Genomic DNA, 105,173 nt, shown 5'->3' on the forward strand with positions numbered 1-105,173 from the left:
CGAATTTCAATGCAATCATCGAGAGTGCAACATTCCCGCGCGACCGCGCGACCTTCTCTCTATCAACGCCAATTTGTACACGTATATTACATTAATGAATTTTGTATCGAGGCTTCGTGCGACGAGAGCGACATTGTCGGTGACCACTTACAATTACCCGGGCAAACTTCAACGTTTTTCTTCCTGATGGATTGGACGAAGGCTCTCTCCCTACTGATTTGATTACAGAGCAGCGAAATTCGACGCAGTTCCCAATATTCCGAGTTCAAACGAACCCCCGCGTCGTTTTCATCTCCGTTTCTTCTCAAAAGAATAATCCCAATTGTATCGGCGATCGTAAAAAAACGCTTCGGCCGCCGATCCCCCGGGTTCGAGAGGGAAAATTACATTTTTCGAATTCTTTTTAATCAACTCGCGCGCCCGCGCGTCTATCAAGAGCGCGAGCTATCAGCCGGCTGAGAAGATATTACAAAAGTAACGGAGATGAAACGAACGCAGGGGGGGAGCGCGTGCTTTTTTCTCTCTCCAGTCGCAATAAGCTGATAGCATAATTGCACATCCGGTCAGCCCGATCGGCAGTTCCCTCGCGCTCGGAGAGCTCCCCGTTCGCGCGATATTCTTCTTTTCTGCATTGTGTTGCTACGTAATTGGTACAGAAAGCCGGAGAAATAGAGATATTGAAAGCGCGCGAGGCCGCGGGGAGGGGGCGGAAGAAACACGAAGAACAAACACGCAGGCAGCTGATACGCCACTTTGAAGCTCTGCGAGAGCATGTAACAGTCATTTATACCGTCGGTGAGTCTGGCTGTCGTTGCTCTCGTCCGGCAGAGAGACGACACGAAGAATCGTTCAGGAAACGAGAGCGAAAAAGCGAGAGAGAGAATTCAGTTGATGGTACGCGAGACACACGCGTAATCTCCACCCCCGCTCGGCGTGCCGAGAGCCAGAGAAAGAGGAAGAGAGTAGCGAGCGAGAGAAAGTGTGCGCGGTGCACAAGAGCGCAGGCGTTTCCCCGTCCCGTTCCTCGCGTGACGTCACATCGCAGAGTCGCGATCCTCGCTTGGCGCGACTCCACTCCGAGTCGGACCGCCGGGTTGCGCACGTTGAGGAGAAGCGAGTACAACGGGCGAGTAGCGAGAGCCGCGGCGGCAACTCAAAGCTGTTCAGAGTTCCGCGTTCAGGCACGCGCGATTTTCGGGAAACGAGGGGGAAAAAAAAAAATAAAAAATTGACACCCAAAGTGGGGAAAAAACTACATTTTTCGAGTGTTCAGCGGTGGCTTGCTCCCAGCAATTCGCCGATCATCGAAAGTGTGTATTGTCGAGTTGACCGCCTTTAGTATGCGATCTGGCGCCCTGCTAGAGTGAATTTGAAATAAAGTGCGTTTTTTCGGTGTTTCTGTTTTATCTTGTGCACCGACCAGAGATAAACGCATCGACAAGGATTGAGGAGCAGTTAACTAAAAGGATATTCCTCAGTGAAGAGCCACGAGGGAGGATCGCCGGTTCCCGCTCCACTGGTCAGTTCCATTAACTTCAATTATTCCCCGTTTTACACTCCAATAACCGCGAGCCCAGACCAAGAAACGCGTTCATGCTTTTCTCATGTCTCCCCAATAATTTCCCGTCTCTCTCGTTCCTCCTCATATTGGAACGGGCCCCATTATTATCATGCACACGTTGACGTACAAAACGCACGGCGTGGAGACACGCCGCTAACCGATTTATGTCGGCATTCGGGCGTTCATCGCGCGATCAAATCGCTACGGTTAACACAGTCTACATATGTACGTTTCTCGGAGGCCATCTCTCTTTCTCTCCCGCTCTAGATATATGCGCGCCTCGACGTACGATAATTGGGAGCGCCTTAATTGCTTCGGCGCGTGCGATGACCGATTGTAATTGGCCCCGGTGAAGTGTCGACCCTAATGGTACGAGTTGGCTTCTCTCTCGCTCTCTCGCTTCCTCTCTTCTCCTCACTGTAGAAACTCGAGCCACACGTAGTGCTCGAGTCGGATCTCGGAGTACGAATTTCATGGCAAAGTTCCTGGCGCGGTCCTTCACGCACTTGACGATTTTCATTTTCGGCTTCAATTAACACGGAAACGAACTCTGCTGTGGATATTGATTAAAGAATAAAAATGAAAAAAATAATAAAAAAAAAAAAAAAACAACGACGAGGAAATAATAATAAAAGAAAAACAAGGAGAACAGGATGAAAAAGAAATATAAAACCAACGAGTTTCGTAGCACCGGATCGCCTGTTTATTACACGAAGTATTCCCAGCTTGCTCTTATATGCACCTTAATTAAAATTCTTCTCCTCTCTCCCTCGCTCCCGTACCGGCGTGCACCGCCGTCGATCGAGCATCGGCGAGCAACCCCTCGCCCCCGGCTCCTGCTCCTCGACCCTCTCTCGAGATACTCGAGAACCGTTAATTAACGAGCACGAGTTTTTCCCTTAATTGATCACAGCTACTTTTGCAAAAGTACTCAATTTCAGAGCCCTCACCCAATCAATTCGATCGTTCTCGCGATACATTGAATTCGTCTGAGTTTTCTATTGGAAAACGCATCCCCCGGGGAACAAAAAGGTCTCGCTAATTATGTCGAATATCGAGGAGATGCTTTCATTCGGCTTGCAAATCTTTTTCGGACTGTACTCACAGGCTTCCTTCCATTCATGCGTTTCGGGGAGGAAAGATCTCGCGACGAAATAGCGACGACGATTCCTCCCATTATTGCCATTCCGTCGACCTTAATTGGCTTCTTAGTAAACTTCAAAATGCTGATAATTACTCCGCCGTGATTGTTTCCATCGCCCGCGGGGTCGTGGGACCGTTCGGGAATCCGAGTTCGCCATCGATGCGAGTGCACCTCCGACTCGTTATATTTTCAGGGGAACGAGCCTCGCAGACTTCCGAAATAAATAAACTAACTTCCATAATTCGGATTTCACAATTGGCTCAATAATAAATACCGTTCCCACGTGCACGCATCAGCTCACGTGCTCGCCTCAATAGGGGGCACGAGAAATATAATGTGATCATGTCTGAAAGGCCGGCTAACAATGAATCCAGAGCGGAATAATTTATTTGCGAAAAATCGGTGAGTCGAGGTTTGCCGTTGGTACACGAAATAAAAAGATCAAGTTATTATTTTTGCTTTACCTTTCTCCGAGGAAATGAAACGCGCGAGAGAGCGAAAGATCGAGAGCGAAAGAGCGAGAGAGAGAGAGAGAGAGAAAAGCCTTGAGGGTCGAAAAGCCGCGTGCCGGAGAAAGCAGATGAGAGGGTTGGGGAAAACGATTGGTTTCTTTCGCTCGCTTTCGTTCATATACGCTGTGTACATAATACACAAATGTATACAGTGCTGTATATTCGTATATCCAGAGAGGAGCGGGGTTATTGTATAGGAGAATTTATGCGAGGGCGGAGGGGCAGAGGGGGAGTACGCCGGGACTGCCGGCGCGCCAGTTCACACACAGTGGAAAGCGAGTCGGAAGTCAATCTTCGTGGCCGGAAGTGGTTCGCCCGAGCACCAAGTCAGCCACTCCCTCACCCCGAGCAGCCCGTTTTCTCCTAGTCTAGCGTCACGAGCACCACCACGACGGCCACGAGCACTACCACGGTCGTCGCTGCCGCCGCCGCAGCTCGTCGTCGTCGTCGTCGTCGTCGTGTCGGCAAAAGCTACCCTTGAGTGTGTACCACTCGCGCCTCGCTCGGCCCCGCTTATTTCTGCGCGCTTCCCCCTCGCCGCGAGCCTCCTCGTCGGGCGGCACGCCGGCGAAGAACTCTTGCGTACGGAGCCCATAAACGAAATCCCGAAATTAAAGCCGTATATTAACCTCGAGGCGTCTTTTAAATTAAAAAACAACATTTTACGAGAGCCCGGAAACTAGCGAAAGCGAGAAAGAGCGGGCACGGGGGAATCGGGAGAGGCGGCAAGAGGCGAGAGAGGAAATGAGCGACTTTACATCGCCCTCGAGTGATGCTACGCGAGAAATTGCCAGGGCGAATCGCGGAGGATTTTCCACTGACGAGGACGACGAGACTTGCAAGAGAGAGAGAGAGAGAGAGCACCGACGCGAGCACCTCTCAAAAGGGAATACTAAATATATACGATGGAATATGCATGTGACGAGAACTGCCATTTTTTAATTAATTAATTACATTTTCTTACCCCCTTAATAATTCCATGCGAATAATAATGTTGATGAATAGTCTGGCAGCTTTGCGGAGACAGAAAGGAAGGAAGGAAGGAAGGAAAGGAGAAACAGAGGCATTGAAAGTTAAATCGAGGCCATTAGTCGGCTCGATTTTCGGCCGAGAGTATTTGCCGCTGATAGCGCGGGGGGGGGGGGGGGGATCGAAGCGAAAAAACTGCAGGGAAGCAACCGAGGCTTTTGAATCGACGCGAAGCGACAAAGAATTCATAAAAATTAGTAACATTCGCTCGTCCGAGTTTGATAGCGCAAACGCGATGCATTAATAACGAGAGCGTTCATTAACGAATGTTCATTAGAGAGCCGCGGCACGGGGGACGGCTCGTCGATGGTAGTGCACTGATAAAAACCAACACGCGCCCCTAGGAGCGTTAAAAAGTGAATGCAAAACTAAATAAAATATCGGCAATCGACTTTGGCTTAATTCTCTTCCATTGAATTTGACGTAGCGACTCTCGGTGTGGTAATTGCTCGTGAAAAAAGGCTGAAAATAGGCATTGACCAAATTGAAAAGGCAAATGGACAGTGAATATTTTATGAGCAAACATTGACAAGCACTCGTTCAATGGGAAACAGACGATTAAGCCGAAGCAGGCTCGAACGCGCGCGGAGGACATTTTCATTGCATTTAACCCGATGCGAAAGTCCCAGAGCCCGCCGTGCCGGCCCGAGTGGAAAAAGGGGCTCGAAGTCTCCCCCGCGCAAGGTCCAGCCCCGCGAGTCCTGCGCTTTCGCTGTCCGTCCCGTGCTTATGTGTGCGTCGAGATAGTACACTTTGGAAAAGCTCCAGCCGCTACGGGCTAAGGGAGTATAATGGAAGTTGAAATTGGTTGGGCCTGTCCGGACGCTGGGCAAGCACCACTACCGTCGCGCCGACAGGCGAGCGTTGCCATCGCCGCGCGCGGTGCGGCAGCAACCTATCGAGGGGAACGCATTCCATGCCGAAATTGCTTCGCACTGTGTGTTCCACCTCTCGCTTCCTCTCATTCGGTCAACAATGAAAGTGAAGGAGAACGAGGGCGGGGGAGGAGGGCTGCAGGGAATACAAGGTTCTGGCTCGAGGTGAGGTTTTCGCGTGAAAAAATACGCAGCTTAGCTGGCGTTCCCGCTCCCGCGGAAGTACGAAACTCTTTTTTATCTTCCCTCTCGTCTCTCCGCGTCGTTCGCACTATCCGAGACACGGGCAAATGCGCGAGAGGGAAAGTGAGCACACAGTTTCTGTATAAACGTGTATGTCGGGGAGGAAAGAGGAGGGGGAGTAGCCGCAGCGCGCACGAGGCGTTGATTAAAACCACCCTACCGGCTTGCTGTTACCACTCTTCCGAACGCAAGAGGGAGGGAGAGAGAAAGACCGATTGCCAAGTCCCGGTTGCTCGGAAGCGCGGGCGCACGCTCCTTCCTCAGCCTGTGTGTGTGTTTGTGTGCGTGCGTGTATTCGTTAGTCTGCAGAAGAAGGATGGAAAGGCTGGATCACGAGGAAGGTGGAAAGGAGAAGGAGCGACCCCTGACAGCGGATGGAGGGGAAGAGAGAGAGGAGCGGGAGCCAGCGCGAGTGGGCCAAGGCGTTGCTTGCTTAATTACTAAAAGCTAATCAATTCCAGAGGAAGTAAAGTTTAAATTGCAAACTAAAGTATAGCTTCTCTCTCTATCTCGGTCTTTCTGTCTCTCTCGCTCGCGGCGTCGCTCTCCCGCTCGCCGCCCCCTCGACGCGTATCCTCCAAAGCAATATTACCGCTCTCGCTGCATTTTGCAATTAGCCGACGGTAAATCATTGAAAACAAATTATGAAGGTGGCCGACCGGCTACGCGAGGGCGAACGCCAGTCAGGGAGTAAGCACCCCTTAAACAGCGAGGCCAAAAGCGAGAGCTTTACGAGAACAGACGAGAATGATCGTCGCGTGTGCTATTCAGCAATTTTACCTCGAGTGCAAGCACTAAAATATACACAAGTGCGGGGATTTGGCTGAATTCACTGTACTCCGGAGTCATATACGATAAAGTTTTACAAAAATTTGATCCTCCCCCCCCCCCCCACCCCCTCCCGCTCCCCTCCGGACAAAATCGTGTCGCAGAGGATCCGCTTTTTTCTCTCGCTGCGCATTTCGCGAAGACCCTCACCAAACGGTACGAGAGAAGTTTTTACTTTTTGTCGAGTCGTTATATCCACAAAAGATATCCTCGTTTTCCGGGAGAGAATGGCGAAACAAGCAATAAAATCAATGTCGTTACCGGCAATTCAATTCGCAAGACACATTGCACAATTTCACATACAATTTTACGGGAGAACGGTCAGGACTCCTATTTACTTCATGGGTCTCCTAAATCCCTGGAAAATGCCAGCGTCGCTCCTCTCCTTCTTCATCTCCTGCTGCCAAAGCTTCTTCTCTTCTCTGTCCGCGTTTTCAGGATGCTGCTACCGCCGCTGTGTGTGCTCCCGTCGCATCTCTCCCTTTTCCCTTCCCTCTCGCTCTCTTTCACGGTAAAATAATATTGTGGAGAAGGGATCGATGCAATCAGGCTCGATTCCGCTCGGGGAGCGACGGATGAACGGCGACGACGACGAGGAGAAGGCGTGACCGAGAAAAATCGATGATTTTCAATACACACACGAAATGCGCTGTGTCGGCTGTCGGTGTGCGTTGCTCTCTCGGCTTTTTGGCAAGCATGAAAAATCATGTTGAACGAGGCTCGGGCGCTAGAACTTTCTTCTCGGGGCTAACTTATTCCTGCTATTTCAAATCGCGTTTTAAACGAACCATCCGGGCTGGACGCGTTTAACAATATTTCTTTTCAACTCGATCTCCCGGATTAGCTGGAAATGTAAATTGCATCGAACCCCCCCCCCCCCCCCCCCCCCATTGAGAGAGGCGCCCTGACGGAAGTCAGGAGCAGTGGACGAAATTCGAGCCAACCGGCCCTCGCTCGACAAGCAGCTGTGCAAGTGCATCAATAAAAATGACCCGTTTCTTCTTCTTTTCTTCCCGTACCTGTTTATCCTCACAGCTGCGGCTAAAATTATGATCGCAAGGATCGAGAGGAGGCGGGAGAAGGAGGCGGAAAATTGGTGAGATGAAATTGCAAAAAACTAATTCCATTTTAGCGCCCTGTCCGATATAATGTACAACTCTATATTTATATAAAAAGAATGTATATATAGACAGAGAGAGAGAGAGAGAGAGAAAGGTTTTATGATGGCCTCGCGCGCGCGCGCGCCAATAGCTCTCGCTAGGGCAGTAAAGCAATCACATTAGAGCCGAGAGCGAGAGCCAGCCGCGCGCGGTCTCTCTCCGGCTACCGGGCGAGAGACGATACGCGCGTCGAGATCTGATCTTCCTTCCTTCCGTCTCTTCTCCTTCTCTCTCGCTCTCCTCCTCCCACAGGCTTCTTCTCATTGCGTGATCCTCGCACACCCCCTGCTCGCAGCTCCTCCTTCTTCGTATCCCGTTCGATTAATGCTCGGTAGTAATTAAATTTTAATCCGAGAGTCATCGATGTGTACCGCGGCGAATGCTCTCACACAGAAAAGGATGGAAGCGAGAGAGGGCCAGGTCGGGGGAAGCGATCCGCGATTGGATTCCAACGAGACACGTACACCCTTCTACCGTTCGGGGGGTGCATATACGGGCGTCGCTATCGGACATTCCGTGCCGAATCATTGATCGGTTGATTGCTAAAAGTGGCGGGTATCCGCACTGACGGAGGAGCGTGTGTCGGTGTCTCTCAAATTTGATGGCGGTCGAGATTTTTCCGGGGACTTTGATTCGAGGGATCGGAGATGAGTTTGGGGGTGTAAAAAAAGCTTTGACGGGGGGTCCGAGACGGGGGCTTCGGATTTCCAATTACTTTTCGCCGGATTCGAAAATATTGATTGAATCCCTCGGCCAAGGTACTGAGAAATGAATAAACGGGCGATCGAGTCCGCAAGTTCGCGTGCGGATTCGTTCTCGCCGAAGCTAGAATAAAATTCATTTCGAAAGAATCAAACAAATGTATCGGGCGTAAAAAAGCAATTAGGAAAAGTGGGTGCGAGCCGGAGCTATTTTTCCATTTTTTGCATCCCCCTTTCCACGTCATTTGTCACGGCGGAGCTCCGTTCCGTATAGTTACACGAATGCGACAGCGTTACGATGGCGCTGACGAAGGCTCGCAAACATTCGACGAGACATGATTAAACGACAGGAGCAAACGTATCATCGAATCAAACAATCTCGCGCGCGCGCTGTCACTCGACGAAACTCGTTTTCCCGCGAAGAATAGCGTGCCTGTAAATTAGCCAGTCCGTTGGATCACTTTTATCGATCGGGATTCGCCCCAACACCGAAGAATCCAGCGGCAGGTGATTCGGCACGAAACACTCCATACGCAGTCACGACTAACCTCCTGCCGGACGGTTTGACTGGTGAATGGTTCGCGACTATAGCCAGAGTCGCCTGGCGATCCTGTTCGGGGTTGCGACAGAGAGTCGAGTCCCCGAGGGAGCCGGAGCGCGCGAGAGAGAGAGAGAGCGAGGGGCGGAAAGCGGGTGCAAAGGGGATGGAACGAGGCAGTTCTCCGGTGTAGCTCTCCGTGCATGTACGCGGTTGAACGACTACACCAAGTAACCTCGACGTATGTTGGGATCGCAGGGCATTCGCGTTCCACAATCGAGTAGATGTATAAACGTATACAACACATTCGCACGTATCGAGGTGATGGACTGTTGCAGAAGTGGATAGAGGGCTTCGGGGGCGATGTGTGTGCAGGCGGGATGCGCGTCTGTGTATAAATATATGCGACGAAGAGCGAGCAGGAAGGAAGGAAGGAAGGGGCGGAGGCTCGTGTTTCGCACGAAATCGAGTTGGCCATTCAATTAGAAAATTTCATGACCCACCCGGCGATGCCGCGTCTCTCTCGCGAGTTTCCCGATCGCAATTTCATCCGACGACCTGCTGGCTTCCCCCTTTCTACCCGTATTACGCGCGACGGTCATTTATCACTGGCGTAGGCCGCTTGGGATATACAACGGGATCCCTCCGGTGCTCTGGGCGCGTGCGACGGGTGGAGGTATACTCTGTTTTACTCCTTGGCTCGGGCCCCGTTCCTTTCGGACCTCTCGGCGAGGCTTGCTTAAACTCTTGTCCGGGGCGAGGGCTCCCTTAATCCCCTTCCTCCTTCGCTCTGGCTGCCTCTCATTTATTCTTAATTCTCATAAGCTCGCCTGATTATACGAGGATTAACGAGGCCTGAGCTCTCTCTTTTCGCCAATTTATTATCCCGAGGCCGAGAATTTTTTCGGCATTCATATGGTAAACTCTCGAAACGCGGTTGCTCGTCGCTTCCCGGTGCGACAAAAGCCCGGGGACACGGGCACTCGCGCGCGCACGAGGGGCTTTTCATTTTCGATATATCTGTCGAAAGGAATCTCGGGCTCGAAAATATCCCGGCGTATCTCTATCACTCCCTCCACCTCTCCTTTGAACTCTCGATGGAAAGTTTTACGCCGTTAAAAATTTATAGGCTAGATGGATCTCCGCGTGACCCTCGGCTCTCGCGCGGCCGCCCCTCGCCCAGCTTCTCGCGCGTCCATGCACCGTGTTCTCTATACGCACATAAATATATAACTCGCGTACATAAACCCTTACGAAAGTAATATCAATTTCAGTAAATGGAAAAAGTATCAAGATGCTTCGGCTCTCTTTGCGCCTCTCCGTACAGACATAGCGGCGCGTGAGGCTCGAGCTCCGCCGCTCTGCTCGCGTCCTCGGCCTCTTTTCTCCTTCTCCTCCGTTTCCTTCGAAGCCCTTTTCTCGATCGCGACGCGCTCGAGGGTCGTAAGGCTCCTTTGCTCGTGAACTCTTCGCGGGACGCGGGTCGCATCGCGGTGCAGAGGAAGTAAAAGAGCGAGTGAGCGCGCCGGCCGGGGAGGTTATACGATTCGCGAATTTATCGAGCGATCGCGGGAGCGTTCGCCCAAATGAATTAGTTCCATCGCGGGAGGCAAAGCTTCTGCGGGCTTGCTCAACGACTTTTGCCTCTTCGGCGAGGACGACTCGACTCCCGCGGGTTTTCTTCGAGGCTTCCGCGCGCGTTACGATTCATACATATATAGAAGCAGGTTCTTTCGATCTCATCTCCCCCCGAGCCGCTGCGTCCCGCTCCTGCTTCCGCTGCGGCCGAGCCGGGACCGACCGAATTGGATTTTTAATCGGTGCGCACTCGCCGGAAAATAGCCACTTCGCCCTGCCACCGCGTCGCGTCTATAAATGCTCGACCACTTGTTTCCACCCCCTTAATAGTGTGCGTCTCTCGGCGTACGTGTGCGAGGGTGCCTGCCGCGTGGGATAAACGGGAGGCGCTCTCAGCGCCGGATCTTCGGCCCCCTCCTCTGCTCCGAGCTCGTGACGAACTCGAGAAAATTCATAAAACGCGGACCGCTCGACCGGCGCGATGTACAGCGAGGTTAAAAGTCGTCACGCCACCGTTACGAGCCATTGGGAACGGTTTTCGTGGACAAAAACGGGCCTGGCCTTTCAGTGGGATCAACCGGAGTCCCGGGCATTTCCCCGATCGTTTTATTCCCACTCTGTTTGTATTCTCGATCCTCTGGCAGGAGAATAAATCCTCGGTAATTATCGAGAGCCTAATGCCGCAATTGCAAATAATAATTTACACCCGACCGCGATCTTGCGCCGATAAAAATCCAATCTCTGGCACATGCGGGCCTTCGTACAGCTGATGTTTTAAGTGGAATTTATCATTTCCTGAGAAAAACACTCAACCAACAATCCTCGCTCGGTTCACCAGTTCCCGGCGTTTTTACCTCTCCCTATTTTCGTAAGCCACAATATTATCAGCCATTACTCCATTCCATACACTCAGCTCCCTTTGTTCAAGAGCTTACTATTCTCGCGCGCGCGCGAGCGCAAGCCGGTAGTGTGTAGGCCGATGAGTAACGCACAGCACTCAGTGTGATTAGATGGACATACGGTGCCCACGAGATACACAACGGCATTAGGTATTATTAGCTATAGTATTGTCAGCTGCCCAGGCTCTCGGCACCGCTGTAACACACACAAACACACACACACACATAGACGAAGCAGTCTAGATCGCAGCGAGATTAATATCATGATTGAAATACAACGTGGTCGTCTCTCTCTTTATTCTCTGCTGGCTTTCATCGTCGAGATATCATTTTTAATGGTCATTTCCAATTAAATCGTTAACGACAATAACTCTCGAGGCTTCCTATAAAATAATGTATCGTCGATGCTCTCGGAGATAGCACGTGCTCGATTCAATTAAGCATTTTTCCGGGCTCGGGCTTCTCGAACGATTTCTTCGCGCAGCATTTCTATTTCATCGGATCGGGTGTAAGCTTATTTTCTCATTTCAATGTAACGTGCGCTCGCTCGCGGAGATTATTGTGTTTTTCCATCATACGGGCGATGCGCGAGGCATTAATGGCTTTTATTAATTACTCGATCTCATGATACCTCCGCAGTGGAAATGAAACAATAATGTGTTGTACGCCGCACTAGCTTTGGCTCCGCTCCTCGAGCGAGCACACGTCCGCATCGCGAAAAGTGTATATTTAATGCGCCCGCGAGACTCTCCCGGGGAATTTCGTCGAATTTTCTGCTCGAATGCACGTTTAATTAAGAGAAAAAGTAACGCTTTCGAAACTGCGCCGAGCGAGCGAGGCTCAACTTTGGCTAATTGTTACGAAAAGCCAACTCAAAATGGAAACTAAAATCCACGAATTCTGCACCGCGCCCGAAAGCAAACGTCGCGGCTATCCAGACCCGAGGAAACGCGGCGAAAGCCTCGCGAAAAGCCGAATCTTCGCGATCGATCGACGCGTACACACGATACAAGATTTATCGCAATTAAAATAGCTCAAACGACGATACTCGTGTAGTCCCAGCACTCGCTTTCAGCGCGCCGCACAAATATATTAAGCTCCGTATATACACAACGAGAGAATAAATGCGAACTTATGGTGTGCAGAGTAGATTCATAGTACAATACTAAAGTGGTTTATTCATTATGAATAGAGGGGCTCGGGTGTATGGAGAATCGTTCCTCGCTTATACGTCTCGTTCTAGCGTCACTGCACCCTTCTGGAGTTGCTATACACGAACGGGGAGCGAGAGAGAGAGAGAGAGAGAGAAAGAGAGAGAGAGAGCTAGCGCTGTAATTATTATTTTAGAAACTCTCCGGGTCTGGAGCCTTCGCGCGGATTAATTTCGCGAGTAAATTAGTTCGTAAGTTGGAGGAACACGAGTGGGGCTGCTGCTGGTGGCTCGTGTTATAATAGCGCAGTGTTTTACACACCGACACAGGCAGAGGCAGAGCCAGAGCGGAGGCAGGGCGAGAGGCCGGTACGTGTGTTTCCTACATGCGAAGAGTAACATTGGAGAGTTCTACGGTATTCTGTGTAAGCCTCCTCGCCGTGCATATACGCTCGCGCTTTGTTACGTCAAATTAAGCGTATCGGAGGCCGTACGCTTACACTGCGCTTTCAATCTCCGACACACAGACTCGCTCACCCACACTCGATCGAGGGGAATATTCACCGATGGCGTTAGGGGCACGCTGCTGCCTTCCCATCGAGACTAAACCGGTCGTAGTGAAGCGGTCTTTCCACTACGTCGCTCACTCTCTCGTCCTCTGTGCTTGCCTGCCAGCCCGCTCGTCCACCTCTGACCCCTGCTTGCAACGCGAGCTCTAACTGCATTAATGAGAAACAAACCAGTGCCGAGAGTTCCTTCCATCAAAAGCCTCCGCGCGGCTCGGTGCTAATTCCGACTCGGAATTGGGCCTTCAAAGTTTTCGGGGTCGCTCACGCCTTTCGCCTCGAGCCACTTCGAGCCGGTGTCACGACGTTCAGAGTCATTTTTAAACATCTTCAAGTCCGCACTTCGCGGGAAGGGACAAAGCGACGCCGCCGCTCATCCAGGCCTGTTGGAATCCGCAACGAGTTTTCAAGTCGAAGCGAGTAAAAGCCGAGCACAGCGACCTTGACATCGCCAGGATAATTCGCAGCAAAGTGAATCATCGATAAATCGACTTGCGGCGAATTGTGTCGAGCTTGAAATTAGTCGAGAGTGGTGGTCCATAACAACCCGGTGTGTGCTGGGACACGAGGCACCGGCGGCGGCGGCGGCGGCGGCTTTCTGCACCGTGATGTCGCGTTCGGATCGATGGTCGAGAAACAAATGCTCGCGTAACCGGCATTAATAACTCACGAGGGATTGAATTAGCGTATAAGGTCTTTTCGTTCAACGAACACGGGCAGATTGCTCGCTGCTAGAGCCAGGGGAATGAGACAACCCGGAGCATTCGCAGCTTAACCAAATTTGGATATAAATAAATTTGAGATTGAGCTCGGGAGCGATAAAATCATGGGAAAATTCGCACAACGAAGTGCATTATATCCCGTGGCTCACACACCCGAGCCGTGCCTCATATCCACATTATTTGTACACACTAAATGCGAATATATTGCTCGGGGCTAAGTGAGTGCGATGGACAAACAAGGAAGCCGAGCGATGCGGCGAAACCCCCGGAGCGGTCATTAATATATCGATCGATTTCCGTCCATCTCCCTCTCTTTCCCACTTCGATTCTCTTATCTGTGCACACGCGTTACTTATGTGGAAGTGTATACGTCAGCCACCGGAGCCCTCCAGCTCTCTGGCAATGAGTTAATCCGCGCAGAAGCTAATTTGCACTGCCATTACGACGTATTATTGAATGCGTGCGAGGCCCCGGGGAATATAATACACACGTGGAACACACAACGGAATATATCGAACGCGTTACGTGCGCTGGCACTACCAGCATCAGAAAACGATGCTCTCTCTCCCTTGGCTCTTCGTCTCTCTTTTTCCTGCTTGCTCTTCTGCCCCCCGGTGTGCTCTACAATTTCGCTGTTATGCAATAAAATTCTGCACTCGTATCGCGAGTTATAACGAGTCCTCGCGCACTTCCACCTTATTATGTGCCGCGGCTCGAGTATCCCCTTTTTGTCTCAATTATCGCGAGCCGTCAACTCGCTTTGCTTATCCGCTCGATGCCAGCGCGGCCGTCAATTAATTCGGAATTAGGGAGATTCGCTTAGAGCTGTCGGGAACACGTTCGAGTGGTTCGATCGAACATTGAAAGTATAAATATCGCAATTAGCGGAGTCTCCGCAAGCGTAAAACTCCGAATCCCCTCCGCAGCGTTGCTGCACGCGGGCTTCGATCATGGAACGCACGTTCAAAGCCATAAAAATGGTGAGCACAGAAAAAATGGGCTGGAAGCGGAAGAAAAAGAAGCGAAAAATCCTCTCAAATCGCCCCCCCCCCCCCTTAACATCCGTGCATCGTGCTCCATCGAGCGAGTACGGGGATCCGATATTAAAGTCCTCTAAACGTATAAATTAAATTTGAGGCCGTCAGAGGCGGCCAGTTAGGGTCCGGACTCGCGGTGCCGCGGCGGCTCGGGCACGTTTCAAAATACTCCATTCGTCACGGAGATTTAATAAAAAAGTTGGGCACTCTCACTCTCCGGTAATTCGATCGGAGAGGAGAGAATAGGCGCAGGGATAGAAAATCGATGATCGTTAAGGAGGAGCGCGGCTCGCCGGATATCAGATATGAACGAGCCCCGCGTTGACAGAGCATCGGCAACCGAAAACAACGCAATCTCGGCTTATGGAAGAGCCATTCGTCCCCCTCCCTCTCTCGGCCCGCTGCCTTTCGATGTGAAACTCTCAAACTCAATTTTCGGGATCTCATTTGGAAAACATAAGCTACTCGCGGTGCCCCGGTATTTACGGGTTCCATTAGGAACCTGTCAGCCGGTGATCCCGGCGCTGCCGCATGCTGGTACCGTGTGCGCTGGTGCAGCACACACAACGCAAACATCGAAAGAGCCGGCAGCACCGGCGGCACACGGACGCGAATTTATACACGTGCATGGAGACGGAGCGGTGGGAGCGAGAGCGCGAGCCTCCTCGTGCTGCTCTCCTGCTCAACGATACACAGAGCCTCGGAACACACCGCAAAAAGCATACACACAATAGCCCACATACGCGCACGTAACACAATGCCGGTAGCCAGAGAGATCGTACCTCGTTATACGATACAGTTGTCACTCGTCGGTGTGCGTTCGTGAGTTCCCGTCTTTGTGGACGAGCTCCCTGCTCTTTTTCCATCCACATGTGCCCCGGTCCTACACGCCGCACTCGTTTTCTCTCCTCGACGATATACGAGGCCAGATTACCCCGACGAGAGTTCCTCCAATAGTTGTAAATTTGAAGGATTTACTCTGCGAAATCGAATATAGAGACGAGTAGAAAGCCTGTTCTGGGCGACGCGAAACAAAACACTCTCGAATAATGGAAACAACGATGCACCTCAATCCCGAGCTGTCCTCGGCACACGCTTTTCTTTCCGGGCACACCGCGTTACTGCGTTTTGAGTTATCGGCCTCGGGAGACGCGCTCGCCTTTCGTGAGCCCGCGTATAGGGACGGTGGCAGGGAATAAGTCCGGAAATTCCGAGGCCCAACTGACTTTTTCGGCGACTTTTATGGGATTGGTTGACGATTTTTTTCGATCGATTCTCTCCGACGTCGCGTCACCTTGTCGAGCCGCACGACCGGAGGAGAGTCGAGGCTCGGGGCGCTGAAAAGCCACAGGAGCTCGAACTTCCTCGGGCCTTTTCATTTTTTCCGCAACTTCAGGATGATCGATGAGTGCAGAAATGATTATCCAGCTTTCGAGAACACGCTTCTCTTCTTATTCAATTTCCCGAGTGAAAAACCGCGAGGGCGGTCGAGCGTGGGATCGTTGGGTCATGCAGAAAACTCGTGGATTAAACTCCGTTCCGTGCAAGGCACGGAGAGAGAGGGAGAGAGCGGGCGGTCCAAGGGTCCGGCGCAGGGGCGATCGGCGAGGCACATGTCGCGGAGGGCTAACTGGACGAATGATTTATATCGAGAAACGTAATAGAGAGAACGTACAGGTTCATTGTGTGCATACAAGCTCGAGAGTATCGTGGCTGCTTGAATCGTTTGGTAAACGGAAAATCATTTGGAGCCTGAATACATTCGGCCTCGGTATACATTTTTCGTCTGACGACAGAAACGCCAAAAGCAGAGTTGGGTTGCGTGTGTACGCGACGAATAAAGCGCCGTATTTTCTGCCACATTGCAATACGTTCCCGGGCAAATGCAGTGCGAGCTTTTCCACAATCTCGGATTAATTGGTCCCTCGTTAAGGGCCTTGACACAAGGGGGCAGTACGAAAAGGGGTTGAGAACTCTTGCTCTCGCTAGACGCGCGGCGACGGGGCAAATACGCAGCCGAAAACTCGATCGAGCGATGGGAAATATTAATTTCGTCAACTCTCCCGCTCTCTCTCTCTCTCTACCGCCATCAGCGCTGCTCCCCGGCTATATCGTTTTCCTGATGGACGCTCTCCCCGTCCTCTGACGCCTCTCAAACGGCGATGTATACGTGTATGAAATAAAAACGTATAGAGACAGAGGGGACGCGGGCGTGGGGCTTCGATGGTGTACCATCCTCTCGTCTCGACGAGGAGCTTTCCCCCACCCTCGCGGCCTCTTCTCTCCGCACCCTCTGCCGCTCCCCCTCTCCGCAAGCCCCGAACAATGTTTTCCAATTAACTTTATTTGAAATCGAGCTACGACCACGCGTTTGCCGACGGCTCGTCGGCTGTGTGGCATCGTCGAATTTGATGTACGGAAAAAAGCACTCTGATCCTCCATCGGGCATTACTGCACGTGTATTTTTTGTTCCCTATTTTATACACGTACATTTCATTCGTGTGCGAATGCATTTTGTTTTGTCCCCCTCTCGCTCTTTCTTTTCTCATTCTATTTATTATTACGAGGTTGTTTTTTCTGGCTGATCGATATTCTCGCTAACTCTTTTCCCCCAATTTTGTTTCAGCGTCGTACTGCGCCCCGAGAGCATTTTTCAACGGTATCAACGTATAAAAATGTGCTCCAAATCAAATTCAGCTGGCTCCGAACTCATGAATTTCTTTCAGGACCAACCTCCCGGTCTCCCCCGCTCCTGAGGCTGATAATTTTGAGTTTTTCTCAGCACAAAGTATCCCACTCGCGACGGAACGCCTCGTGCCTATTTTTCGATGTACCAATCCACTGGAAGAACTCGCTCCTCCGTGAAATTGATCTGCGGCTTTTTCTCTCTCTCTCTCTCGCTATCGGAGATCGTCGCAGAATGATTTTAATGCTGCGCATATAGAGAGCGTCTCGTGCCACGAGTCTTTGCTCTTTCTCAGAGAGACTTGAACAAATTATCTTTTTTTCAACATTCTCACTTCACGATCCGGTAATTACTGCTCGGAAGTTAACTTTTAAATGCTCATTCGATATCCGAGCGTTGTTGAGCAGCTCGCCGAGCGCAAACTCGTCTTTCCGGTTCGAGTCGCGCTCGCGACGTTCGTTTCTGACAAAAGAACGTCGCTCGTGAGGTACGGAACTCGCTCAAACATTTTCGCTCCTGTATGGACGATTACGAGGATGCGACGACAGCTCGTCACTTCGCCGAGCTTACAAGTTTTCTTCTAGGACTCCGATGGCTTCCGAGGACCGAGCATTTTTCGGCTGACACTCCGCGAAACCGTTGTCAACGCGGGTGCTTTATATACCTGGCGTTGAATTTTCATAGCTTTCTCGCGAGAGTCGACTTTCTCACGGTCTCGCGGATAGCGCGTTCTAGTTTTCCGCTTCGATGATAACGAAACCGACGGTTTAGCCACGTCGCCCGAATCCTTCGCTGCTCATGAATGGGCGTTTCATCGCGTCGCCGGTTTCGATGACAGTTTCGCTCGCGCTCTCGGTTTTCCTCGCTCCTCCATCCGGATTCTTCCCTGCTCGAAGAAAATTTTTCGAAAAACACGAAAGTATCCTTTCGTGCAAATTCGATTATTTCCGAGTGGGCTCGAATGGCCGCTAGGACGCCGAAGTCGGAGCGCGATTTTTCCTGTTTTTATCCGGCACTACACGCGCGAGGTACGACAGAAAAAAGTTGGTCTCGAGTCTCACCGAGGCGATGGAGAGTCGCGTATATCTGTGGGCGAGTATATAGAAATTTTTTCTTCTCCGGTGGCTCTTCGAACTTTGGCGTGGCCGATGAGTAATGGTTTTTAATCATCGAATAATGAGCCGAGGCAGAGCGGAGCCATCGGTTTCACCAAACAAAATTAAAGCAGCGAAAGCGGCGGCGGCGGCGGTGGCAGCGGGAGAGAGGAAAGCCCAGCTGACGCGCTTTATTCTTCATCTTTCTATCTTGCTCGGCCGGCATCTCGCTCTCTCTCTCTCTCTCCTGATGCGCGGTGAGCGGGGAGGAAAGCAACGTTGAAAAGTGTATGCACGCGGGCACGGGCGAACGAACCTCGAAGGACGGTGGACGCGGGGGCTGACGTGGGCTTACATCGAGGATGGGACATCCTATATGTACATAAATACGTATATAGAAAGAGTATATCGGGTTATTTGAACGATGCCGCGCGCCGAGTCGCTCGCCGAGAGCGAGAGAGACGGGAGAAGCACCTTTCTCCCCGCGAAGCAATATAAAGTTAATAACATTTGATCCCGTAACGTTGAAAGTTAATTCCTTTCGGCATTAATACACGGTGAGTGCATCCCTCGGTAATGAGATTGCGTCGGGGGTTGAGCAGGCAATGACGAGAGCGGGGTGGCTCTTCTGTTTTCTCCTCTCTCTCTCTCTCTCTCTCTTGGCCTCTCCATTTCTGTCTGATTGTTTGCTTCCCTCTCTCTCTCTCTCTCTCCGTTCAATGGCACAACTCGGCGCCATCAACCCCACATCAACCACGTTGCGCCACACTAAGGGTGTGAGAGAAACACAGGACGCCAGCTCCACTCGATGATATAAGGGCGCTCTCTCTCGCTCTTCGATTCTGTCTCTCTTGGTTGTTCCCTCTTCCTCTGCTTCTCGCTCTCTCTCTCTCTCTCTCTCTCTCTCTCTCTCTCTCGGCGTTTCACTCACTCGAACTTTTATGAAGCAACGCTTTCGGGCAATAACGCATTGTCCGGTTTTCGTCTTTCACAGACACCAATCTCGCGTTTGCTGTTTTGCGATAGCTGGCTTTTTAGAGAATCGATACCCGAGGCGCCGGTATAAAATGGGTCAGTTTTATACCGACGAATATTTTTCGTAGGGAAAATTAGCCTTGGATTATTCTTCATAACTGGTTTGAAAAAATTGCGTTTTTTATTTTATATTTTTTTTTATTATATTCTCGGAGGAGCACTTTGCCGGATGCGCAATTATTTGATTGAGCGTTTTGCTTGATTGCTCGGACTTGGCTCTCTGCTTTTGACCCTCCAAATGAATTACTGTAATGGGATAATAAATTGCTTTTCCGGAAGAAAAAAATAATGAAAAAGAGGAAGGACGGCGGGTCGGCCTCGAAAGAATCACAAACGATAATGGATTTGCCGGAGCTTTTTACGCTGCCGTTTTCAAGTGTATCTTTTGTCAAAAATCAAACTTTCCCGAGCTTCGAACTACTCTCGTTAATGATTCTCGATCCTATTTTTCCGCGAGGACTGACGAGAAACTTTATTGTTTCGCCGATTTTGTGTTCGAACTCGCGAGCTCGAGTTCGGCTGAGAATTTCCGAATTCATAGGACCGTCGAACATGTTTGAAGACTCCGGGGCACAAAAAAGCACGCTGCGCTTTGAAACACGCGGATCGAGAGGCGCCCTAACCATTTTATCTGCCGTTGGAGAGTGTGTCGCGCGCATACAAACTGCTAACACAAACGTGATGCATAGAAACGAACGAAGGCCCTCCGAGAGTGAGAACTCGCGAGGGAGCAGCCCGGCGCTACCCGCTGCGGCGGGAGTAACGAGAAAGAAAGAAAGGAAAAACGTCGATATTTATTGCCAAACATCGGGCGAATGTAAAATTCAGTTTTCAATCTAAATGCACTGGGTATTGGCTCGCGGCAGTGTCGGCCGATAGTTGTGGCACGCGCGAAAGCTCGAGATCGCGAGAGCGAGTTTGATGGGATAACAAAAAGTGAGAGACGATGCGATGGGATAACAAAAAGACAGAGAAGCCAGTGAAAAAACCGATCGAAGAGGGTCATAGAGGGCACGGTATAAAGAAAAGAGAAGAAAAATCGAGCCAGCGAGCGAGAGAGTGAGAAGAAAGAAGGTTAGACCACGTGGTACCATGGGCGAGAGACGTTTTTTCTTCGTCGTCCGCTCTTAAAATGTTTATCGTTCGTACAATCGATCGAGCTCTCGTTTTTCCCCATTGAATTTTCTATCTGTTTGGCCTGGCCCTTTTCCTGCGGACTTATCGAGCAACGCGCTGCCCATTCGAGTTAAACTTCCTCGGAGATTATTTCGAGGCTGCCTCCGCTTACACATTTTTCGGCTTGTTTTCTTCCAGTTAGCAAAACAAGACTCATCATCGATTATCTTCGGGTCTCGAGAGCAGGAGGAGAGCCAAAGCACCAAATAAAACGAACTTCAAACCGATAAGAACTTTTGTATTAACACAGAAATGGGAGAGAACAACGGAAGAAAATGCGAAACGTAGCAACACGATTGTATGCCTCATGGGCACGGTTCCCTCCCTTTTTTCTCTCGTCCCTTCCCCCTCCTCCCCCCCCGCGCCATGGCCCCTTCTTTCCTGCTCACCTCCCCATTCTCCCTCTCGTTCTCTCAGGATACCGTTGCGTCTTTGCGGTCGTGAATTTAATTAAATATTTTCGTGGCCGTACGTCAGTTCACCGCGAGCGAGAATCGCGATCCTCATATATACCGCTACAGATATAGAGACACCGGGCTCGGTGTACCGACTTTCTTTTTTCTTTCGAGCGCCGCTCGCCCTATTCTATATCCTCTCCCCGGCCGAACATACCTAAGGCAATTTACTTTTTCAATTTGCGTAATGAATTAAACGCTTTTCGTGCTGCCACGAGCCGCAATGGTGCGGCAATACGCGAACGACCTCGTCGGATTCTTCTTATATTCCCCGCCGTGGCTATTCTATATCGTGCAGCACGAAGTTTCCTGGTGATTTTGCTCGGCTGTAAGCTCGAAAAATTCATTCCGTGAACGAGAATGTTTTCGACATCGTTAAATTTCAGATATAAAATTGCTGCTTTTCATTCTGACCGATATACTGTTTGTTTTTTGTTTTTTTTTGTTTTTTTTTTTTTTTTCAATTTTTTCTCGGGCATTCGTTCCGGAGAGATATTTATCGTCCAACATTTTCATTATCCGATGCACACGTAGGGACGTAAATTTTTATTCTTTTAACTGCACTCAAAGTGAATGAAAAGAGAGAAAACTCGCATCGCTCGTAGGGACTGCTCGCTCGCGCCGATGTAAATCAAAAGTTTGCTTCGTTATCTCCTGCGAGTATATTTCAGATAAAACAAAAGAAAATATCACTGTTACGGAACGTAAAACTCGGCTCGGCTCACAGGCTGTTGTAAAGTGCTGGTGAAAAAGAGCATGGAAAAGTCGAGTGAATGGGACCGCATTGACCGACCGGAGTCGACTAATTAACCGTAATTCTCGAAGCAACATTGGCGAAATAGTAACAGCGGGGATTTAATGAAAACACAGGATTCCGCAATGTATTCGATTATTCGTGGGCTATGACGCGGGGTGAGAATTGCGACGAGAATGATCGACGCGGTAATAAATCCAATAATCGTAAAAGCTTCGAGGACGTGAAAGAGCCGCGCGATGTGTATTAATATTTCAATAAAACGTTCGCTCCGTAATTCCAATGAATTTCCACATTTTCCTTTTTTCAGTAGTTTTTTCTCGGCCTTTTGTCTGTTCCTGCGAATATAATATTGCTCGTTTGGATAATTCGAGGGCCGATAAAACGCAGTGGAATTCCAATCAGCATAGAAATTGATTGAGAGGGAGGGCGCGAGGCAACGCACGCTCTCGCGTGCCCTCCATTCGAGGCAACCCCGTCCGGGGCGATTGCATAATGACGATCGCCGCGGATCGGGGGGCGCAGAGGGTTCGAGTAATTTCCAAATTTTCCGGGCTTTTCCCCGGTAATCCGAGGGAAACGACGCGTGTTACGGGAATCGCGTCGCGGTGTGATGACCCATTCGGAACACACATATCGTCTAGGAAACATAGTCGAGGGTTGTAGAGCACTCTACGCCCGGAGAGAAAGAGACGCGGCGAGGAGGAGAGAGGAGAGAGAGAAATGGAGAGTGCAGGGAGAGTAATGTACTAATATACACGGTTATATACAGTGGCGAGTAACGCTCTGTGCGGTCTCGCCACGGTGAGTATACTCAATTACATTAATTACACTAATGTCATTAGTGCCGGGGTAGTCGGCGTAGTTCGGTGGGTGGATATGCCTTGCGGGAAAACGAAAGGGGTCGAGAGGCCGGGGAGGAAACGAGGGAATGGCCTCTTGTTTTTGTCCAAGAGAGAAAAACAGCGCTGCGAGCTTTCTCTCTCTCTCTCTCTCTCTCTCTCTCGTCATTCTCAAAGTAACCTCAGTATCTATAATCCACTTTCTCCTCTTCTCATTATGCGCCCACATGCATTGCACACAGGGAGCGAAAGAGAGGACGGAGGGGGGGACACTTAAGGGGTGTGACGAGAGTGGAGTTTAAACTTCGTGGGTTATTCGCATCGGAGAAACGTCGCGCTGACATTTCTTCCGGATGGGGAACACGGCCCTGATGCTCATTGGTCAAACTCCATCGCGGCTTGTCCGCATCGATCAATTAACTGCCGGACGAAAGTGCACCGCACAAAAGCCTCGAACAAAGCTCTCTTTCGAGAGAGAACTTGGCGCGGGGAGATCGCGTCCGATTATCTTGACGTCCCGTGAGCTGTGCCCGGAGACGAACCTCGAGGAAAGAACCCTCGAAATTAATCACTCTCCTCATTTTTTCCCAACGCCTTCTCCACGCATCCCAGCGGGACGCGCACCAAACGAAAAGAGAGAATCCGGTTCGCTTGACTGCTTTAAAAGGCTCGTCAGAGTGGCAAAAACTCGCGGATCTCCGTTAGATAAACATGTACAGGCGAAAGCCACAAGGGTGTATTCCCACGAGTATCGCCTCTTTCTATCCCTCTCTCGCTCACTCTCGCTCTCCCAGTCTTCATTGTAGTGTACATATGTGCAGTATGTAGCGTAATAATGCCTACAAACTATCGAGTTGGCAAGGCTTACCGTCTCATCTTCCACACACGTGTCACCAATTTCGTGCGATATGTTTTTTACTTTACTTTATTTTATTTTATTTCATTTTTTTTTGTTATTCTCCAAGCCTGGGGAGCGCATTTCTTTTCTCAATTTTGTTCGCTGCTGCAGAGGCTTTCTACGTAGCGCTTCGTACGGTCGGGGAACTCTTGGCAAACCCTGCTCGCCGGATGCTGGTCGTTACGCCGACAAATTCTACGAGAGACTTAATACGATGCACTCTATAAACACACATTTATGTATTAAATGCACATGTGAGCTCGCCTATGTAATATAAAAGGCTTTGATGTTTGCGCCGGTTCGCGGGCAATGCCACATGCGGACGTGCCCCTTCGCTCTGGCCCTCCTGGCCTATATTATATACTTTTTGGCGTCGAGTTCTGCGGTTTTAGGACGAGAAACCGAGCCTCCCCGCTCGACGTCGCACCGGCTCCGATTTCGCCTCGGCCAAACTCGTCGTCACGTTTTCCCGTACGAAATGGTGGATTTAATTTAGCGAGTGTCTTGCGAAAAGAGAAGGAAGAAGAGCAGCGGAGGCAGGGAGGGCCTCCTCGACGAGGGTCCTTCGATATAAATCTATATCTGCGGAGTTTGCGGTGCGGGTGCTCCTCGATGAGGGGTGGCTTTCGCGCGCGTACACGCTCGTCAAACTCTCATACACGCGCTTGACGCTCGCCCCGGATAAATAAGGATGCACGAGTCGTTCGAGGTTAAATCGAACGCGGTGTATTTCGCGGCCGGTGTCAAGGACTTTGGCGGTGAGAAGCGCCCGGAGGGATGCGCATCTCCGCGATGGAAACGCGGCCCCTGGGAGGCGTCCCGAGGACGTTGACTTTTTCATTCGATTTCGCGAGCGATGCTCCGAGCGATCCGAGCTCGGTGAGACAATAATATGTGAAAAATTGGAGAAAAAGGAGGACGAAAGAGCGCTCGGGGAAGTCACATTTTCGTCGATCGCGATCGCCTCCTCGCCCAATTGACGCAATCCTCGCGCGATTCTCCGTCTCGGTGAGAGATTGCTTCGAGTTTTTTTATGGCCCGCGCACCACTGCGGAGGAATAACGCGAAAGCGGCCGGGGCCATGATGAGCGCCATTGTTAGTTTTAAATATAATTTAACGACGCGGGAGCTTCGCGAGAATGGGAAGAGGCGAGCTGCCAAAAGTCGGATGAAAAAATGCGATATTGCGAGGAAAAAAGTTTGGTGCTCGCCGCCTCGAAATGACCCATGCTCATATATATTTTAATTCGATGTTGCTCCCCGTACGTGGGGGTCTATGTTAAGCAGTGTTGGTGCTCGTGGAAGGCCACGAGCAACCCCGGCCTCTCTCGTTGCCGCGAGATGGAAGCTGCGGAGGTATCGAGTTCTGTATCATACCGGCTATAATACATTTTTTATCTGATTGAGGGGATCTTCTTTATGGCGGGGTGTCCCGAGCAGTCGATACACGTATATACGAGCGCGCAGAGCCAGTGTGCGTGCGAGCCGGAGGCTCATCTTCGCAGTATTGTAACAACCCCTCTCTCGCATCCTCGCGGCGATTGCTATCGAACAAAAGGCCTCAGTGGGAGGCCATTTCGCGCCAAGATTCTCGCCAGTTGTGCCCTTTTCCCGGCGATAAATCGAGCCGCGTGGATGCGACGGTAAAAAAAACGTGGAAAAGGAGCGAGTGCCGCGGCGCAGAGACAAAAGGAGAAAAGTACGCGATCAGGGATATGTGCCCATGAGGCTTTCGCGTAACCGTAACCCCCGCGCGACACGCGATTCCCCCACTGAAATCATTCATTAATTCCGCCCGGCTTTTTTTTCTCCCATATTCCCTTTGCACAAACGCTACGGTTGCGTATACCGAATGAATATTGAAGGGAGAGTGAATTAACGCTGGGAAGCAACGTGGAATAGTAATTTGGCGTGTTTGCCTAGCCAGCTCGCGCGCGCGCGCCGGAGGAAGAAGAGACGCGGAACTTGAGAGCGGGCTCCAGGAAGCTCACGGATGCGGCGCGACGGAGGCAAAGGTCGCGATCAAGTCGCGTGTAAGCAGAGTGTGTGCTCTCTCTTTCTCTCTCTCTCTCAGTGCTTTCTCCGGGCCTTGTGACTGAAGAGCAGCGTGTGGCGAGCCAGGCCGGGGATTGAAAAGCAATTTCCCCGCGAGAGACGCCCTCTGTGTGCCTGCTACAGCGCCTCCCCCGCCGCCAATCTCCTTCCCCCTTCCTCTCGTTCCAAGCCCCACGAAACTTGTCTTTTGCCGAAGAGCATCGCGCGCGCCGGGGCAACTCCGACTCGAAGGGCTCTATATTAATGATCCAGATATATTATCGGACGTGACCGAAATTGCTGTCAAAAAACGTCGGATATTGGATCGAAGGAGATTGTGAGCGATGCTCCTGCGCCCTCCGCTCTCTTTCTCCGGCCCCCGATCACATCACTTCGCCTTCTCTCACTCGCTCCGTCTTCGCGATGCTGCGATATACTACGAGACAAGCGCCGCGCGCGCAACTTCCCGTTCTCGGGCTCCCCGCTCCTCTTTTATAACAACGACGAGGGAATATTCGATTTTCTTTGCATTTCAATACATTCTGGAACAGATGGAGCTCGTCATAATTCCACTCAATGTTATTACTTTCATAATTTCACGTGACCCTCGCAAATTCTCTTTTCGTACTTACAGCTTCAATTATAGAATCCTCGTCCTCTCACTCTTAAGGCTCGCCACGACAACGTTTACGCTCAAACATAAATGGGTCATTTCCCCTCCGATTCGACACTATTCCAGTTGAATTTTATCCTCCATCCAATTGTCAGGATCGTACTGTTATCAAGGTACTTCATGCACGAATCGATTTTCTTAAGAAAGTCTTGAAATTTACACAGAGTTTAAATGGGTAGTCGACTGACGCGCGTATCAAATTTTTAACGGTTCGTCTCATTGGTTATTCGGATAAACGTGTTTAAATGTGGAGAAAAATAGACGGGGTTATGTGCGTAAAAAATCGTTTATCTTTCCACATAACGAATTAATGCTTCTCACGAAGTTTATGAAAAATGTGCACAAAAATAATGACAATGAAGGTGTGGAAAAAATTCGAGACGATTGTCTTACTAGTAATAAAGATATGTTACCTTAAAGATTGAACTAAATTGATAAAACGAGTACTCGTAACGTCGCATTTGCTTATTTCGGGATTTTGTTTCTTACTGACTCGGGCTGTTCCTGTCACAGCCTTCTGCCTTTTTATTAATACTTTTTTTTGATCCATTTCCCTTTGTCTTTTTCCTTTGCGTTCTCTAAAGCTATTTTTTACATGAAAAATTATAAAATTAATCGCGTTAAATTTCATTCGCCAAAAAATAAGTTGAACAAATTTATTCACAATTTCGAATTAATAACTCTGACATTAATATGGAGTGATAATATATTTGATTAGGAAGTAAAAATCGAGCCAATTTAGACACTCATAAAATAGGGGCACGATCTACCTTAAGTGCGAATAAAATGCATCGATCGTGAGAGCTTCTAATTTCTTGCCAGTAGCGAGACTTTCTTCGCACCTCAGAAAGTATAAATACGGATTTTTAAAATTATTTTTGAGAGTTGACGATGAATTCTTCACTAAATATGCAAAGTGACCCGACGAGCTCGTCCCGAGTGTATTTTTGCGTCGTTGAACTGAAAACAGGACTCGAAAACGGGCTCGAATCACTTCCCTCGATTGGCCAAAGTTCACGGGTCCGAATTTATCGTTTGACGATTATTCGGGACGAAGATTCTCGAGGCAATTAATCAAAAAATTTTTCCCTTCTCTCCTTCCCTCACGATCGAGCCCGCGAAGTCGTCAAATTCATCGAAATTGCGCACACTGCCTGCAGCTACTCGATAATAATATTTCCCATGAGCGAGAAAACCGCGGGGCAGAAAATAAAACAGCGAACAAATAAAAGTAATGAAAAATTTAAAAAAAAGAAGTTGCACGTTATCTCGTCGCGGCGGGTTAACTGTGCTATCGGTAATCGATCCCGCGACCAAGTCACGGCCCACGGAGGGGGCTGTATAATTAATTACCGGTGGATGAGAGCCCGACCGCGCGCTCGTTCCATCACCCAATACTACAAACACATGTATATCTCTCTTCGCTAAGAACCAATGAACCGATTGAAATAAATCTTTCAGAAAATTGCCATCGCGAGTGCAAAGGAGCGACAAATTGGTGAAAAGCTGCATCGGGGAACGTCCCGGATATCGAGAGGGAGAAAGATAATTCAGGAAATTTAACGCGCCATTCCGGAGTAATTACGGACACGATTTCACGCTCGCCAAGTTTGGCTCTGGAACAGAAAAAAAATGTAAAATTGTCAAACTTTCATATTTTCTGTCAATTTCCAGTGTACTTGGATCCAAAAACGTCAAAATCAGCGATGTCTTTCGTTCGCGTCAAAATTCGGGTGAGCAGACGTCAAAATACGCTTTCGGCTCGCTTTTTTCATATTTTCCTGGATTCCCTGAGCGCAATTTATCTTCAAATAGCCGCTTAAGAGCCCCTGGAAAAACGAACGTTTGCAAAAACCGTCCCGATTTGCGTGAGACTCCAACACTCTCGTAACGAGGTTGAGATTCGATGACGAATCTGGACGTTCCTGGAGCAGCGGAGGATACGGCACTTGAACATACAAATAATCAGCGAGTCGGGTCCGTTCGAAGTGTAAACTCGAGAAGCCCGTGGCTGATTTATAATCTAAAAAACAGCAAACCGGAAACTGATCCGCGATTGTAACGTTTGAGGAAAATGCGACGCGTATGTTTAGCTCGAAGTTGTGAGCAAGCTCGGTATCCCGTCGAGTAAAAAAGAAGAAAAACAATAAAAAAAAAAAAAAGAAAGCGATCGTGGTAGGCGCAGGGAATGTAAAACATGGTAAACGAGTTGAACAATCGTGGCGAAAAGCACAGCGCTCCTAAATAGTGATAGCCGAGTTGGGAGTCTCGGCGGAGGCGCGAGAGGAACGCTTACACGAGAGAGAGAGAGAGAGAGAGAGAGAGAGAGAGAGAGAGAGAGAGAGAGACGCTGAAAAGAGCTGTTTTTATCGGTAAAGCGAGACTCGTTATATGCGGGCTCGTTTACGGTATGAAAATATCTAGAAACATGAAAATGTATGTGTATCTGTTTATGTCGCCATCCGTGGCTTGAGCCCCATTAACACATGCGCGGAGGGCACATGTTTAATGCAGGGACGTATTTGATAAGGGAAGCAGGTCGTTTAGCCTCATTATGCAGCACGAAATAATCTGAAAAATAGTCGCGGAGCGACGAGGGTCTAGAAAAGCCGGCGATATGCCGAGTAAAATGAAGGTTGAAGTGCGCACGAGTTCTGGGAGGAATTGAGTGGATTATTTCGATGTTTCAGTGGATGGTGATCAGTCGTAGCGTATAATGTGGACGTCGAGGGGATCGAGGGGCTGAGTTATCGAGTACGAGCGAAAGGGGGTAAGTCGAGACAATAAATAAAGGTTTATTAAGGACGAATTTAAATTGCAAATAATATGGTTTGAGTAGTGAAAGAGTCGGAGAGTTTTGAGAGGACGAAGCTTCGCCAGGAGGATCTCTCTTTGATGGTACATTAATTGTTATGAAATGGGTGTTTGTATTCTGAAAGGAGCTGTATAGCCTGCTCTCGCAAGGCTCAAATGAAATGGTTTATTACACATTGAACTTCAGTGGACAGACTCTCGAGGAAATGCGGGAGACTCTTCTCTCGGAGTACACTAAAGCTCCACACTAATGCAATCTCTCTGTCTCTAGCCCCGTCTCGGTTGCTCCTCCTCTGTGCTTTGGCCTGCTCCGCTCTTCTACCAAGTCTCAAAGACCAATTTCCGCTGGCCTCTATTTACATAGTTGGGTATACCGAGCGGATAACACGAGGACGAGCCGCCAAAGTCGCTTGTCCCGGGGTCGTCTCTCTCGTAGGCTAAACTCAGCACACAGCCTGGCTCCGCTATCTCTTGGCCAGGGGAACGACGCCATTTTACGAAATACATGCAAGCCCCGCGCGTATACACCTCCCCACACAAGTTAAGCTGTAACGAAATTTCCATATCTCAGTAATTCTAATGCACATTCATTACTCGCGCTCTGCCACAGCCATAACCCTCTACACGCTCATCACTCGCTATGAATACGCCTCCGACGACTCAAATTCGACTAAAACCTAAGAAAATTATCGTTCCTTTTGGCTTCTCGCTCGACGCGTTAGCTCTTTTTCTTTGCTCCCTCGTTTGCGCTCTTTTGTCGTACTGCGTCATTGAAGTTTGGGATTTTTGTAGCGTCAACTTCGGTGCGGCGTTGGTTGGGCCGCGTGAACGAGGACACCGGAGGGTTCCGAATCGCTGATTTTCTGCGCGGGGAGTAACGCTGCGACGAGGAAGGTATCGGCGGCGCGAAATCGGGTTGTTTCGAGTGAAATCTATCGAATTATAATTGAAGGTAGATCGCTCATGTACAAAGTGCTTTTTCAAACATTCTCGCCCGGCTCTCTTTTCCTTTTCCACGACTTTCGCACGCGCTCCGCGTTTTATCGAATATTTTATCAACTGGGATATTTTCTGTGCGACAGAACGTGCCAGCACGGTGCGCGCGGCTGCTCACAGCCAGTACACGGAGGAGGTACATATGTACGAATAATCTGTACATAGAAGCTTGGAAACCCACCGGAGGCAGCCACTCCGCAGATTGCGTTGAATACGATGCGGCGTAGAAGCGGGGCGCGGAGGAGGGGCCGAGGGGAAAGGGGCAAAATACAGAGAGAACCTGACGCTGATTGACACTTGTTCCTATCCGGGAAGGATCAGTCCCGTGACTCGATCCCGATCCTCGCGGGTTCACTTCACTCTGGATGCGATGCTCTTCCTTCGTTACCAGCCACGAAACGCTTTTCCAAACTTTTTCCTTCGGAGACGCGTGTCTATCCAGACATTATTTTACTCACGCCGGATGAGAATTACATCGAGGATGAGACTTCGTTACGCTCCTGTCGCCCTCTCCGTGCAAAACACATTTGAAGATAAAACAGCAGAAAATATAAATTTGGCCAGTTGTAGAAAAACGATAATCGTCAAATAATTGGCAGAGGGAGCGAGCCGGAAGCGCCGCGGACAAATCGTTATTGTGTCGACAGACTCGCCGCGCCATTCGCTCGGACAATTAGCTCTTTCTCTGTTCGTCCTCCCCCCCCCCCCTCCCCCCGCTCGGGGAGAGAGTCTCGTGTCCGGCGTATAGATAATGATGCTGTTTTCATTCTCCGCTGGTGAATAACACGACGGAAATTGCGGAATATTGAAAGCGAGTCCCGTTCGCATTATGGAGAGAGAGAGAGAGAGAGAGAGCGAGTTAAATTTTCGGGACGAAAAAAGCGACCGTTGGCTCGTGATACCGCTTGTGAAAACGCCGCGTTTCTTTTTAATGAGGATATTAATTGATATTGAGATCGCGATAAAAAGCGAGACTCGTGAAATTTTAAAACACCTCGACGCGGAAGCCGTCCCGGGGGGGGGGGGGGGGGGGGGAGCGAGCAGATAAAAAATTCCTGATGGAAGGTTCGACGCCGAAGTAGCTGGTGCGTCAGGCGAGGGGCGCGTTTCAGAACGTTATACGGTATTGTCGGGGCTGTCACGGTTCTCGCCTCATCGAGAATTCAGCGGGTAATGTATATAACGTCGTGGTGGAAGCGCGTGCGAGCAACAGTCACACCTTCAACAGAGTAAAGTGCAGGGACGGAGACGAAGCGGTGCGGAGAGAGAGAGAGAGAGAGAGAGAGAGAGAGAGAGAGAGAGAGAGAGAGAGAGAATTAAGGAGGGGGGAGGACAGAGTGTAAGCTTGCTAACACATTGATACAGAGAATTGAGGAAGGAATAGTGCGCGGGGTGGCTCGGTGTAGATACAGGCTGACATTGGCTTTCGCTCGCAAGGGGTTGAGCAGGTCGAAGTCGCGGCGTCGACGCGTCCCTCGCCTCACCATCGCCGAGAAGGAAGCCTGCTCCGCAAAGGGGATCATCGTGGATCTCGAGCCAGCCCGGGGAAAGGAGAAAGAGGGACAGAGAAGCAAAGACGACGAGAATGTGAAACTCCGAATCTGAGGAACACAGAGAGAAGCGAGAGAGAATTACCAGCACGAAGGAGGAACGCGGGGGCTCGAACAGACGGCGATGAGGGCGAGCGAAGAGAGCAGAGGGGAATTGTGTGCTGTACTTAGTTAGCGGACAATGCGGCCCCTAATGAACAGCCAGGGGCACCCGACCACCCGTTCACTCGCCTACGATGAGAACTACGACGTCGTCGAGGCTGCTTCTATGTACCCGGACCGTAATGCAGGAGCAACAGCAGCGGCAACCTCCAGCCACGACCATCGCTGCTGCCGCTGCTGCTGCTGCCGCACTACCCCCATTCACTCTCAGACATCCAGATTACGTTACATCGCGCGCGCGTTGCCTTACTCTCAAGCTTCACCACGGCACCGAAGCCGCTTCCCTTCCTCCTTGTTGACCGCCCTTAGAGGACCAAGACGATGTGCACCGCCCGCATTTCGCCTCTCCCGATTACTCGACGATTAATTCACCGTATCGAATTGAAGCCTCGGGCGCTTATTGAACTCGCCCCGAAACCGGAATAATCTCATCTGCGCCCTCTCTCTCTCTCTCTCTCTCTCTCTGTCCTCGTGCACGAATCGTTGCATTATTAGGCATGTTTTATTATTCGGTGCAATAGCAAAGGCGGGATGCGGAGGCGGAATGAATTTGGTTGGATTTTCAATCCGCTGCACTAGAGAGAAACTTTTCGTTCGTTTTGTTACTCGATCGGATAGGAATATTGATATTTTTATTTTTAACTCTATTCTTTGAGCGATGATGCTCCTCGTGAATAAATGATTGAGTATTCAACTGCGTTGGTTACATCGAGAGAGTTGCTACGCAATCGATTCACATTGATTCTTATTGATCCGCACGGTTTGTTTTCGGATCAAGCTCGTTTTTGTACGCTCCCGTGTTCCCTGCGCTTTTTTTTCTCCCATTTCCATTATTTTTAATTGGCGGCTTTGTTTCATCTACTTCATTTGATTGCATGCGAATAATTGATCGGCAACAGGTCACCTCGCGGACGTTGATTTATTGTTTGATTTTTTGCGAATCGAACCTATTGATTCGTTGAAAAATTCGATTCATTTTGGTCCTACGAGCTTTTGTTGTTTTTCATCATTCATTCTCAACGCTCCCCAATTAAAGATTCACTCGCCATTCCATCTTTCACGGTCACACTGCTTCGAGCTTTTGTTCCCGAAATCCCCGCCGCCCCGCGCTCGCGTTACTTCTTCCCCTGTGATTCCCTGAAAATACATATTTCAACGATCCCGCTTGAGCCCCATATTTTTTGAATTTTTTCATGACACACCGTTTCGACCTCCCTCCCCATTGTTCCCCACTTCCATTCGTGACGAGAAAAATGTTTCGATGCCCGAGCAACATATTGAAATGGTTGAGAGCCACTGCGCAGAGACGCTCCGCGGGTTGTAATTGGATTCAATTGTCCCGCGTTGAATAAGTGACTGCACTCTACTCTCGTCGCTGCTCTCTCACTCTCTCTCTCTCTCTCTCTCTCTCTCTGTATGCGTGTCTATGTATGTTCCCGACTCCGCTCAACAGTGTGCGCTGCTGCTTCTATCGCTGTGTCTATATCCATCAGATATAACAAGAACGGTGGCAATATTCACGAATTCACATGATACCTCGAGGCTTTCATGCCCCTCGCTTTATCAATATTATTATTAATGTTATTAATGTAGAATAATTATTTCACATTCTCGTAGTACGAATTACACTTGGATAACAATTCCATTAATTATCATATCTCAGAGTATTAAGGGGTCTAGCTTAATTAGAATTTTCAAAAAGTACAATTTTATTACCGAGCAGTGCGGGGTACCGCGTACCTGACTTTTTTTAAACGCGGCGTTTTTCTCAAAATTACGTATTTGGACGGCCCGTTGAATGGCGCATGTCACACGAATTTTGAAGTTTTGAGCGAAACTATTTTTTTGTTGGTAAAAACGATGAAAGAACGCGCTTTTTCGTGGCTTTTGGAAAAATGGTTGTCATTTTGTGACTTTTGAAAAAATCCAAAATCGTATCACACGCGCTATGTTCATTTACCTTATTTGGACCTGTTTTCTCCTCCATTTTTCTGTACAGAAACTAAGTAAAATGGATATTAAAAAAAAAATTTTGTGTATTTCAACAGTGTATTTTTTAGGCCCAACACTTTTTAAATACCGCTCGAAAAAATTCGTGAAAATAGTCTTTTTTTGCTCGTCTAATCAGGCCAGACTCCTCGATACGTGGAAAAAGTGTACTTTTCCTCGTGACCATTTGGCCATGTTCCTTGAATCGAATGTCATTATTTCGTGACGAATAAAAAAAATCACTGACTTTCGGTGCTCGGGAGTTGTGCAAAGTGGGCGAAAGTCGAAGGAGAGTTATATGAATTTTCTGAGATCCAAGGGAAGCCACAGCCCCGGATTATATTTTCGCAACTTAACTGCAAACTCACCGTAAACTAGTAACTTTAGGATGAAAGTTGAGATAATTATTCGAGTTTTGTGTGTCGCCGTGCACGCGGGAATCGAATGGTGAGCGAGTGATATCGGTTTGTTTGCATCGAGTTTAAGGCGCAGCAGCTTGCTCCGTAGAAATCATAAAAACAATAATTGTTCGTCGGGCTCGGCGCAAGTTCGGCTCGTCCGACGGACTGGTGGCGTTAAATTCCACCGAAATAGCGGGCTTCCGAAGCTGAGCGGAGTTGAGGTCACGAATGAGTTAAAGTAGTATGATAAAACGGGATGAAAATAGCGCGAGAATACGAAGCACGGAGATCGATTCTGAGGGAGGCTCGCGAAGGAAAAAGTTGGATATTGCTCGCGAGGAAGAAGCCGGGTTATTATGATTCGATAGGTTTTTATAGGCAATTTAGTGTTGGCCCTAATTTCTCAATTGAAACGCGGTGCTTCAAGGGAGCAGACGCTCGCGTCGCTATTGGCGAGTGTCGGTAAGTAGAGCCACGTGGAAAATTTCAATTTATACGTTTTTTTACAGCCCGCTAGGCGGGCGCGGGGGAAGCGCGCTCGTCTCGCGTGTCTCGGTGTGTAGGTAATGCTCGTCGGTTGGTTTCTCCCGGTCGTTTGGCTTTCATCCCCCATTCGCTCGTGAAAACGGGCCGCGCGGTGCGGCGGGTTCTCGCGGGCGCGCCACTCTCGCGTATTGGTAATATTGTAAGCGGTAATTTTACTGATGGCATTGCAGCGATATACACGTCTCTCCATAGCTATATAAATGTGGAATAAATGTATATTGTATGTTTATATGGGAGAGTACAGCGAGAATTCTCTGTTTTCTATTCCGTTTATGGCTGCGGGGCCGAGGCAGGAGGGCTCGGAACACTGAGAATGTATATCCCATGTGAAAACGGATCGGGAGCGAGGAGCAGCGGCGGTGGCAGCAGCAGGGCACGTATATACGTTTTCACTTACATACGCACCCTTGTGGCAACTCCCACGAGAAGCCTTTCGCACGATTGCCGGAAGTCTGACGTGTACACGTGTAGATATATTATTCCGCGCCTTTTGTCGTGCGTTTTCTTCCTCTTTTTATCTTCCCTTTCACCCCCCCCCCCCCCCCTCGCGTGGCGACGTATATGCAGATATTTTTTTGCAAGTACGCTTGAACGCGCCCGCGACACCTCTGCCGTATAGGCGAAGAGGGCGCCGGGGCGGGAGGCAGCAGCAGCAGCAGCATCGGGTACAGATATCTTGAGCGTAAAGAGAATTTTCATCTCGCGTAGTGCGCCGGCATGTTTTTTAGCTCCGATCCGCGGAATCTCTATCGCAGAGGATGCGCTCCGCGTGCTCCTCTCGCCCAACCCGCAGCACACGCTGCCGCCGAGGCTGCTTCTCTTTTTCTATATGACTCTCCGGGACGCTCGATTCTTTTTCTTTTGGTGGCGTCGCTGCTCCGATTGCGAGACGACTCTATTATGTCGACGCTATCCGCTCCCCAGACGCAGGTCGATCATTCAACCGCGTTTTTTGTCCAGGTCAGGGAGAAGAGCGGGAGTTTATCTCCCGGAGGAAAGCCTGTGCGTCGTAACCCGGGCTTTTTCAGCCTGCGGAGGAGGAACGAGTCGTCGTTACGCTTCTCCAACTAATGTTGCTTCAATCCCATTTGCGGCGCGGGAGCAGACTCTGCGAAAAGGCTCGAGAATTAAACGCACTTAGGAAACATACTCGCTGACGAGATGAAGGAAAATGCGAATGCGGAAAGCCGATTATTCGAGCGCGAAGATGTGCCACGATCCTGTTGTACGCGGCCGCAGTTTCGGCGCTCCCCCGACAGCAGGCGCGACCGAGCCCCGTGCGTGCGAGAACCTCCTTCCCAGACTCGTCTAAACTTTTATCCGCGCGGCGCTATTTTTATCGCGGATCATTCGCTCCGGGATGAATTAATAATGAAGGGATTCCGAGCGTCGTAGGGAAAACCGGGGTTCCGAGTGCGCCCGGTGCCCGGCGGAGCTTTCGCGGTAGCGTTGGCTGCTACATACAAGCCCCGGGTACATGTGCTTCGTGCAGTGTATCGCTTTTCTTTTTCCACCGTGAAAAAAGACGGAGCGATGGATAGAGAAATGGGGCGAGGCGGGGGGCGGAGGGAGAGACAGCCGGAAAGCAGTCTCTCGCGTGAGTTTACTTCGGCACACTGGATAAGAGCGAGAGAGCCGAGTCTTTTGCGAGGCTTTGCAAAAGTTTAATGAAAATAGTTTGGCCATTTTTATGCGTTGTGCAGCACGCGTTGCGCAACGTTCTCCCCTCAATTTTTATTCGTTTAAGCAGTTTATCCGCGTTTATTTAGCGCGCGGAATCGTTCCGGCTGCGGCAATCTCGCTCTCGGTGCACGCGAGCTACGCTCGATCGGCCAGGAATACTATTAGGCGAAAAAGTACCCAAAACTCGGCCCTCCCCCCGGACGAATTATATTTGTTTATTTACCATTACTCACGACTGGAAGAAGAGCCGGGACTAAACGCCGAGAGCGACGCGGTGCGCCTCGGGCTCACGGATTTACTGCTATTTGCACAAGATACGCGCCGTGAGATGAGCGAAAGGGAGACAACCTGCTGGTCGCAGCACTTTTCGAATTTTCTACCCAGCTCGCCTCCGCGTCTCGTCTCGTCGGCAACCCCGAAGCTCCTAATGGTGTGTGTGCCCCCGCGAAGCAGCTCTCCGGGACGCTTAATCGTCCAAACAAACAGACCGCGTTCTCTCTCGGTCTCTCCTCGTTTTAGAAATTACATAGACTCTCTCGGCAGCCCCTCGCTGCTGTCGTTCCTTTCGTCATTTATTTATTCATGGCAAACTCGGCGCGCACTGCGCCTCAAACTACGTCCGTGTATAGGTTCGAGCCGCGGCTAAAACCGGTGCGAGACAAAAGCAGCGTGCTAAACTTTCCATATGCTGTCGCGCGCTACCCCATTCAAAATCGATGCTGCTCGTGCTGCCTCGCCGAGGCTGGGTCATTAGGAAAAACTCGCGATTTACGTTACGAGTTTGTATCTGCGACGAGGCAAAGGAAACTTCTCATTATTCTCGTTTCCATCGAATGCTAAATCCTCGGGCTACGCGAGGTATGGAGATTATTTGGTGTCTAACGAGGATTGAAAATGAGGAGGGAAGAGCCCTGAAATAATGTGAGGATCCGCGCGCGCGCGCGCCCGCGCGGCCGAGAGATAGCCTCGATATTTAAAATTCAGGTGTGCGAGCAGATGTGGCTTATTTTTAGTCCGTCCCCGCAGCTCTGATAATGAATGTCCTTAATTTCTAATAGACTATTCCGAGATGAGAGAAACGCGCCAAATTTAATATTCTTTTGCGCGCTCCCGCCCTCTCCAGCGAGGGAATAAAATAACGAAGTTAATTTACGTTTGTTAGCGCACGTGTGTGCGTACGGGAGTGTGGGTGGGTGAATATTTTGTTTGTTCCGTTGGAGAGTCAGCAGGAAAGTTGTCCGTTTGTGGCTTGTTACCGACGTTAAGGGTGAGCTATACGAGTGCGGCTTGTATAATGAGGGAGTCCCCGTTCCTCTTTCTTCCTCTCGTCCTCTCTTCTCCGCTGGCTCGCTCGCTTCTCTACCCATTAAAACGTTACTTGTGATGGCGTGCCATGTTTCTGGCAGCTGGTGCCTTATTTTTTTTGCATTCATCTTACTCGCGTCTTTAAAGCCTCTTTATTTAAACTAACGAGAGCTGGCGAGCTGCTGAAAAATATTCTGTATACGCGCGCCCCCGACTCCGATCCACTTATAATCTCGACTATATTTTATATGCGAAACTTCTTATATGTGCGCGCGTTGTAAAGCACATGTGCGCGCCTGTAACAAAGTGCCTCGAGGATATGTGCTTTGGGACAGTGAAATTTCGCAGAAACCACTTGAGTGTTCCTCGACGAAATCGATTCTGAAATTGGATAGGATACTCTCTCCTCGCGCAGATTCCTCTCTATTTCGAAATATCGCTCGGCCCCCCTTCCCAGTCTGTCTTCCCGCTGCCCCTCCCCCAATACCTACCCGTACTTTAATCGCTTCCAAACAAAAGGCCATAAACACTGCGCGACTCTGAGCCCCCGGTCAGAGGCTCGACGCCCTTTCGCCTCGGAGCCATTTTAATGCAGCGTGTACACGCTATTGGTATGCGAGGGAATCCAGGCCAAAGGATCTTAGGGATGAGCAACGAATCTTCCCGTTTAATTAACGAGGTCGAAGTGCTCGCGAGAGCGAGAGGAAAAGTCCAACGAATGAGACGCGCTTAACGAGAATACGAGAAGGAAAGATGAGCCTTGAATACAATACGTACATATATATATACGTCCATATATAAATGAGTTTCTTGAAACGAGAGAGATAATGTCTCTTGTACTATCTCGAGCCTCGAGCCCCCCCCCCCCCCCCCCCCCCCTCGCGCCCTCGACTCGCCCGTTTTTTTGTCTCCTCCACGTCGTCATCATTCTCGCATCCTTTTCCACCTCTTTTCTCCCTCCCTCTTTCTTTTTCTCCGCGCGCGCTCGCCTCTGGGAATGTCTTTTACGCGGGCGAGAGTAAAAGCAAAAGGAGAACTGAAAAAGGGCTCTCGAGCGGTAACGAAGAAGACGCGTGAGTGCAGCGCGAGGGACTACCGTGGAATCTCCATAATTCTGGCTTAAAGAAAATGACAGCTTTTAGTGCTGATGCACAGTTTATACCGGGTGTATTATTTCAAGTGGAGCTGGTGGTCGTGACTGTATAATTCGTGAGTGGTGGGCGTCGGCTGTGAAATATACGGAGGAGATAAAAAAAGTTGAGGAAGGAGCGAGGCGATGAGACTCGGGGAGAACAAGTTCTGTCAAACTACCGGGACGCCTTAAAGCTCGACTTAATTACCATTAATGGTACAATGCGAGTTGAACGCTACTTCGGAGATCAAAGCGCAGGCTACGGATTAATTGAGTATTTTAAATCACATTTTTTCGTTCATCGTTTCTAGTTCAGCATCCTCGACTCGCTTAATGCTGCGCGCGCGAGCACCAACAAACCGCTTTCTTTTTCCATACATTTTTAATTACTTTCCTTCTCGCGAGTTTAAAGTTAATTAAGTTTGTTTAACAAGTCATTTAAATTCTTGGGATGTTACAGAAGTATTTGTAATAACAAAAAATTACTTTCGTAGGAGGTGTTCGGAGCGAGTCCCCCGGGAGTTTATTAAATTGCCTTTTTCGATTAATTAACCTCTTAGAATTTTATAAAAGTCTCATTTCTCAGGAATATTGAGCACGAAAATGAGCCCCTCTCCCTCCTCCTTTTCGAAAAATCCACCAATTCGTCACGCGCCTTCTAATTACTACGAGAATTCGTTACTTTTTAAATAACGGCCTCGAGACCCGTAATGTATACACACAGGCCGCGCCACGATGAGTGTGTTACAGAAGCGAGGCGCGCACAAGCCAGGCAAAGATTGAGCGGATAAAAGCGTATAGAACGACGACGACGACGACGACGACGACGAGGAGACGACAACGAAAACGACGAGAGAACTCTCGCGGTGTGCACAGAAAAGGTCCCGACGCGAGGGTTTCCCTCTTCTGGTAATGGCTTCGTCGTGTCCCAAGTTGCAAGCTCCAGTGGTGCTCATACTCCATTGTGTGACGTACTTCCGAAATCCTCAAAAGCTTTTACAACGTATAACGCAATGTCTCCCTGTCCTGTTATATCTTCGGCTCGACTCGACGGCAGCAGGCTTGCAACTTTCTATATCCAATGATTTTTAGTCCACAAAAAACGAGAGTTTCGAGTCTCCGAGCTTCCAGTAATTCGTGTACCGAATATATTTCTATGAAATTTTGTCTTTTTACCTCGAGATAAGTTGCTCGCACAGAATATATGTGAAAATCTCAAAAATTAAAGACCAAATTTACTCAAATTCAAAGGAAACACTCACAGATTTGGATTCCCGTTTTTACAAAAAACGCATCGAACAGACGCCCAAGGACTCGTCTAATCTCTGAAAGCTCAAGAATATTTGGCAGGATGTTTTGACTGGGACACGCTGCTTGAGATAATTCAACGCGTGTGTATATACGTGTACAGCCGACCGCGTATATAGGTATGCAGACATTTAACAAGTTAACATGTGGTGTGTCGGTCTTTTAGCTTTTATCATAAACTAATTACCGTTACTTTGGGTGGCACAGAGTCCATTATCGTGTTCTCATCAAGCATCGAGTTTGGAGCGAACACAGAGCGAGAGAGTCTGCTCTCGGTCACAAGAAGTAAAAGCTCTTTGCTCGTTGGACGAGAACGAAATCCCTGAGGGGTTTCACTCTCGAGGAGTTAAGCCCTGAATAGTTTCTCAACTAGGCTTTTCTCTGACAATCAATGTGGTACAGCCGTGAAAAATATACGGTGAGAAAATGATACAAGAATGTACGACGCGAGGAGGCCTCCGCGTTCTAATGTGATGTTTCAGGTGATCTTGCCTCAAGAGTTTAACAATCCAGACTTTCACGACGACACAGTTCTGCAGAGAGAGAGAGAGAGAGAGTAACACGATATTTCAGTTGGGGTTAAGAGACGAGAGCGATGGAGGGATCACGATCGAAAGAGGAAAAGTAATCAGATATATTTGTGTCTATTTCAATGGATCACGCTCCGAGCTATACATGTAAGCTCGCTCCGAAGAGTAGGGATTCGAGTATATAGAAAGATGTATGTTTATATTTATATATATGGATGAATCAGGGTGGCACGGAGGCGCCGGCCAAGTTGCGGCGCTGATTGCACCACAAAGGGTGCAATTATGCGGCCCTCGAGCAATCACCGCGCATTCTGCCCGCTATTTGACCCCTCCGCAAGCTCGCACCTCCGGCCCCGGCTCAATACCCCGCGCTCTCTCTCTCTCTCTCTCTGTCTCTGGCTTCGTGTCCGTGCGTCTGTCTCTCTTTTCTCGCGCAATCCGGGCAACGTTGAGCTTCCATCCAGTAGGAAGGCTCTCACAGATACCTTCCGATGTTCTCTATATATCCGTGCGACTCTGCAAAACCCTACGAACGAGGAATCGCGCGCGTCTTTTTATTTAAATGCGTCCGCACCGAGCTGACACTTTCTCTCTCTCTCTTCTGTTCTGTATCTTTTCTGCACGAGCTCTGAATGCCCTTTCCCGCGGTGCTGTACAACCTCGATGCAATTTAACCTCGTGACGAAAGGCGCGCGAAAAAAATGTGTTAATGAGCGATTGTCGTAGTCTCGTTGGAGAATCTGAATGAAAATAGCCCGAAAATTGGAGCGCCCGACCGATACAAGAGCGCCATTTTTTCCCTACGTGCGCACTCCCTCAATTTTTTTTCTATTCAACGGAGCGACGCGCGAATCCCGCACGGTTTTTTCACCTCGCCGGGGAAAAGACGAATGTGTTTTCATCCGCGCGCGCTCCACCGCGTACGAAATTTCAGTTTTTTCTCTCCGCCCGTTCAATCGCGAGCGGGGCTATCGAGACTGGAAAATCAAGGTTCGTGCGCTTCCGCACGCGAAACGTATCGAATTTCGATCTAATCTCCTCCGCCGTCGTTTTTTTATCTATCAGTGAAACTGTGCGATCGTTCGAGTGTCGCCGCGCGATCCGAGCTCGTACGGTTCCAGCACGTAAGAACGATCGCGCCCCTCGTTCTTTCCGCTTCTCTCGCCCCCGCAGCGATCGACGTCGAGTGGACAGAGACATTAATGCTGAATAAATGACGATGAGGAGCTCATCTCGCTCGCGCGCAGTCGTGTCGCACTCCGAAGACGAAGATACGAAACGCGAGCGATACGAAAAGCAGCGACTCGGAAAAAGCTACACGTTCCAGATGTCTCGCGATTGAACCGAGCGAGAGTCGAAAGCAATCGGGAGAACGGGGAAAAATACTCGACGAGCCAAAGACCCACGCACCCTCCTGGGAGACAAATAGAGAGAAAGAGAGGAAGGGACAAGCGTTAAAGACCGCTAATCTTAGTCGGACATAACTCGAGACGAGTTTTCTTCTCTCTGCCTTTCCGCCCTCGCCCTGCAAGAGCGCTTTGCTTTCTGTGTTCGTGAAACTCAGCACGGAAAGCCATTTGTCTCGGCTCGTGGTCTCGTAATTTTTCTGTTTAACACACACTCACACGCTCGAGCACGAAAGTCTGTCCGTGTATTCACGAGAGCTCTGGGTTCGTGATCCAAAAACATGAATTTTCGAGAAGATGAAGACGAGGCTGGTTCGACCGAAGGAAAAGGCCTCTCGGTTCCCCCCCTCCGAGCTGCTCCCACGATCGTGTCTCGGTGGCACAAGAGACGTGATGTTGCTGTATTTTCTCAGGTTATCCCCAGGGAGTCCGGGATATCCGGTCGAAAATTTTACCGAGTCCCGCCTCCGAGAGGTCTGCGCGTCTCGTGCATATGTGTGCCCGCCCTGCCGCTTGTCAGAGCTCGAGAATTTCAGGAGACCACGTCGGACGAATACGTGCAAATATCGCCCCGAGGAGCTCCAATGTTTTTCAGGACTTATCTCTTTTTATTATGCCCAGAATGTTTGAACAATCGCGACTCGGAGCCACGCGGAGCGTCACTTTTTATGGGAGTTTGTACATGCGAGGAGTCGGAGTACTTTGAGAATCGTGGAACAATCGAAATTGGAGGGGACGACGAATGATTTGCGAGGAGGGGCCGACGCGGTTCCTGGTCAAAAGGATTCAATAAAATTCGATCGCACCGCTTTTCAAAGTGACGATCGAAAATAAAAGCGAAGCAAATTTTACCTCCGAAATATAAAACTCTCTGAAAAGGTATTTATTTGTCGGCAACGAAATTGCGATTTCATATTAAATTTCATGTAAATGCATCCGCGCACGGAGCGCGCCCGACTCGTCGCTAAAAAACCTATATTTGCAGGCGTGCGGGGGTTGCGTTGCAATTTTATATACATGTCATAGAAGATTGTAGAGTCTATGAAGCCGCTCGAATCGGGCGTTTATTGAAAAGCTCCGCTTGTCCGCCATCCCATTGCCTCAAGTCAGCGTGATATTGCTGCACCCCTTTCGATTCTCGGACACGGTACCCGGCAAACGGAGCCCGGCTTTTCCGTGGAGCGCGAGCGAGACCGAGAGAAAGAGAGGCAACGAAAGAGGGGATAGAAAGCAGCGGCGACAGTGCCGGTATGGGGTTATTGCCTGTTGGGTGATTTATCTAGTAATACTAGCCGACAGGCCACGGGGCGCGAGCACACGGGAGCTCTGCTCGCTCTTCTCGCGAATCACCGTCCCACATCTACAGATATAGAGAGAGAGAGAGAGAGAAAGCAGCGTGCTTACGAAGTGGATGAGGGACGGAGAGGGAGAGAAGAGAGGCGAAAAAACGTGATAGAAAATGCGTGTGTGCAAGAGAGAGAGGGGGAATGAGACTTTTCTCTTTGGGACTCCTTCGGGGCTCTCTAACCTATTGGGTCGGCTAGCTGGCGCCACCGGTGGAAATTAAAAACTCACTTTATTACACGTCTCGTTCTACAGCCGAGTGCGGAAAAGCTGGAGCTCGACTGGTCGAGAGAGACTGGCAGAAGGAGAGAGAGCACATTGCGATGGAAGGAAAAGCGAAACGCGCGCGCGGCCGCCGCCGCCGCCGCCGCGCGAAAGGTATACGCTCGGAAAAACCAAACTCCCTGTGCTTCCTCCCCCCTCGCGGCTGCACGACCGACTTAATATGAGGCCGGCCATACCTGATGGAACGAATATTATTAAAGTTCGCTGGAACACGCGAAACCCGTGAAATATCGCTGAAGGCAACGAGCTTGCAACGAACTCCGTGTTCCCCGCTAGCCAACGAGCGAGCCACCCGCATCACCACGACTAACCGGCAACGAAGAGTTTCTCTCCAGCTCCCGCACCCCTCTTCCTCGGACCTTTATTATTACCGTTATATTCGCGAGAGACCGCACGCTTCCACTGCCTCCAATATAAGCAAACAAGCTCTGGGGCCTCGCATGCGAAAAACACCCGAGACGAATCCTGCGCTTCTCTTCCACACTCACCATTCGTACGCCATCCCTGCCGCCCTCCGGCGCTTCCTTTAGGAAAAAACACGTGAGAGAAAATATTCGCATTTATCGCATATTTCGGTCAGCTTCATTTGTTCAAACGGGGCGAGCACCGGTACCCGGAGCCGGAAGTTCTCTCTCTCTCTCCCTCCCCCCCGTTCCTTCCCATGCTCTTCTTTGTGTACGAATTCATTAACGTAATAAGGAAACTCTTTTTATGTTTGTTATGACAAGAAAACTTTGGCATTGTGTTATTAGCATCAATAGTCCCCGTCGCGTTGTTACCTTCCAACTCAAACTTTCCAACAAATATTTGAACATTCCCTGGCGAAATGGAGCCTCGCTAAAAACTTGAATCTTTCAAAAACGAATTCGCGACGCGTTATTAAATTCATTGTTTATAAAAGCTTATAACTCCACCTACAATATTTAACCAGCGAAATGATATCCGAAAGCAATTACATTCCCCTGTTCCGTGCGCACGCGCGCGCGCGCGCCGTGAGAAGCCTTGATTAAAATTCATCCGCGCTTCATTATCGGGCTCTTAAAAGCCTAATATATATTCCGCTCAAATTATTCATTCCGATTAAATATAAGCATAAGACTTGCTCTCATTTTCCCCCCCCCCCCCTTTTTTTCATCGTCTTTCCATTACATGGCGAGGCAGCGACAAAATCGATAGGAGAGCAGGGTCCATCGCGGGTCAGAGGTGGACGCACAGCCTGGACTCGAATAATACATGAATATTTAAAAGGACTCGTAAAAGACGGGCGGATGCTCGGCTCAAAAGTCATTCGGACACACGTTTCGGTACATCCGCTTGTCTTCGCGCATCGATCCCCTTCCCTGGCCCGGGCCCTGGCCCGCTGCTTTTTCAACTGAGAATAAATGTATACTTTTGAACTTTTGATCCGGCATATACCGAGACGGAAGTTGTTTACCGATAGTTCGAGTGCCTCGTATATTATTATTGAGGCTAAGGCGAGCCGGCGGGGGCTCGGGGAACGAATGGGAAAAGTGAGGGGCAGCCGGAGGAAAGAGTAACGAAGGGTTAAGGGGAGAAAGATTATAGAAATCTCATTCGTATATCTCGTTAAATTCAAGAGATCGAGTCGTGCGTCGACTTTTGCAGTCGGAAGAGGTTAGCGAGGGATTTAAGCGACTCCCGAGTCGATCAAACCCGCCTTGGAAGAGCTTCGTATCGGGGCACTCTCCTCAGAGATGTTTCTTCCGATGCGCCGAAGAAGAACGAAAATTTCTCACGTTTATGAGCCACCACTTGACGAGAAGATTGCCATAGAAATTCATCTGCGCCGAGAATAAATGACATTTTTCGAGTTCTCTCTCGTGTACGAACGATTGGACGAGAATTTAATTTGACCGAGGAGAGCGCCTCTTAGCCACCCCTACGTGTGCACACGTATATATACACTCGAACTATATTCTGAAAGGCAACTCAAAGGGGTGGGCACTATAATATAGGAAAGCGAGAGCAGGGAACAGCTTCCTCCGCAGCCTCCGCGAGCTCTTAGCAATATCCATCCAACCCCACATGCCTGCCTGGTCCGCTTCTGCCTATACTACGATGTATTATCGCCGGTGTATACAGACATCGGAGCGTGGCAGCCCTCAGCAATTTATTTATTACCCCGCTCCCAAGCTCACGCGTATTATTGCATTTTTCAAAATTATTGCCTCCCTCACACTCTCTTTTTTGTCTCTCTCTCTCTCTCTCTCTCTCGCTCTTGATTCGACGCGCTTATTCTCACGCCGATAGGCCTTCTACCCCAACCTCGATTGATGAGATCGTCGCCATTCTTCAGAATTTCAGAACACGGCGACGGCGACGAGCTGCCCAACCCTCGTTAGAAGAATTCATCAAACGTGTGTGCGCCGCTTCCTGGTTGTGATGGACGAAATGCCTCGTATATTCGGACGCGATGAAAATACATTCGTATATTCCTAGTAAAAGATGAAGGACACGGAGCAGCGACGACGCGACGAGAGGTCGTGAGGAATTTTATTTTGGAGACAAAGTTCATTAGAGCGGGCGCTCGTTCGGTTTATTATTGCAGAAAGAGATTGAGGGCTCGACGAATTCTTCATATTCGTAATAATGTTGATGGCAGGAATATGAACCGGTGGAATGAAATTGACGAAATCAATTAGAGCAATGTAATAATTCAAGGGTTCTTGCGTCGGATTTTCCAAATGAAAATATGCTTCGAGCCGAGCGAGGGTGTGAGGGAAAATGGAGAAATATTCAACGAAATTGTTAATTATCGCCGAAAGTGAGGGAAAATGTTCTCAAAGGGTATTCGAAATAAGCTGAGCAAACGCGGCCGGCTTGCTGGGAAGGATGACCACGATAATTCGTGCCACGCTGGATATATTCGTGCGGAAATAAGTTGGAGCGCGCGGTGATGCATGCGCGGAATGGTGGAATTTGGAAAATGTCTCGGTTGATTTTCCCTGAAAAGGGGCAGCCCAGAAAGAGATTATTTGAGGGATGAAGAGACCGAGGGAAAGATCGGACACGCCAGGTGAACGGTAAAAAGCATCGGAGAACGCGAGAGTGAGAAAGACGAGGAGGAGGAAGCAGAGGAAAAAGGAGAAGAGATTCGCGCGGGGACAGCGATAAAAAATTCACCGAGTGAATAAATCAAGGGACGTCGCGCGCGCTCCGCGGCCTACGTTTCTCCGAGCTCTTAGTTTAAGTATCCCGAGTGGCTTGCTTTCTCTCACTCTATTTCATTGCGAATATTTCCGGTGTGTAAAGGCGTCGCGTATACGTATATAGAGAGCGGGGAGGCGCAGCGCATGCAAGTGCTTTAGCCAGTGTGTTTTCCTATATAAACGAGAAAGAGAGAGAGAGAGAAAGAGAGAGAGAGAGAGCGGAGGGTTTGCACGCGGAGGACTCTGCACTCGGAGCTCGAACAAAGTGGTACTTGATGACCTCTCGAAGAATCGATACGAACCTCTTTTTATCTTTTATTACACCTTGGTATTCATCCGAATGGGGCTTTAGAGGAACCGGAGAGAATAAGTGGATGAGCAAACGATACGAGAAATCGCATTTTCCTCGATTCCGTAGCGCACTTGGGCGATCATTCGCGCTCCAAGAGTAGAGAAAACAGAAAGAAAAAAGCTTGCTTTGCGGGCCGTGCTCGGATACACACGTCGTAAGATAACAGCTCGTGAGATAATCGATTGTAAATTCGTTACAAATGGAAATGATGAATATTCATGGGTGCGAGTAGACAAAAACATTTGCAACTCCGACCACTATAGAATCGATAATCAATTAGTTTAATCAAAATAAAAGGCTCGATTGTATTCGCGAATGGGAATGGATCTGCGCCCCCGTTCCCGCGCACTTCATCAACTCTAAAAAAATAGATTGGCCAGCTAAAAAAAACATTCAATATTTCAAATGGGAGTAGTGTGTCCCCGTACCGACGAAACGCTGCTCCCGCGATGCTCAAAGCTATAAGTATTCGGAGCAAACAAACGAAAATCGATTGCCCGAATGAATGCATATAAAAACGCCACCGCGATGTGTACAGCACGGAGAGAAGCGTCCGGCATAAATCTATTGATTGATCAGTCGGTCTTTTCACGTGTCTCCTGGAGCATCCGCGAGAGAGTGAGTGCGTCTACCTGCAAAAAAATATCGGTCGAAAACCACTCTACTTACTGATAGTAAAACGTATCGGAGGGTATATCGAGAGAGAACGGCGAGAGAGAGGGCGCGCGTCGCGCGCCCGAGTACGAGCGAGCACAGGGTGGCGCTGTTACCAGCGAGGCGAGCCTCACCTCGCACACAGGACGGTGGTAGTGCCTCCGTCCCGCGCACGGTGGCGGCTGTGGGGATTCCCTGTATTCTCGTGGTACGAGCTGTTAGGGCTTGTACAGCTTTTATCCCATATAGACACAGATGTATATATGCAGTTAGGCGAGTGAGCTGGCACGAGAGACGAGGCAGGCCGGCCGAGCAGCGGCGAGAGGGAGATAAATCGAGCGAGGCTGGAGGAGCGAGGGGAGGATGTTCCCGGCTCATCTTGTAATGGACTCAGGAGACAGCCGAGTCGGCTAATGGACCCCTGCTTTTCCAGAAGAGCTCTTAGTATATCTGCTCCAGGAGGGGAGTGTGATAGAGAAAGAGAAGAGAGAGAGGGAGCATCGATGCGATTGGGTTGCTCGCTGTACCGAGCGTAGGAGTTTGTGTGAGTCTACGTAGATCTGTGGAGTGACATAAATATTGGATGTATAGAAATATATGTGTGTGTAAAGATTGTAATGTGAGTAGTAAGTTTCGGAGTATTAGACGGGAGCGAACGGTCTCTCTTTTATCCTGAGAATATTACTTATTACATTATTCTATTATTGAATTATTGCGAACACGTATACCGAATGGAGTATATCGAATTGAATATGACCTGAATCCATACGCAAGGAAACCATGGGAATGCTCCGTACGTTATATTACTTCGGTGTATATGTAGAGACGTACAAATGGCTGTGGAGCCGCGTCTATATCTGTGGATATATATACAAAAATAAGAATGTCCGTAGCGCGTATGGAAAAGACCTGAACTTTCAATCTATCGTACGTGTCCTTTCTCCCTCTCTGTCTCTACTCCCGAGGAGTAATAAGTCCGTGAAGGTCGATCCTTGAGATATGGAATAAAAGGAAGGAGGGAGAGGAGATAAAAGAGTTTGCACAGGGCGAATCCTCTCGTACGTAGAGGCTAGGAGAGAAAAGAGAAATAAATAAGTGCTGGATACGAAGCTGCAGTAAGGAAATGATAAAGATAGAATTCTCATGCCACCCCACATCCGACTTGTCTCGCTCTCTCTTACTTTTTCGACGTCATCCATTGCGTCCACTCACGAGACCACTAGCTCCCACTCCCCCCAAGAAAACTCTCTTTTCCTTCCTGATGTCCGATACATCAGCTCCATGCATAATAAATCCCTCGATGGTCCAGCGGTCGGTCTTCTACTTTTTTTTTTTTCTACGTATATCGTCGTTCCTCCAGGCGAGCGAGAGAGAGAGAAGAAAACGGAGAGCGAATGCCGGGAACGCGGAGAGCACTATCGAGCTCCTCTCGCGTCCTCTCTATGCATCGTCCTCCCGAAACGAAGGTCCACGTTCCATTTTCTCGGCCCCTCTCGCCCTCGCACTCTGCGGTAGCCTCTTCCTCCTTCTTCTACAGCTTGCTTCTCCTTCTCTTTCGCTTCTCCACGTCGCTGGAGCACCAGCTCTACCCCCACATGCTACCAGCTCATCCCATATACATGTGCACGTCTCTATACCGGTCTCGTGTTCTTCAACTCTCGTCTCGAAATTGCACGTACACGTATACCGCAAGCATCGAGCCCAACCCTCTCGAAACCCCTCGGAACAGAAAGCGAGAGGGGGGAGGAGAATGTGCGGGGAAACGGAGAGTAGCCAGCAGCACTGGCGTCCGGTGATGGAGAACCTCCCAGGATATCAATATCCGGGATTGTCCGAGACCGACGAGAGAAGAGAAACCAACTTTGCCATCGAATTTCGCAAATACGTTTCAACGTGAAATTCGCGGCATGGACTTGCCAATTTCTCTTCCTCTCGGCTCGTCTCTCTCGCTCTTCGCGCTTCTGCTCCTTCGAGTGTCGCACGAGCTTACATTTATTTATACTTGCTCCAACTCTCAACTCTTCCGGGAGGAGTGCCTCGTGGCCGTCGCTCTCTTTGTCCCGCGGCCACACATCAATAATTCCTTCGATCAGCTTCGTAAGTCGCCACCCGCGATTCCTCATTCAGGCCAATCGAGTCTATTTTTGTATTCCAGAGTTCATTTTTTCCTGAGGAACTCTTCACTCGTGCAATCCTCTTCGCAGACTCCAATGTTTTCTTCCCATCGGGCTCAGTCACTGGGGCCCCTAAATTCATAGAGAGTCGTCCGACGGCTTCGAACTTCCGGTAGCAATTTCTTGGAGCTCTCGAATCCGCGCGAGACTTCCCCAAAGCCCTTGTCACATAAATCGAAGACCACGGGGACGGATTATTCCCCACAAATTGCCCCCTTTTAAGCTCAAACAGAAAAGAAACAGAGAAAATAAAAAAGCCTCGGCTCTATAGTGCTCCGGTAATCGAAGCGTTTAGTTTAATGCACGTAATGATACTCCTCGAAGCCTCATCGAACTTTACAGCTTTTGTTCGAACTGCATCGTCCCTCGTCGCTCTCTCTCTCTCTCTCTCTCTCTCTCTCTCTCCCTCGCTCTTCCTACTCTCCGCGAACGTATCAGGCCGAAATGGGGGAGAAAGGGGGAGAGAAATGGCTGCTACAGTGGGTATAAGTCGAGGACAAAGTGGACGGCGTACAGAAAACCTCCATTAAAGTCCGTAGAAGTGATTAGTCCTCCTGTGCTTCCCAAGCTTCTCTATATCAAGTCCCTCTCGTCCGATTTCTTTTCCTCTCTTCCCTCTGCGACTTTTTGCTTCATTTTATAGGTATATGCCCAGCGGGGAGGCGATTTCTCTAATTTTCCACGCTACTTTAAATCTTTTACTGCGGTAACTGCGGCGCCGCATTATCCTCGAAATGAATCGAATCCTCTCGGAGTCTACGCGCACACCTACGCTCGGGGAGGGGGGGCACGCGAGGATCCTCGATTCGGCTAATAAAAAGGAGTCCGATGTTACATTTACGATTGAAACGAGAGGCGGTGGGAGAGTGTCGAAGACGCGGCAAGTGGGGGGGGCGGGGTATGAGCACTCTGTGAAATTTGGCGCGCCTTTTAACGACGTCTTCGTTTATCTTTCGCTCGACTGCGTACACGCCGTTTGGCTCTCGATTAATTAGTTGCTTATCGAGCAATCGATCTCGCCGTCCATCCGCGGGCTCGCTGATGCGCCAGTGCCAAGAGTAATTAAAGGCGTCATTGGCTATGGTGAGAAATGGAAATGTACCGCGCGCCGCGGTGCTCCTAATCCATTTGGAAGTCTATTTTTTCTCGCCCTCCCCCGCCCTCATCGCCGGGGCGCGTCGTCCGTGTCGATTCTCTCGCTTGAATGTGGTAAAAAACGAAGCGAAATAAACACTAGGCGATGGGGTGAGAAAGAGGCGAACGAGAAAAAAGGTCGTAGCCTTTCTAATTTAATCTGGCGAATGATTCCGTGATTCTCGTACCGGTGTGCGCCCCCCCCTCGATCCTCGTGGCGGCAACCCTTTCATTACTTAGTTCCCATACCTTCCCTTCCGATCTCTCTCGCTCGCTCGCTCTTTTAACTCAGCTTTGGGCTGTATAATACCGCGGCGCACCCCACTATAACCCACCCCATCATCCCTCCCGCGCGCGCGTTGCTACTCTCGTCGACGCTTGAAGCAAGCAACGTGTGCGCTCCACTACGCAACACTAAATCAACGGCCGGTGTAATTTTTGTAATGGGAGGTGTGGCCGGGAAGGGGTACACAAAAGAAAGAGCAGGGGAGGGCGAGAGAGAAGCGTACGATTCCGACTGTTTCGCAGCGAATCGTAGTATCGGAGTGGGAATGCTTCCCCTGAATTTACCGAGTGGTGGGACGACGATCGTGATCGTCGGGGAAACCGAGAGCAGGGAGAGGAATCACCGAGGAGTCCCCCTTCAGAGCGAGGGGAAATAGGGGAAGTTTCGATGTCGTGCGTGTCCTGAGCTAAAGAGCCTCCGCGCAGAAAGAGTTGCAATTTCGCTGATTCTCGTCGATTTGATCTCCACCGTATTTCGATCCACGCGGGCTGTCACTCTCAATCTCCGAGGCTCTTTCGTCCCTGTTTATGGAGCTTTTCCGGGCCCTCGTTGCCGCGGATTCTCGAAAAATTCGTTCCGCCAATCGATCATGCAGTTACAACCTCGAAAGCCAGACGGCGCGCGTTCGAATGAACTACTCCGTTGGAAAAAAAAAAAACGTTTAATTCGACAAGGGAGTGAATTTTTGTGGAGCGCAGCGAGAATTATTCCCTCGCGGATAAAATTCAAGGGAATTTGAAACAAGTGCGATCGAGAAATAAATCGAGAGGAAGAAACAGCCACGAGTGTTTCTCGAGATATTGAGCGCGATTGCCTATGAAATTTTGATCGGATCAGTTGCATCGCTCTTCGGGGCCGCGCAATTATTTCGAAAATCGGAATGGAGTCCTCTGACATCTCATACGCGATCTCCATTTGTCTGACATGTCGGAGATTAACCGACTCGTACGTTTTTCCATTCTTTTTATTATGTCGATACATTTTTTTCAGCATTTAGCGAGAGCGACTGACAAGCAATCACGCTCGAACCATCTAGAATTCCTGACAGGGAAATCAAAGCGGAGAATTAGAGCGATGTGTCGTTTCGTACGGGGAGGGGGCAGCGACGAGGAGAGCGAGAGAGAGCGAGAGTTTGTCGGAACGTCTCTCTTACCACCCGCTGGCTAATCGGCCGAAACCCCGGACGGTAGCGCGTTTGTATCGCGTTAATGCACCCCCGACCGAGGGATAAATCGCCCACGCGACGGCAATCTCTCGACGAGAAACAGAGGAAAAGAGGGGCAGGGAGCGAGCCTCCTGGAGGGGCTCGTCCTCGGCTGGTGGGGCTCGCAGCCCAGGAGAGGGGTCGGGACCCCTCCGCGGTGGTGGGGAAGTCGCGCGAGGGTGGGAAGCACGGGGTTGAATGTGCGAGTGGCACAACCCAGCAGCCGCGGGCGAGGGGCGAGCGAGAGAGAGAGAGAGAGAGCGAGAGAACGAGGGGAAGTTTATCACCGACGTCGGTGGCGTGCCGTCGACGGCCGCACGCGACAGTTTACGGCCGGCTGCCGAGGCGAAAGGTTCTTTCATCTTGCGCCGCGCTCCTCGAGACGCGGCCACGCTGATAAAACACTTGCGAAAAACAGTGCCCGAGCCTCGGCTCTCTTCGTGACTCGTAACCCCGGAGGAATCGCGTGACGACTGTCTCACCGAATCCGCTACTCGCATTGTCACCTAAATCGCTTCGTGTGTGACGAAGCCCCTCGCAGTGGAAGAAAACCGCTCAAATATCCCCGGCAATGTAACTTCATCGTGCTCGATAAACACGGAATAATCAAAGAGAAAACCTCTCGACGTGCACTAACATCAGTGAATTCTCTTTGACCCTGATCGTGAACGGTTTTTGTGAATTGTGAGTGATAAGAACGCTCGTCAAAATTGCTCCCAACCAGAAAGTCGCTGCCACTGCTGCTGCTGCACATGGCCCCAGCTCGTTCACAGGTAAATTCGATCGTCCTTCAACCGTCGAGAAATTCATCCCTGAAACGTTTTTCCACGCAAGAAATTTCGAGTTGTTTTTTTTTTCTTCTCATTTTTTTTTTTCATTGAAAAATCGACTTCCCCAGCCAATAAAAATTCCAACGGAAACTCCCTTTCATGATTCGTCAGCTCGTAAAAAAGCCACGAGTTCAACAAAATCCCCCGAAGATCCTCCTCACCTTCGTCCCTTTTCTCGACGTTTTTGTCCCTCCCCGCTATTCCCAATGATCGTCTCCCCATTATCCCATATGACTTGTGCTAATGGACGAAGAAAAGGGCGAGCAGGGGAGGGGAAATGGCATTGCTGGCTGACGTCTTGAGGTCGATCGAAGCTCCGGGCTCAAGGTACACTCGAGTTTCAATCCGATCTCCTCGAAGTGTCGGGTTTAATTAAGGGACTCGTATAGTGGCGCAGCAGCCACACCGACTATAGCAGCGAGCGCGCGCGGGGAGAGGCGATATTAACTCTCGGGGTTCGGTCTCTCTGTCGCTTGAATTACCTACTGGTATTACTTCGAGCCACTACTACACCTTCGACGGAAACTCTCCTGCCGCCACTCTATCTATACAAACCTTTCGTACGGGGTTTACATAGGCGCGCACGCTTGTACGGCTGCGACTGTCACCGATACGGATTCCTTAGAAGTCCTCCTTCTCCTCTTTCTCCACCAACTTCTTCCCTCTCATGACAATTCTACCAACTAATCCCTCCCGCGCTCGCGATTCGACAACTTTTGCTTCGCAGTCACGAACCTTGCTTTTTCACCAGCGTTCTTACAGCCGGTAACAATCCGGCTCAATTTTTTCTCAGCATTTTCAGCCTTCAAATTCGTCCATTCGAAACATTTTTTAAACGACTTTTCTCGCTGTTTGAACTAGCGGTGCGGAAACTATAATCGGGGATCATTCAGCATTTTTTTCTCCTGCAACCTGCGACCTTGCCCCAAGAACCTCGTAAAATTGATGAATTTGAAAAATTGGAATGAAACGATTCCCCTGGAGGCAATTTGCCCAGTGACATTGAGAAAGGAAAATTGGTTCGAAAAATAAATTTGTCGCACGAAAGATCGAGTGACCAAAATCTGAGTTTTCACTCGCTACCAAGCTGCGTGCGGCCTTGAGCAAATAAAATAATAATTAAAAGTCAAGCTGCGGGATAGCGAATGAATAAAAAATTTACGAAGATTTGAGTGAATTACGAATAAACGGAACGTCCAGGCTTCCAAGCACCGCGTTTCCATTGCCCAGAAACACGTTCGAATGTAATTCTATTAGTTTTTGAATGCGAACTGTTAACTCTCAATGGCACGGTTCGCGGTTTGGTGAGTAAGAAAGCAATTATCGAGTAACGGTACGTTGGATCATGAGGGGCGATGGGAATTGGCAAAATAAAGTAAAAATGTAGTGTCCTAGATCGAGGCTGATATGGAGGGATAGAAAGTGCGGTATTTCTCAGTCTCCGTGGGTCGGTGCTTCTGGCCTACTTGACATCTTGGCTATCGGATGCTTCCTGTGAATGTTCTTCGTGTCGAGCGCGTCTTTGGATTTCGATAATTGGCACTGTGATCTCCAAGTGGCTCTCGCTGTCTCGTTAGTCTCCTCGGTTAAAGAGAAATGTCTGAATTATTTCGTTTGAAGTTGGCAAGAAAGGGTGGGCTGGCGCGCACATCTGAGAGCTCCCACACGCGCGCGGGCGCGTGTGTGTGGAGCGGAGCGCTCGGGTTTATTCTCCCTGGACAAATTGGCTAAGCTAATTAGTCGAGAGACGGAGAGAGCGGGGACACGTTCGAGCTGGCATGTACGTTTGCAAGTCCGTAGAGGCTCAATATATTTTGGGTGATTCTCGAGAAAGCGAATCTCGGCTGAAACGGAAAATCGAAAGAATTCCATAGCGTTGACTCCGGACACGGCCGCGAAAGGGTGAGCGGTAAATTGGAAGCTCGAATTCCTCGGGAAAAGGCGAGGGAGGAAAAAAATGAGCGAGAGGACACAACGGGGGAGTCGGAGAGGGAGAAAAAAACAATTCCGGTAATGCGGACGATAATTTGAGGCCGGGACGGCCAATAAAAAGCCACTTTACCCGATCGAAATATCAAATATAATCCTCTTAAGTTGATGCCTCGGCAGGCGCGTCGCTCCTACTGGCCTCTGCCAAGCCGCCGCTCTTTATAGTATATCTACAGCCCCTCAAACCCTCGTCCCCATCTATAAGTATACTGCGTTATCTTACCGGTTGACCATCGCTCTTGCTCCCTTTTTCTCTCTCCTTCCGTACACACAAACACAAAGTGATCCTGGTATAAATAGACACAAAAATTTACGGACGTGTGTGTGTGCGGAGACCGAAAGTACATGGATATTTGTTCGTAGATAGAAACTCGCGGAAGGAGTTAACTCGGCCGACCTCACGGAGAAGGTCCGCGCGCGCGGCTGAGCTGCTGCTCCTCCTCGTTGCTTTTACGGCGATTGAAACTCCTTGTGCGGTGTGCTTTTCTATACACTTTCGAGCGAGCGAGCGAGAGAGAGAGAGAGAGAGAGAGAGAGCGCCCCTCGCTTCTTTCAATCTTCCATATACACACAGACGCGCTGCGATGTTTCTACGTAACTGCGAGCCAAAGCTGCCTGGAGCTGAGGAATTGTGAGTAGGGAAAAGAGAGAGGAAGATCCTTGGGCAGCAGGCCAGGTGACGGGGAGCTTGCAGCGCGTGTCCTTTCGCCCTCTCCCCGCTCCGCCAATCTTCCGCCGTCTTTTTCCCCGTCCCTGCGGCCTCCCCTCGATCTTCCGTCGTTTTATTCCTTCCTCAAACGCGCCTGCAAGATCGCCAATCTTTGTGCGAAATAAATGCAAAATGCTTGCACTTCGGGGGATGAAGCTTCCTCCTCGGAGCCCCCGGATCACGCTCGGCTGCGCTTTGATGCATTTCGTATTCACCAGGTCAGAGAGCGAATTCTCGGATTGAGCGGTCAGTTTAGCGCAAACTTTCCGATCATTCCGAGCCCGGAACCCGTCAGTCTCTTTTCGGTATTCGAGCATCTCGACTCGGCCTGCCTCTTCCGCGCTGCGTCCATGTCCAATCGTCCCGAAATTTCCTCCCCCTCAAGGCTCGAACCCCGTGCAACGAATCGAGGAGCTTCTGCTTTTAGAAGGACAAATAAAATGTTCAATAAGACGGAGGGAGAGCGGATAATTTCAATCGCGGGCTCTATAAATAGAGACGCAAGAATATTATTGCCGGTAAAGAGCCCAGACGGGAGAGCGTCCTCGCTAACTCTCGTTTGGAGAATCCGCAGGAAGCCTCTGACTTTGCGGATGGCCGGTGGACTATTGGCCCGGGGAGGATATCTTTCGATTATCAAGACCATCCGCACAGCACTGAACTATATAGAGATTCCCTTTTGGAGGAGAGGCGAGCTAGCGCGCCTTAGCTCGGCGTCGTCGACGGACATTGCGGCGCGCGTTCTCCGGGCTTCGCCCATTGTCTTCCCGGCTCTTTCAATTAATGTTTTGATTGATTTTGCCCTCTCTCTCACCCCTCGAATCGCGCTCCTTCGCTCTCCTCTCGAGAAAAGGACCGCGAGAGTGTTCCCTTTCGATCTCTGCTCGTGCACTCCTTAAGTACACACAGAGAGCAAGAAAAAGGAAGCGAGCGAGGGAGAGGGAAATCCTCACCACTTTGATATCCTTCTATTTCAGAGAAACGACCCACACACCCAAATCACAACGTCTATTTCCACGTGTACAGATACACCAAAGAGAAAAGAAACGCCCGAACGAAATTGCTTTCGGAATTTTTCTTCGTCTCGAACACGCACACACGCTCCGCTCCCCCGTGCCAGGGGAGAGCGACGAGGACGAAGACCACCTCGAGGAATCTCCCTCTTTCTCATTTTACTCGATTCTTTCAATTAATATTTCAGACACGTACGTTAGGCGAGAGAGGTTCGAGCCGCACGACAAGCATAAGAATATCATACGAATTGTATATACGATTGCACTGAGACTTCACACCCTTTTCTACCAGCCTCACATCCCTCGATTTTCCCCTCGATATTATGCGTCGTATACCTTCCTTCCTTCCTTACTCGCACATACCCTGTGCAATCTAAAATTGCAAAATGAGAAATCAACCTCGACGGATTACTCTCTACAAAACCTCTCCGCATTTCAGCTCATGCGAAAACCTCGCTTTCGATCTCCTCGAAATTATCATCTTTATTCACGTGCCTCTGCGGAAACCAGACTTTTGTGTCTGCCGGTAGAAAACACGATTCTTACGAAACAAATGCATCGAAAGGACGGATTCCTGACGCAGTTTCACCTCGGCGAATATCAGCGTGCTTTTCCATCTCACCAAGTTTTATCACGAAGCATATCGATCACGACGAAGTTCGAGGTGAAGAAAGCTGTACGCTAATCGAGCATTTGGACCCGAAGGAAAGCGACGAGTGCAATAAAATTCGGAATTTTGTGTGTCGGAAAACCTTTTTTGATCGATTTTCCTCGCTCGCGAATGTCTCGGATCGTCACTTTCTCGAATACTTTTTCCTACTTTATAATCAATAAAGTGAGTTAAAATCGTAAATGACAAATGTTGTAAAAGCTACAGCCCCGAGGGGTCACGGGAACGTAAAAAAGTGTAGTGAATTTTATGTGTGAAGCTGAGTTTCCTCGTTGTAGGTTTGCACACTGGATGCTTGAGCAAGGGGTTGGAAATCCGAGCCATGCTCGGGACTAGGGCTCCGGTCCATGTATATATACACGCGGGCTGTTCGCGTGTAGGAGTGCGACGAGAGCTCAACGGTGGTGGCGCACGGATCGGCGGGCGTTATACCGTCGGCTGTTTTATTGCGAGATTTGCGGCATGGCCTCTCCTTCGCGTAACAAGACTTACTGAGATCTTAATAGAATCTTAGACTCCCAGCACTGGCCGACGTTTTCCCACTCCAGGAGGAGCGTGGTGCTTTCGCTTCTTTAGCACAAAGGCGTCGGGCACCCTCATCTTCTTTATACGTATACGTTTTTTTCCTTCGCGATGTTCTTTTCCTCTTTTAGCGTCCTTCGAGAGTTCCACGTTTAAGCAGAGCTGACCGCTGCACGTTGCCATTCTCCGCGGTAGATAAAGTCGTACACGCGTTTCTACATTGTGCCAATCTCCATAAACGTTATAAATGTATATGCGCATAAATATATAAGAGGAAATAATAAAAAAATAAAAGGAAAACAGAGAAACGGACGGGAAACGTGGGCGTCGCGGAGGGCCAGGGCGGAGGGGGGAGACACTGATTCGCGAAGGGATGGATGCTTATTCTAAGCGTACATAAGGATGATTTATGAATATTGCCTTTCGCGTGGGCTCCCTCGTGGTTTCCATTCCTGTCTTTTTTCCACCCCCGGTCCCTCGGTTTTTTCATAACTCTTACCTCTTCGATTCTTTTTCGCAGTTCCATAAGACGCGCCTGTTTCGATATTCATGCTCGCATATGTATATGGATACGCGGGCTGATACATCCGATGAAAAAGAGTCCCGAGCGATGCATCGTCCCAATTCGCGTCGAAAGAGATTCCGCATCGACGCTGCTTCTGTTTTTCTCCCCCTCGCCTCTCGGCTTCTTTTCTCTCAACATCGCTCGTCGCGGTAGATACGATCGATCGGCACGTTCGATATTTCGATTAAATCCAACGAGCGGGAAAAATTGGGCGCCGGAGGGACGCCGAGTGCTGGAACGACGCTGTGGAAAAGCCTCTCTCGCGGCGCGCGACGACTAAACCATCGATGAGCGCCTCGCTTCTTTATTTCCAACGATATCGATCTTTATGGACGAATTAAAGGTTTACATATGTACGCGAGGCGAAATGCGATACGAGATTCTCGCCTCGGGGGGAGAGGGACCCGTCCGATCTAATTTATGGCCCGGTGTATTTTTCAATTCTCAATGACCACCCGCTATCCCCAGGCTCGGATCGCCCCTCCGGCCCGACGTCGTCTCCCCTGCTCCCCGGGCCAGTTCTCGTCCACGCATTACTACATTCGGATTCTCTCTTGCGCGTCGTCTTTTCTGCAATCTTCTCGTCCGTGCGCTCCTGAGCCAACCGCCTCCCTCGTCTTTTCCTCCTTCCTCTCTCCCGGTCATCCCTTCACCGGGGGCCGGGCGCGGGGGCAGGAAAAGAGAGGGAGCGAGAGGTGAACGTGCGCGAGCAAGAGGATGCCGAGGAACGAATTCGCAGTGGAGCGGCCTCGCGCGAGCCGCTGGCAGAACCAATTTTGTATTTTATTCCCGTATTTAGATTTACCATTTCAGATATTGTAAGAACAAAAATAAGTTTAAATTGAATTCCCCTTTTCCTACAATCTCCTTCCCCATCTCTCTCTTCCCCAACATTTTCTTCCGCCTTTTCTCTCCTCGCTATTCTCCGTTCTTTTTCCCTCCTTCTCGTGACATTCTTCCCTTCGCTACTTGGCCAGCACGAGGCGGCGAAACACCTCCCACTCTTTCTTACCTCCGAGCGAACGCGCGACACGAGATTCCCCACCGCAGCAGCATCGCCCGCCTCGCGATACTGTAACTAAACGCGTCTTTACTGTACAGACCGATACACCCGGAGACAACGACGACGAGAACTCTATCGAATTTTATACCCTCGTAGCAGCGCTTTAACGTCGAGGACAACACCCCCCCCCCTCCTCCTCCTCACCCTGACCCTGGACCAATAGTGTTCGAATCACCAACTTCTACAAACGTGGACCACTGGACTCCACACCCACATTGCACTACTCTCTAACCTTTCAAACTCTAGTTTCTTTCTGTCGCTCTGCGTAAAGGTTTTTCAACGTCAAATCCACGCGCCCGGGGCACGAATTATCATTAGTTTCGTTAGCGCTACAGCCAGCCACGGAGCTGGCTCGACGTCGTTAGTCTCAGATTCTCTGCTACGTACTTTCCTACTAATGATGTAAAGAGCGTTCAGAAAAGATCATCAGAGTTCATGGAAAACGATTATTCTGATGAAAAATTGGTGGAATGGATTCGAAGATTTGCTTTCAAATATTTCGATCTCGTTATCATTAGGTGAAAATAAATTGAACGATTCCCTGGGCCCTTGGGTCCCCCCAAATTCTAATTAAGGGTATTTCGAAACGATTTTTTTTTCTTGATTTCATTCACCTTGGCTCACGAGACAATGGATCTGTAAATACTGATTTTGGCCTCGGGTACGCTCGCAGTAGAAATTGCTGAAAAACGAGGGTTCGTTCGAAATGAAAATACCCGTGTACAGTTCAATGTGCAAGCAGAGCTAATTTTTAACTGGTGCTGGCTCGGGGAGAGCTTTTGGCTTGAGCCCCCTAGCGGCGGCTTCTGGCGGCTAGTACCGGAGTTTGGTTCGCCTATCGTTAATTGGATCCCAGATGAAGGAGCCGTGGAGCTGCGAGGAGGAGGGAATAAGAGAGGGTGGTGGACTTTCCACCAGCCCGGTTGAACCCCCTCGACTTGGCCAGTACTTGGCTGTCTCGCTCCTGCTCTTTCTCTCCGTCCATCTCCTTTCCACCGCGGAAATGGGAAGGCAATATCACACCGGAGAAAATAGAAACTCTCGTAGCTACACACAAGGGCTATATATGTTTTGAATTCTCTGTCAGAGAGTAGAGAACGAGAGAGAGAGAGGGAGAAAAGCAACACGAAGGAGAGACGGAGCGAGAGGACAGCGAGGGCAGAGAGTGAGTGAACTTGTTCGGTGAATCACGCGATTCTAGCCATTTTCTATATACTCCTGTCGCCCGAGTCGTATAACGTACTCGCTTTTTGTACAGTGTATAATAGCAAAAAAAGGTGACGCTAGTATCGCTACGGAGAAATCGTTTTTGCCTCTTTCTCTCTCTCTCTCTCTCTCGACCCTCTGGCTTTATATTGTCGCCGGTTTTATCCCTCTTTAATGGGGTGGTCACATCTCGAGACACGAGATTTCAATCAGGCTCAATCGCCACATTTATCTCATTCTTTTCCATCATTAAATCGAGCCTCGACAAACATTCGAGTGTTGACGCATATTTTTCAGAGTTGCTCATTCCGGATGAGCAGCGCGGGAGGGCATGCAGGGGAATTCGAGAATCCGGAATCTTGTGTAACTTAAATAAAAAGTGAAAAAGGGGTTTTTAATCCTGAGGCATACGTGACATTTAAATTAAAGGGGAACCAAAATTGCGCTTGTAGAACGAGCGTACAGCGAGTACGTCGAAGAACAACTTGCCAGGGTGGAAGAAGACATAGCGAGCGAAGGGAAGCAGACATGAAAAAGGGGGAAGCGAGAGAGCGAGCGAGGGGGAGACAAAAAGACGAAGAGAGCCAAATTTTCATTTCACCCCTAACAAGGGCAGCAGAAAGTCCGTGGTGCTCTAGCACGCAATCGTGCCAACCTTGTGTTACCGAAGCGTGTATATAAATATACCTTCCGAGGCAGCACATTTCCCTCTCTCTCTCTCTCTCTCTCTGTCCCTCATCTCTTCAGTCCTTCAGGACCGCGGGATTTCATCCTTCAGGATCATTATATCGCCAATTAGAAGATAGCGAGCTCACCGACGCCTAACAAGCTTCCTGGGGAGGCTTCTATATAATACAGACTCGCACACACTCGATCTACATATATAGAATGAAGCGGTTGGCCGCGAAGACGAAAGGACGCGTTCCTCGTAGCGATCGAGCCCCGGTGATGCGCCGGTTACGCCTTTCTGGAGTCCAGGCCTTAATTTTCTCCAGCGAGACAGGTTCGGAGTTTCCGTACAACCTCTTCGTCCAACGCGTACGTAAATGTTGGCCAGCCCCGGGTAAATCGATCATCGGTAGGAGCGCGAGAGTAAAGCTCCGAATTCAGGAAAGCCATAAATAAATACTGATTAAAAGTCGTTTTTTAATATCTCCAAGGAATTCGTGGATTCGCTAGTTGCCTTGAATAAATTGGCGTTCACCGAATTATATGCAGGGAATTGTTAATTTCCGGGTCCCAAGGAAAGGGGCACCTGCGCTGATGAGATACGACGAGTGACGAGTGTGTGTGTGTGTGCGCGCGCGCGCGTGCGTGTGTGTGTGTGTGTCGAAAGATCACATTACTAAAGACGGAAACCAAGAGGAATAGCGAGAGCGAGCGTCGCCACGCGGAGGGAGAAAGAGCGAGTGAGCCGGAGCAAAAAGAGTAAAGAGCTTTGCAAAGCGACGACTACATCGCAGGGCGAGCGAAACGCGAATGTAGAAATTCTCGGAGTTACCCTCACCTCGTGGGGCCAACGTTACTCGCAGGGCTCTGCTGGTCTCAATTAGTCGAACTTACGTCGCTGGGGTCCAATTAGACGCAGAGGCTAGAATCTACACCCTGTTTGCTCAAGTCTGAGGCTCTGCTAGGGCGCTCACGCCCTCGCTTTTCCATCCTTCAACCTCTCCTCCCCTCCCCTCCTCTCGCTCTCTCTCTCTCTCTCTCTCATCGTAGCTCGATCTTTCGTTGCCCAGGACAGTCTCGCTGCTTTATAGAGTTTGCTGTATACGTTACCCGTTCTGCATCACCATATCGCCCACCACTAAACCGAGCGCCGACGAAGACAAGCGACGAAATTCATCCTGCTCTCGCCCACACTCGCCTCCTCGTCCTCCCAACTCCGCACCACTGAGAACCAGAGACGGTGTCTTTTTCCCTCGCTAATGACTAATTAGCAGACTCTCCTACTTCATAGTGTAATGACACGGGAAGAGAGACCGTGCACGCCAGTATATAACATGCGGTAGTTACGCAAGGTAGACTGGACTCGCCTCAGCCTTAGTTCCCTCGCTCGAGATCGTTATTATTAAACCCCCCCCCCCCCCCCCCCCCCCCGACCCTCTCCACTGGCTTACGAAATATGCCATTTCACCAGAATTGCTTATATTACGATCAATGAAAATTTGATTAAATTTTTTAGCACGACATAAACAGAGTTTATGCTCCCTACCGAAGCAACATTTGTTTCTCCATCTTTTATTAATTCTACGCTAATTTCTTTTCCATCAAGCTTTTTTATCTGATTCCTATCGAAATTCGTCGTCGAACACGTTTTCACAGAGAGACGAATTCCGGAGTGTTTGTGCTTTTCCATATTTGTCAGTCGTTTTACGACCATCGCGTTTTCTATATGAAACTATTCTATTCTGTCGAATTTGATTGGAGGTAACCGAATTTTAAATGAGGAGCAAACATCCTTAAAATACCTCGAAGCTTCCGCGCGCTGGCTCTTTCCTCCTTGAATGCGTCCAATATTTTTTGGAGATTAATGAGAATTCTCGAATATGATTCCAATGGTGTATTAAATCAAACTTCCATCGAGTAGAAACTACCTCGATAAAGTTTATTCAAGCTCCATTATTTGAAATATGTGGATGAGCCAAAAGTGGAAATACACCGAGACACAATGAGTCTCGCTCTGTTCTCGAATCGAAAAAATATATACCCTCGTAATATTATACGACGCGCATCAGTTTCACCGTTTTCTTATATCACTGTGCTTTATTCTTTTTCCTCCATACGCTCTATTCTCTTTTCCCTTTCCATTACATTTATTTATTTCCCAAACGTCCGTCCCCGCTGGCTATTTTATATTTGACATTTTTATTAAACCGCCCCTCTGGCCCGCGCGGCCCCTCCGCCATCGCCGGAGCCGCACGGGAACGGCCCGCATGTCCGAAACCGTTTTTCCTATTATAGCGATATACCATACACGCGCTTGTGTAGAATTCAGCCAGGCGAGATGGACGATGAGGAAGAGAAAAAGGGACGGGAGAGCTGCCGGCCCCGGAGTTATATCGCTGTGTATCCTCGCGCACCTACTCCTCTCTCGTCATCTCCGAAGCTTGTCCTCGGAATCGTAGCCGCGCGTATTATTTTATCGCAGCGAAAGTTCAAATCGTCGAAATCCGAGGTTTCATTTGGGTTTCACTTTCCGATGTTTCTCTCGTGAAAATCATTCGAATTTTCTTCACATTTTGAAGAGTTTGAGGTTTCGGAGGCTCGCTGGGAACTGCCAAAAGTTTATTGGAAAAAATGGCAAAAAAATGGTCGCATCGTTTTCGTTGATTAGAAAAATTGTGGGATGAAGGGATGAAGAGTTTTGTGGGTAAAATCGATAGAATTTCGTAGGGAAACGAAAGGGGTGCTGTGTTGAGGTAGTTTTTTAGTGGATCGGAGTTTCGTATTGCTTTTAGTATGAACGTTAAACAATTTCTGAGCTATAATAGCGGAGAAGCCAAGAAAGTTTGTCGCCCGAGGTTGGAGAACGATTGTGAGGGCGGCGGCGGCGGTGCGGGGGGTCGAGGGAACATTGGATCACGTGTACATGCTAAAAGTTTTCTGGCAGGAAGTGAGTTTTGGGTTAGCACGGCTTGTATTTAAATTCTCCTCGGTAATTACATCGTTGAGCTCGAGAGTCCGGCCGGGCGGTTGGTAAAAGGAAAAACTCGTACGTGGTCGGATGACTTTAAATATACAAGCAGCAGCGCCGGAGCAGCAGTAGCACGAGCCCGGAAGTTATAAGAGCGAATATTGCGGGCAGGCTCTCTAATTATCGAAATTCACGAGACAAAGCGAGCAGCCGATTAGCGAGGTCTGGCATATTCTCTTGGCCCTCGCCCGGAAGAATAATTCGCGAGAGTCGAAAGATCCGAGGACTCGGAGGAGCTGTTGCGCGGGAAGTCTGCGATCGGTTGCCGGGGCAGATGTTAACAGTTGGCTTCTCATGAGCTGAGGAACTGTGAAAATCAGCATCGTCGAATGAGCCCACACGCAGACGCTGCGCGATACTTCTCCTCCGCGACAAAGCTCCGCTCCATATTCGCAGTGTGTTAATTATTTCAACGCGCACCTGTAATTAACGAAGTCGTTAGGGAGCGAGGGGGGAGAGAGAGGCTCGTGTAAATGTGCGGAGACGTTGGTCCAGAGAGAAGTTACATTTATAAATAACGCGCAGAAGCACACCTTGGCGAGAGCGGGTGTTACGCTTTGCTTATGCAGGTCAAAGAGTGGAGACTAATTTTTTTTCTTTTTTCTTCTCCCTTTCAACGAGACTTCTGGTACAGCAAGTTGGATGGTCATTGAAAGAAATACTCTCTCTCTCTCTCTCTCTCTCTCTCTCAATGACTGTCGTTATAATTAATTTCCTTGATAACTCCAAAGTAAAGCTCGAGCGGGATGTGAAAAATCGGCAATCAATATTGCCCCGCGTGCACAGATATGCCTCTCCACGAAGACGGTATACATATAGAAAAGGCAAGTGTATAGATAAACATAAAAGAGTGAAGCCACAGGGCGATGGTGCCATTGGATTTGATCCATGAGCCACGTAGCCTCTTTAATTCAGCCTCCAATTAACGAGAGCGCGAGAGTGGGGTCGTCTATTTGAAAAAATAAAAAGGAGAGTACTGAGAGTCGAGTCGTTTCGCGGCGAGTCGAGAGAGTGCATCGCAGCAGCGAGGGAGAGAAAGATCGAGAGAGGCTGGAGCAGGAAATGTGGGTGGCTGGATTCGCCGAGGGGTTGGCAATTATACATTTTTTTTCAACCTCACAGATGCACGCACACCCTTCGCTTTCGCGTTATTAGCGCCATCCAGGGCAGCCGTCTCTATCGAAGCAACGGGCTTTTAATACTGCTGGTCTTGGCTATTGCGAGCCTGTCTCATTCCCGGTTTGCATAATCATCTATAGCTGTATTTACGCTTTCGTTGTGTATACGTGCGTACATATTTGAGGGGGGAAAATGCGGAGGGAGGGAGAAGGGGCGCTTTTCTGTGTCAGTGTCTCTCGCGTCGTTACTCGGCTGAGTATACGCGAGCGCACGAGAGTGAGAGAGTTGTTCCAGCGAGTTGGTGGTGCGCGAAGAATCCTCGCTACATCAACAGCGAAGAGAGAGAGAGAGAGAGAGAGAGAGCCGCCGAAGAAGGAAGAAAGGGAGCGAAAGCTTTGGTGGCCGGAGCCAGAGAGAATAAGCGCGATGGGGAGAGAAGCTCGGCGGTGTGATGGTGGTGGCGTTTATAACTCGCGGGGTCTCTCTGCTCTGAGAAGGCCAATTAGCAGCATAAAGCTCCGGCTCGGTACCCGACGTTGGCGGGTGGCGGCGGTGCTAGCGGCCGGGGATGTTTGTATGTAATAATGGATTGTTACTCAAAGTATCCGGCTAATTAATTAAGCCTCACCTAACCCCGCGCCCGGACTCTTGCTTGCTCGGTGCTCTAGCTCTACGAGAACGAGGCAAAGAGGGACGGAGAAAGAGAGGGACGGGGGTGCCCTGGTGAATTGCATTCTCTGTACAGCCTCACCGCTCTCGCCGACCTCTTCACTCGTTTCTCCTCTTTTCTATACATATATTTATCCCCTGCTATATATACTATATCGCCGAGTATCCCACTGCTGCAACGTACAAATTCCTGTTTTCTCTCCGCTGCATTGAGCCCTCTCGGGCACAAAACCTCCTATCTTGTCCCTTATATGCAACGTTGCAAACCGAAGCCTTGTTAAAACATCGTCAAACTCGTGTCTCTCCGCGTACATTCCAGCCCCCCTCGCCGCCGTCATTATATTTCCCAGCGTACGCACTTCCTCCCGTGCTCTCGACTCTCGATCTTCCCCGAGCTTCGTTCCATAGACGAGCAGGCCCGCGCGTAAAGGCCTCGACGTTTTATGACTCCGTATTCATACAAGTATCGAACGATGTCTAAAGGAACGGGGCTCGCGGAGCCGAACGAGCAGGATGAAGGAAAGTTATCGGGGCGGAATTTATCGAGCGCAAAGTGCTCTATACCGGCGCGTATATAAATAAATGATTTCGTGCACGAAATGTTTGCGGTGGAGGAGCGAAGTGGAGGTGGAGCGAGACAGAAAAGCGAGTTAAATCGTCGAGAGCTTCTCGATGGTCCAGAGGAGTTATCCCACCCGCCCGGCCTCCCTGAGAGAAAGAGGGCGCGCCGCACGATCTCTTTACAAATCGACTTACTTCTGCTCGCGAATATTTTCATATACATACATACGGAAACGTAGATTTTGTAGGTATAAAGAAAGCGTGAAGAGGGGAGGGGGGGGGGGGGGGCGGAGAGCTCGAGTGTAAGGGGAACCGAGAGTGCGTCACTTCCGGTGTTTCGTCAGACGAAAGAGCAGCCCGCTATACACATAAATATCGCACACTATCTCGTTTAGGTACACAACGAATCGCACATAAAAGCATACTTTTCTCTCTCCCCCCACCCCCCACGCGGTTTGGCAGCAACTCCCCAACAGAGAACTCCTCGCGTTGAGATCCTACGAGGAAATGCATTTGGACGAAGCTCTCGTTCGAATCCCCCTGCCACATCTCGTACAAACAAGTTTTGCCATTGTCCGGGATTTTGACCACTCGCATTTATAAGAGAAAAGAAAATCCGATGGAAGAGAGTAGCTCGTACGATACGCAGGGTCGTTAATCTTCAATTGTTTTGTGTTACAGAACGCGGTGTAGTCAAGATCACGATGACGATGGATGTGAGCAAATCGGAGACTAGCAAAAATGGCTCCGGGCAGCAGGAGTGCGCTGGATGTGGCAAAATCATCACTGAAAGGTAACTAAACGAAGGGACATGAAATTTTAGTCGCACTCTCGCCTCCCACGAGAATTGGAAGCTTCCAATCCGCCGATTACTTCCACAGACAACTGTGGATGCGGCAGCAGTTCTCGAATCTAAATTCCCCAGTAAAATCCACTCGGAAGGACCAATCGAACCCTCCTTTTTATTTTCCAAGGTATCTCCTCAAAGCGTTGGACGCTTTCTGGCACGAAGACTGTCTAAAGTGCGGGTGTTGCGACTGCCGGTTAGGGGAGGTCGGCTCCACCCTGTACACAAAAGCGAATTTAATACTGTGCAAGAGGGACTATTTGAGGCTGTTCGGTAACACGGGATATTGTGCGGCGTGCAGCAAAGTAATACCTGCCTTCGAGATGGTCATGAGAGCAAGGGCGAACGTCTACCATCTCGAGTGTTTCGCGTGTCAGCAGTGCAGCCATCGGTGAGTTTTAATCATCTTATGGGAACGAGAGGGAGGAAAAATGGGAAAGAAAAACGGGCGGGGAGGAAGGAAAAAGAGGGAAAACGAGGAGCAGAACAATTTCGTGGGGAGTTTAGGTGAAGGGAGCCAACTCGGGGATAATAAAAATACATCATCCAGCCAGTGACCGGGTCACGGGAGAGTGTATTAGTTCAGTCCGGATGTACTCGAAGCGAGAACGTGTCTAGTTATCACGGCTAAAAGGCAAGACTTATTTCTGGTGTACACGTATAATAAAAGTGGGCACGAGACCGGAGGGAAGCCTGCAATGAAAAAGGTCGCGACTAATTCATCCGGGCAATTATATCAGCGGGCTTAGGGCCTCGTTGGTGTGAGCGATATGAAGTTACATCACTCCCCGGAAGAGTCCCCAACGGGATTCTCTGCCGGGAAATATTGGAAATGCGGATGCGAAATCGACCCTCGAATTACCTCGGCTCGCAGGAATCCTTTTTACCAATAAGATTCGTACGCGCGTATATCTCGATAGCCCGGCGACGCGATTGGCACTTTTTAGGGATGTGGAAACCTCGGGATCGGGAGATCGTGGATTTGCGAGCGACTGCGAAGTCATCCCTCGGAGAGAGAAAGAGGAGGGGAAAAGCTTTTTATTATATATGTACAAAAGTCGCCTTTCTGCCAACGAGCGACGCAGGCCACTCGTGGGGCTCGCTTTACAGGCCAGTTGGGAAATCACCCTCCGCTTCTCGTCGGTCATCCTTCTCCCTCACCTTCGCCACCTCTTTGTTGCTTTCCGAATCTGCAGTCCTCCCCAATCTTCCTCACACTCGCGCCCGGCGACTCCTCGTCCGAAGCGAGTATTCGCAACCAGTCCAGTTCCGTGGCCGTTTTCTCCTCGAGTTTTTCTATAATTACCTGGACACTGCGGACATATTTGAGTGTCGAATTGCTCGGAGAGTCTCCAAGAATCCGTCAGCTCATTTTGTCACCCCGACACTCCATTTCGCTGCATTGTTCCCCGGGAAAATTGCCCCTGCGATCGTGACCGTTTCGGGACGCCTCGCGACTGTAACGATAGCGAGTGAAATACTCTCGACCTCGGCTCGAAAAACTGCATTTTCCCGTAGGAGATTAAAACCAATCTTGGCGCTGTTTACGCAGTATCGTTTCTCCAGACCCGGGGATACGACTGCGCCCTTCATTTTCATCTGCGAGTCATCAAAGCAGCTAAATTAAGGTCCGAAGCCCCAAAAAACGAATTTCCCTTCGCCGACGTAAGAGAGGAAGGAAAAAACAATTAACAAAGCATGGAACGCAGGAGGGAGGGGATGAAATTACTCCGAGGCGTACATATAACGCTCGTGTGTTTGGAAGGATCGCGCGGGGTGGTAAAATGGCTGTCGAGAACGAGGGTTACCGCGCAGTTTCAAGCCCAATAATAACGGCTCGGCGAGGCATGCGACAAACGACGATACAAGGCTCCTCAAACAATGCGGACAAAAGAGCATCAATTTTACGTTTTTATCGTCTCCGGGGCCGTATTGTCCATCTTCGACAATGCGGCTCTTCTTCCCGGCTAACGCTACTTCCTCGCTTCTGTTTTTCACTCATTTAGTATCTACCGATATACGGAAAAGTGGGCAAGCGGTCTTTTACCCCTTCGGTCGGGTGCGCTCCCCCCGGGGAGCTCTCACTCCAGCCAAGGGAGCACTCTCGGCCACGAGATTCGATAGCGGAGGACAATTCGTCCTCTTTTCACGTTGCTGGTGCACGGAGTCGAGGTTATATTTGTATCGTGCATGCTTCCATTGTCGAAACACGCTATCATTTTTCGTTCTCGAGGTCCGTTTGAGATGCGGGCCCGTGGCATGATCAACAATTGTCTAGTCCCACGCGGCGGAGAACGGGGCTCCTCCTTAGCGAGATTTATCGATTGATCAATCGATATTTCTTTCATACTCATTCTTTCGCTGGCTTTAAAGGTAGAGCGAAAGGCTCGTAAAGCGGAGATAAGGGACACCAATTCCAGGAGACATTTTCCCGGCTATATTCCCGATATTCCTCCCTCCTCCGCGGCCGGCAGGGGGCGGGGAGCGCCCACACACATAAATATATCGAGATTCTGAAAAGCAAAGAGTCATAACCGAGCCAACTTATCGGCGGAAGCCTCCCGAGTTACGCCTCTTCTTTGGAGCCTCTCTTGACGGATATTTCACCGGCAACCTGTACGAAATCTTCAAAGATTACGAGCACGCGCGCGCGCCCCTCTATGAGCAGGAAAGAAAAAAATCACCACTATTTTCCGAGGAGACAAAGAGCTCTCGTCGAAGTCTCGACGCTTCGCCGCCGCTTCGCTATTTTCGATGTCGACGCTCGCGGCCGCTCGCCTGCGTACGCTATCGATTCTTCCGGGGTACCAACGCTCCCTACGCACCCTATCACTATACCGAAAAAATGCGGAGAGAAAGAGCCCCGGGGAGGGGAGAGGAAGGCATGAAATCCCCGATGCTTATGGGAACGATACGTGTCACGTATAAAATTGTTATGTATATTGCGCAAGAAAATGTGAGTCTCTCCTCCTCCCCTCTCTCTCTCTCCCTCTCCCAGTCTCTTTTCTCGCCGAGAAACGCTGCTGCACGCGCCCCTCTCGCCCTGCGGCCCCGTTCCGCAAAGCTCGGCGCGTATATCGCCGTCCTACAAATTCTTACACACCGGGTTACACGAATAATCCGATATCTGAAAAGGGACGCTTATGCAGCGATCAAAGCTACGAGTTTTCTCGTTTATCCACGCACTTGTGCGACTTCTTGTTATTCCCTGATTCCTGCACAGTTGCAGCGAATCGATCGACGGAAAAGTGAATGCGGTGAGTATGCTCCGTGCGGCACGCTTTGAGAAACAGTATTTTCCATTGTTAACCGCTAATGATTTCGTGCTTCGAGACGAATCAGGATCGGGCTTGAGCGTTACGGAATCCCAAAGAGTTACTCACTCGCCGTCGTAGAGTTGCCTCGCTCCCGAGCTTTCCTCCACTCGCATGTTATTGTTTCGAGGCTGCAACAACCGAGACAGAGCGAGGAGCTTTCCAGTCGCGCGCACACAGTCTCCTCCCGGGTGCAATTACGACGGGGCGGGGGTGTGAGTTTGTTGCTGCAGCGTTTGGATAATTGCGATGCCACTTAATACATTATAATTATTTCGGACAGTTGAGCAATTAGAGTCAAGTCTGTGCACTTCCAAAGAGCACATTTTTCAGGAGTTTTCATCAGATGCCAGCAGCTACTTCGAGTTCCCTTCGGTCACTTTTCCACTATTGTCATTCTCCTCAATTTTCACACACGCACACACACACACACACACACACACACACCCACGAAATCACATTTCTAGGGTTTAAAGCGCTCGCTCACCGACGACGAATCGTCACGAAACGTCGCAGCACTAATTGGCTTCCGGGGATCCTGCTCCGGAACCTCATTCACTTACCTTTCCTAACTCGCTTAAGGCTAACTCGATTTAATAGGGAATTTGCACACAATCGCGCATTCGGTATTAGCAGAATCTGCAGGCCATCAAATCGGATTCGTCAGAGCGAGCCAGTAATTCAATGCAAACGTAAACTCGCGCGCTCATTCATCCCCGCGCAACTCTCCGAATAGGAGATTAATTCTTCTAAGAATCGCCCACGTGCTGCGAGCTCTCAAACGCCCTCCGCGCGGCCAAGTAATTCATAAATTTCGGCACAGCAATTGCGGATAGCCGCGTCGCCAGGGATGCCCGCCCTGAGGAAAGGGATCCGTAACGCGCGAGTGCTGCCCCTGGCTCACTTGGAAGTTGCAATTAAACAGCAACAATTACACGGGGTAACTTTAGACTGTAATAACACGGAATAAAGGGTTGTCGCGCGGCGCTCCCATCGAGGGGGTTATCTCACAGACTCGCGACCAAAGTCTGCCCTTCCTCTCGAACTCCTCGAGCCGAGCCTCACCCTCCGAACTCTCAATGTATTCTCTCTGTGTATAGAATTCCCGGGCCCCTCTCCCCGCTCCTCGCCGCCCTTCTCGCGCGCCCTTTCTCCTCCTCGCTATTGCCGCGTTGGTTACCGGATGATTTACCGATCCAATTAGCTCTCCGCGGGGGCAAACTCTCCTAAAAAGACGTCCGGTCTAATTTAACGGGCGTCCAATTAAAGAGTAACCCTACGATCCGCGGACTCTTCTCGCACGTGATTACGCCTCTGTCTATAGACATGGAGATGCTGCCGGCGGAGCTTTATCTCGACTGCCTTATTACTTTCGGCCACTACGACGAGACCTTTCGACTTTTTTGTCCGGCCATGATGTCGAGAAAACAAACTAAAACGCGCAGCCAACTTTGCGGAGATTAATCACCGATTGTCTGGCGTTGCGGACGAGGAACTTTCGCGATTTTTGTTACCGCGCGCTCGTGGAATGTACAGGGATGCAGATTCTCTGCTGGGATTCCTTTCATACGCCGATTGTGCTCGATGCGATACTTGGCTGTCTCTAACGAGACAACTTCTGCTCGGAAAAGGAGCTCGATTTTTTAGGGAATCAAGAGGGGATTGTGAGGAAAAATTGGACGAAATTTATGGGAATTTATAAAAATCGTTTTCCTCGGGAGAATTTTTAAAGACGCTTGCAATAAGCGTCTCATTAGAGTTGCCAACTTCGATTCGATTGTCATTCGTGCCGCTCGAGTTTAAACGTTCGGAGAAAGTTTCCGCGGGGATTTTAGTTGCGGAGCTCCCCCGCTCGAAACGTCGATCGATCATGCTGGGCTGGGAATCGGGAAAAGGGAAAATCCGTAGTAAAAGGCAGCGCCGCCGGGGCGAATTAATGTTTTGGGGAAACACGCCAAGTGGATCGAGGGAAAAAGGAGCCGGAGAGATACACGGTGACCATTCGACTGTCTCCTTCGCAGACCGAGAGAAGAGAGGCTCCGAAATATATTGGCTGTTTGTGGAGGAGAAGCAGTAAAGCGGCCCTAATAGGGTCGCGCATCGGAGTTGCTCTATTCCAATTATTTATTCAGAGGCTCGCCTCTCGCGTTCGGCAGTCAATCGTTTTCTCGAGTCGAGCGACGCGACAAATGTAGACAGCTTTGCTCTCCGTTCCGCTCGGTCCTTATACATCTGCAAAGTTCGTCCATAGAATAAGGGACTTTCGTGATAGCGGAAGTGCTGGAGAAAAGGGGAAACGGTCATTAAAGATTCAAGCAAGTTATCTGAGCGCGGCCAGATTGAAATTTTCCATGCAGAGCGAGTGGCCTGTTGAGGAAAGTGCTGGACCAGCTTGTACTCGCCTGCGCTACTGTGCAACACTTCCTGCCCGCTCTGCCTCCCCCTGCTTCCTCTATGTATATGAGGATAGTCCCCAGCGCGATTCTCTTCCGACGTTGCGCTTTTCGCCGGCATCGCAAACGTTAATATTTCAAAAGAGTCACGTCGTAAGCTCCACGACTTTGTGTCGTGTCTCTCGTGACGCTTTTTCTCAAGACCATCTGGATCTTTCCGTTATTCTTCCTATTATATAAATAATGGAGAAGGTACAAATGCCGGCGTCTTTTCTGCCCGTTTCGCGACGCCCCGTATTTTTTCTTACCTGCGAATAAAGTACGTTCACTATATATTTATGAAATAGAGACTTAGGAGAATCAATTAATGCTGCAGGTCCGTGGATTTACATTCTCAACTTTCGAGAATCCCGGGCAATCTCAATTCTTTCAAAGACTCAATCCATCGGATTATGAATGCTCTGAATTTTCAGCTGCACCAGGACAACAATAAATTGTCCAGTCCCTTCGTAGCAAGGTTTTTTACGCTTCGTAATCAGGAGCTCGAAAATAAAGCGACTTCCGGGAGTTTACCGAGGATTTGCCGAATTTTAGCGACCCCCTCGTTGTTTACGGGGGACAATCGAGCTCGGAGTCTCTCGTGAAACATTGACGCGGTATCGGGTCGTCGCAGGACCGCGAGGCAGCCTCGCGACCAGGACGATATCGGCGACGAGTTGGCCGGAGTGTCGAGCCGTCCGCGGGGGTTCGAGGGCAGCCACCAAATCCCGAGGACCGCACTGCCGACGCTCCGCCGGTTCGTGAAGAGAGAAAGAGCGAAAGATAAATTCGCATAATGCTGTCGAGAGAAGCAGCGAGAGCTCCGAATGAGCTACGCGCAATGCGATTATTCTATTTGCCAGGAGCGATTATGAATATCTACCCCGTGCCAGACCGTATGCTCTCTGGCCGGTGTCTCTTTCCCAAAAGCTTCTCGGTTTGTCGCATCCCTCAACGAACGAGAGAGAAGGATAAAAAGGAGGGAAAACGCGGCCGATGTATGCGTGCGAATTATAACGTAACGTTCTGCGTTCGCCTGCACACTCGGAGAAATCCTGATAATTATTATTTGCCCGGCACACTGCGATGCGCTCCGCTTCAGTGCCAATGAAAGCAGCACTCGCTCCACTCTCCAGCCATCATTAGCTCCGCGCCCCTCTCCCTTCTCGTTCTTCTTTCACGTATGCTTTCGTCAATAATAACTAATTGTTTGCAAATGCCATGCAAACTGGGACTTTCTCTCCCACTTCGAGCCTGCGGACTCGATTGAGATACCAAAGAATGGGAGAGCAGGCGGAGATTCAGGAAAGATTGAGATTAAAAAATCAATGAGCGTTTTTATGCGTAACGCAGTGGCTGTACAGCGCCTGGACTAAAATCACGCAGAAATATTAAAAATTGAAGGATTTGGCGCTTTGAAACATTTTTGAAAACTGACATTTTGGGCTTCGGAGCGCGAGAATTTTTCAATTTTCGATTAAGGGGTCATCTTGGTTGAATTCGACGGTGGAGAAATTTCTATACTTACTCCCTCGACATTTCCCCCGGAGCACGCTTCCAATTTCTTCGGGGGAGCGACTCATTTTTATGTCTAAATCAAATGTTTTATAACGGAGCTAATAAAAGTTTGAAAAGTTTGTACTAAAAGTGTATATATTCTCGGGGGGAAAACATCGCAGCTCTGCTGTGATTGTAAATAGGTCGTTATCACTATCGCACGCGAGACTCGGTATTATTATCGTTGGGGATGCTCTTAGCCTCTCTCACTCGCTTTCTATTATCGTGAGTTTCATGCTGGACGCTGCACGCAGATGCTTGCGGATGCAATAAGAGCTCGACGACAACGGCAAGCCCCCCGGTTCAATTCACGTATACATTTGTGAAGGGCATTTCGGTACAGCCTACAGCTACGTTCAAAAGTCTCTACGAATAAAAGAATTTTGTTTTTTACTGTCACTTTTCATTCTGCAATCAAGTTAAAATACGAAAACCATGAAATTAGGGGCTCGCTGGAAACGAATCCGAATCACTAATTCGAAACACTGAATCCAAAAATATAAGCTCAGTTTTCATTTCGTTCATTTTGCTAACGATTTTTCAGAAACCAAAATTCTGTAATCTCTTTATGTTAGTTAAAAAGTGATGAAGTTGATTTTCTTCACAGATTAGTACGAAATGATTGTTCCTTGCATATTCAAAACGTAATAAGTGTCGTCACGGAGTTATGAAATTCTCATTGGTATTTGTCGAGGAAAAAAAGTTGGAGGAAACGTTACTTTTGGGAGGGACTGTAGACGTTAAGTATCACTAACTGGCTCGTTATTGCTGTTTTTATTCTTCCCTTTTTCTCTCGGGGTATTCTGCTTGGGTCTTGCTATAACGAACATTATAATCCTCTTTGATATGCGTATATATGTATAAGAATTGAGCGTTGTTCCCGATGCTCGGGAGCGTACTCGAGATTCATCTTTTCGTCTTTTGTGTGATTTTGAAGGTTTTGCGTCGGGGACCGTTTCTACCTTTGCGAGAACAAGATTCTGTGCGAATACGACTACGAGGAGAGGCTCGTATTCGCGAACATGGCCCTTAATGCACCAGCGTCGCTTGCTCACATAAAGAGACAGCTACCGCCGACACCGACGCCACCCGGTGGCACAGCCACCGCCGGTGGAGGAGGACCGCCCAATTTATCGCAGCAGCATCACGCTCATAATCAGATTCAACATCAGGGGCAGTTACAGTCGCAGGCTATCAATCAGCAAATGGGCCAACACAATCACTTATCGAACGTAAGAAACATTATTGCTTCAATAATTTTATACTTTTTTCGAGAACATTACTTTGGGAACAAACCGAAACGATTGCGAATGGTTCGACGATGAATTTCGAGGATTCGAACCTTGAAGAGGGAAACTAAACGTTCGAATATTCGATTTTTCGTCCTGGGAGCAAACGCCAATTTTTCTCGTCTCGTTTCGATCGAACGAATTTTTCGATTGCTCAGGGGAGAATAAAAATTGCTAAAAAAGTGTTTCGAGAATGAAATCTGAGGAGAGCTGATCGTTCACTGTTGCAGGGTCAAATATCCGGAGGGACGCCAACGGTGAACGGCAACATGGGGCCGCGGGGAGGTCCCGGTGACATGAACAACAACGGGCTAGCGGGACCTGGGATCGGGCCGGTGAAACCGCCGCCGATGTCGATGCCAGCGCCGACGAGCTGAGACGAGGCCCCGCCACCTATGAAGAAGTTACGTTGTCTGGACGGTTATTGAAGAAACGTCAGTTTTTTAAGTACCGGGACGATTGAATAGGTGGGAAAAGATGGTGACAAAAAAGATTAATTTGAGGGGGACGATCGAGACGAAAAGGTGCTTCGAAGGGTAAAACGACGAAAACGAGAGACTTCGGGGTAGGAAGCCGAAGAGAAAAGCGCAAAAAATTCATAAACAAATAAATAAAGAAAGGAGAAGAAGATAAATAAAATAAAATAAAATAAAATCACTGTGATTACGTGGGGAATCGGACAAAGTGACAATTACAACGCGTACGTATAGGCCAGAGATAAATCTGTATAAACAGGAGGTTGACGAATTAACTGTAACCATCAAATGGCTTTATGTAAGATATATTTATAGTTTAACGACGATTTCGAGTCGACGTACCAGACGAATTGTAAATACAATTGGTTTAAGGAGATAAAAGGTTTAACGATAAACACAAAAGTCGTCGAGATGAACGAAGCGAATGAAAGAAAGATATTAAAAGCGTGTGCGACTGTTGTGAGAGCGAGTGAAGAATCTGAGCGCGAATGTACGAGTGGATCGCGAGTGCGTATGAAAGTGCGAGCTTAGAACGCATAGTCGGTTCCATACAGCTCATACCAAAGACATAAAATGTAAGATAAAGAAGATCGTCGGAGCGCAGCATCCGGCGTCAATATTCCTATTTGTTTCGCCTTCATTTATCATTAATTATCACGTTGATTTATACACAATCGTAATAAGCCATTTCGTTGGATCCTCCACCCTCGTCGTTCGAATTCTCCTCGTCGTTCTTCCATTCGAAAACTTTACGATACCAAATCAACAGCTTTATCTTACCATACCAAAAAATGCGCGAAAAACCAGCTAATTAATATATGAAACGACTTGAAGGGAGCACGTCGCTTACCAAAATACGAAGAATGGATTGTACCGCGAGCGAGGCGAGCGACCTACGACCCCGAGGGTTGCACACGAGCGAGCACATTTACAGTACATGACTCCGAGTATGATCGAGTACAAAAAGCGATTTATGTATAAAGAAAACGATAAAAAAAACAACTGCGAAGAATACTGAAGAGAGTGAGAGTGAGGGAGTCGGAGGTGCGAAGTTTGTGTTGAAATTGTGGGAGAGAGCGAGAGAGAGAGAGAGAGAGAGAGAGAGCGAGACCGAGAAAAAGGATATTATTGTTGTACGTTTATTTAGTTTTTGATAGCGAGGTGTAACGAATAAATGTAACGCCTTCGCAGCACTCTTTGTTAATAATCATTGTACATAAAGTCATTTATTAGCGCACTATTAATAACTAAATATTGGCGATCGCGATAGGGATTCTCCATAACTACCGGAAGAGATGAAAAAAGGCGAAAATATACATTCTTATTAATAACGAATACACGTTCTGGATTTACTGTTTTTTCTTATTTATTTTTTATTTTTTTCGTTTTTTTTTCTTTCCCTAAGTTATTCATTCTCGATCAAAATTGTCTTTTCCCTTCCCTTCCCCCCCCCCCCCCAACCCTCCCCCCCACTTCACTCCTCGGATCCTCCGTCATCTAACAAAAGCGCTTTTCATTTGGTCGTTTGGCGGAAAATCTAAGGGGATGAGATATCAATGACGCCCCTTTCTCCCTATATAAGACAAATTCGATCTTCTCGAATCGGGAATCGCTCGCATTCGCGCGATTCGTGATCGTGCGGTCCTCTCACGTTTTTCGCATTTCTGGCATACTAACCCGTAATCTACAGATTCAATAACGTCGCGAACACCGGGCTATCGATATCGGAACTCTCACCCCCCCCCCCCCCCGCCCCTCTTTTCCCGTTCGCCCATCGGAATCGAACAAGTCGTGCCATAAGCGTTTCGAAGTTGTTCGATTTCTTATATATCTAAACGTATAAAAAGACGAAAAACATGTATGTTTTTTTCTACACACGGGAGCGGAAGAGAAGAGAGTCGCCGGAGCCACGAGCTCTTTCCTCCTCCCCCCTCTTTGTTTCCTTTCTTTCTTTCTTTCGGTCTCGTTCCACTCTACGATTTGCCTAATGTCTTCCAGCCCACGGGAGCTACGGCTCAACCGGTTTTGTTATTATATTCGGTGAAGACTTTATAATGGGGGGTTGAAACTCCTTAAAACTCGAAACACGACGGGTCCAATGGGCGAGAGCCATATTGCCAACAGCTCCAAATTTATAGAGAAGAGTTTTCCGCGATGAGAGAATCCTGCAGCTTGTCCGCAGGAGAGGGAGAGACTTTTGCACACTCGATACGGTCGCGAGAGGGCGCGCTCGGTACCCCCCCGAAATGCTAATACTCGAGGGTAATATCGAAAAGTTTTGGGACTCGTGGAGAAAAGCACGGGCTCGTTCGATTCGGAGGAAGTGTAATGGAATAAAATGGGAATTGAGTCGCGACGCGTTGGATGTTAACTCACGCAGATTTTTCGACGGAAAATTAAATCTGCGAAAGCCCCGAATTTTATGCTCCCGCATTTAATGCTCGAGTGATCATATTTTATCGCCGGTAATATTCGGAGAAACAAAACCGCGTGCTCGTCCGAGGACGGTAGCACGGACAAAGGTAAGTTTCGTCCAATTAAATGTCGGTATTATTCACTTCGGTGCTGATTTTAATGAAAAAACAAAGCGCCTATACGAAATATTGCGCGTGCTCTTTGTCGCCGAGCACGCTCCCCGCGCCCAACACATTTAATTGGATTCCATCACGGCTGGTTTGATCGCACAGGAAAAGAAGCCCCAGCCCGCTGCGAGCGGGCACGCACATCTCTGTACGCGGCCCGCTCTACAAACCCCCCTCGAAATATCGCATTAATCATGCGAGGGAGAAAAAGAGCGGAGCACACTCGAAGCAGCCACCGATGCTCTCGCTGCTTTCTGTCGTTTATCCCCTTAAAATAATCTGGCCCCTGCGGAATGAAATCAGCAAAGGCAATTTCCAGGAGGAGCGAGTGCGAGGGACCGTCTTTCCTCCCCTTTCCACCCCCGCAGTGCTCGCGGCCCGTACCGCAGGAGCAAACTCTCCCTCCGACGATCTTACGCACGCGTGCTCACTTTCGCTTTCTCATCTGTTTTTCGCTCCCTCTCTCTTTCTCGTCGCTGGATTCGAAGCAGTGCAACGGACAAATGACGTTGCGGTCGCGTTTCACTCTCCCGAGCCCCCCCAGCCCAGCGACCTTTCATCCTCAACCTCCCTCCTTATCATTCTCTTCTCCGATCGGAATTAAAGATCCCGCGCGATAAAAAGTTTCTTCTCTCTCTATCTGTTGGCCTCCCCAGAAATACGTGGCTACACAAACCCCTCGATTTTGGGGGGGCTGAAATAACGTAGCACAAGGGCACGCTAAAACTGCGAAGCGAATTAAACGAACGAGCATCCATTGCCAACGAATACAGCGCTGGGAGTGTGAGCTGAAAATAATTGCGATGCACGAATTATCGACTCCGATGGACTTTCTTCCACGATCTTCCTCTTTTAAAGGCTCGAATTTATCGGAAAAATGGGCAACGAGCTCGGGGGTTTTGCTCAGCAAAATTTTCGTCACCAACCAGTGACGAATGGCAACGAGCTTTTTTTTCATTCGAGATACGATTTTACTTCACCTTTTTTTCCTTCGATGTACTGGCTCGGAAAGGTCTCTATTTTTGAAAGTTGTCGCGAGCCAGCTCGCCGAAGCACTGGTCTGAATGGACGTTATGATCCAAACATCCTCCAATGCACTTTCGTGCTCTGCTTTCCAAGACGGTCTAACCCTCTCGTCCCCCCTCGCGCGCGCGCTCTCATTCTCTCTCTCTCTCGTGTTTCCCACCCAGTTCACTCGTCTCGCATGAGAAACTCGTATTTCAAATTTTATCGTTTGAAAATGTTGAGGGCGAGTTTAACGGCGTCGTCGGTGTATAGAATTCGGCGACAAAGTGTCGACGACGTAACGCAGCTTTCGTACTCCCCATAACTGCGATGAGCGAATAAAAATGATTGTACGTAGAGACGAAAAATGGTTGGGAATTTCTTCGGATTCACTTGGAATTTCGTCGTTTTTATTCCTCGGTAAATTAGTCCAAATTTCCACGAACAAAGACGCGAATTGTCGTCGACTCGTTGCTTCCAAATATCTCCTGACGCTGTGTTCAGACGTGTCGACAAAATGTTCTCTCACTTTTTCGACACTGACGTCGGGCTCTCGAAATGTCCGTGAGCAAAGAACAGGGCGAAGATCCCCCGGGGAGTTTGGGCTCGAGGACGCGATCGCGGATCGAGACGACGGCCAATAAAGCGACGCCGGACGCTCTGACTGTCGAGTTTCAGTATTACGGGTAGGTTATGTCACACGATTAAAAACTTGGAACTATTTTCGGCCGACGGACATTGAATTTCGGTGGCTTCAGAGGCGCCATCCGAAATCTCGCGCTCGCCATCACCGATCCGTCCGAACGAGCTCGAGCAGTTCTCTGGATTAACAAACTTTTCGGGGCCGAATATCACGTCGAAGTTCTCCGGGACAAACGTAACCGCTACTTGGCCGCCCTCACCGTCAGTATGATCAACGACGAACTCATCGGAATTTTCGCCGAGGATCCACCTGTTTGCGCCCTCAGGGATATCACCAAAATGCAGATACTTCCGGCACCCGTCGCAGAGTGGGAAAACGACACCACGTGGGCCGATTTCGTTTCGACTTTACCGGATAATTGTAAAGAGGTTAATTCAATGATTCATACTCAATCGTCGCCTCGAATTCACTTAAAAAACTAAATCGTGTATGCGAATTTAGTTCATCGCGAAAAAACTATTAAGGGGGTTACTCCGCGTGGCAGCCGGATTTTATGGGGTTTTTTCGCGATTTTTTTGTGGCGAGGAAAAAAACATGGGTTTTTGAAATTTGGAGGGTTTATTTGTTGGCATTTCAACTCTATGATAGAATTTTTTAACTCCGATGTCTCGGGTAGATTCGGTGTAAAACTAGTCCACAGGAACCCATATTTTTTTCCATCGTCTTCATCGCTCCGGGGGATTGGTTTGGTTGAGATGAAAAAATCAGAGAGCGTTTTGGTGTGTAAAGCAGTGGGCATCGCCTGGACTAAAGTCATACAGAAATATTGAATATTGAAGGATTTTCGCGCTTCGGAACACAACGTTTCAATTTTCAAAAATGTTTCAAAGCACGAAAATCCTTCGATTTTTAATGTTTCTGTATGATTTTAGTCCAGGCGATAGCCACTGCTTTACACATCGAAAAGCTCTTTGGTTTTTTGACTAAACAATAAATGATCATGAATAAATTAATGTTTCAAATAATTAAAATATTGTAAAATACTTCTATTTCAATTTTAAAAAATATAAATGAAATGATTGAATGCTATTCATAATTTTATAAATTTTTAATTATTCCATTTTCATGGTATTAATATCAATTGTTCCTTGGATTGTTGTGACTCCATTTAAAAATGATTGAAAAAACAAGAAAATAATTTAGCAATCGACGAAAAAATTGTAGATTCCCTGCAGTTTTCACTGCGGTGACGAGATGTGCAAGCAGGCATCGGTGGACATGGGTCAGCAGCTCGACAGCGTAAAGTTGCAAACGTGTTTATCGGGCCCGAAGTCATTGAAGTTTTGAGACTAAAATGATATTTTTTGTGAGCAGGAGTTTTTGTTTCTGCTCTACCAAATGAGACCGTACGCGGCTTTGATGCCTTGTCGCGATTACAAAACGAAAGTTGCCGCTTGGATGCAAACTCTCTGCCGACTGGGATGCATGGGATGCGACAAAATGAGGGCGCTCCGAAACGATTACGCGTATTCGCTCTACGGATACGTTCGAGACTTGAGAGTGGCCGGGCCGTTCCAAGATTTCCCGCCGAAAATGAGCTTGCCTTCTCTCTGTGAAGCCGCCAAGTGAGAAACTTTAAAAAACCACTCGATTTCGTTGACACCCAAAAAAAGCACAATCAATTTGGTTCGCACAATCGATTTTTTCGTTCCTTCGATTTAAATAAACTTGAAAGCTCCCAAAACCATCGAATCCAATCGAAATAATCCCAGAAAAATTCTTCCCCGTGCAGAGCCGCGGCGAAGAAGCACCCGCTGACGTCACCCTTCAGCGAAGAGGCCAATGCCTTTCTGGAAGTCCAACCGAACCTCGAAGACGGTGCGTTTTGTTATTTCGCAATAACCGGAGATTTCGCGAATCCGGATTCGCTCCTCCCGCCTTAAGAATCATGTTCTCAAAAATTGGTCAAAAAATGTCACTCCTTTCTGGCTGTCGACGTGAATTTATTTTCCTCCTCACTTTCCCCTCCGAAACATTCGACAAGCACAAGATTCCCCAAAACGGTCGCTAAAAATGCTCGCGAACTTCGCCCACGACTTCAGCTCTTCTCCCTGGCACTTCTTTCCCGAGATGCTCCGCAGATTGCGTTTTGCCACGAAGAAGAATAAGAGAGAAACCGGAAGCAGTCCGAGCTGTCTTCGCGACCCTGTTCGCGGCTCCGGACGGCGTTGCCGTCGCCAAAATCACTGACAGGCCCCCATCCACGAATGTTTTCTCATCCCCCACGTCCACAAATATTCCCACATGCCAAAGCGACTCAAGAAAGTCGAACGAGCGAGAGCGAAAGAGCGGAGCGTGGATTTTTCCGCGCCTTCATATGATTAATACTGGCGAGCAATGGCGGCAGCAAAGTGGGGCTGAGGAGGAGGGGGAGGTCAGGAGAAGCGAGGTAGAATGTCAGAGGGTTGGCAGGCTGGTCGACTCCCGCAGGCTACGTTATAGTCCACCAACGCGTACAGCAAATCCCCGTCAACCGCATTCAATTACGATGTTATCGCGAATACAGATGACGGTTATTTCCTTCGGTACACCCTACACATAATGCTCGAGAGCTGTGCCAACCTCGATCTCGCGCTTTTGCGTGTCAAGTAAAGGCGCATGATGCCGGCTGGCCGCCCGTGTGATTGTTTTAGGATGTATGCGAGACGATTTCGGGCAATGGGTCTACACACGAGTGGAGTGAGGCGGGACGGAGAGAGAAAGAGAGGGAAGAAACCATGACAATTTTTCTTGAGGGTGAGCAGCTCTCTCAACGCCTCGATAACGTGCGTTGTGGCTTTTATATTTATCCTCGTGCTTCTTACTCACTGAATATACTCCCAGAACCTTTCCATGCGGAAAGCATGGAAATTGGAGTTTAGATGATTGGGAAAGTGAAAAATGGCGTTTTTATGGTACATTAGGATTTTTCGATTCCTAATTTAGAGGCAGATTTTTGAGGGGGTGGTGCACGAGGAGTTTGAGGGAATGTCTTAAGGTAGATCATGCCCGAAGGATCGTATTTTATGGGTGTCTCAATTCGGTGGATTTTTACTTCTTTATTGAAGATATCATCACTTTAAATTAATGTCAGAGTTACTCATTCGGAACTGTAAATACATTTTTTCAACTCATCTACTGGCGAATGAAATTACAAGCCATTTATTAATCGGGGATCCATCACTGACGGAACCCGAAATTTCACTCGTCCCTGGCTAAAATATTTTTATGTAAAATAGTTTTTTATGTAAAAAATCTGTTACTAGTGAGACAATCGTCTCAAATTTTTTCTCAGACTTTCATTATGCACTCCGTTGTTTTTGTGTGCTTTTTTCATAAACTTCGTGAGAAGCGTTCATTCGTTATATGAAAAGATAAACGATTTTTTACGCACAGTTTCTATAACCCTGTGTATTTTTTTTTCATATTTAAAACGAGTTTGTCTCGATAACCAATAAAACGAACGCTTCAATCAAACTCTGAGTAAATTTCAAGACTTTCTTGAAAAAATCGTTTCGCGCATGAACTACCTTAACGTAATGGACGGTAGTTGGAGAGACAGGATTTTCGGAGACTCGAAATTTGGCTGTAAGTGCAGCGGGGATTCTAAATGGCTGTTGGAAAGTTCGAGGAAGGGATTAAAAACATATTAATTCGTGCATTAATGGTACGAAAAGAATAAAAATAATGAAATAATAATGAGTAGAATCCTGGAAAATCTGGAGATTTTGCGCTTGAGCCAGTTCGGCAAAGTCGGATGATCTGGTAGAAGGGCGCGAGCATCCGCGTCGCACTGATGGGAAATACTTGTTTTGCGACAGCCGTCACCGAAACTTTATTTGCGTTAATGGAATGACGAGAGAACGGGGGAAAAAAGGGAGGAGGAGGGCGAGAGCGTTCGTCGATGCGTAAACGTGCTAATTCCACAATCCTCAAAGTTGTATAGAAATCAAAGAACGAAATTTTCTGGAAGCTGGTGCGGTGAATAATTCAACGCGCGGTGGAAAAGGATTCGGCTGATTTCGAAATCTCGTGCCTTCGCAGCATCACCGAGCAGTTTTTCAGCGCAATTTCTTTGGCTATTTCCGGAAGTGGATGAAGAGTAAAAAAAAGGTGATGCAGACTCGCGAATGAAGCGCAGCGAATCGAACAGCGGGAATCTCCGTGGAGACGACGCAGATCGTAAGCTCCGAGTGCATTCGTTCGAGAGGCCGAGCCAACTGTCAAAGCCAAGCGATGGAGCTTTTGCCACACCAACTCGCGAGTATGTACCTGCGATTTCCCAGTCTGTCCGTACTGATTAGTCGCCACGAATATAAACAAATAGAAAGGCAGGAAAGGAGAGTTGGGAATACGCGTGAGCGTATTTCCGCGAAGTGTCATTGCCAAACGAGCCAATATTTCAGCGATCAGTTACAGTTTCCCGGGTGCACGAAGCGTGGGCGCGTTCGGTGAGCTTTTATTTCGCGTGTACGCCGCATCACGCGAACTGCACAATTGGCAGGGCGACTGGAGCGAGCACTGAGGGGCAAAGGTGAGGGGTCGCGGGCGGGCGGGCCGGAGAGAGCGGAATCTGACCCTCGGGCATCGTCGAATTATCGAGATTCCCGGCCGCCACGTTTCCAAATCGATCGTTATTCTCTCCCAATTTAAATATGCGGGCATCTCGCGAGAGCTCGGAAAATAAAAGCGCAACGGAGGTGATGGCTCGTTCGCAGTCGTTTCCACTTTCCTAAAACGCCCATTTCGGAGCTTTTTCTCCTCATGAAAACAGAAAGGAATTAAGGTAGTTCTTTCGCATGAATTTATTTTTTGGAGGCGCTAATTGGGCACTCGAAAATTCAATCGATTCTTAACCTCTGCTACTTCTGCTATTTTTCCAACTTTCATCGTTAATGTATCTTTCAAGGATTTGGAAACACTTTATTTTTGTCGTCGCTACGAATTCCTTATTTTTTTTTCTATCTGCGAGACAGTTTGTGTCAGGAATTTAGAATAATTGAATATAAATGTGGCGACGATGCGGAACCTCTATAAGCTCCCGTATAAATTTTACGATTTTTGAGGTTTTAGTTCTTCATTAAATGCTCGACAACCTGACCTGAAATTTCGCCAACCTATTCCCCTGCACCGTAGAATATTCGGGTTCGTGAAAGGAATAGCTTCTTAAATCGTTCTCGTCGATAACTCATTACCGGGCCGAATCAACGTCCGTTCGGCGATTCCCGAAAATAAAAGTTGCAACGAAATGCTACACTTTGACTCGGAAATTCGCATTCCCGGGCTCCGCTTCCTGCTTTTTCTGTTTTGTGCTCATACGCGAGTGATGGGAATGTCAAAACGAGGACTCGACGTTCCGTGTATACAGTTACGGGATAAGTAGTTATGGTCCGCCGCTTATCTCCACTTAGGGTCTAACCGTTTACCCTTCTCGTAACGACTTTACACCAGCTCGAGTGGGACTGCGAGCGTGTCTCACACGCTTTAAGCTTAATTCTGCATCGCTCTCGCTCTCCTCGGCTCTCTCTCGCTCTCTCCTTTTCTCGGTCTCTTACGTGATAGTGTTATACCTCGGAGTTCTCGACCTTATTATACATATAACCTAAAACCTCGGAAAGCTCGTCGTTTCAGCCGAGCTCCACTGCCAGATGCAACGTGAGGGTGAACTAACAAGTTCCTCGTGACGCTTTCACACAAATTACCTTTGATAAAACTGCTTTTATTTTCGCTCTGCGTTTGCACACAGCGATTCGATTCAGGGGGAAAAACAGTTGAGAAAGTTCATTGGGACGATTCGAATAACGGTTCGTCATGCAATCGTCTCGTTTATTCCCAACTTATAAAATCATGTCTGACTGCCTCGAGATAATTAGTGGCATCGACACTGGAAGAACGTGCGTAGAGGTTATGCAAAATCCAAAGATTTCAGTGCTTCACTACCCACGAAAGTGTCGATTGAATTTAGCGCCGCGCTTCCTGGTGCCCGGTGCAATTTTTTCGAAGTAAATTTAAAAAGCCTGTCCCCCAAATTCATCCTGCTAAAACGAGTGAAAATTTTCCAAATGAAAAAAAAAGCAGGTGCGAAATGTGTGAAAAAATACTTGTTAAATTTTATTTCACAGAGCATGACGTAAATTTTATTGTGCTGACGGGGGAGAAACTTTGAGCTCGGGTCTTACGGTGCAGGCTGCAAAAAGATTAACATCGCTCTTCAACTTTTTTACGACAGAGTTGAAAAAGCTGGGCAATTAGTAATAAAGGGAATTTGTGAAGTTGTCATGACGCTGAGCATCCGGGAGGGAATCGGGCTCAAAGTCTCTCCGCTTTGTGCATCATCGGGCTCGATTAACTCGCCGGGTGAGTCTGAAATTCACGTAATGCTTGGCCACTTCGAAGGAAGATTGTTAAAAGTGCATCGGCGAAAAGTCACTTCCTAGAGAGGCGTGGGGGTGGGGGGGGGGGATACAAGGCTTTTCGTAAACGTACAAGGTTATCACCTGGTCATATATTGAGCTAAAACCAATGGCGTGACTGTATATAGAAAAAGTAATGGGAGACGTTTGCAGTGCAACTGCTCTTTGCTATACATACAACGGCACTTACGGTTGTTGAGCCATAAAGCAGGGCGCAAAGTTAAAGAAATCGGGAGCACGTAGAGGGCGTTAAAATTAACGACGCAGTAACAAAGTATTGTATGACTTTGCTCGATGCTCTTGGCGTCGAAAGATGGACGGGGTCCGTAGAGCGGAAGTGACCTCTGGCGGGTCCTTTCGAAGTGCGAGGGTCGGTAAGTTTTTTTCTTCCATAAGAGAAACACGTGAACGTTGACTCTGGCTATCTTTCTCGCTCTTTGGGCACGAGTAAAAGTCTCAAACTCGTAACACTTTTTGTGCTAAATCATGCGAGTTACGACCTTTTGTTGAGCAACGATCGGAGGCTCTGTCTCGGCTGTGCGGGGGAGTAACATAAAGAGGCTAAAGGAGGAGTGAAGTGCGGGTGGTGCTGGTGAAGCAGTAAGTACAGGGGGGAGTCGAAATTGCTAGCTGCAAAAGCCTGTAATCAAATACTTAAAACACCGATGCCCATGCCGGTACATGCGTCTAGCCCGTGTTATAAAGACCCGAGGACGAAGAACCGGTAATAGACTTTGTCCGAGATCCTGCTTTCTTTTTCCGCGTCCTGGGAGCTCGCGAGTAGTAAAAAAGCGTTTGGTCCTTTTCCTGCTGCCGGTTCCCCGGTGGCTCCTTTCAGTTTTTTCTTCAAAGATAGTCTTCTTGCGCGTCGAGATGGAAGAGAAGCGAAAAACGAGAAGGGACGGAGGGAGGAGAAACGAGGGAGGAAAGAAGAAAGGAAAATGAGAGTGCGCCGAGTCTGGAGTGAGTTGGAGCGGGGAACGCGCTTTTCTTATTATTTCCCGTGCGCGCCAAGTTTTTGGGGGGGGGAGAAAAATAAAGGTGGAACTGGAGCTACACCTCTCGGCGTATCTTCCAGTCGGCGGTGAAGAGGATTGGAGGAGGCGAGTGTCGGTCCAGGAATCTGAGAAGGACCAAGCGGGAGGAGATGGAAGAAAGTGCGAAAAGATAAAAGTTTAACCGGCTGTTAGGATCGTAATACGGCGTAACACCCGCTACTTAGCGGAGTATAAATAAGCGTTAAATCCGTGCTTAGGAGGCTTAATCTGTACTTTTTCCCACTTATTTCTTCCTCTTTCTTCGGCGAGAAATATCCGTAGGCGTAGAACGCCGAGTCCAGAATATATTATGAGGGCGAGTACACCGCGGGCGAGGCTCTTTATCGCGGACGACGGGGAGCAGAGGGCCAGAGAGAAAGAGCGCGATAATGTCCCCGGTCGAATCCTTTTTTCGAGGTGCTTCGTCCTGGCCGGGACCACGAGGATGCCAGAGTGGAAAAGCTCGTTGTGGCGATAGATAACGAAGCACGTACTTGACGCCTGTTTAATGAGGGAGGAAGGGGGCACTGGGATCGAGCTGTTTCCCACTTTTCAGACCGTACAGTGGTTAATTTAGGTTGATCGAATAGCAAGAGAAGGAAGCGAGCCCCGTTTCGTAGATAAAAGGCCGAGGGGAGGAAACCTGGAAGGAATATAAGCAAACCCTAATCTTACCTAATCCTTTGGTCATACGAATTAATGTTACGATGTTGGGCTCCGTGGGCGGGACGACTCGATGGCCCATCCGGGAGGGAGTCGCAAGTCCGATTTCGGTTTCTCCAATTGCCCTTTCCTCAGCACATTCCTGTCACATTATATACGTGTGGGGAACGACTTTACAGATATACGCGCCTCGCCGCCGCACTAGACGGCACTGAACTCGCAAACTATTATCCGCACCCCTTGAATTCTAACGGTCTGGTGCGGCATTCGCGCGAGAAGTATCCGTCGCCGGTAGAACTTACTGGAGGAATAGTCTGTTCAGAGGAGCGAACGCACAGCGAGCAGGGAACAGAGGAAAGACGAAGCGTCCTACTGGCGAGCCCGATCGTATATACTTCGCGATCGTTACCGTTGCGAGCAAGGGAGAATTTAAGCAAAGACAAGAGGTACGACGAGAGAGAGACCCCGAGGACGAAGGGTGGCTGCTAACGACCTTCGCCAGACCAGCAGGGCTGTTAACTGCTCGCTCCGCTTCTCCGAACCTTACACATGTACTGTACGTGTGTACATATAAGTTTATGTATCCCTCTCTGGCTCTCTCTCTCTCTCTCTCTCTCTCTCTCTCTCTCGGGCACAGAGCAACGTACGCGAGCAAAAGCTCCGAAGGGGCTGCTATATTCTCTCCACCGCACCCTTACCCTGCCACTTGTTCGTACTAGTGAGAAAGAGAAACGACCTACGAGGAAGAAGCGACTCTCTCCCGAGCTCACACAACCTGACGACCACCACCAGCTCCAGCCCCTGCACAAGACTTCGCACATAGTCCTTTCAGACACTATACCTACGCCGAATGGCTAAGCTATTGGGAACAATGTCTTGTTAGGTGGTTTGCTTTGCGGTAATCGTTCGAACGAGCTCGACAGACTTCCACGCCATCAGACACCGAAGTCGTTATGCCATCGGACCCTCACACCTAAACTTGCCTCTCCCTCTCTCTCTCTCTCCTTCTCTTTCTTCATTCTCCGTCGCTCTTCCTCTGCGAGGCTCCTTTCGACCAAAGAATAATTGCACTTCCTGTACTCGGCGATATCTTAACGCACCCCGAGCGCTCGTTCCGAGCATTTTAACTCCAAAGTGCAACCTCAGACTCGACTTTGCTGATCCTCATTTTGTAGGCGTGTTATTATGCGCGGTGAAATTCGAGCGGGATCTTCAGTCCGGAGCTTCCGGAGGCTCGACGTCGATCCTCCTCCGAGGGAGCTCCTTCGACGAAAATTTTCCTTCGAGCCTTTTCTTTTACCCGCTCGATAAGCGGGATCGCGCGATGACTGATGCGCGGCAACGGGGAAAATCACCGCCACAATAATCTTCGGGATCCGAGCGTAATCGGCGAGAGATGATCGCCTATCTTACGACTTGATTGGTACTCATTAAAGGAAATGCGTTCACGGGGCTCCTGGGAGCCAGCGCGGGCCTCTCCCGCTCACCACCGACTTTCCAGCTCCGCCGAATTAATACGAGGCTCTCTCGAGAGACGGAGGAAAATGTTTGTAACCTTGTACAAACCTAGAGAAGTTGAAATCTGCGGGGATCCCGATGAGCACCCACCCTCGGAGAAAAAGAGCAGGAGCGACGCCGAGCGCTCGCCGAGTTTCGGAATCTTCGGCATCGACCTCCCGCCAGATAATGCCTGACAAATTATAAGCACGAGTTGCGAATACGTAATTCGAGGTTTCCTCTCTATCGGGGGCGAAAGGGACCTCGCAGACCGAAGAAACTCCGGTTAATCACAAGAACAATAAAGGGAGAAAGCTCGAGATTTTGGCAGGATTGAATACCCGTTTTGATGAAAGGAAAAGTAAGCAAAACGATTCTTCAGTAGAAATAGAATAAAAAATAAATGAAGATAATAGCTGGCGAGTGTGTAAGAGGAAGCAGCAATCCAAAATGTTTGAAACGAACTAAATGGGGAAAGAGAGAGTTTTGGCGAACAAAAGTTAGATTCCAGGCGGCTTAACGCGCTCCTTTTTCAACCGAAGGCTTCGGGCTTGTTATTTTATTTTTATTTTCGTATATACGGCGAGGAGCAAGCCACCAAAGGATAGAGAGTGCAGAATAAAGTTGTGTTGGGGATCGAAGTAAAATAGGCCTCGAGGGTCCGGCCAGCCCATAGGCAGGGAAAGCTATCAAAGCTTTACTGTGGCTACAGGCGCGCTGCTTTGCTCTCGCTCACTCTTTTCGTCTGGCTATCGTCGAAACACGCTCGAGGGAGAGGTGGCCGGTGCGTTACTCTCTGCCATGTCAGGTCCACGGAGTGAAGTTAAAAGGTGGTTTGAAGGGTTATGACCGGCCATCCTGGGTTATGGGTGGCGATTGCCACTGATAGAATCAGCGTTCTGCACCCGTGCTTTTCCTCATAATCACTTTTGGATTAATTAAATTTTACGCCCGAGCGTCGATAAACGTTAAATTTAACGGTGCACAACGATGCTGATGCTTGCGGGGTCCCGGTCATTCCGCGAGCGCGAGCCCGTCCTCGTACGTGTGTTTCTCTGTAAATATCCTGCCCCCGGATGCCCACGCATTTATAAAAGTCTTTCCGTGTGTTGTAGAACGCACCGTCCGGTGCTCGCCGCTGTGTGCACTCCAAATCAAACGGACATTGCTCGGACAGAGCCGCGAGTATCGAGAGGAACGCGGACGTTCCGAGCCCACTGTGCCACCCCTTTTCAACCCTTTCACGAGTCCTACCGCCCAGCTCGATCGGATTTCAGTCTCCAAATAATGGGCTCTCATTTTCCTCGATGCGGCAAAACCGCGCGCGTATATACACAACCTGATCTGGCCATTCGGGAGCAGCATTCAAGCCGAAAGATACCGAAACTGGAGGTCGCGCTGGGGCAAAACAAAAGACCAATGAAAATGGAGCCACGCATCCTGCTGGCTGCCGTCTCCACATGTTAATCTTCATCCAATTTATACGAAATATTGAATTAAAGAATTGCTAACGGAGTAAGTAGGATAATCCGATAGGATCCAATGCTATGGAAAAGGGAGAAAGGCCTCTGCGAGAATGAGGTAGAGAAAAAATCCGAGCCACGGATGAGCAGCCTCGCTAGATACTGCTGTGCTGCTGCTGCTGCTGCTTCTGCTGCTACTGGTAATTAAATTAATTAGCCGTCTCCCATTGCCGCCCTCGCGTATACACTCTCATTCTTTCTCTTTCCATTTCGCTTGTTCCTTCCCTCTCTAGACTCTCTTTCCACAAGCGTCTTAATTATCAGGCAACTTCGCGGATGTTCTTCCCTGTCTCTGCTACCAACAGTTCCTCGTTTTCTATATCGTTATTCGGTGCGCACCACTCGTCTTACTCTTTTGTTCATTTTCCTCTCTTCCTCGCTCGCTCACTTTATTTTTTCTTCGTTTCGTCGTTTCGCTCTCGTTTTCCCAGCTATTTATTAGGTTTTTACTGAATCCTTGGAAACGCGGAACAATCGGTGCTTAGCCCACGAAGACCCAATGATTAATTCGTTGTTGGATTCCAAAGGTATTTATACGAGGGACCTTTCGTGTAAACGATCGTCGTTTCTGACTTGACGTTGAGGGGCCTGTTCGTCATTTTGACGTGAGCACGAAAGTTTGGCGGAAGGGGGGGGGGGGGAGATCAATTGACAGGGATCACGAATACGACTTTTGAGATTTTTTACTCCGGGGATGATCAGTGGGGAAGAGATGGAATGAAATAAATAAGAAATTGGACGATTTGCATTTCAGATTTTTCTTCGACGGAGCAATTAAATCACGAGGCGATAGAACCTCGAATGAATATTTTTCATTTTTAGTATTCACCTCGCTTTTTCTTCCAACGATTTCATGTTAAATAACCCGTACATGAAAAAAATAAGACTTTGGTGGTTTCGTCTTCGTCGTTGTTTGAGACGTTTTGCCAGTAGTCCGCCCCTCCCCTCCCCCTTTCTCCGCCTGCCTCGCTCGCCCTCTCACTCATTCCCTCTTAGGAAACGGAAGAGCCCGAGCACTCCGGGTAATTAGAAGCGGAATTATATTCACCGAGCTGTTTCGCTTTACAAACAAGGATCTCCCTCTCGCTTTATATATTTCCCGTGCCTTTTCCCCTCCGCCCTCTCCTTGTCGCGTTAAATGAAGTCACACAAGAATGGAGATGAAAACGATTCTGTTCTTTAATGTCGCGATTTACCGGTAGCCGAAAGAAGCTTGCCGGCTGCAATTTTCGGACGTTAAACCTGCGAGAACGTTTCAGGTATGCAACGAGAAGTGAGCTCAATCACTTCGAAGAGCACCGTTACAGCGACGATCATGACGAAAGTTCGAGTTAGTTTATTCCTCGAATTATCCACGAGGACGATCAGCTCTGTATAAAGCAAGAGTATCTTCGTAAGATAATTATTCGAAGAGCAAATGCGAAAGGGCGAGAGACGATACGCAACCCTTTGCGATTCTTCTACGTGCCTGCTCGTCGAGAAGGAAGTTCCCACTCGTAAAGCCCCCTGCAGAGCGAGGGAGACGCGCCATCAACTTTTCAGGAGACTCCTCGAGGGCCTCATCCTCGTGTTGGATCCTCACACACATAAGGATTTCCTCCCTTCGTTCCACTGCCTTAATTAACGTGGATTACGTCCTTCTGGCTCCTGGTATCGTCGCTATACAAAACACTATACACAAAATAAGTGCGTCTAAAGGTCTTTCTCTCTCGCACAGCTTAGTTTTTAATGATTATTGCGCGACCGAGCGCTACCAACGAATGAGTACGAACCCAAGGAACTTCAGGCAGGTATTACCGCTCCGTGAATTCTCTCTTGCTTTCGTGCTCCGAGCCGCCCTACGCAGCATTTGCATATCTTTCCACCCTTTAGAATGGCCCTGGCTCTGCTCGCTTCTTCTCTCTTGTTCTTTCCCACTCGACGTTTCCCTCCGCACCGACGCGGCCGCCTGCCCTCGCTTTTTCCTTTGCCCCTTTCTCGCCCTGCATCCGTTACGTTCTTACCTTCCAAGGCGTTTTCCTTTTTCTCTCTCATTCTGCATTTCGTCCGCACATATAAAAATACGCGGGATAAAAGTTCGTCGGACAGAAAAAGCGAGCTGCGAAATCGTCCCTCGCACTTTATTTCTCCCAGTGGCCAACGCTCCCCCTCCCCCCCCCCCCCCCCCGGCCCTTCCCGAGTCCCTCAAGTAATCCTCTCGATCACTACCTTAATTAACGTTTCTTCGAGTCTCGCATTGAGCCGATTTTTCAAATTACTCGTCAAGTTCGGGGACCCCTCGAGCCCCTTTTCGCGACGTTTTTCTTCCTCCGGTGAGCTATAAAAACATGCACACTTTTGAACTCGATACTAATTCCCGAATGGAAATTAATACCGCAAAATATCTCGGGGAACTTCGATAATTGCTTCTGGCAGAAAAACCGTTCGAGACAAAACAAGAAAATTTACGATTCCGTGTATTGCGCGGGGCTCTGCGTTTTATGGGATTAATCGCCCACCGGCAAAGCCGTATCAATTCGAGCGGCAATTTAACGGGAATCGATGCCGATCCCGTACGAACCTTGCTTATGAAACTCACCCCACCAACTAATCAGAAACGCTCAACAAAACTATACGTACTTGAATACACGTTACTCCCCAGTATACATGCACCTTATCTCGAATCAGCGGTTGAGAACGACGAGGCTCCCGGTTCATAACCTTCCCGTATCGGGAGAAACGTACGTGCGGTTTGCACGTTGTTTAGTGAGCTTTCCCCTTGTCCGCGCAGTATTATTGTCCCGTAAACTTTCCATCGTGGAAAGAAAAAGCAGCGATTTAACGTTAATGAGGATACTCTGGCTGCGGAATAAAAAAATATCGAGAGAGAGAGAGAGAGAGATTCGAGTGCAAGAGTTTTGAAGTAAAATGCCACGAATTATTGTCAGCGAGGATGATTTGATTTGGCTTTTCGTAATCGCTCTGGCTCGACTGATAATCGGCCGTCTGAAAGAAGAGCAAACGAAATTGGTGAGGAGAGAGTTGAGGTCGTTTGGGATCGAAGCACATGAAAAAGGGCGACGCGAAGATGATGCGTTGCCCGTGATGGTTTCATGAAGTGCGTCCCTCGCGCGAACGAGAGGAGGATATCAAGAGAGAAAAGCAGCACGTCCGGGCGAGTGAACAGCGTTAGAAGACCATCATCAGAGATGAGAAATCTCAACAAAGATATTTCGCTCCGCGCCAAGGGTTCTCGTGATTCTGTGTGCGCTAAAGGAGCGAATAATATTCTCTCAGTGAGCGTTACGGAGGTTGCTTATGTGTGGGAGAAGAGCGTGAGTAAAGGACAACAAATTTGTAGGCGGGGTGCGGAAAATGGTTGAATCGCGGGCGAGGGAAGCGGCGGGCGAAGGGGCCGCTTGTGTATAGAGATCCTATCTGTATTTCATTAACATTATTCTCAGCTGCGGTAAACTTGGCCACCCTTTGCAGAGACCACCGTTCTAGAAACTGTAACCATCGCCGTCGTCGTCGTTTCATGCTATACCATCAAAAACTACCCTCCTCGCCCGACCAACTCGTACCTACTTCCACGACGCTCAATTGTGCGCTACGAAGCACCACAAGAATCCTCCTTCCCAACGAGAATAAAGAGACACGAAGAGAGAGAGAGAGACCGACGCGTTTACAGGCCTTCGAACTCCTGGGAGCAACAGCGAAGAAATTACGAGACACAGAGACGAGCACACAAGTAGCCGATTAGACGCAGGAAATTTCTTACTCACTCGCACTCACTCACCCCCCCTGCGAGTACCAACTCCCTCAAGTTTGTTTGGGCTCCTCAATGCACCTCAAATGAGCCTAATCCAAGCCAACTAAATCCAATCAGATCCTGACGATACATCGAGCACGTGCCTTATCAAGCTCATGGCTGGACCAACATTCATCAACGTCGCCACCAAAATAACTCTACCAAAGTCTAGCAAAAGCTGGAGTCTTTTCCGACTGGAAAAAATGAAAAATGAAAAGAGGGAAAAAGATGGATTTTTGGAGTTTGGAGGGTTTATTTTCTGGTACTTCAACTCTGTGATAGAATTTTTTAACTCTGATATCTCGGGTAGATTCGGCGTAAAACTACTACTTTATGGGAACCCATATGGTTTCTTCATGGTCTCCATGATTACGGGGGAGTGCTTCATCTGAGAGGAAAAAATCAATGAGCGTTTTGATTTGTAAAACAGTGGCTATCGCCTGAACTCAAATTATAAATAAACCCTTGAAATTTCAAAAGTCTATCTTTTAATAAAAATCTTAACTTTTTACATATGTAAATTAGAACTAATCGCCAATCGACTTTCCGATCCAGCACTGATTTGGAGGGTGAAATTCGTATAAAAATGATTGCTGGTTCCAGGTCGAAGGACTTCAAGTTGGAAATGAAAAAATTTGTTATCGAGCTGTCATACGCTGAAAATAAAAGAAATTCGATAAAATAATTCGTTCACGATATTTTTCCTCATTAACGTCGTCGATGAATAACAATTTTTCGTAATAAAAGTTCTATAAAGCCCATTGTGGGTATACATTTAATGCCACACTTGGCAATAAAAATGAGTGAAAATCGAGTCGTAATTAAATTCGAACGGACTTTTGCGTTATAAATAAATAAGGAGGGCGCAGCACAGTGCTCGTGTAACTTTTCCATATCGCCATTAATGAACGAAGTTAAACTTTTCGTAGAGTACGATAGACTTTCGTACAATTTTCATGATAATATTTGCGTTATATGTTGAAAAATATGACGAAGAATTTCGTGTCGGTGCTTCGTTCGTCGGGATTTCAAGGTAATTACTCAACCCGGTTGGATTCTGTTGGGTTAATACGAGGGTGTGAATAATACAAGTTATTATATCGGAGCAGGCAAGTTTATTCTTTCTCGGCGTGTCCGGAGGTGAATTCAATAGCAACAAACTCGACGGTATTATACGCCAGTAAAATTTTATTTGGCTAACATTTATTCGCGAGCCTTGGAAAAGGCCGTGCGAGCATAGGTTTGCCGGTGGCTTTGCCGAGGGTCAGATCCCCGGCTGGTGGGCTGGGGCGAGTGGAAAAACTGGCCTGAAAAAGCCCTCGGCGACGAGGCCAGAAACCGGAATGGAGAACGCGCTCCGCACACGTTACACTCGCGATATAACGACAAATTATTGTTACGAGAAAAAAAATAGCGTCAAATCCCGCGGCTTCGATTCGCTCCTGTAACGCCGAACGGCCTCCGCGTCGATACGCTTTTGTCCTCGAGTATATTCTCCCGGTGTCGGTTGAGCTAATCTCTCGATATTTTCACGGGTTTATACCAATGTGCTCGCTCGCTTTTTGCCCCTTTTTCTTCGCCAGGCGCGAGGCGCCTCGTTCTCAAAATCGAAATATAACGAAGCACGAGACTTTTGGGAGCTTGCAGGAAACACGAATGTCACTGCAGTCATAGAAGTTCGAAGGAACCCCGAGCGCCGCGATCCAACAGACCTTCTTCCACGAGGAAAAGAAATTCCTGAAGAATTAACGCGAAGCTGAAACGAACAGGACGCACGAATTCGTATGAGATTAATAACCGCCGGTAGAAAGTTGCGAAAGAGTTGGAAGACCGAAGCAACGGTTTGTTGGTTCATCGTCAAGCTCTGGAGAGTAGAAGAGAAAAAAACGAGTGCAAAGTTACCGTTGGAGGGAAGCCTCGCAGTTTCGAATCCGGCCGACTGGTACACGCGTTCCCGGAATACGCGTTTCGCGTTACACACGCGAGACGGTCACACACACCTGGTCCTCGTTTCTGGCTAAATTGACGACATAATCCGCCATAAATCAGGATTACTAAAAGTTCGATGCGCGCGTTACCCGAGCCCCTATGCACAGCGGCTTTCCGCGTGTGTGCTCTTCCCCTGTAAATAACACTCTAAAACAAAATAAGTTGGAACAAATAGTAACGAACATCCTCCGTGGAAAGAAGAGCGATGAAGATTTTCAGCTCACCATCAAAAGCTATGTCTACGAGGAAAGAAGAAGCTCGAAAAAAAACGAGGCAAACTCCTTCGACTATCTCATCTTTTACCTACCGCATGTGTGTCTGCTATCTTCGTGAAGATCATTGCACCCCTGTGAGCCTCTTACGTACAGTAAAGAAAAGGGAATGCTTCTGCCATACTTTGTCTTATTGTTAACAACGACTCCTGCGAGAGGGAAACGAGGGGCGACCGCGGAGGAGGCCGAGAGAAAAGGAACGAAGGAAATGGGCGAGCCAAGACTTCGCTCTTGGCGTTTATGACACGGAGCCACGGGACTCGAGATATCTTCACTTCTCTTCGCTTTAATATGGATATGTATATGCTTAAGCATCACGTTAATATATACATAAATATGAGACCCGAGGGATGAAACGCTGAATTGGGGAAGAAAAAGAAGAGCGTTACAGTCACTGTAGGCAAATACATAATTCTAACTGCGGCGTTACGCGGGAGAGCTAGGGACCCACGAGCAATAAATACAGCTTCGCGAATCCACTCTTAAAAGCATCAGACACATGAATCGAAAAAAATCCTTAGTGCAAACGCACCGGTGACTCTCTGCAATTCAGGCGGATTCGAGTTTCGGGATAACGAAAGGAGAATGTGGGAAAAAGGGAATTTGGAGTTTTTGTTAGGGAAGATCGTGCGTTACTTGCATGGGATTCGAAAAAGCAAATGAACGTTTTGCTCTTTTCATGATCGAAGAAACGATTAAAATTTACTCTCCCAATCGTTCAAATTATGTGTAATTCGTTTCTTGAGATTTATAAATTTTTAATATAACGACGCAGCGGTTAAAAGACTTTCGTAGGAAAATCGTCAAGCAAAATGTGACAACAGCTATTTTCTATTCATATGCGTATGCATATCTGTATTTTAAACCAGCTGCCTCATGGTGTTGTCAAACCTTCCACCGTTTGTGTCGTTATTACTCGTTAACCTCAAATAAAAGTGTTTTTCCTTTTCCCTTCCCAAGTGATTTTTACCGGTAACAAGGTTTTCTCAATACATCATCGATGTGTGAAAACATTTTCTTATTCTCGTTTTTGGCTCTTTAAGTTGGGAGGATCCTGTTTCATGAAATCAAAATCGTCGAACAGGAAGTGTGTGTAACCCTTCAAAAAGTGGGATTTTCGTTAATTTTTTTCTCGAAAACTATACGGTAGATTCTATAATAATTCCGGGAATATATGCACGCTGTATATTTCTAGCATATTTCCAAATTTCAACTGTTAAAGTTGGAATTTTCGATTTCCATTAGATTCGCGTGAATTTCCTTAATATTTTCGAAATTGGAGTCTGAGAGGAGCCTGAAAAGTCGATGACGTGGGGACTTTTAATAGAAATTTGAAACCGCACGTGTTGCAGGACGGGGGATGAAAAGTAGAGCGACGATGAGTGTTCGAGGGATGTGGGAAGATCGGAAATTTGGAATTTTCAATTTTGAAGAATGGAAAGAAGAAACAAACTGAGGCAGGAAGGTGAAAACTTTCGGGCAGGAAATAACCTGGGAAGAAGTCCCGGCTCCAGGAACTTGAGGATGCTGCAATTAAGTGGGAAACGTTGACGGCATAAAACGCGATCCGGTGGAGCCGGACTTGATTGGGGTTCGGGGTGAAAAGGTTGAAGATTAAGAAGGATCGTTGACCCAACGAATCTGAAAAAGTGCACGAGGATGTTAGTCGATATCGAGAGCGGCAAGTGGAAGAAAAGGAGGAGAAGAAAAAGGGGGAAAATGGCGGAATTACAGTGGTCTGTGTCTGTCGGCGAATGGTGCGCCGAAGGAAAAGTTTATCGTCGCCGAAACGGGATGGATAAGTGGCACTTTGGTGCATAACGAGGGGACCGTTTCTACTGTCGAATTACCGCGAGCTCTCTCTCTCCCTTTCTCTCTTTTTCGTGTGTGTCTCTGACGTCGAGAAGAAGCGGAGAGAAATGACGTCATTTTGTCGCGTTCACCACAAAGATATCTTCTTATAAAGTACTCGCGTGTATACGCGTATATCCGTCGTTGTACGTCGCTCTTCCATTCTTATACTAAAGTTTCAACGATGCTGCTTTGAATCACTATCTCATAGAGCTCGTTTCACGACTAATAAACTTGTGTGCCTCCTCGCAGCATTGTTTTGTCATTCCATTAGGTTGTTCGAATCACTACGAGAATAAGATTTCCATGGAAGTTGAACGTACGTGCGAGGGCCCAAGTGTTTTCCCTCGACCCCACTGGATCCTCCCACTGGAGCTGAAAAATCTCGAGCCCTAAACACACGTCGACTAACTCGATGTGGAAATAACGAAAGCGACGCTTAATGGAGCTTCGGCCAATTTGATCCGGAGGGGAAGCCGTTCGCAACTTTCCTATTCATAGCTCGCAGTACACACTCACATTTTTCCAATCGATTGATCGAGGTTATAGTTGCTCCTTAAGTTTTGTTGGAATATATAAAGAATGCGGTCGCCGCGCCCGGCGGCGGGGAGTGTCGTCGGTGCTTTCATTGGGAGGCTACAAACTGGAATGAAGAAGCTTGTTATTACGAAGCGATTCTTCTCCTTTGTAATATTAGTCTCGTTTATTCCGCAAAATGTTAAAATTCCTTGAGAGGAGAGAGAGAGTGAGAGGGACTTTTGAAAAGGAACAAGCGACGAGCTTCGATGACAAAGTTTTCTCGTTTGGAGGGTAGTGTGCCCGGGCTATTATTCCAGGAGGCACGTCATGCGCGATCTAAGATAGAGCGAGAGAAAGAGGGGGGAGAAGGAGCGAGAGGGAAAGAGAGAAAGCTCTGTGTGTCGCGAGAGGGAGTTTCTCCCCGAGCAACCCTGTGCTCTCGGTATGTTAATTAACAGTATAAGCGTTTCACAGAAAGGGGACGATATAAGAGACGCGCGAGAGAACGACGAAAAGGGTTGTAGCGCGCATGAAACGGAGAAAGAGAAGGAAGAGGAATGAAAGAGGGAGAGAGAGGGATCTCGTATAGCTGTATAACTAATTAGCAGAGTCGAGTATTCCAACAATGTTTTTTGTTGTTTTAATTTTCTTTAAATTCCTCTACCTTTGAAATTTCCTCACGAATATATTGCTCGCCAATATAACGGGCTCGTATTAAAATCGCTTTTCCGCACTGGCTCCGAGTTCAATTATTTTTGACAATCCCAGCCGCTCCAGCATGAATAACGATAACGCCTGACAATGCAATTTGACAAATGCAACAAGAGACCTCAGCAAAATGTGACCTCATTGCTCCCTCCGTGTATCGACAGGCCCGACTTCCATACGAATATTCTCCACTGAAACGAGATGGATGAGCTCCCTCGCCACCGATCACCCACTGATATCGACTTATGATTGATTTCACACTGATTACAGCCGAACATCAGCCTCCGGGAATGAAACGCTGCAAATTCATTAGCGCCCCTCGCCCGGTGCGGGCTACGGTGCGACCTCGATTTTTGGAAGCTCGACGGCTCGGACTCCGCATCGCACTCGTTATCATAAAAGCCTGCGCACGCTCAGTCTCTCGGTTTCTACGCACGAGACGTTTCGCGAGGCTTCCGACAAGCGTGGTCGCAGTTTTGACAAGTGTTGTTGCACTTGGATCTACGCGCAAAAACCTCCGGCTGTATACGCACGAGAAATAGACGACGGGAATTATAAAAGGCCCGCGTCGATTCAATCACACTTCGAGCTCCCCCCTCGCGCCACGCTCCCCTCCCCGCGAGCGGTTCCAAGTGCCCACTTGCGAGTCCCATAATAATTTCGTTTCTGTCTTCCGAAGCTTCGATATCAGGCTCCAAATCCACTCCGGCAAATATGGCTGCGATAAAATCGCGAGCGTAAAAGCTCCTCGTAATTCCCAAAGCGCGAACGACTCTCGCTGAAGGAGCGTTGCGAGACACGCTGGGTTTCTTCAATCTCGCGCGAAATTTCGAGCAACCTTTTACATCCATCTTCCCCGCGATCACTCCGAATCCTCGCGTCCCCATCTCCGGAGAAAGTATCATAGTTAAGTTGAGATTCGAAGGATAACGGAGCCCGGAATTTAGTGGCTTGGCAAATGCGAATATCATTTTATAGGAATCGACGCGAGCGGCGACGGTCTCGGCGATTGCTCCGCGACCGTTTTTCCAGCGTCCACTAATTTTCGTCCTCCGCAAGTGTGCCGTCATCCGAAGTCTTCCAGCGAGAAATCGCAGCGATCTTCCTCCCTCGCAGGTCAAACTGCCAGTTTCCTCATCCCCAATTTCCCGGCGCAGCTTCTTCACCCCGAGCTTCCCATTAATCGAGAGAAACTCGACCCCCGTATTTCCCGAATTCCGGAAGCTGCGTGCGTTCAGGGCACCGAAACAGCCACGAAAGTGCTCCAGGAATATAATACACTCGAGGAAGATCGGCGGGGGCCAGGACTGCACACAATTTTTAATTTATCGATTGAGACGCCGGCGTTCTTGGGTCGGAAGTAGCGAGCAGAAGACGAGAAGAGAAAGGGGAGACGAGATGGCGCAGATCTCGTTTGCGGTAGCGCGCCAAGCTCTGGTTCATTAGACGCTCTTAATTAACTTCGCGGGCTAGCACGCGACTTTACACAATAGAATATTCTCTGTGCAAGCTTACTCCATTCAATTACACGTTAATAATATACGACAGGAACGTCATACCGGGGATCTGAGTATATAGATATGGAGATATCCATTTTCCTGGCGCGCATCCTCGCTCCGTGCGCCCTTACCAGGCTCGCGGTCCTCTGTTTTGAGTGAATATAATCGACTAATACATATGCCCTGTGACAAACCATAATCGAACGTCAGTCTGTATTGTTTGGCGAGCTGATCAAACTGCCAACTAATTAACACTCAAGATCAATATTACAGAGAGCGAAATCGAGCAAAGCTCGATGCGTTAATAACGCGCTTTAAAAGTCAATATTAAGCTGGCAGATTATCGGTTTATTTCATCGAATTCGCCGTGCTGCTCCGAGAGGCCTTATTTTTCGAGCGTTTTTCGTTTGGGAGAATGACGAGTTGAGGTCAGAGCGAGTGATTAGCGAGTGAATAATTGAAAAATTCGTGGCCACACGCGTTAGTGGGGCATTCTTGTTGCTTAATAAAGTGGTTGAGGGAGTGGTGCATTTAACGATGCGAATGTGGGTCAACGAGGAGTGTAACTCTTTGGAAGGTGGGTATAGCTCGCGACGGGAAAACCGAGTGGAACGAACGATTTGAAAGCGTTCGAAAGGGTTGTGGGCTCCGGCCGAGAATCCGGTTGCATAAATAATATGGTGTTTGCGAGTGTATTCTTCGGGAGCCAGAAAAGCTGCAACGTTCTTACCGCGCGGGGGCGGAGAGAAAAGTGCTTTATTTCGTTGTAAAATTCTGCTTCGAAGTGCTCGCTCGACTCGCGACGAGGAGCCGCGTCGCGTCCACAACTTGACCCGGGTGCGCGGTGCTCCGATATTAAAACGCCGTTAATTCATCAGTGGCGCATTATCGATGGATCTAATCGCGGGTGTTTGAACGAGAGCCAGTCGCCGGATAAATCATGACGCGTTCTCCTTTACCCGGCTCTTTTGTGCGCCCATATTTACCGGGGAATAATTAACGAGGCTGCCTAGCAAAAGGGGCGCGCGAGGAGCCGGCGGGGAGGGAGCTTAACCGTCGCGTCTCTCTTTCTCTCGTTTTCCCGGTGGAATTAGCGCTTCCCAGGCGCCCAGTCAACGCCGCGGTAACCTGTCCAGCTCTCTGTTATTTCCTGGATTGACACTGGGATAATTGAGCGTACTGCGGCGCTGCCTGCGCCCATCCACGAACGAAAATCGAGCCCGCTCTTCCGGCCTTTCTAATCATTGTGCGCCAACGAAAAAGAACGAGAGGCACAAACGGCGCGGGGGGTGGAGCCAAAAAAGGAGAAATCTCTTATGCGGCTAATTACTCGAAATTACGGCGAGCGCGCTCACGCACGAGAGTGTCTCCACAGGTTTGCGCACACGTTTCAATGCATAAATATACTTAGATATATATTCGTGTAATAGGATGTCGGAGGGAAGTGGGCGCTGCGTTTAGTACACCAAATAGTGGCAACATATGCTCAGACACAGGAGAAAACACAGAGCGCCAATAACCTACAGATATATTCGGTGCTCATTCTCGCTGCAGATATTTATAGGGTGGACGCCAGGGGTGGAAATCTGCGAGCGAGGGCCGCTGCAGCGATGTACAGCTCGCATATATTAGAGAAGAACAGCCCGGAGAGAGCGGGGCTAACGGTTTTCCGGCGGTCCGGTTAACCGCACTCGTTAACCGCGCCGCAACACGTTAAACCTCTCCCTCCGGGGCTCGAGGACGCTTTTCTCTGTGCGCGTCACGGGGAGTCTGCGGAGGCTGCGTTCCCGTCGCGGCAAGTAGTGCGAGGCTCGTCCTGCTTTTCGCTACTTTTTTTCACTTCTTTTCCGCTTTACTTGCGAGCTCACGCTGCGCTAACGAGGACAACTTGTCCAGGGCTCCCGTTATCCGATCAGTTCGCAGGAGCAAAGGGATCTGCGATGCGCTTTTTTCAACTTTGATGTCTCACTGCTGAATGACGCTCCTCTGAATGCCTTCTT

At 48.8% G+C, this 105,173-nt stretch overlaps 2 protein-coding genes across 6 annotated transcripts; both read left to right on the forward strand.

The window, feature by feature from the left end:
• The first annotated feature begins 1,074 nt into the window (after window positions 1-1,074).
• On the forward strand, window positions 1,075-78,478 carry LOC122417206 (insulin gene enhancer protein ISL-2-like). 5 transcript variants are annotated; one of them, XM_043430540.1, is made up of 6 exons: window positions 1,075-1,310; window positions 1,424-1,519; window positions 67,910-68,021; window positions 68,203-68,466; window positions 76,316-76,610; window positions 76,898-78,478. In XM_043430540.1, exons 3-6 carry the CDS (start codon window positions 67,933-67,935, stop codon window positions 77,042-77,044), a joined length of 795 nt encoding a protein of 264 aa, XP_043286475.1. In that variant the 5' UTR covers window positions 1,075-1,310; window positions 1,424-1,519; window positions 67,910-67,932; the 3' UTR covers window positions 77,045-78,478. The 5 variants fall into 5 exon arrangements, with proteins under 5 accessions (XP_043286475.1, XP_043286470.1, XP_043286473.1 ...); XM_043430535.1 differs by adding an exon at window positions 28,881-28,960 and having other exon boundaries at window positions 1,183-1,519; XM_043430538.1 differs by lacking the exons at window positions 1,075-1,310; window positions 1,424-1,519 and adding an exon at window positions 40,104-40,195.
• A 2,810-nt stretch (window positions 78,479-81,288) lies between these two features.
• On the forward strand, window positions 81,289-83,316 carry LOC122416805 (uncharacterized). The gene is made up of 5 exons (XM_043429849.1): window positions 81,289-81,407; window positions 81,453-81,827; window positions 82,609-82,672; window positions 82,748-82,998; window positions 83,166-83,316. Exons 1-5 carry the CDS (start codon window positions 81,289-81,291, stop codon window positions 83,314-83,316), a joined length of 960 nt encoding a protein of 319 aa, XP_043285784.1.
• Window positions 83,317-105,173: the final 21,857 nt, after the last annotated feature.

Source organism: Venturia canescens, chromosome 10 (genome assembly GCF_019457755.1).
Source record: "Venturia canescens isolate UGA chromosome 10, ASM1945775v1, whole genome shotgun sequence".
Lineage (NCBI taxonomy): Eukaryota > Metazoa > Arthropoda > Insecta > Hymenoptera > Ichneumonidae > Venturia > Venturia canescens.

Bases quoted from the DNA above. Each gene is read 5' to 3' on its own strand.
- LOC122417206 (XM_043430540.1), top strand. From the start codon at position 67,933: ATGACGATGGATGTGAGCAAATCGGAGACTAGCAAAAATGGCTCCGGG. The intron at 68,022-68,202 runs GTAACTAAACGA...TTATTTTCCAAG, and splicing joins GGCAAAATCATCACTGAAAG to GTATCTCCTCAAAGCGTTGG. The intron at 76,611-76,897 runs GTAAGAAACATT...TCACTGTTGCAG, and splicing joins AACACAATCACTTATCGAAC to GGTCAAATATCCGGAGGGAC.
- LOC122416805 (XM_043429849.1), top strand. From the start codon at position 81,289: ATGTCCGTGAGCAAAGAACAGGGCGAAGATCCCCCGGGGAGTTTGGGC. The intron at 81,828-82,608 runs GTCGCCTCGAAT...GATTCCCTGCAG, and splicing joins TCAATGATTCATACTCAATC to TTTTCACTGCGGTGACGAGA. The intron at 82,999-83,165 runs GTGAGAAACTTT...TTCCCCGTGCAG, and splicing joins TCTCTCTGTGAAGCCGCCAA to AGCCGCGGCGAAGAAGCACC.